Source organism: Hypanus sabinus, chromosome 8 (assembly GCF_030144855.1).
Source record: "Hypanus sabinus isolate sHypSab1 chromosome 8, sHypSab1.hap1, whole genome shotgun sequence".
Taxonomy (NCBI): Eukaryota; Metazoa; Chordata; class Chondrichthyes; order Myliobatiformes; family Dasyatidae; genus Hypanus; species Hypanus sabinus.
In genome coordinates, this window is record NC_082713.1 from 13160479 (window position 1) to 13288130 (window position 127652).

Genomic DNA, 127652 nt, shown 5'->3' on the forward strand with positions numbered 1-127652 from the left:
TTTGCACCCTGGGAAAAAGTCTGTTGGCAATCCACTCGAGCGGTGCCTCTTATTACTTCGCACATCTCTCTCAAGTCACTTCTCATCCTCCTGCACACCAAGATAAAAACCCTGGCTTGCTCAGCTTTTCCTCACCAATCATGCTCTCCGATCCAGACAGCACCCTGGATTTCTTGCTTTTTTTGGTTTCCCTTCCATCGCTGCTGCCTTACCAACAGAATGTTTCCAGTATTTTCTATTTGTTTTAATTTTAAATCAGCATTTATAAAGCTGTTCTCAATTCAGTCCCAAACCACTTCACACCTCATGACCAGTTCTTTGATATAGAACCATTGCTGGGAAATGAAAAACACAGCTAATTTGAACACAGCCAGATCCCTGTAATGAGACAATTACCTAATAATTGTCTTTAAATTTATCCTGATCAGCAATATTACACCAGAAGGAGAATTACAGTGATATGATGCTACTTTTTGCAATGCCTAGTCTTGCTGAGCAGGTATCCCCATTTTACTAATCTTAAGCAAGAGATAATTCAAATTCAAGATTATTGTTGTTATAGGCAAGCATACACAGGGTAAAAATGGCATAGAACTTACCTTACTGCAGCAGCAATGCAGTACTGCTGAGCATTGTGGGTATGAATGTGTAGCAACACTTGCGGGCTGCCTCCTGTACATCCTCCGGCTAGTTGGTTGTTAATGTAAATGATGCATTTCACTGTACATTTCAGTGCACTCATGATAAATAAGTGAATTTGAATTCACTTATTTAAAGCACTTGTCTTATATTTTGTAACTTCAAAACATTAAAACTAATTCAACGAAAGACAGGGGTGTCTGAAATGCGGGTCTAACTTCATGGTTACTTTAAGCGAAGCACGCATGTATGACGTGGTAGCGTGATGACATATGCAATTTACGTATATATACCCATGTTACATACATGGGGTCATGACCAAAGGGAAAAATGACCGGAGTCACTTAGCACTTGAGTGCAAGGGTGTTCATTCGGGGTGCCAAAGATCAAACTCACAAAAATGAGTGAAAATAGTGAAAAGTAAAAGGCCAATATTTGCGAGAAGATATCTACCAGAAAACACAAAAATAGCTCCATACTTATTCTTGTCCAGTGTGAACTCTGCACCCCAATTTCTCTCTCCCAGTGAGCGTGATCGGCCACATTTATCGGACACCAGGTCATAACATCTTTACCCACAAAAGTAACTTAAGGCTACACATGAATTAGGATATGATGCACCCCACAATGTAGTTGCAATCATATAACAAATAAATAGAAGCATCTACCGTAAATACAATATACAAACAATATATACACATTTACACATCCACATTACTACAGAAGTGAAATATTCTTCTGTGTATGGCAGGAAGGTCACCATAAAGCCAACACAAGCTCAGTTTAGGACTCATTATGTAATATAGCAGGGAAGACATTGACATGCACATACTCAATGCAATTACAGCAGAATGAGAAGACAATGCCTGTGTGCAGGTAAATGAACTATTGTCTATTGTCTATTGTCTATTGTGTGTAAAGATTGCATTGACCGAGTGCTCCCCATTACAACATACAACCCGTAATGAATTATTTAAATGAACAGGAATCAGAATCGGGTTTAATATCACTGGTATATGTCGTGAAACTTGTTAACTTTTGCGGCAGCAGTACATTGTGATACGTGATAAATATAGAAAACAACTGAATTACAGTAAGCATATTTATGTGTATTAAATAGTTAAATTAAGTGGTTGTGCAAAAACAGAAATTAAAGAAAAAGTAGTGTTCATGGGTTCAATATCCATTTAGGAATCATATGGCAGAGAGGAAGAAGCTGTTGAGTTTGTACCTTCAGGCATCTGTATCTCTTTCCTGATGATAACAATGAGAAGAAGGCATGTCCTGGGTGATGGGGGCATTTGATGATGGACCCCACTTTTCTGAGGCAACGCTCCTTGAAGATGTCTTGGATACTATGGAGACTAGAGCCCACGATGCTGATGAATTTTATAACTGTATGCAGTGTACTTCAATCCTGTACAGCACAGCCCCCCACCAACCCACCCACTCCCGCACCAGACAGTGATGTACCCATTCAGAATGCTCTCCATGGTACATCTGTAGAAGCTTTCCAGTGTTTTGGCTGACAAACCAAATCTCCTCAAACTCCTAATGAAATATAGCCACAGTCTTTCTTTCTTTATATCTGCATTGATATGTTGGGACCAGGTTAGATCCTCAGAGATCTTGACACACAGGAACATGAAGATGCTCACTCTCTCCACTTCTGATCCCTCTATGAGGATTGGTTTGTGTTCCCTCATTTTATCCTTTCTGAAATCCTGAATCAGCAGCTCTTTGGTCTCACTGATGTACTGACACGAGATTAATGAGATTACTCAAATATTATTGAAATATTAACTAGACAACAACATGAACAACTAATCTGAGTGAGAGGGTAGATTGAATTTAAGAGTAGGTTAAAAGGTCAGTACAATATCATAGGGTTGACAAGCGTGTACTGTGCTATAGTGTTCTATGAATCTGAATCTGAATTATAACTTATGCATGTTAGCAACAACATATGTGAACACAGGATACTGGAGATGCTGGAATCTGGAACAACAAGCAAGCTGCTGAAAGCTCTCTACATCTGTGTGGGGAAATGAATTGGTGACATTTTGGGTCAAATTTGACCGTAAATTTTGACTCTGGTTTTCTCTTCAAAGATGCTGTCTGAGCTGCTGAATATTTCCCACCCATCTCAGTTTTATTTCATGATCACGAAAATGATTCTAGGATTGAAAGGCTTATGATATGAGGAGCGTTTGATGGCTCTGGGCCCCTACTCACTGGAATTCAGAAGAATGAGGGGAGGATCTCATGGAAAAGTATCAAATGCTGAAAGACCCCTATAGAGTGGATGTGGAGAGGATGGGGAGTTTATTGTGGGGGAGTTTCAGACAAGGGGACACAACCTCAGTATACAGGAACATTGTTTTAGATAGATGAGAAGGAATTTCTTTAGTCAGTGAGGTCAATCTGAAATTCCTTGCCACAGGTGGTTGTGGAGTCCAAGTCATTGGAAATACTTAAGGCAGAGTTCAATAGATTCTTGATCGGTCAGGGCATGAGGGGATACGGGGATAAGACAGAAGTTTGGGCTGAGAGAGAAAATGGATCAACCACAATGAAATGGTGGAGCAGGCATAATGGTCCTAAAGGCCTAATTCTGCTCCTATCTCTTATAGTCTTATTACATCATCATCATCATTATGTGCCATATCATATGACATGGGCAATCATGGTCTTTTCCTGACCATGATTGTTCTTGGCAAATTTTTCTACAGAAGTGGTTTGCCATTGCTTTCTTCTGGACAATGTCTTTACAAGATGGATGACCCCAGCCATTATCAATACTCTTCAGAGATTGTCTGCCTGGCGTCATTGGTCGCATATGCAGGACTTGTGATATGCATAAGTTGCTCAGAAGACCATCCATCACCTGCTCCCATGGCTTCATGTGACCCTGACTGGGGGGGACCTAAGCAAGTGTTACACCTTGCCCAAGGGTGACCTGTAGGCTCGCAGAGAGAAGGAGCACCTTACACCTGCTTTGGTGGAGATGTAGCTCCAACTTGCCACACACTCATGATTACAGGGTGTGCAAATCATTTCATTTTCATTTTTGATTTTAACCTCTGGAATGGAGTTTAAAGCAGGAGTTTATACTTCCAGTTTAAGATGGCACTACTGAAAATGGTTGGCAACTTACTGGTGGCTTATAAAGTAAGAAGTACAACTGAATACTTCATTAAAAAAAACACTTTTTCTATGGAAAATTGTGGTAAACGATCACCGCAAACAATGAAGAAGTGAGTGAAAGTGAGGCTGACTTGAGGGCCGAGACGTGCAGGTGCGATGCAAGGTCAGAGCGAGGTAGAGGCATGTTCAAGGAGAAGTGGTCAGAGCAGGGTCAAGGCATGGTCGAGACGGAGTCTGGGAGTGCAAAGTGGATAAAAGTCGGAGCGGAGGAGATTGAAGCCCATCCACCTAAACCATGGATGAGTTCTGATCCATCCAAGCAGCGGGCTGATTTTGAAAGGTCAAGTACGGGCCGGAATTTGGTGGTGGGGTCCAGGCCCAGAGTGCATTGATCCTGCAGGCCAGGGTCCTAGAGTAAGGGATGACCCGGTGTTTGGACAAGCTAAATGCCGGGCTGAATAGATTGAAAAGACAAAGTGTCAGGACTGGAGGAGAGAGATGGGCCAGTTCTGTTTGCTCTGCTCTTCATTGCACTGTGGCTGAGGCTGTGGCCTGCTCCAGGCTTCGTGTGTCTACTGTTCTAAATGCTGTTTATTATCAAAGAATATATAATTATACAACTTTGAGACTTGTTTGCTTAACAGGCGGTCACAAAGCAAGGGACCCAAAAGAACTGAATTGGGAAAAAAGTAAAACCAATCACCAGTGCCCACAGAGATAGAAAGAGAAAAAAATTCAAAACAAATCGTGCGATCAATATAAGTGAGCAACAAGACAGCATTTCAAACCAGACTGAGTCCTTAGATCCAAATCCCTGAGCAGCCCAAAGCCTGGGTATTCAGTTCATCATATTAGTGGGGCAAGACACTGCAAAGTTGGCAGACAGGAAGCACAGCAGCCAGGGGCAGTCTCACAGCCTTAGCATCGTGGAGAGAGGAGCCCCCAGACTCTGGGGTGGATTTTAAATTGTCCGAACCTCGCACGAGCACCCGGGCATCATTGCAGCGAATTGCTCTAGGCCTAGGATGCGCCTTCCAGCAATTCGCTTTGGACCTAGATTTATGTGATTGGAGAAGCCACTCTCAAACTCTGCAAATTGGCATGGTGTTTAGCGTGATCCAAACTCGCCCGACTCTTGTATACCCTGCTTCCCTAGTCTATCTTGGCAGGCGTTTAGACTACTTGAATGGCATATTGTACCTCGCATTAGGACCCGGGCCTCGCTGCAGCGAATCACACTGGGCCTAGAACATGCCACCCAGCTTCAAACCTGGATTTTGCTGCTGAAGAAGCAGTTCTTGACCTTTTCGTCTGAGCTTGGTGCTTAGAGCAATCCACCCTCACATCCGGGCGAGTAGGCTGGCATCGGAACTCTTCCATTTCACCTTCTCCCCTCCGAATCATCCGCTACAACCATCATGGCCCCAGCTCCAAGTGTGTTGATTTTGCAGCACACAGGCAGGGCAAGTCCCTCACCTCTTCATTGTTTGCAGTGATAGTTTACCACAACTTACTTCAAAAGAAGCATTATTATTAATGTTTTTAATTACATTCCTTTGCTTTTCAACCAGCAGTAAGTTGTCGCACATCTTCAATGACATCAACTTAAACCTTAAGCTGCTGCCTGCTGTTATTGTTTATAGATTTGTGTTTTGTGTTCTGCACATCGGGTGTTTGCTAGTCTTTTTTTAATGGGTTCTTTTGGGTTTCTTGCTCTGTGGCTACCTATAAGGAGATGTATCTTAAGAGTTTATAATGTATTCATACTTTTATAATCAATCTATTTTGAACTTTGAGAACTTATGTGGAGCAGCATGACACTCATCAAGAGCAAAAGAAAGCATTAAATATGCATTACCTGGCTAAAAGAGAGAGTGCAAAAAACCCCGGAAAAAACAGTGGTAGTACCTTGCTAACCAACTGTGAATATCACATTGTTTTGTAGATAAATACATCCATTAGAGGACACATGGAAAAGACCAACTCTGTATTAGGATGGTTTGGCAGATAAATGCGTGGCTGAGAAGCTGGTGTAGGGAGCAGGACTTCAGGTTTTTGGATTAGGATTTCTTCTGGAGGAGGTATGACCTGTTCACAAGTGATGGTTTGCACCTGAACCCATGGGGGGGCCAATGTTCTCGCAGTCAGGTTTGTTAGACCTGTTGAGGAAGGTTAAAACTAATTTGGCAGGGGGGGGTGGGAACCAGAGTGAAGGGACTCAGGATAGGACAGATGGTAAAAAATCAAAGACAGAGTGCAGTCAGACTGTCAGGAAGGACAGGCAGGTGAAGGACAAAATTGCAGCCAGCAGGATGAGTATCAGTGCATTAGGGATGCAGAATAAAAAATGGATAGCAAATACAGTACTCAGTGTTATATCTCAATGCATGGAGTATAAGATGATCTTGTTGCACCATTGCAGATTGTCAGGTATGATGTTGTGGTCATCACTGAACGTGTCTGACGGATGGTTTTAGTTGGGAACTGAATGTCCAAGAAAACACTTTGAATCAGTGGGCTAGAAAGGTAGGCAGAGAGGGTGATTTGGCTCTGCTGGAAAGAATGGCATCAAATCAGTAGAAAGAGGTGACGTAGGATTGGAAGGTATTGAATCCCTGTGGGTTGAGTTAAGAAACCACAAAGGACTCTGACGGCAACTATGTACAGGCCTCCCAACAGGGCACCCTTGGGCAAGGTGTAGCACTTGCTTAGTTCCCTGATCAGGGTCACATGAAGCCATGGGAGCAGGTGGTGGATGGTCGTATGAGCAGCTGGTGCATATCACAAGTCGTGGTTATGCGACCACTGTCGCCAGTCTGCCAATCTCTGAAGAGGATTGATAATGAAAGGAGACACCCACCTCCCCTTGTAAAGACACTGCCCAGAAGCAAGCAATGGCAAACTATTTCAGTAGAGAATTTTGCCAAGAACAATCAAGGTCATGAGACCATTTTCACCTATATCATACAACATGGTACATAAGGAGAAAAAACAAACCGATGTATAAGCAATTGTTCAGGGTGTTTTGTAATGATCATAGTTGCTTTTGTAACAGCTTGGTTGCAGTTGTAAGTATTGCAGTACTCAAATGGGGCAACCTTATTGATTAATTGAAACAGCAGAACTTGGATGGAATTGTCAAACACCTTGGCTCTTCATCCTTTTTCTTTGTTTTGTTTCATCATCTTCTCTCACTGCTAGGCTCTGCTTTTGCAACTCTTCTTTCCCAACCTCTCTGTTCTCTTAGTGCTTAATAAACTATCATAAGCAAGAAGTTTTATGCCTCGTTCCTGACTTCCGAGGAACACTGGATCAAAAATGTCAGCATCCAACAGCAGGTAGACAGCAACATGCAAGGTCACAATGGGAGAGACTGTGAGATCAAAAGTCCACTTTATCAAACAAGGGAACCATTCAAGAGCAGGATTGAAGCTGTCCTTGAGCCTGATAGAACATGCTTTCAGACTTCTGTATTTTCTATCTAATCAGAGAAGGGACAAGAAAGAATGCTCAAAGCTCATAGTTTGAAGTACTGCACATATATGTAAACATATGTAACTCTAAGATTCATTTCATTGTGGCATGCTCAATAAAACTTTGTAACAGCATCAATGAAAGACCACACCAAATTCAGTGTTCAACCAATGTGCAGAAGACAAAAAAAATGTGGAAATACAAATAGAAAGAAATAATAATAATCAATAAATAAGCAAGAAAATGAATGTCAGGGTTGGGAGGAACAAAAAGATATGGTCCGGAGTGGCAGAGGAGCTCATACAGGACTGGTTTGAGCCAGTGAGCTGCACAATATTCAGGGATCCATCTTCAAGTCTGATTGAGTACACCACAGTTGTCATCGACTTCATCAAAACCTGTGTGGATGAGTGCATGCCTTCGAAAACATATTGTACATGCACAAATCAAAAGCCATGGATAAATGAGGAATATCATCATCTGCTGAGGGCTAGATCTGTGGCATTTAAGGCTAGTAATCCAGAGTTATACAAGAAATCCAGATTTGACCCATAGAAGGCTATTTTAAGAGCAATAAAAAAATCAGTTCTGATTGAGGTTAGAGACGGAAATGGATGTATATCAGCTCTGGCAGTGTTTGCTTCCTACAACGTGCAAGATGAGTTCAATGCCTTGTACACACACTCGCATAGCTTCAAGTCCTGAAAGTATACCTGGTAGGCATTGAAAACTGACTGGCAGGACTGTTCAAGAACATCTTCAATCTCTCACTTGATACAACTATTGTTGGAAGAAGTTCAGATGGTGATGAGGAGGCATACAGGAGTCAGATAGATCAGCTGGTTGAGTGATGTCACAACAATAACCTTGCGCTCAACATCAGTAAGACTAATGAAATGATTGTGGACTTCAGGAAGGAAAAGGAGATGTTGAGGGAACACTCACCCCCAGTCCTCGCTCACTGATCCGCAGTGGAAATAGTGAGCAGTTTCATCTTTCTAGTGCAAACATCTCTGAACATCTATCTGAGTCCAACATATTGATGCAATTACAAAGAATACGTGGCAGGGAATTTGAGAAGACTTGGTGTGCCACCAAAGACGCTCACAGATTTCTACTGGTATGTCACAGAGAGCATTCTAAACAGTTGCCACACACTCTCATATGGAGGGGCCACTGTGCAGGATCAGAAAAAGCTGCAGGATGTTGTAAACTCAGCCAGCTCCATTATGGGCACTAGCCACATCGAAAGGTGATGCCTCAAAAAGTGGCATTCATTATTAAAGGTCCCCATCATCCAGAACGTTACTTCTTCTTATTACTACCATGAAGGGGGAGGTATAGGAGCCTATAGACACACACTCAACACTTCAGGAACAGCTTCTTCCCTTCTGCCATCAAATTTTTGAATGGACAATGAACCCACAAACGCTATTTCAGTATGCTTTCCCCTCTTATTGCACTACTTATTTAATTTATATATATATATATATTATAATTTATAGTTTTTATTATTTTGTATTGCAATGTACTGCTGCCTCAAAACAACAAATTTCATAACATGTGCCAGTGAATTAAATCTGATTCTATTGATTTAATCCACAGGAGGAATTCAGGTTCTAGTGCAGCATTTCAAACTAAAACATTCACAATTCCTTTCCTCCACAGATGGTTCTCAACCCACTAAGGTCCTCCAAGAGATTGTTTGTTTCTTCAGATTCCTGCATCTGCAGTCTCTTGTGTCTTCAGGGTCAGAAACTGCTGGAGGAACTTTGTGAGGTAAGTATCGTCCATGGAGACAGAGTAATGGTCACTGTTTTCAGAAATAGTCCTGTATTTGGAGATGGTGATTGTGGAGACGTTGTTGCCAATCATTCTGATTTGTCTGCAACAGAGGAAACTGGTCTGCAACAGGGAGCTATTGAGACCTTGGTCTTGGTGCTTTATGAGGAGTTTCAAGGGGGTGATAGCTGTAGTTAATGTCTTAATGTAATCATCCTTATTGTTAAGTTGTTTTAGAGCTGAGTGAAGAGCCAATGAAATTGCATCTGCGTTGAACTGTTGTGACGGGAAAATTGGAATGAATCCATGTCACTCTTCAGGCAGAAGTTGATATACTATATGAGCAACTTCCCAAAGCACTTCATCACAGTGTCTGCAGAAAGATAGATTAGGAGAATGGACAAAGAAGTGGTAGATAGAATACTGTACAGAGAAGAGTATGCTCAAGCACTTTGGTAGAAGGCATAAACGGGTAGATCGTTTTCTAAATGGGGAACAAATTCAGAAATCAGAAGTGCAAGAGAGCTTGGCATACCTCATGCAGGATTCTGTTATGAGCAACTTTGGGCCCCTTATCTAGTGAAGGATGTGCTGGCATTGAAGAGAGTTCAGAGAAGGTTCACAACAATGATTTTGGGAATGAAGGGGTTAACCTATGAGGAGTGGTGGATTGCTTTGGGCCTTTGCTTGCAGAAGTTTCGAAGCATGAGGAGGGATTTCACTGAAATCTATCAAACATTGAAAGGCCTAGATAGCGTGGACATGGAGAGGATGCTTTCTTTGGTGGGGAGGTCTAGCACTAGATGGCACAGCCTCAGAAAAGGACATCCATTTAGAAAAGAGGTAAGAAGCAATAATTTAGCCAGTGGGTAATGAATCTGTTTGCATTCATTTCTACAACTGGGTATACTTAAAGTGGAGGATGATAGGTTCTTGGTTAGTGAACGTACCAAAGGTTATGGGGAGGAGGCAGGAGAATGGGCTTGAGAAGGATAATAATCATCCATGTCAGCACAGATTTGATAGGGGAAGTGGCCTAATTCTGCTCCTGTGTGTTGCGGTCTTATAATCAGTGATGTAAGTGCTACTGGATGAGATCAGGTTTGAACTTTGAACTTTGACAGTGTTACCATATGAAACATCAGCCATTTCTTTCCACCCCCATAGATGCTGCTCAACCTGAAGACATCCTACAACAGTTCAGGCTTGTTCCGGTTTCCACCCCCTGCACTCTCTGTAAGCCTCCAAGCTGTTTTAGAAATACTTCAATTCCACAGCAACCCCCTTGAGTACAGAGGAAAGTAAAGCAATGTCAAATCTTAAATGAGCACAATGAAAATGTACTGCTGATTGGATGTCACATTTCAAGCTGTTTCGGTTTAATTTTCTATTAAAAGATGTTGAGCACTTAAGTTAATTTTGAATACTAAGCTTCTAAACTACATAACATTAGAAGAGACACTGAAATTCCTGACAGCTGCAATGATAACAAGCCAACTCTGATGTTGATTGCCTTTGGACCATAAATATCAGACAAATTGTTAGTCTGTGTAACGGGGGATTATTAGTGCACACACATTGCGTCAGCTCTCTGAAGCAAGCAGAAGAGGAGAAAACGAAATTAGAAATTAAAAAAATACTGCAGATGCTGCAAGTCTGAAACAAAAACAAGATACGGGAACCACACAGCAATTCAGATAACGACTCTGGAAAGAGAAACAGAGTTTGGATTCGAGATCTTTAATCAGAAATCGAACTGAGCTAGACTCAGCAGGATAGAATGGAATGGAAGGAAAATGATGTAGTCAGAGGTTTTCTGCAAGGGATTAAAGCGAAATGATTATGGCCTCAGAATTAAGAAATTTCAACAGTGCCTCTATTTCCTCAAGAGGTTAAAACATTCGACATAGCAGACTGCCATGGTAGCGTAGCAGTTAGCATGACTGCATGATACCATTACTGTAATGTATGGATCCATTCCTTTTAGAGAAATGACTCCCCGTTAGCACTACGTATTGATCTGTTGTCTATGCATGTGTATTGATCTGCCATCTACACATGCACATTGATTTGTTGTTTATGCATGCGCATTGCTCTCTCATTGTAATGTGTGTATACCAATTAAAGCCATTGCCCATGTGCGTACCTTTATTTAATTGATATATAGTTGTGCACAGACACAACAAATTGGTGACAAGTACGAACCTGAATGTCAGAAAATATCATTAACTACATCAACACCAAGGTAGTTCATGACATTTTCAATGAGAGGGAAGAGTTAAACAGTATGGGGCTAACAAACAGATGGGTGAGTAACAATGCATAGGACACAGTGAAAGATGCAACTAGCAGATTTAAAGTGAAAATAACGTGGCAATAGCTTTAATAGGGAAAGCTGATGAATCTCATAGTGCTAATGAAGGCTGGCAGTCATATATCAAAAGGGTATCGTGAACAACATGGAGGAGCAAAAGACAGTCCTTACACTTCTTAGCTTAATGGGTCCTAGGACATATAATCTCTTTCACAACCTAGTAACTCCTGAAATACCAGCAAGCAAAATATTCAACAAATTTGTTATAATTTGACAAAATCACCTGAGCCCTAAATCTTTGGTAATAGCTGAGACATGTAGATTTTACAAAAGAAACCAGTCAAAAGATGAAAGCATTTTTGAATACATTGCAGAATTGTGCACATTTTTCCAGGACTGTGATTTTAGACGTACATTCTGATGCATTAAAGAACAGGCTTGTATCTAGCATGCATAATCAAAACACTCAGAAGGTGCTACTGTCAGAAAGAGACCTAACCTTAGAACAGGCATTGACCATTGCAATATCACTAGAGGCTGCAGCAATGGATGCAGCAGAACTACAGGAAAGGGGGTTAGAATATGAAGTATACAAAATATCCCTGAGTTGTACAAAAAGCCAAAAATGTTATCAATGGGACAAATCCTCCCATGATGCAAATGACTGTTGCTTCAAAGAAAAAAATTGCAGAAAGTGTCACAGAGAAGGTCACATAGAGAGAATGTGCAAGTCAGCCACAAAATACAACCGAAGAGAAAAACCACACTGAGGGAAAAGTTTCAGACACAAAATTAAGCAAATGCATAAAGTGACTGAATGTGAAACCAACAACACGAAGTCTGACAAAAGTGGGCTGTCATGCCTAGAACAGCATAGTGCCAAAAAATTACATGGATCACAATAGATGTTTCTCGTGTAAAACTGAAAATGGAGCTGGATACAGGGTCAGCTTTGTCCATAATTTCAGAGGCTGACTACAACAGGTTGTTTTCAAAGCTACCATTCGAGAAGACCTCAGTGATGCTAAAAACCTACACAGATGAAAATGTATCTCCCAAAGGCAAACTAAAAGTGTATGTGACACTTGGAGGCCAAACACAACAGTCAGAGCTATATGTATTGAAAAGTGGAGGACCAGCACTTTTCAGACATGAATGGTTGAGAAAAATCCAACTAGACTGGCACTCAATCAAAGCTCTCAGTGTGACATCAACAGGCAATGGCAGCCCAAATGGAAGACTAACCACAGATTTTCACAGCTGCTTAATGCTAATTAGAAGGTGTTTGAGAAGGGGATTGGTTTCCAGGAGAAAAAAATTCTTTTTCATGCATTGGAACGGTGTTCATGCGATGACAAATCTAACACCTGCAATGCTGTTTATGAACAGGAATCTGAGATCTCGCATCAACCTCCTGGAACCAGATCTATGGAGGGAAGTGCAGAATAAACAGTTCAGCCAGTTGCCATTGAATCAGCAAAGCGCTTTGAGATAAGACAGGATGTCCTAACGTGTGAATACTGAGAAAACATGTGGGCATCTAGTAGGATAGCTTCAAGAACTGGACCACTGATGTACACAGTGGATGTTGGAGGTCAGAGGTGGAGATGTCATGTGGACCAGATACTGGACGCTCAATCGAAGAACACATCTGAATTGATTACATCCATCAAGATGCAAACTTACCTCTCAATGACGGTCAGGTCACTGATGGAAATAGCACACCAGAAGCCAAGAACGTCGTCTTAGACAAGACAACTACCAAACTTAAAGTCACTCCACAGTTCTAGAGGCACTACCCTGAAAGAAACAGAGCATCATGCTAAAGACGGAATCTTGAGCATAGTGAAATTAGTTATGGACTGGTATTCTGAAAGCATGTTTAGTTGGAATATCATTTATGAAGGGGAAATTGAATGTTTTGTACATATACAGTTTTATGTTGCATTAATCTAAAGGGGGAGGAAGTGTAATGTAGGTGTAATGCCCTGATTAAGATTTTACTTCTAATGTTGTAGGGTAGTTCATTTAGTGGCTTTCTGTAGAAGAAGTGTGTGCTGCTGGTAGTGTTTGGGTTACCATTAAAGATAAGGGGATGTGATGTTCAGCTTAGAAACGTCAAGTCAGCCAATAAGGATGGTGGAACTGGGAGAAGGTTCTTGAGAAAGCTGGGCGGGGATGTGTTGTGATGGAAACTGGGGTGGGCCAAGGTCTTTTCGGCGGGAGATGGAGAGAGAAGAATATCAAGACAACTGATTAATATTTGATCCAGCTGGAAGAGCACGATCCAATGGAGTCCAAGATGGGAAATTCTGCTGGTGATTGGTGAATAGGAGTTGGTGCATTGAGTAAAAGGACACATCCAGTTTTTGGAAGATCTGAGCTCCAACCTAGTGCATATTTGACTGTTTTAATTATAATGGGCCCTTTTACTGTATTTTCTTTGTTTTTCTTTCTTCTTTAATACTTTATGATTAAGTCGACATTCATAAATACACCTTCTTTATAATTGCATGCAGTTATTTCTTTTATTTCTTGCCAATGGATAATTGCATGTGGGCAGTATTTACACAATATTCACTCAGATCAGGGTTGTGGGTGGTTGAAACATCCCAGCTTCCTGTTTGATGAGACCCAAGTCATACCAACTCTAGATGAATGTAGTTTGAGAAATGTGGTTTTCTCAACACTGAGTCCAATGACTGTCGGGGAGAGCCTAACAAACTGTGTTTCTATAGACACCTGGTAAAAAGGGATTTCATATGGATCTATTTCTTTTAGAGCAATGACTTCTCATTAGCACTACATATTTATCTGTTTTCTATGCATGTGTATTGATCTCTCACTCACTTCAATGTGAATACACCAGTTATAGTCATCTCCCACATGCGTGCCTTTATTTAATCGATATGTAGTTGGGTGCAGAAACAACAATTACGGCTCGGGGAGTACTGGACTCTAGAGTTCAAGGAGTTTCTGTAAGATCTCCCTGTGGAATAGGGCAAGTGCAGTTATCCCCTTTGGTTCAAGAGCCTGATGTTTGAGAGGTAGTAACTGCTCCTGACCCTGGTGTTGTGAGTCCTGAGGCGCCTGTACCTTCTTTCTGATGACAGCAGTGAGAAGAAACTACGATTTGGGTGGTAGGGTTCTCTGTATTCCTGCAGCAACACTCCATGTAGATGTGCTCAGTGGTGGGGAGAATTTTATCCATAATGGACTGGGCCATTATCATTACTTTTTGAAGGATTTTCCATTCCAGGACATTGGTGTTTCCAACCAAGCTTTGATGCAGCCAGTCAATGTACTCTCCACCATGCATCTATAAAAGTTTGTCAAAGTTTTAGATGTCTTGCAAACTCTTAAGAAAATAGGGATACTGCTATGCTTTCTCTGTAATTGCACTTATGTGCTGGGCATAGGACTGGACCCCTGCAATGATAATACCAAGGAATTTAAAGTTACTGATCGTCTCCACCTCTAATACCCCATTGTGGACTGGTTCATAGACCTCTGGGTTCCTTTTCCAGATGTCAATTATCTGCTGACATTGGGTAAAGCACAGTGATGATTTGCTGGCAGCAAACACAAGAAGTGTTACTCACATTTTCTCTCAAAATTGATCGCTGTAATCAATAGCTTGTAATTTCCCTTTTGGAGTTGAGCTTTGGAACCAGCTGTACAACCTGGCATTTTTGTGGGGCGAACAGAAGACTTGAAGGTGTAGGACAGATGAATCATGGCATGTGTCGACGTGATGGGGCCCGGGCCTGAGATAGGAAACAAGCCGATGATTGACTGATTTAACCACCAGGTCCGAACCAGGGCAGTGGGTTCTGGGCCTGAGAACAAATCAGAGCGACGGGGCTCAGGTCTGAGAGTGAAAAATGAACTGCTGCTTGGTCAATTGAAGCACCTGGATAGGTTGAAAAGGTCAAGGTGCTGGGGTAGAGGCAGGCAACAAGCCCATGTTCAGCTCTCTGCTCCATGAAGTTTACTCATTTCTGCCATGAAGTGACAGCTCCTGGACCAGCTGGGGCTGGTCTGGCTTTGTGGTTGTGGATTCACTTTCGTGAACTCCAGTCCTGGATGTTATTTGCTACCCTTTATTGTTTGTATGATTTGGTATTTTTTTCTGCACAAATGGGTTCTATTGGGTTTCTTTGTTTTGTGACTGACTGTAAGTAGACAAATCTCAGGTTTGCATATAATATATATACTTTGAACTTTGAATTTTTTGAACTTTGTTGATTTAGCACCACTCAGTCAGATTTGCAATCTCCCTCCTACATGCTGATTCATCATTGCCTTTGTTTTCAGCCTATGACATCAGCAAGTTTGAATATTGCATTGGAGCTGTGTTTAGGCACACAGTCATTACTGTAAATCTGGTAGAGTGGGAGGGGTGGGGCTAGCACACAGCCTTGTGGTGCACCTGAGCTGGTGAAGACTGTGAAGGAGATGTTGTTGCCAATCTCAACTGGCTGGGGTCCGCAAGCGAGGAAATCAAGGATCCAATTACACAAAAAAAGTATTGAAGCCAAGGTCCTGAAGCTTATTCATTAGTTTTGAGGTAATGATAGTATTGAATACCAAACTGCGGTCAATAATGAGCATCCTGATGTACATTGAGTCAGCGGAAGGAAAGCAAATGCAATATTAGCTTTCATTTTGAGAGGACCAGAATACAAAGGCAAGGAAATAAGGATGTAATGCTGAAACTTTGTAAGCCATTGGCCAGACTATACTTGGAGTATTGGGCCTACTCTATCACCCTATCCACCTACATGACCACTTAAGTGAGCTGTGAATTTGACGTTAGAAGGAATGGGGTCCAATGAGGAATGCAACAGGGTTGCAACAGATAGAAGGAGATGAGTTATTAACTTCAAACTTTCTGCATTATCACTCAAAGATTTGAACTGCATGTGCATGTAACGAGAGGGGTATACCTCATCTCCTTCTACCTTAGGCCACGAACTTATCAATCACCCCTGCTGTGGACGCTTTCTGGAGGTCCAAGATCGGTATGCTCCACGACCGCTGGACTAAGTGTGTAAATGGAGGAGGGGACTATGTTGAAAAATAAATGTGCTAGGTTTTCTAAAATTGACTCTTTTTACCTTAGGCCATGAACTTATCAATCACCCATTGTACTTTGAATCCTTTGAATAATGGATATTGCATCTTATCTGTCTATGTATACTCAAGCCAGGACATGAGCCAGGGCAACACGAAATGGAGATCTAGCTATTGCCCATGTGCCAGGCTCCCCCTCCCCCTCCAGCTGAAGAATCCAATGGAACATAGCCTGTTTGATGTTTCAACACTTACTTATTTTCCCTAACATGAAAGAATCTGCAGATGCTGGAAATCCAAGCAACGCACTCAAAATGCTGGACGAACTCAGAAGGCCAGGCAGCGTCTATGGAAAAAAGTAGTCAATGTTTCAGGCCAAAGGGTCTCAGCCTGAAATGTTGACTGTACTTTTTTCCCCAGAGATGCTGCCTGGCCTGCTGAGTTCCTCCAGCATTTTGTGTGTGTTCCTTATTTTCCCTTCCACTTATCAATGATCTGGTCCTTTGTCTTATAATTACTGCAGTTTATTTCCTAAGTAACCTTCATACAGACTAGTCGTCTCATTCCGAGTACACTTATAAGCAGGGAACAGGGGTTTCACACCAGCGACTTTTATCTTTCGTCTCCAGGGTTCCTAACATATTTAAGAGGGTCCTGTTAAACCTCTTGATAGGGCTTCCTCTGGGATATGGTGTAGTTCTGACTTTCTGAATTCCAGACATCTCAAACAATTCTTTAATCAAGTGGGATTCAAAGTCAGGCCCTCTAGCGCTGTGTAGGCACTCGGGATAACCATAATGTGAGATGATGTGAGCACCACAACTGTCTTGGCTTTTTGGTTAGGTGTAGGAACAGCCAAAGTGTATTTAGTGTCATGATCAATTATCACTAACACATCATTTGATCAGGTTCTAATGTACAAAAGCCTGGTTCGCATTGACCCAATCAAAATCCATGCAGACCAGTTTCAAGGGTCCAGTAATCACAATGTTCACTAACGGAGCAGCTTTCTCAGGCAAGGCCTTTCTTCTTGCACATCAACTACGTTTTAATCTTGTGTTTCAGTTCAGCAGGCATCCTGGGCCAATAGAATCAGCTTCTGACTGAATCCAGGGTGTGCTCAATACCCTTGTGACCAAAGTCATTGTGAAGACTCTTCAGTAATACAGATTGAAACTTTTCAGGTAAAACAAGCTGGTATCTTGTATTATTTGTTGTTAATCTTTTCTTGTAGAGAATTCTGTCTTTTAGCTCTAGACAGTCCCATTCTCTGAGAAGGTAGGATAGTCTGGGGATTGTATTTCTCACTGAAGGGGATGGTTGTTCTTCAGTTTACAGCTGCTTGATGACTTACCTTATACAAGGATCTGCTAACTGGGAGTCTATAATCTCAGCATCAGAGAGCTGAAAAATGACTGGTAATCCCCAACACTGATCTTCTTGAGCATAACTGTCAGGTATAGCACCTGAATACATCATAAAGGATCGAGCATATGCAAAGGCAACATCTGTAGCAGGTTCTGTTTGTTGGATAAGATGACTCTCACATACAGCTTACACAATGGTAGCAATGACTTTCAATAAACTTCAAGATGCATTCCTGCTCTTCCTGGGACTTCGTTTTACTGAGCAAATCTTGGAGCTTTTGAGACATGCTTTGCCAACATCAGACCCTGTTTGTCCAACAACAGGAACCGTAGCTGGTTTAAAATGACGTAACTCACACTCATTCCGTCTCTTTTCAAGCTTTCTTCTTTTTTCCTGCTAAGAATGTCGGATTGAGTTCACAACAGCAAGAGCTGGCTTTGTGCCAATCTTCACAGCATTTAAGACAGTATCAAAATTTTGGTTTTACACTTGGCCATTAGTGGTTGTGGATTCTTGTTTATCCTTTGTGTCCACCTTTCCTTTTGATAGCAAATCACTTGCTAACTTAGAGCTCATTTTTACTTTCTGCTGTTTCATAGCTTGTAGAGTAGCTAGTTGACTTTGGTTTGGTGATCCACTTATTCCTTTGAGAAGTAACTCAAATTAATTGTGCTGCATTATCTTCTTTACAGGCACCTGCGGTCTGAAATTGTATAACAGCATGTTGTTTGACTGTTCCTACATGCTACTTGGATGAGCTCAATCGTTCGGTTCGATGTCGCTAACTCATAGCCTCTGAGGAAGGGCACCGCTACAACCTGCAACCTGGCCATCTCTGAGGCTGAGGTACACAGATGTTTCCAATGAGTGGACAGCGCAAGGCTGCAGAACCAGACAGCATCCCGGGGTGAGTACTCAGGATGTGCATGGCACAACTGGCAGGTGTGTCTACAGATATTTTTAATCTCTCCCTCTCCCAGTGTAGAGTGCCCCCCTGCTTCAAAGCATCCACCATTGTCCCTGTACCAAAAAAGACCAAGGTAACATGCCTAAATTACTGGTGTCTTGTCACACTCGCCTCAATAATAAGCAAATGATTTGAGAGGCTGGTCAAGGATAACATCTGCTGCTTGCTACCACCCAAAATGGAACCCCCACAATTCACCTGCCGACACAACCAATCGACAGACGACACAATTGAGGGCATCCTGACTGGCTGCATCACTGCCTGGTATGGGAACTGTACTTCCCATAGAGGCTAGAGGTAACAAAAGAAATTGATGAGGGTAGGGCAGTGGATGTGGTCTACATGGACTTTAGCAAGGCATTTGACAAGGTTCCTCATGAGACTCATCCAGAAAGTCATGAGGCATGGGATGTGGAACCTTGGCTGTTTGGATAAAAATTGGCTTAAAGGAAGAAAGCAGAGGGTAGTTGTGGAAGGAAAGTATTGTGCCTGGAAGTCCGTGAGTAAGGGAGTGCTGCAGGGATCTGTCCTGGGACCCCTGCTATTTGTGATTTTTATAAATGACCAGAATGTAGAGGCAGAAGGATGAGTGAGTAAGTTTGTGGATGACACAAAGATTGGAGGAGTTGTGTATGAAGCTGTAGGTTGTTGAAGGTTACAAGAGGATATAGACAAGCTGCAGAGTTGGGCAGAAAAATGGCAGATGAAGTTCAATCCAGACAAGTGTGAGGTGATGCATTTTGGAAGGACAAACCAGAAGACTGAGTACAGGATTAATGGTCAGTTATTTAAGAGTGTGGATGAACAAAGGGACCTTGGGGTTTAAATCCATACATCCCTCAAGGTTGCTGCACAAGTTAATAGGGTAGTTAAGAAGGCCTATGTGTTGCTAGGCTTCATTAACAGGGGGATTGAGTTCAAGACTAGAGAGGTCATGTTGCAACTCTACAAATCTCTGGTGAGACTGCACTTAAGAATATTATGTTCAATTCTGGTCATCTCATTATAGGAAGGATGTAGAAGCTATGGAGAGGGTGCAGAGGAGATTTACCAGGATGTTGCCTGGTTTGGAGAACAAGTCAATTCAATTCTTCATGTATGCAGTTCTAGCAACATGCTTGTCTTACTCAGTGTGTAGGAATATCAATAGTTTGATAAACAATGGTGGGTTTAGTTTTTTCCGTTCCAGTTGCAGCTCTAACACTGGGGAGTGGTCGCAACATCCCCTACAAAACTGCTTTAAGAGATGCTTGTTAGCCTCAGTTTTGGCAACTCCACTTCACTTTACAGTCAGTGTCAACACTACTTGTAGCTGCTGTAGGTAAGCAGGTGGTTTTTTACCCATGTTCTGTACTGTGTTCATGAATTTGGCAAATAATTCATCACTATCTTCCGTGGTGGCAATAGCTGAATCTAGGAGTTGTACGTAAATAGCAGGTGAAGCTCCAGGGCTTAGTGACTTGATAATGTCAGAAACTGGTGGAAGAATACTTCACATCCTTTCTGTGTTCTATGAAGATCAGACACATTTAGGTCTTGCAAGAGCAATTCAACACTGCCATGTCAAGCCTCATAATCCGTTTCATTAGGTAGACGAGGGGTTCTACTAAAAGAGGTTTGGAGGTAAGCCTGAGTGGTGTCTTTTCCATCTTTCTGAGTGTAAACACCAGCTAAAGTAACTGCATGGTAGGAAACTTTTTGTTTTGTTGAATGTCCAGTAGCAAGGGCGAGAGAGTTTGTACTGCAGTGCCAAAATTGTACTATGAAGATTCTGCACCAGGGTCAGTTAGAGGAATAACTGGTAAGTGAACCATATTATTTTAGAAAGTCTAGTATCTCCTCAGCTTTTTCTGTTCCTATTATGCCACTGACTAAAACAGCATTTTGCATTTTGACACCCTTTTCCTCTAGGATTTCCATTTTCTTTCGCTGTATATCTTAATTGAACAAATGAGTTGAACAAAAATAATCTTCCAGAGCTTTGTATACTAAACAGTGTGCTACTAGCTGTCTAATACACTGCCTCCTGGCTGACTCCCCAAGTTTTACCTAACACCTTTGCAATGCTTGTCTTATCTCGTGTTACTGGTCACCCCACTCTAAAAGAGAAAATCAAATTATATTATACCACATCATGTGCTAGTAGGCCATCAGAAGCTCTAGGGAGGTAGTAAATAGAAAACACACACTTCTGGAGGTAAGTCTGTTTATAAGAAAAGCAATATATACAAAATATTTCATGATTAAGAAAAATTCAAAACTCCAAAATTCTGTTTAGGTTCCAAATATCAGATATCGAACAAAAGCAAAATTCCTTTTAGTTAGAATCTGTGAGATTCATTAGAATAACCATTATTACTCCAATTTCTCTAACTAATTAGATCTAGTGTTATTCCCTATTTAAAGGTTTACAGACTAACTTTTCCTTTTTATTTATCCCTAGATAGTTAGAAAGCTAATTGAATTCCTATTCTTAAGTACTATGGCTAATTTCAACTTCAGTCAGCGTGTCTACAAATTCAAATTCAACCCCAAAAAAACAGCTTAATTCATTTCACCGCAATTCTCCAATATCACAACTTTTAAACAAAGTAAACCTCATTCAGTAACTTAGCAAAGTCTTTGCAAAAATAATCAGTTCTTGCAGAAAATCAGATTCAAATCCTTCAAATGAAAATAAACGTACATTCAACCGTATTAAATCCTTCATGTCATTAAGCATTAAGTTCTTTGATCTTGGGTAGCTTGCCCATTTTGTTTCTTGTTTCATTCTGTTGCAATGAGCGACTGAAGCGAACCCAAGTGCGGGAAACAAGCATGGAGATTGAGTTAGGATTCTCACGCGTATTTGAACGTTGCACGGCAAACAGGAGGGATCCTGACATGGAGCCTTGACACGGAACTTCATAGGTAAACCTAGAAACTGGAGCAAAAAACTTAGAACAAATGGTTCTAAGTGGTTGGGAATCGTAGTTATCACACAGGAAAAGAGCAATGAACTGGCAACTAGTGGATGTGATGTTGAGGTTCTTATACTGAGTTCTTGATGGAAACCAAATCAAACCATTATCCCAAACAGCTGTAGCCCACGCTAAGGCACTTCCCCGCAACAACCACATGATATAAGCTACCTTTAACTTGTCCATGGAGTAGGCGGATGACTGCTGATCGAACACCAAGGAGCATTGCAGAAGGAAGGCCCAGCACTTCCCCAAATCCCCAGTGTAGAGTTCAGGTTCGGGTACATGTGGCTCTCATGGCGGGGTTGTTGCTGACTTGTAGGGGGCTGCCACTACAGAATGTCTGGACTGGTTTGACAGAGTTCCAGGAGAGGATGGGGTAAGATCAATGGATACACAGCCCACCTGGTCACTGAGCTTCATTACGTTAGCAGACATGGAATGGAGGTTGTCCACGACATCGCAGAGAAGTTGATCGTGCAGACCCAGTAGGGAGCTCTGGCTGGCAAGGGCTTGTTGCAGGGTCTTTGTGTCCACTGGGTCCATAATGGCCAGTTCGTTCTGTTGCAATGAGCAACTGAAGCAAAACCAAATGCAGGACACAGGCTTGGAGATTGAGTTAAGGTTCTTATGCGAACTTGAACGTTGCACAGCAAACAGGAGGGATCTTGACACAGAACCTTGACACAGAACTTCATAGGTAAACCTAGAAACTGGAGTAAAACTTTGAACAAACAGTTCTAAGAGGTCAGAAATCATAGTTATCATACAGGAAAAGACCAACAAACTGGTGACTAGTGGTTGTGACGTCAGGGTTCTTATACTGAGTTCTTGATGGAAGCCAGGTGTACCATCATCAAAGTGAATTAGAAGCATTTAGGAAATTAACGATCAGGACCATGGCATAATCAAAGAAATTTAGGAGCAAGCTAGGGAATAAACGATCAGGACCATGACAGTTGGATGAAATAGTCAATCATCCATGGAAAGTCCATTCACAAACTTATACAAGAGAAAACCTGACCATTGGTATGATTTAACAGAACTAATTCCCGGTTACATAGTAGAGATCTTGGACACTGGTCTCTGCCAATATTATCTTGTTATAGCGGCTGCTTGTTACAGATGTAGCTTCAATAGATCTTTTATTGCTATCATTTTTTTTCCTCGCGAGGTTTCACCCTGAGGCTTTCAGGTAAGTAGGTTAGAGATATTCTCCACTAATTCCACTTTTAACAGTTTATATCTTTAGATTCTAACAGTTTGCCGTGTTCTCTCATTTTGCTGCTCCTGATCAGCAATACCTCATACTCGCATAGCTTTTTTTCCCCAAGTTCTCTTTTTTTTAGATAAACCTCATTTTCATCCCTCCACAGGTGGTGCTTTCTAACATTACATATCTTGGGTTTAAGTAAGCTGGGTTTCATTTGCCATTGCCTTCTTCTGGGCAGTGTCTTTACAAGATGGGTAATCCCACCATTATCAATACTCTTCAGAGATTGTCTGCCTGGCATCACTGGGATAACCAGGGCGTGATCTGCACCAGCTGCTTATACGACCATCTGCCGCCTGCTCCCATGGCTTCACGTGTCCCTGATCAGAGGGAGGGTGGCTAAGCAGGTGCTACACCTTGCCGAAGGGTGACCTGCAGGCTAGTGGAGGGATGGAGCAACTTACACCTCCTTTGGTGGAGATGTATCTCCACTGAGGGCCATGGATCATGTGCAGACAGAAGACATCCGTTTAGCATAGTCTTTGTAGGCTGAATTGCCTGATCCTGTGTTGTTCCTGTGTAAAATTTGGTAACGTTAAATTCTGCTTCTGATCTGAATTATGGAAGCAGAGATCAGTGTGCTTACAGGACTGCATATAACAAAGGGTTAATTTTTCTTGGCAATGCAAGTCTGTAGTAAACACTCTCCTACTAGCATTTTGAAACAGAAGATAATATAAGCCACATCTTTGTCAAGTGCAGCAGTTAAGATTCAACTTACTGGAAATCCATTTTCAGTTTCACTTTACTGTTTTCACTTTGTGGATTTTCTATCAGGTATTACATGTCAGTTAATTCCTGATATCTGTTTATTCAGTCACAATTTCGGAGACAAGTGGAACATTTTGTTTTGTGGCAGCTGTATAGCCAAAGAGATAAAATTACTATAAATAACACAAAACTTAAACAGTTCATTAAGACCATAAGATACAGCAGCAGAATTATGCTAATTATAGACCAGTGAGATTAATGTCTGTGGTGGGAAAGCTGTTGGAAAAGATACTTAGAGATAGAATCTATGGGCATTTAGAGAATCATGGTCTGATCAGGGACAGTCAGCATGGCTTTGTGAAGGGCAGATTGTGTCTAACAAGCCTGATAGAGTTCTTTGAGGAAGTAAACAGGCATATAGATGAGGGTAGTGCAGTGGATGTGATCTACATGGATTTTAGTAAGAAAGTCAGAAGGCATAGGATCCAGGGAAGTTTGGCCAGGTGGATTCAGAATTGGTTTGCCTGCAGAAAGCAGAGGGTCATGGTGGAGGGAATACATTCGGATTGGAGGGCTGTGACTAGTGGTGTCCCACAAGGATCGGTTCTGCGACCTCTACTTTTCGTGATTTTTATTAACGACCTGGATGTGGGGGTAGAAGGGTGGGTTAGCAAGTTTGCAGAGGACACAAAGGTTGGTGGTGTTGTGGATAGTGTAGAGGATTGTCGAAGATTGCAGAGAAACATTGATAGGATGCAGAAGTGGGCTGAGAAGTGGCAGATGGAGTTCAATGCAGAGAAATGTGAGGTGGTACACTTTGGAAGGATAAACTCCAAGGCAGAATACAAAGTAAATGGCAGGATACTTGGTAGTGTGGAGGAGCAGAGGGATCTTGGGGTACATGTCCACAGATCCCTGAAAGTTGCCTCACAGGGAGATAAAGAATGCTTATGGGGTGTGTTACGTATTCAGGCAACAATAAATATATGAGTTAGGCAAGGGTTCATATAACAAATAACTCGTTTATTAAACACTGAAAAAAAAACCCCAAAAGTAAACAAACACTAACGTAACCGGAAACCAGCTGCTGTGTGGCAGCTTAAACAGTTCTTAAAGCGATGTTGCAAAAACAGTTCTTTAAAGTAGTATTGCCAAAAGTTCAGAAATGCTCACAGTCCATTTAAACGGAGAGACTTTATAAAATGATTTAAATTCTCTTTCATGTCGCTTTGCTTCGATCCCCGACGTTGAACTTCCCACGAAGAATTTACGAAACGGAACGAAACGGCTTAAAGGCACTGACCTTTCCTTTAACACGCTGTCCTCAATCTTCTGCTATCCCACAGAGATTAACACGAGAACAGTCAACGAACTCCTTTCGAATAAGGATTAAATAAGGTCGAACCCGTTTCACCGTCGAAAATAGATTCTCCTCGATCTTTAACTCCCGAAGTCCAATCTTCACTCTCCACTGATTTCTCAAACTAGCAGTATTGTAAAGAAACTGCTGGCAATGACCTTTTAAACTTTAGGCATTAGATAAAAACTTCATCCTTCAACTAAACTGCATCATCACATTAAATCACGCAATGGCATGAAGTCAACTTGGCAAATCCAGCCACGAACTGCCCCTCCTCACAGGGTGGGGTCTTCCTTTTATAACCTGTAAAAAAAACCTGTCACATGGTCACTACTGGTGGGAAAATGACATCACCCCACCATCACAAGACCATTACCTTAAGTCCAGTATAGCTTCAACCCCAGTCACATGACAAAGGTACCACCGTCATGTCATGAGTACGTAACAGGTGTTAGATTTCATAAATTGAGGGATAGAGTTTAAGAGTCACAAGGTAATGATGCAGCTCTATAAAACTCTGGTTCGGCCACACTTGGAGTACTGTGTCCAGCTCTGGTCACCTCACTGTAGGAAGGATGTGGAAGCATTGCAAAGGGTACAGAGGAGATTTACCATGATGCTGCTTGGTTTAGAGAGTATGCATTATGATCAGAGATTAAGGGAACTAAGGCTTTACTCTTTGGAGAGAAGGAGGATGAGAGGAGACATGATAGAGGTGTACAAGATATTAAGAGGAATTGATAGAGCGGACAGCCAGCACCTCTTCCCCAGGGCACCACTGCTCAATGCAAGAGGACACGGCTTTAAAGTAAGAGGTGGGAAGTTCAAGGGGGATATTAGAGGAAGGTTTTTTACTCAGAGTGGTTGGAGGCAGATACACTAGTGAAGTTTAAGAGACTACTAGACAGGTATATGGAGGAATTTAAGGTGGGGGGTTATATGGGAGGCAGGGTTTAAGGGTCAGCACAACATTGTGGGCCAAAGGGCCTGTACTGTGCTGTACTATTCTATGTTCTATGTTCTATTTGGCCCATCAGGTCTGCTCCACCATTCTATCATGGTTGATTTATGATCCCTCTCAACCCAAATCTCTTGGCTTCTCCCTGCAACCTTTGATGCCTCCACTTTAAGTAAACCCAATGGCTTGACATCCGCAGCTGTCTGTTGCAATAAATTCCATAGATTCACCACCCTGGCTAAAACTTCTCCTTCAAACAAAGAAAAGACAATGAACAAGCAAGCTTTAGTCATTTTATGCTAAAAACATGCACAAACTAGAAATATGACAATACGGGCCATGATAACAAAGAGCCTATAAAATAACCCAATTCAAGTGGCATGACACATGCTGGAGAAAAATAAAGAAGCTTCCAGAAAACACAGAATCAGCTGAACTGTCTGGCATCCGTTAGTCTCGTGAGACTTCTCCAGGGTGCAGGCCTGGGCAGGATTGTATGGAAGACCGGCAGTTGCCCATGCAGCAAGTCTCCCCTCTCCACGCCACCGATGTTGTCCAAGGGAAGGGCAAGGGCCGATACAGCTTGGCACCAGTGTTGTCTCAGGAGTTGCCAGAATGAGGTTGAAGGCAACGTCGGACTGCCTCAGGGACTCCAGCTCCGGATTTGTCCTCAGCTTTTACTCCCTAAGCCTTTCACATTAGTGGGTATGGCTGCAAGGCAGCGGAGGTTTAAGATCAGAGCTTTTCCTGTCTTAAATGGACTGCCTTCCCAGCCTGACGAGCTCCATCTACCCAAAATTATCTGAACTACAATTATCGGAAAATGCACTAAACTATTGCTTTCACTTTACTAAAACAAGCCTTTCTCCCCCGTTCTTAATCTTTAAACCTTCACCAAGGGTTTTGAAATGTAAGCAGCTGAGGGTGTATTTCTGATTGGCTAATTGCACGGTACATCAGCCAATAAAATCAAGGCAGGGCAGCCTGTTTGCAATTGTGTTTGAATGTGACTAGTAGATGTTGGGAGCTTGGCTTGCAAGGCTTTAACTCAAGGGGCAGAGGTACAGGTAAGATTATTTGGTCTTTTCTAACTTTAGAATGTAGGATGGGCAGCTGAAGGAAACAGTGGAAGCAAATATGATAGTGGTGTTTAAGAGGCTGACAGATGCATGAGTCTGATTATAGGAAGAGGATTGCATAAACAGGCAGAAGAGAGTTGGTTTAACTTAGTGTTGTTCAGAGCAGATATTATGAACTTTCTGGTTCTGTACTGTTCTATAATTAACTTTACTCTTTGGGTGGTGTCGTGTTTGGAGTGCCTGTGATCACCAATTGGAATGTGATTCTAGCTGTGTTTGTAAGAAGTTAGTACATTCCCCCTGTAATTGGCTTTCCACCAGATACTCTGGCTTCTTCCACATTCCAAAGGGGGGTGTGTGTGTCTGTATGGTAGATTGACTGTGTTGGTTCTGGAAACAGTGAGACTATCCTCAGATCTAATGCAAATAATATACACGTTGGTGTATGTTTTGATAATTCAATGTACATATGATAAATAAAGCTAGCCTTTAGTGCAGTGGAAATGGCAGTAAAGACAATGGTGTGCTGTTCCTGCAGGATGTGGAAGATCAGGGAAACTCCCAGTGCCCATGGTCTGTGGCACTGTGACCAGTTTGAGGATCAGCAGTGAAGGGTGGGGCCACAGTGGCAGGGGCCCTGGTTAAACTGTGAGGAGGTATTTCCTGCTGCTGCAACGCTGACAGGATGACTGAATTTTTGTAAATCATCTCACAGCTGAGGGTGAATAGCTAGAGGCTGTAGTGTCTTTCTCTGTAACTGTTGTTGGGCATCTTGTTTTGCATAGATGAGTTGGGCTGAAGGTTCGTTCTCCTGGCTCCATGATAGACCAGGCTGCTTAGTTGGGATTTGTGCTCTAGAACACCCAGATGCCTTTGAACACTATTCCTTTTTCAGAACAGGGAATAAGAAACAACTCTATCATCAGTCAGAATGAGGGCCGTCACAAAGTAAAAGTGAATTCCTGCAGAGTCATAGACTCTGCACAAAATCAGATTCTTCAGCCCATCTAGTCTGTGCTGAACTATTATCTGCCTAGTCCTATTGACCTGCACCTGGACCATAGCTCCTCATATGAGGCCCATCTATCTACTTATCCAAACTTCTCTTAAATGTTGAAATCAAACCCACATCCAACACTTCAGCTGGCAGTTTTTTCCTCATTCTCATTGCCCTCTGAGTGAAGATGTTTCCTCTCATGTTTCCCTAAATATTTAACCTTTCACCCTTAAGCCCTGGCTTTTAGTTCTAGTCTCGCTCAACCTCAGTGGAAAAGTCTGCTTGCATTTACCCTATAATCTTTTTTAATACCTCTATCAAATCTCACCTCAGTCTTCTATGTTCTAGGGAATAAAGTCCTAGCCTATTCATCCTTTCCTATAGCTTAGGCCCTTGAGCTGACAACATCCTTGTAATATTTTCTCTGTACTCTTTCAATCTTCTATATTATAGAACTGAAATTTTCTCCAGAGTAGTTTTTAACTTAAAAAAATTAAAATGTAGTATCTGCAAAGTCACTGGATCAGAAGCTGTTCATTGCAAACTTTTGAAAGTACTAAAGAGGATAGTTACCAACATTTGACGAAATGGGCACATCAAAGTTTGACATTTGGCAGTAGAGATAATTTTATTATCAAGTATATAACTTGTTACCATGTTCTTGTCATTTATATTAGATATAATTACCCCACGCATCTGTGTGAGCTTGTAAAGGCGTCATCATCCTACATTTTATCAGAACTCCATTCAACCTTCTGTAGCTACCAGCAACAGCACTATGTCAAGTAAGCTTCTATTTCTATGATTTTTTTTGTTTTTATTTTGAGTTGCAGCATAGAACAGGCCTATTTGGCTGAACTGCACAACAACCCACCTACTTAACCCTAGTCTAATCACTCGACAACTTACAATGAATAATTAACCTACTAACAGGTACATCTTGGATTATGGGAGGAAACGGGCAGCCAGAGGGAACCCATGTGCTTATGGAAAGAACATATAAACTTCTTGCAGGTGGCACTGGAATTGAACCTGGAACTCCAACGCCCCAAACTGTAATGGCATTGTTACGCTACCATGGTGCTCCTATTTTCTATCTTGGTATCATAAATTGAAACAGGTGTAGAGAACTAGTTTGTTAGACGCAGGGCTATAGGAGGTGTGCTTGGAATGTAAAACATTTAAGCTTGATTTTGTGCAACACACCACAGAAGTGGTGGAGAAACACAGCCAGTCAGGCAGCAGCTATGGAGGAAAATAAACCTGAAAGGGTCTTGGCCAGAAACATCGACAGTTTATTCCTGTCTCTAGATGCCATTTGATCTGTTCAGTTCCTCCAGCACTTCATTTTTATTTTATTTGTAAATGTGGAATGGTGATGAGAAGGAATTTCTTCGGCCAGAGTAAATCTGCTGATTTATTGACACGGGGGCTAAGTCATTGGGTATATTTAAAGCAGGGGTTGACAGGTTCTTGACAAGTTGGGGTGTGACGTGATATGGGGAGAAGGTAGGAGATTGGGGCTGAGTGGGAAATGGATCAGACATGATGAATTGGTGGAGCAGACTTAATGGGCCAAATGTCCTGATTCTGCTCCTATACCTGTGGCCTTGAACAGCACAAAATGAGTCCTTCTGGCCCATTGAGCTGCATGCCCAGCCACCCATCAATTAACCCTAGCCTAATCACAGAATGACTTGCAATGACCAATTAACCTACTAACAAGTACGCCTTTGCACTGTGAAGAAACCGACACGGTCACAGGGAGGATGTACAGACTGCTTACAGACAGTGCTGGGATTGAGCCTTGGCTGTTGGTGCTGTCATAGCTTTGCATGAACCGCTATGCTACTGTGGTGTCCCTCTCTGGATTTCCAGCAACTTTAAAATCCCTTCTGTTTAAACCTGATTCTGTACACTTCATAATTTCATGAATTTAACTTTGTTACAGTGTTTATATAGGCTGCTGTTATAGTACTTGTGTTCTAAATCTGACAGATTAGTAGATGTTTTTTCTTTTTTTTTCTTTTTTGGCAATCCTATACAATCACTTGGTAACCCAACACAAGCATTTGTTTCTTCCTCAGCTCCACAGCACCTCGGTCTTCTGCCAATCCTGATACTCCCTTTCCGAGTTAAGGCACTGTAATCCATCTGGATCCCTTCTTAAAAATTGAGAAAGGGCTGTGGAATTTGGTACAGCAGCAGTTAGCATAATACTATTACAGAGCCAGTACAGGCAACTCGAGTTCAATTCCTGCCACTGCCTATTAGGGGTTTGTCTGTTATTCCCACAAATGTGAGTTTCTTCTGGGTGTTCCTGTTTCCTCCCACAGATGAAAAGTGTACCAGCTGATAGGTATGGAGAGGGTGCAGAGGAGATTTACCAGGATGTTGCCTGGATTGGAACACAAGTCTTGTGAGGCAAGGTTAGCAGAGCTGGGACTTTTCTCTTTGGAGTGTAAAAGGATAAGAGGGGACTTGATAGAGGTCTACAAGATTATGAGAGGCATAGATAGGGTGGACAGCCAGTACCTGTTTCCCAGGGCACGAATAGCAAACACCAGAGGGCATATGTACAAAGTTAAGGGAGGGAAGTTTAGGGGAGACATCAGGGGTAAGTTTTTTACACAGAGGGTTGTGGGTGCCTGGAACAACTTGCCAGGGATGGTGGTGGAGGCTAAAACATTCGGGGTATTTAAGAGCCTCTTGGACATGGATGAAAGAAAAATAGAGGGTTACGGGATAGTGTAAGTTTAGTACTTTTTTTAAGGAAGATGGGTCAGCACAACATCGAGAGCCGAAAAGCCTGTACTGTGCCGTAGTATCCTAGTGGTCATTGTAAATTATCCCGTGAAGAGTTTAGGATTAAGTTGGGGATGGGTGGGCAGTGCAGCTCGAAGGGCTAGAAGAGCCTATTCTGTGCTGTATCTCAATAAATAACTAAAATTATTCCTTTGTTTTTAACAAGTCTTAACCCTGACGTATTAATCCTCAATAATGATCAGTTAGGCACAGAGGATCTGTATTTACTGACAAGTACCTTCATTCACTCAGTTCATGAGCATGTGAACTTGCACTACTCAATGCCTGTGTGCAGACTCACTAGGTTTCTCCGACCCTCCATGAACAGTCAAAGAATAGAAAAGGTAAAACCTAGGAAGAAAGCCCATGCTGGTCATGTTTCTTGTGGTGTCGATGTAACTATTCTGAGACTGTCCTCTGGTCTTGGACTCTCCCACCATAGTAAACGTCCTCTCCACATCCACTCTGTCGACCTTTCAACATTCGATAGAGTTCGGTGAGATCACACCCTCTTCTGAATTCAAATGAGTACAAGTCCTAAGGCTTTTCTTTATGGTAAACTATTCAATCCTGGAATCAATTTTGTGAACCTGGTTTGAACTCTTTCCAGTTTGACCACATTCTTTCTAAGAGAAAGGGCTCAAAACTGTGTAGTATATAGTGACAATTCTACACAAGCAGTCACAAAGTAACCCAGTGATGTTGATTAATTCCTCCTGCCTTCCCCTTTCCAATTGTTGGCAAAACAATGTTTTTTAATTTCCTATGAATCATGAGGTACATCTATGCCATCACTTTAAAACTAAACCTAACCAGAAAATGGCTCCATGATATCGAGTACAATCTGGTTTAAGTCACCTGACCCCAGATGGGGTCAAAATCTTTCTACATTGTTTTTTTGAGTAACTTTCTGTGTTTTACCAGGTTTTAGTAGGTACGGAGATATTACAAGTATTGACACAACAGGAGCTTCCCTCGAAACTGCAAACCAGGACAGACTGGGGTACAGTGGTAAGTGACGGGAGTAAGCCTTGATAAGTTGTCATGCCATTCGTTCATCTGCAAACTCTTGTGGTGGTATATATGTGTGAATGTTCTAAAGCAATCTCCTAAAGCTTCAGGTCTCTTGGATGCCCTTATAATCCCCTTGCACCTGTGTGGCAACACAAGCAATGACGTTAAATTGACAGACTATTTGTCCATATCCCTGGCAAATCTAGTCCTGAATTCAAACTCCAGGCAGGACAGAACTTAGAAACAGAAAATCCACAGCATAATACAGGCTCTTTGGCCCACAAAGCTGTGCCAAATATGTCCTTACCTTAGAACTACCTAGGCTTTACCCATAGCCCTCTATTTTACTAAGCTCCATGTAGCCATCCAGGAGTCTCTTAAAAGACCCTATTGTTTCTGCCTGCACCACTGCTGCTGGCAGCCCATTCTATGCACTCGCCACTCTCTGCGTTTATATATTTAAAAAAAAAACTTACCCCTGATATCTCCTCTGTACCTACTTCCAAGCACCTTAAAACTGTGCCCTCTCATGCTAGCCACTTCAGCCCTGGGGAAAAGCCTCTGACTATCCAAGTGATCAATGCCTCTCATTATCTTGTACACCTCTATCAGGTCACCTCTCATCCTCCGTCGCTCCAAGGAGAAAAGGCCGAGTTCATTCAACCTATTCTCATAAAGCATGCTCCCCAAACCAGTTTGTTAATTTCTAGCACAATCCTGCAATTTACCAGTATCCCTCTCATTTTAGGTCCTTACTTCAACAGGAATGCTTCTTTTAAATTCCTCCATTACAATCAGCTCTCTCAATGTATCATAGTCCCCATTTACATTTTTAGAAGAAACCCACCTCTCAAAACACACAGCTTTATCATAGGCAAATTCCACATAAGATTTTCCCACAGACTTTTTCAAACTTCTGAATCTTTCCCTATAAGCTTCTGGGACCAATTCGTATGCATTTAGAATATGCATTTTCACAATATCGTAATCAATTGCTTGCGCAGCTGTTAAAACTGTGTAAACTTGTTGTGCTTTACCTTTAATTACACTCTGTAACAACACTGACCATTTATCTTTCGGCCACTCTGACATCTGAGCAATAGTTTCAAAATGTTGAAAATATCTTTCCACTTCTGTTTCACTAAATGGAGGGACCAATTTAATTTCTTGACTAGCAACAAACGTTTTTTTAGAACCAGAAGACTGATTCCCAGACCTTAATTTCTCCATTGCATATGCAAATTCTCTCTGCTTTTGTTCAGCCTCCAATTTACAACACTCTAACATCATTTGTTCGATTTGCAACTGCATCTCCAGATTACTTATTGGAAACGACTCTAAAATCGATTCATCAAAAACACCCGAATCCACATAGTGTGACACGATTTTTCTCGGTATAACAGCCTTAGATGTAGTCTGCAAAATGCCTTTAAGTTGCAATCTACTAGCTATCTCAGATACCTCAGTTTTTTTCGCCTTCGCTAACAACTCCGCATCTGGCGAAACCAGAAACTCATCAATATTCATTGCTGCCGAATACCACTCACAAGCCAAACAAAAAAAAATCGAGTAATCCCCGTTCCCAAAACACCGATTCAAAAGTTAGCAAGCATTTAAACTCAAACGATCCAATCCCAGACGCAACCCTCATATTTATGTTACGTATTCAGGCAATAATAAATATATGAGTTAGGCAAGGGTTCATATAACAAATAACACGTTTATTAAACACTGAAAACAAACCCCCCCCAAAAGTAAACAAACACTAACGTAACCGGAAACCAGCTGCTGTGTGGCAGCTTAAACAGTTCTTAAAGCGATATTGCAAATCAGTTCTTTAAAATATTATTGCCAAAAGTTCAGAAATGCTCACAGTCTATTTAAAAGGAGAGACTTTATAAGACGATTTAAATTCTCTTTCACGTCGCTTTGATTCGATCCCTGACGTCAAACTTCCCACGAAGAATTTATGAAACGGCTTAAAGGCACTGACCTTTCCTTTATCACACTGTCCTCAATCTTCTGCTATCCCGCAGAGATTAACATGAGAACAGTCAACGAATTCCTTTCGAATAAGGATTAAATAAGGTCGAACCCGTTTCACCGTCGAAAATAGATTCTCCTCGATCTTTAACTCCCGAGGTCCGATCTTCACTCTCCACTGATTTCTCAAACAGTATTGTAAAGAAACTGCTGGCAATGACCTTTTAAACTTTAGGCATTAGATAAAAACTTCATCCTTCAACTAAACTGCGTCATCACATTAAATCACGCAGTGGCATGAAGTCAGCTTGGCAAATCCAGCCACAAACTGCCCCTCCTCACAGGGTGGGGTCTTCCTTTTATAACCTGTAAAAAAAAAACCTGTCACATGGTCACTACTGGTGGGAAAATGACATCACTCCACCATCACAAGACCATTACCTCAAGTCCAGTACAGCTTCAACCCCAGTCACGTGACAAGGGTACCACTGTCATGTCACGAGTACGTAACAGGTGTTAGATTTCATAAGTTGAGGGATAGAGTTTAAGAGTCACAAGGTAATGATGCAGCTCTATAAAACTCTGGTTAGGCAACACTTGGAGTACTGTGTCCAGTTCTGGTCACCTCACTGTAGGAAGGATGTGGAAGCATTGCAAAGGGTACAGAGGAGATTTACCATGATGCTGCCTGGTTTAGAGAGTATGCATTATGATCAGAGATTAAGGGAACTAGGGCTTCTCTCTTTGGAGAGAAGGAGGATGAGAGGAGACATGATAGAGGTGTACAAGATATTAAGAGGAATTGATAGAGCGGACAGCCAGCACCTCTTCCCCAGGGCACCACTGCTCAATGCAAGAGGACACGGCTTTAAAGTAAGAGGTGGGAAGTTCAAGGGGGATATTAGAGGAAGGTTTTTTACTCAGAGTGGTTGGAGGCTGTGGTGAACTATGTGCCTGTCGGGACACGCCCCTGCTGACTGCTCCTGTGGCTCCTCCCACAGGCCCCTGTATAAAGGAGACCTGCGGCCTGAAGATCGGCCTCAGTCTCCAGGACCTTGTATGATAGACACTCACTCCTGGTTCCTTCTTCCAGTCAATAAAAGCCGATATCTCGCCTACGTCTCAGTGTGAGTTATTGATGGTGCATCAATTTTATTGACTGGAAGTTTTAAAACATGGAACCCGTTTTGCGTCCGGACCGGTTGGATTTGGACCCTCAAGACCCTGACGCAGCTCTCGCTTTTGAACACTGGCTTGCATGCTTCCAATCGTACTTGGCGGAGCTTCGTGCGACTGAACCCGCCGTTATGCACAGAATCCTACTCTCGAGGGTCACCCCCAAAGTTTACTCCATTATCCGGGACCTGCCGACCTACGAAGGGGCACTGGACGCCTTCAAACGACAGTACCTGCGGCCGGTGAACACCGTCTACGCAAGACATTGCTTAGCTACCCGGCAACAGCGGCCTGGCGAATCGTGCGCTGAGTTTCTCCGAGCACTACAGACGCTCGTCCGAGCTTGAGACTGCAAGACGCTCACGGCAGAACAGCATGCGGAGCTGCTGGTGCGAGACGCCTTTGTGACGGGACTGAGGTCAGTGTACATGCGCCAGCGGCTGCTGGAGAACTCGGATCTTACCTTAAGCTCGGCGATAGAGAAGGCCAACGCTCTAGAAGCTGCGCGGCATAACGCCGACGCTGTCCAGTCGCGCGATTCCCCGCCGGTTTCGTGGACGCCTCAGACCCCGCCACCGCCGGCTCCCGGGAGCGAATTCGCCAACGCCGCCGCCAGTCGCCATTCCACGAGCTCCCCGACCCAGACCACGGCTGTGGCCCGTAAGCAACTCATGCTTTGTTATTTCTGTGGCCAAAAGAAACATCCTCGACAACGCTGTCCAGCGCGAGAAGCGACCTGCTCCAGCTGCGGAAAGCGGGGCCACTTCGCCAAGGTCTGTAAGTCTCAACCTCGAGCGGGGTGCAGCGCTGCGGGTGAAACGTGGAGGCCGCCATCTTGCATGCCGGGATGTGGGCGGCCATCTTTGTCGGCGTCAGCATGCCCCGCCCCCGACCCTCCGATGCTTACCGGGTACCCCGGATGTGGGCGGCCATCTTTGTCGGCGTCAGCATGCCCCGCCCCCGACCCTCCGATGCTGACCGGGTACCCCGACGGCGATCCAACTCTGGCCACTGTGACTCTCGACCAAAGCGCCCCACACCAGCTTGCAAGATCCATGATGGACATCCAGGTGGAGGGGCATTGGACTGGATGCCTGTTTGACATGGGCAGCACTGGGAGTTTTATTCACCCGGACACAGTGCAACGCTGCGGACTTGCAACGCGGCCGGTCAGTCGGAGGTTCCATTTGGCCTCTGGGTCGCAGTCCGCAGACATCTGGGCGGGTTGTGTAGCGACTTTGGTGGTGCAAGGCACAGTATATCGGGACTTTGAACTGCTGGTCATGCCTAATCTGTGTGCACCTGTGCTATTGGGGCTGGACTTCCAGAGCCATCTCGAAAGTGTGACTATGGTATACGACGGGCCCCTCCCACCACTCACTGTCAAGAATCCTCAGTTTTGTGGGACTTCTTCACATACCCCGCTACTGACCACACACACACACGGACACACACATCCCATCCAGAACCAGGCCAACAGCTGTGCTACCGACACTTGCAGCCTCTCCACTCTCAAGATCCCTCCCCCACCGCTGTTCGCCAACCTGATCCCCGACTGTAAACCTGTGGCAACCAAAAGCAGGAGGTACAGCGCGGGGGACCGGGCCTTCATTCAGTCGGAGGTGCAGCGGCTGCTCAGGGAGGGGATCATTGAGCCGAGCACAAGCCCTTGGAGGGCCCAGGTGGTTGTTGTTCGGACTGGGCAGAAAAATAGGATGGTGGTGGACTATAGTCAAACCATCAATAGGTTTACGCAGCTTGACGCATACCCCCTACCCCGCATCGCGGATATGGTCAACCAGATTGCTCAGTATAAGGTGTACTCGACAATAGATCTGAAATCCGCTTATCACCAGCTCCCCATCTGCCCAGAGGACCGCCCCTACACCGCCTTCGAGGCGGGCGGCCGGCTCTATCACTTCCTGCGCGTCCCTTTCGGTGTCACGAATGGTGTCTCTGTCTTCCAGAGGGAAATGGACCGGATGGTGGACCAGTACCAACTGCAGGCCACATTTCCCTATCTGGATAACATCACCATCTGTGGTCATGACAGACCAGATCACGACGCCAACCTCCAACGGTTTCTCCAAGTGGCCGCAGCTCTGAACCTTACTTATAACAGGGACAAGTGTGTTTTTGGTACCACCCGCCTTGCTATACTTGGGTATGTCGTGGAAAACGGGGTTATTGGGCCTGATCCCGAACGTATGCGCCCCCTGTTAGAGCTCCCTCTTCCCACCACTCTCAAGGCCCTCAGACGGTGCCTGGGGTTTTTTTCCTATTACGCCCAATGGGTCCCCCATTACGCAGACAAGGCTCGCCCCCTGGTCAAGTCTACCTCGTTTCCCCTCTCTGCTGAGGCCTGCGCGGCCTTCAACTGCATTAAAGCGGACATTGCCAAAGCTACGATGCATGCAGTGGACGAGACCGCTCCCTTCCAAGTGGAGTGTGATGCCTCCGATTTCGCTCTGGCTGCTACCCTTAATCAGGAAGGCAGACCAGTAGCATTCTTTTCTCGCACCCTCCAAGGCTCTGAAATTCGGCACTCCGCGGTGGAGAAAGAAGCCCAGGCCATAGTGGAGGCTGTTAGGCACTGGAGGCACTATCTTGCTGGCAAAAGATTCACTGTGCTGACCGACCAGCGCTCGGTTGCGTTCCTGTTCAGCAACCAACAGCGGGGCAAGATCAAAAATGATAAGCTTTTGCGGTGGAGGATAGAACTCTCCACCTACACCTATGATATCCTGTACCGGCCTGGCAGACTCAATGAGCCCCCTGATGCCCTATCCCGGGGAACATGTGCTAGCACACAGCTCGACCAGCTGTACGCCCTTCATGCACAACTTTGCCATCCGGGGGTCACCCGATTTTACCATTTTGTGAAAGCTCGGAACCTGCCGTACTCCCTGGAGGACATCAGGACGATGACCAGGGACTGCCAAATTTGTGCCGAGTGCAAACCGCACTTCTACTGTCCTGACACGGCACAACTTGTCAAGGCCACCCGCCCTTTTGAACGCCTGAGTGTTGACTTTAAGGGCCCCCTTCCCTCCACTGACCGCAATGTCTATTTTCTCAGTGTTATTGACGAGTTCTCACGGTTCCCCTTTGCCATCCCCTGCCCCGACACCACTGCCACGTCCGTCATAAAAGCCCTGCGCCAGCTCTTCACTCTGTTCGGGTATCCCTGCTATATCCACAGTGATAGAGGGTCCTCCTTTATGAGTGAGGAGCTGTGCCAGTACTTGCTAGCTAGGGGCATTGCTACCAGTCGGACCACGAGTTATAATCCCCGGGGTAATGGCCAGGTAGAGCGGGAGAATGCCACAGTGTGGAAGGCCACACTTTTAGCCCTCAAGTCCAAAGGGTTGCCGGTCTCTCGATGGCAGGAGGTCCTCCCTGAGGCACTGCACTCTATCCGCTCTCTGTTATGTACGTCCACCAATGCCACCCCTCACGAACGCCTATTCTCTTTTCCCAGGAAGTCTGTCACTGGGACCACCCTACCAGTTTGGCTGACGTCCCCGGGGCCAGTGCTGCTCCGGAAACATGTGAGGAGCAATAAATACTCCCCGCTGGTGGAGAGGGTTCACCTTCTCCATGCGAACCCCCAGTATGCTTACGTGGTCTTACCTGATGGGCGGGAGGACACGGTCTCCATCCGCGACCTGGCACCCGCAGGTGCAGCAGACCACTACCCTGAAGGCTCTCCGGTAACTGTGAACCCTGCACCAGAGGTGACACCGTACTCACCAGGCCCTACACAGACTCCTCACGACACTTGTATACCGGGCGTTTCGTACGCATTTATACCAGGCGCCTCGCACATGCATGAGGGATCACCGGCGCCTAGTGGGCAAGAACACGCGCAACCCCCGTCCCCTGTGCAATCGCCAATGTTGCCGGCACCTATGCGGTCACAGCCGGTGCTACATACGGTGTACTGTGCTGTACTATTCTATGTTCTATGTTCTATTTGGCCCATCAGGTCTGCTCCACCATTCTATCATGGTTGATTTATGATCCCTCTCAACCCAAATCTCTTGGCTTCTCCCTGCAACCTTTGATGCCTCCACTTTAAGTAAACCCAATGGCTTGACATCCGCAGCTGTCTGTTGCAATAAATTCCATAGATTCACCACCCTGGCTAAAACTTCTCCTTCAAACAAAGAAAAGACAATGAACAAGCAAGCTTTAGTCATTTTATGCTAAAAACATGCACAAACTAGAAATATGACAATACGGGCCATGATAACAAAGAGCCTATAAAATAACCCAATTCAAGTGGCATGACACATGCTGGAGAAAAACAAAGAAGCTTCCAGAAAACACAGAATCAGCTGAACTGTCTGGCATCCGTTAGTCTCGTGAGACTTCTCCAGGGTGCAGGCCTGGGCAGGATTGTATGGAAGACCGGCAGTTGCCCATGCAGCAAGTCTCCCCTCTCCACGCCACCGATGTTGTCCAAGGGAAGGGCAAGGGCCAATACAGCTTGGCACCGGTGTCGTCTCAGGAGTTGCCAGAATGAGGTTGAAGGCAACGTCGGACTGCCTCAGGGACTCCAGCTCCGGATTTGTCCTCAGCTTTTACTCCCTAAGCCTTTCACATAAGTGGGTATGGCTGCAAGGCAGCGGAGGTTTGAGATCAGAGCTTTCCCTGTCTTAAATGGACTGCCTTCCCAGCCTGACGAGCTCCATCTACCCAAAATTATCTGAACTACAATTATCGGAAAATGCACTAAACTATTGCTTTCACTTTACTAAAACAAGCCTTTCTCCCCCGTTCTTAATCTTTAAACCTTCACCAAGAGTTTTGAAATGTAAGCAGCTGAGGGTGTATTTCTGATTGGCTAATTGTACGGTACATCAGCCAATAAAATCAAGGCAGGGCAGCCTGTTTGCAATTGTGTTTGAGCGTGACTAGTAGATGTTGGGAACCTATTCTCATAAAGCATGCTCCCCAAACCAGGCAACGTCCTTGTAAATCTCCTCTGCACCCTTTCTTTGGTTCCCACATCCTTCCTGGAGTGAGGCAATCAGAACTGAGCACAATTTGGGCAAGTGAAATCAAACAATTAAAATGTAACAGGAAAAAGTCGGAATCAGTAATGGCAACACAAAGCAGACTGGTTTATTTGTATCCTTCAACTTCTATGTCTATCAATGGCAGAGCTTCAAGCATGTCCCTTTTGACTTCTCAACATGGTAGAATGTAGCCATACTGTAGTTGTGGTGTGATGGTAACCCACTTCCCATTCTGTGTGAGGGAGCAGGGGCTCCTCCATGCCTATTCTCCAGATCTGGACAAATATAAAAGGAAGATCTCTGGACAAAGTTTGGATATTGAAGGGGTAGCTGGACCAGGCAAGATCAAACTAAACCAAAGATCAAACTAAACAGTTTCATGCAATATCCACATAAAGTATATACAGTGAAATACTGGGGACTTCCAAACGTGAAATTACAGAATGAGAAGATGCATTTTATAAAACTTCTGAGTAACAGAAGTTTCTCAAAGTTGATAAATTACTAATGCTGAAGTCCTGATATAAAAGCTGGACATGTGGAACAGACTCAATGGGCTGAATGGCCTAATTCTGTTCCTGTGCCTGTCGTCTAAGTTGGGCAGAATTTGTTTGCACTTTCTGCAGACACTTTTTTGCTTGCTAATTTGTTCTGCTTTATTCCATTGCTACAACTTGGAGACATCAAGTAAAATAAACTTGGTTTGCTCTTGTCTGCAGGCATTGCAGCTTCTCAAGCGCTGATGGCGACGGATCTTGACAGGGCAAATCGTTACAGGCCTTTGATATACCAAGTTGCCCATGCCCAACAAATCGATCCAGCTCTCATTGGTGCTATAGCATCCCGTGAATCTCGAGTAGGCGCAGCCTTGGTAAATGATTGGGGTGACAATGGGAATGCATTTGGTCTCATGCAGGTAGGATCAAGTTTCCTATTACAACAGAAATCTTTCCCCATGGTGCAGACTAGAACAGTAACAGGGAAGTAGTGGTACAACTAGTAGAGCTGTTGACACACAGAATCATAACTGGATTTAATATCACTGGCATGCAGTACTGCACTAGAACCTTAGCCACATCCTGTATGTGGCTTGGGTGCCTAAGACTTTTGTTCAATACTGTATTTGTCAACATGGAGCAGAGCAAATTTGTAAATCTCGTGGGAGCAAAGGATATTGGGAATAGTGATACTTGAGCACCACAGGAGGGGTGTGGTATAGGTGGCAGAGGAGGGCTGGGGGAGGGAAATGATGCAGACACACCCAGCCCTGAGACACCAGGCAAAGTCATTTGATTCCAAACAATTGGTTTATTGATCATTACAGAATGTCTCTTTGGTGTTTCCCACTCACTTCACTCTTTCCCCTTTTCCCAACCATGATTCATCTCTCCCTGTCCCCTTCCCACTGCCAGTCCACAGTAGAGACCCATAACAGAATTAGGTTTATCATTACTCATGTATGTCATGAAATTTGTTTTATTTTGTGGAGGCAGCATAATGCAATACATAAAATTAATACAGTACTGTGCAAAAGTCTTGGGCACCATAGCTATATATGTGTGCTTAAAATTTCACATTATGAAAGACATTTCAAATTTGGAGAGAAGGAAATCGGAGGATCAGAACAGGAGAGCAGCGGGAGCTATTTATTTTTTTCCTTTTCATTGGAGTTAAGAGAAGCGGGACTGTGCAGGTGTGTGACGTTAGGCAGTGAAGCAGGGAAGATTTCAAAAGGACACAGTCTTATACAGTGGGCAGTGGTGTTTGCGGGCACCGGAGCGAGCCGGGAGCAGAGTGAAGGCTTAAGGGCTTTGGCTCAACAGGCTTAGGGGGAGACGGGTGAGGCAGGGTAGGTTTAGTTTTCAGTTTTCCCTGTTATTTCAGGAAAGGGGGAATTATGAGTGAGGGCAGCTTGTTGTTCTCGGTGTCAGATGTGGGAGGTCCTGGAGTCTCTTAGCCTCCCGGATGTCCACATCTGCACCAGGTGCGCTGAGCTGCAGCTCCTAAGGGATCGTGTTAGGGAACTGGAGCTGCAGCTCGATGACCTTTGTCTGGTCAGGGAGAGTGAGGAGTTGACAGAGGGGAGTTACAGGCACCGTGGCACTGGAGCCACGGGAGGCAGATAGGTGGGTCACGGTCAGGATGGGGAAGGGGAAAAATCAGGTACTAGAGAGTACTCCAGTGGCTGTACCACTTGACAATAAGTACTCCTGTTTGAGTACTGTTGATGGGGGCGGGGGGAGCAACATTGGCCTTGCCTCCGGCATAGAGTCCAGCCCTGTAGCTCAGAAGGTTAGGGAAAGGAAGAGGAAGGCAGTAGTGATAGGGAACTTGATAGAGGGTCAGATAGGTGATTCTGTGGACGCAATCAGAAGATCAGGATGGTACCAAGATATCCTGAAGTGGGAGGGTGAGGAGCCAGAGGTCGTGGTACATATAGGTACCAATGACATAGGTAGGAAAAGGGAAGAAGTCCTGAAAGGAGAATATAGGGAGTTAGGAAAGAAGTTGAGAAGAAGGACTGCATAGGTAGTAATCTTGGGATTACTGCCTGTGCCACGCAACAGTGAGTAGGAAAGGAATGAAGTGAAGGATAAATGCATGGCTGAGGGATTGGAGCAGGGGGCAGGTGTGACCTGTAAAAAAAGGACGGGTTACTCTTGAATCCTAGGGGGTCCAATATCCTGGTGGGGAGATATGCGAAGGCTGCTGGGGAGACTTTAAACTAGAATGGTTGGGGGGGTGGGAATCAATTTGAAGAGTCTAAGGGAGAGGAGGTTAGTTCACAAATAGAGAAAGCTAGTAGACAGTGTGAGGGAGTATAAGCAGCTGATAAAGAAGGGGAGCACTCAGACCAAAGATAATAAATTGTTTGCACCATTAGGGATAAACAGAGGAAGAGGTGGAGAGTTTCTTAAATGCATCTATTTTAATGCTAGGAGCATTGTAAGAAAGGTGTATGAGCTTAGAGTGTGTATTGATACCTGGAAATATGATGTTGTAGCTATTAGTGAAACATGGTTGTAGGAGGGGTGTGATTGGCAACTAAATATTCCTGGATTTCGTTGCTTCAGGTATGATAGAATCGGAGGGACAAGAGGGGGAGGTGTTGCGTTGCTTGTCAGAGAAAATATTACAGCGGTGCTCTGGCAGGATAGATTAGAGGGTTTGTCTAGGGAGATTATTTGGGTGGAATTGAGGAATGGGAAAGGTGTGGTAACACTTGTAGGGGTGTGTTATAGACCACCTAATGGGGAGCGAGAATTGGAGGAGCAAATTTGTAAGGAGATAGCAGATATTTGTAGTAAGCACAGGGTTGTGATTGTGGGAGATTTTAATTTTCCACAAATAGACTGGGAAGCCCATTTTGTAAAAGAGCTGGGTGGTTTGGAGTTTGTAAAATGTGTGCAGGATCTTTTTTTGCAGCAATACATAGAGGTACAGACTAGAGAAGGAGCAGTGTTGGATCTCTTGTTAGGAAATGAGATAGGTCAGGTGATAGAGATATGTGTTGGGGAGCACTTTGGGTCCAGTGATCACAATACCATTAGCTTCAATATAATTATGGAGAAGGATAGGACTGGACCTAGGGTTGAGATTTTTGATTGGAGAAAGGCTAACTTTGAGGAGATGCGAAAGGATTTAGAAGGAGTGGATTGGGACAATTTGTTTTATGGGAAGGATGTAATAGGGAAATGGAGGTCATATAAAAGTGAAATTTTGAGGGTACAGAATCTTTATGTTCCTGGTAGGTGCAAAGGAAAGGTTAAAAGTTTGAGAGAACCATTGCTTTCAAGGGATATTGGAAACTTGGTTAGGAAAAAGAGAGAGGTCTACAATAAATATAGGCAGCATGGAGTAAATGAGGTGCTCGAGGAATATAAAAAATGTAAAAGGAATCTTAAGAAAGAAATTAGAAGATGAGGTTTCTTTGGCAAGTAAGGTGAAAATAAATCCAAATGGTTTCTATGGTATATTAATAGCAAAAGGAAAGTGAGGGATAAAATTGAGCCCTTAGAGAATCAGAGCGGACAGCTATGTGTGGAGCCAAAAGAGATGGGGGAGAAGGATATTGAATTGTGTAAGATAAGGGAAACAAGTAGGGTAGTTATGGAAACTATGATGATTAAAGAGGAGGTACTAGAGCTTTTAAAGAATATAAAAGTGGATAAGTCTCGAGATCCTGACAGGATATTCCCTAGGCCCTTGAGGGAAGTTAGTGTAGAAATAGCAGGGGCTCTGACAGAAATATTTCAAATGTCATTAGAAATGGGGATGGTGCTGGAGGATTGGCATATTGCTCATGTGGCTCCATTGTTTAAAAAGGTTTCTAAGAGTAAATCTAGCAATTATCAGCTTGTAAGTTTGACATCAGTGGTGGTAAATTAATGGAAAGTATTCTTAGAGATGGTATATATAATTATCTGGATAGACAGGGTCTGATTAGGAGCAGTCAGCATGGATTTGTGTGTGGAAGGTCATGTTTGACAAATCATTGAATTTTTTGAAGAGGTTACTAGGAAAGTTGATGAGGGTAAAGCAGTGGATGTTTTCCATATGGACTTCAGTAAGGCCTTTGACAAGGTTCCACATGGAAGGTTAGTTGGGAAGGTTCAATCATTGGGTATTAATATCGAAGTAGTAAAATGGATTCAACAGTGGCTGGATAGGAGATGCCAGAGAGTAGTGTTGGATAACTGTTTGTCAGGTTGAAGGCCAGTGACTACTAGTGGTGTGCCTCAGAGATCTGTACTGGGTCCAATGTTGTTTGTCATATACTTTAATGATCTGGATGATGGGGTGGTGAATTGGGTTAGTAAGTATGCAGGTGATACTAAGATAGGTGGCGTTGTGAATAATAAAGTAGGTTTTTAAAGCTTGCAGAGAGATTTAGGCCAGTTAGAAGAGTGGGCTGAAAGATGGCAGATGGAGTTTAATGCTGTTAAGTGTGAGGTGCTATATTTTGATAGGAATAATCCAAATAGGACATACATGGTAAATGGTAGGGCATTGAGGAATGCAGTATAACAGATTGACCTAGGAATAATGGTGCATAGTTCCCTGAAGGTGGAATCTCATGTGGATAGGGTGGTGAAGAAAGCTTTTGGTATGCTGGCCTTTATAAATCAGAGCATTGAGTATAGCAGTTGGGATGTAATATTGAAATTGTGCAAGGTATTGGTGAGGCCAAATTTGGAGGATTGTGTACAGTTCTGGTCACCAAATTATAGGAAAGATGTCAACAAAATTGAGAGAGTACAGAGATTTACTAGAATGTTACCAGGTTTCAGCACCTATGGGAAAGGTTGAGCAAGTTAGGTCTTTATTCTTCGGAGCATAGAAGGTTTGGGGGGTGGGGGGAGACTTGATAGTGGTATTTAAAATTGAGGGGGATAGATAGAGTTGATGTGGATAGGCTTTTTCCATTGAGAGTAGGGGAGATTCAAACAAGAGGACATGAGTTGAGAGTTAAGGGGCAAAAGTTTAGGGGTAACACAAGGGAGAACTTTACTTAGAGTGGTAGCTATGTGGAATGAGCTTCTAGTAGAAGTGGTAGAGGCAGGTTTGATTTTGTCATTTTATTAAAAAAAAATATTGGATAGGTATATGGACAGGAAAGGAATGGAGGGTTATGGACTGAGTGCATGTAGGTGAGACTAGGAGAGAGTAAGTTTTCAGCATGGACTGGAAGGGCCGAGATGGCCTGTTTCTGGGCTGTAATTGTTATATGGTTATTATGGTACTGTGCAAAAGTCTTTAAAAACAAGAAATTCTGCAGATGCTGGAAATCTAAGGCAACTCATACGAATTCCTAGAGAAACTCAGTGGGTCAACAAGCAGTCAACATTTTAGTCTGAGACCCTTTTCAGGACAGGAAAAGGAAATGGGAGGATACCAAAATAAAAAGGTGGGAGGGAGTGAAGGGATGAAGGATAGCTAGAAGATGATGGGTGAAGTCTGGTGGGTGTGAAAGATAAAAGGCTGTTTTGCAGCAACAGTATAATGCATTACATAAACTATAAATTACAACAAAATTGTGCAGTGTGGTCACGGGTTGTTCCTGATCTGTTCCTGAAACATTGTGTGTTCGGGTTCCTTTACCACTTCCCTGATGGTAGCAATGAGAAGAGGGCATGTCCTGAGTGATGGGGTCCTTAATGATGGAAAGCACATTTGTGAGGCATCTTCTTTTGAAGATGTCCTCGATGCTGAGGAGGCTAGAATCCATGACGGAGCTGGCTGAGTTTGCAACCAACTGCAGCTGTTCCAATACTGTGCAGTGTCCCCTCCATACCTAGCAGATCTAACTAGTTAGAATGCTCTCTATGGTACAATTGAAGAAATTGCTAGCACCTATGGTGATACACAAAGTCTCCTCAAACTCCTAATGAAATATATCTGCTGATGTTTGTAATTGCATCAATATGTTGGGCTCATTATAGATCTTCAGAGATGTTGACACCCAGGAACTTGAAACTGCTCACTGCTGATTCCCTCAGTGAGGGCTGGTGTGTGTTTCCTCAAGTTCATCTTCCTGAAACCCACAATCATTCCTTGTCCTATATTGGCAAGACCAAAGTTCAGTCCTGGCTTTAGGTTCTGGCCATATTTCAATGTGAGTTACCCCTGTGTGGTGCAGTTTCAGTTCAAAGTAAATTTATTATCAAAGTACATGTATGCCACCATGTACAAGTCTGAGGTTCATTTTCTTGCAGGCATACACCATAATTTTATAATAGAACAACCATAATAAAATCAATGTAAGATTGCACCAACTTGGGCATTCAAACTGTGCACAAAAATGACTAACTGTGCAAATACCGGAAGAAAAGTAATAAATAAATAAACAATAAATGTTGAGAACAAGATGGAATCCTTGAAAGCAAGTCTTTAGGTTGTGGGAACATTTTAATCATGGGGCAAGTGAAGTTATCCCCTTAGTTCAAGAGTCTGAGTTTGAGAGGTAATAACTGCATCTGTATCACCTTCCTGATGGCAGCAGTGAGAAGAACATGTCCTAGGTGGTGGTGGGGTGGGGGGGGGGGGTCCTTGACGCTGCCTTCCTATGACAACACTTCATGCAGGTGTGCTCAATGGTGGGGAGGGCTATTCCCATGATGAATGGACCGTGTCCACTATTTATAGGATTTTTTTTTGTTGTTCAAGGGCACTGCTATTGCCATACCAGGCCGTGATGCAGACAGTCAGTATACTTTTTTGCCACACTTCTACAGGTTTGTCAAAGTTTTGGATGTCATACCAAATCTTTGCAAACTTCTAAGGAAGTAGAGCTGCTGCAATACTTGCTTCATATTTGTACTTGCGCGCTGCTCCCAGGACAGGTCCTCCAAAATAATAACCGAGGAATTTAAATTTGCTGACCCTCTCCACACCCGATCCTGAGTGCTGCTTCCTGGATCTGTTTTCCTCCTGGAGTCAATAATCAGCTGACATTAAGGGATTGTTGTTCTGGTACCACTCAGAACTTTTCAAGCTCCCTCCTATATGCTGATTCTTCAACACCTTGATTTGGCAGACAACTGTGGTGTTATCAGAAAACTCAAGTATGGCTTCGTAGCTGTAATTAGCCACACTGTCATAAGTAGAGCACACAGCCTTGTGATGCACCTGAGCTGATGAAGATTGTGGAGATGTTGTTACCAACCCAAACTCTCTGGGGTCTGTAAGTGAAGAAATTGAGTATCCAATTGCGCAAGAGGTATTGAGGCCAAGGTCCTGAAGCTTAATGATTCACTTTGAGGGGATAATGGTATTGAATGCCAAGCCTGATTATGTCCTAATATGTGTATCTTTGCTGCCCAGATATTTCCTCCCATGTCCCGTAGTCATCCAGGTCAGTGGGTTAATAGGCAGCTGTAAGTTGCCCTGGTTTGTACATAATATAGCTTCACCATGGATGGTCCCCTAACTGGCTGTGAAAGGGAGGATTGGGCATGAGGCTAGCAACCCTATCCTGTCTTTTAAAAACCTGGAGCTACAGAAAATCCAGGTGGCATCCCTGGGAGAGGAAGAATGTTTGAAGATGGGCTACACCTGGAGACAATTTGAAAGACTGGCCCAGGAGAGGATTCTGGTCAGCTGCTGTCAGTGATGTATGCCGCAGTAGGGGTGATGAGCTGAAAAATACATAATTGGTTAAACCTGGTGATTAATGGGAATAAGGGGGATTTTTTAAAATGTGGTTAACACTGGATTCATGAAAATGTTGGGGGGGTGGGGTGCGGTGCTCAACACAGACTAGGGCATGATTCTGTGCAGTTCAGCTCAACCCTAAAAGCGAGGATGTAATGCCGAGGGTTTGTATCAGGCACTGGAGCATACTGTGAGCAGTTTTAGGGCCCCTTGTCTAATGAAGGATGTGCTGATATTGGAGGGGGCTCAAAGGAGGCTCACAAAAGTGATTCTGGGATTGAATGGCTTACCATATGAGGAATATTTGGACCTGGAGATGTACTCGCTGGAACTCGGAAGAATGAGGGGTGACCTGATTGAAACCTATTAAATGGTGACGGGCTTTGATCTAGCAGATGTGGAGAGGATGTTTCCTGTGGTGCGAGTGTCTAAGATCAGAGGACAGACTCAGAATGGAGGGATGTCCATTCAGAACAGATGGGGAATTTCTTCTGCTAGGGAGTGGTGAATCCATGGAATTTGTTGCCACAGTTGGCTGCGGAGGCCAAGCCATTGGATACATTAAGGCAGAGGTTGATGGATTCTTGACTAGTCAGGGTATGAGGCGGTATGGGGAGAAGGCAGGAGACTGAGGCAGAGGAAAAATGGATCAACCATGACAAAATGGTGGAGCAGACTAGATGGGCCAAAAAGCCGCCTTGTGCTCCTATATCTTGTGATCTAAAAGGAAAACAATATCAATTGTAATTAGGAATAGAACAGGCAGACAAATTCAAGTTTATTTGTCATAGGTATGTGCAATTAATGTCATAGGGTAGATAAGCCATGAGAATTGACTTTGCAGCAACAGCAGTACATTGCAAGACCAACAATTTGATATAAATCATACTAATTTGTATATTCCCTATTATAACATAGTAATTTTTTCTGTTGGACTGTATTGCTGCCACAAAACAAATTTCACAGCATGCCATTGATAATAAACTGATTCTGACATTAATGAATTGTACATAATTTGCATGTGTGCAAAATCAGCAGTGTGGGACAGAAATATTGGATGATTATTATTGACTTGTGTTACTAGACACAATGGACAGCTTGTCTTTCATACTGTTCATACCAATCAAATCATTAGTGTATTGAGGTGGAAGAATAACAATGCAGAATGAAGTGTAAAAGCTACAGAAAGCACAATACAGGCAAAATGCAAGATTATGAAGAGGTAGATTTTATTTGGCGACACAGTATGGTAACTGATCCTTCTGGTCCAATGAGTCCAGGCTACCCAATTACACCCATGTTACCTATTAACCTGTTTACCTTTGGAATGTGGATGGAAACAGGAGCACCCAAAGGAAATCCATGCCATCACAGAGGGAATGTACAAATTCTTTACAGACAGTGGTGGAATTAAACCCAGGTTGCTGGCCTATAATAACATTATATTAAATGCTATATTCTATTGCCCTTATTTTGTGGTCAAGTCCACTTTATTGGATAAGACACCCATTGAGTCTGGTGAAAATGGGATAGAAGCTGTTCTCAAGCCTTTCAGGCTTTTTCTTCTGCCCAATAGGTGGGTGGCGTCTTTGATTATGCTGGTTGCTTTACTGAGGCAGCAGAGTACATTGAGGGGAGGCTGGTTCCACAATTCTTTGCAGTTTCCAGCAGTTCAGTGCAGAGCAGTTGCCTTGCCAAGCTGCTATGCATCCAGGCAGCTCTTGTAACTCTGTTTCATGACATGTCCTGGATGGTGGTGTACTTGATGGATGAATGCCACTTTCCTCAATAGTGGAAAGCTCTGTATCTGTGGTGAAAGTCCACCACTCTCCTCCATAGCATCTTCATCCAATGAAACTCCGTTCTGTTCTCCCATCCTTTCCCAACATCCTAGGTCCAACCAATCATTCCTGATAAGGCAGCAGTTCATTTGCCATGTTAATATGGTCTATAGAATTTGGTGTTCAAGGTGGTATCTACGTGCTAGTCAGAGTAGAAATAGGAGGATATTTCAGATGAATACGTGGCTTGAAAAATGGTGCAAGGGGGACGGATTCAAATTTCTGGGGAATTGGAACCAGTTCTGGGGGAGATGGGACCGGTATAAACAGGATGGTCTGCACCTGGGCTGGACTAGAACCAATGTCCTAGGGGGGAGCGTTTGCTACTGCTGTTCAGGAGGCTTTAAACTAATGTGGCAGGGGGATGGGAACAAGTGCAGAGAGACGGGTGTAAAATGAGGGTAGAAGCAAAAAGTAGTAAGGTGAAAAGTAAAAGTGGCAGGCAGGCAAATCCAGGGCAAAAATCAAAAAGGGCCACTTTTCAACACAATTGTATAAAGGCTTAGAGTATTGTAAAAACATGCCTGAAGGCTTTGTGTGTCAATGTGAGGAGCATCCGTAACAAGGTGGATGAATTGAATGTGCAGATAGTTATTAATGAATATGATATAGTTGGGATCACAGAGACATGGCTCCAGGGTAACCAAGGATGGGAGCTCAACATCCAGGGATATTCAATATTCAGGAGGGATAGACAGGAAGGAAAAGAGGGGGGTAGCATTGCTGATTAGGGAGGAAATTAACGCAATAGAAAGGAAGGACATTAACCTGGAGGATGTGGAATCGATATGCGTAGAGCTGAATAACACTAAGGGGCAGAAAACGCTGGTGGGGGTTGTGTACAGCCCACCTAACAGTAGTAGTGAGGTTGGGGATGGCATTAAACAGGAAATTAGAAATGTGTGCAATAAAGGAACAGTAGTTATAATGGGTGACTTCAATCTACATATAGATCGGGTAAACCAAATTGGTAAGGGTGTTATGGAAGAGGAGTTCTTGGAATGTATGTGGGATGGTTTTCTGAACCAACGAGAGAGCAGGCCATTCTAGATTGGGTATTGAGCAATGAGGAAGGGTTAGTTAGCAATCTTGTCGTGCGAGGCCTCTTGGGTAAGAGTGACCGTAATATGGTGGAATTCTTCATTAAGATGGAGAGTGACACAATTAATTCAGAAACAAAGGTTCTGAATTTAAAGAAGGATAACTTTGAAGGCATGAGATGTGAATTAGCTAAGATAGACTGGCAAATGATACTTAAAGGGTTGATGGTGGATGTGCAATGGCAAGCATTTAAAGATCGCATGGATGAACTACAATTGTTCATCCCAGTTTGGCAAAAGAATAAACCAGGGGAGGTAGTGCACCCGTGGCTGACGAGGGAAATTAGGGATAGTATCAAGTCCAAAGAAGAAACATATAAATTAGCCAGAAAAAGCAGCACACCTGAGGACTGGGAGAAATTCAGAGACCAGCAGAGGAGGACAAAGGGCTTAATTAGGAAAGGGGAAAAAGATTGAGAGAAAGCTGGCAGGGAACATAAAAACTGACTGTAAAAGTGTTTATAGATATGTGAAAAGAAAAAGATTGGTCAAGACAAATGTAGGTCCCTTACAGTCAGAAACAGGTGAATTGATCATAGGGAACAAGGACATGGCAGACCAATTGAATAACTACTTTGGTTCTGCCTTCACTAAGGAGAACATAAATAATCTTCCGGAAATAGTAGGAGACCGAGGGTCTAGTGAGATGGAGGAACTGAGGGAAATACATGTTTGTAGGGAAGTGGTGTTAGGTAAATTGAAGGGATTAAAGGCAGATAAATCTCCAAGGCCAGATGGTCTGCATCCCAGAGTGCTTAAGGAAGTAGCCCAGGAAATAGTGGATGCATTAGTGATAATTTTTTTCAAAACTCCTTAGATTCTGGATTAGTTCCTGAGGATTGGAGGGTGGCCAATGTAACCCCACTTTTTTAAAAACAGGAGGGAGAGAAAAACCAGGGAATTATAGACCGGTTAGTCTGACATCGGTGGTGGGGAAAATGCTAGAGTCAGTTATCAAAGATGTGATATCAGCACATTTGGAAAGAGGTGAAATCATCGGACAAAGTCAGCATGGATTTGTGAAAGGAAAATCATGACTGACGAATCTTATAGAATTTTTTGAAGATGTAACTAGTAGAGTGGATAGGGGAGAGCCAGTGGCTGTGGTATATTTGGATTTTCAAAAGGCTTTTGACAAGGTCCCACAGGAGATTAGTGTGCAAACTTAAAGCACATGGTATTGGGGGTATGGTATTGATGTGGATAGAGAATTGGTTGGCAGACAGGAAGCAAAGAGTGGGAGTAAATGGGACCTTTTCAGAATGGCAGGCAGTGACTAGTGGGATACCGCAAGGCTCAGTGCTGGGACCCCAGTTGTTTACAATATATATTAATGATTTAGACGAGGGAATTAAATGCAGCATCTCCAAGTTTGCAGATGACACGAAGCTGGGCGGTGGTGTTAACTGTGAGGAGGATGCTAAGAGGATGCAGGGTGACTTGAATAGGTTAGGTGAGTGGGCAAATTCATGGCAGATGCAATTTAATGTGGACAAATGTGAGGTTATCCACTTTGGTTGCAAGAACAGGAAAATAGATTATTATCTGAACGGTGGCCGATTAGGAAAAGGGGAGGTGCAACGAGACCTGGGTGTCATTGTACACCAGTCATTGAAAGTGGGCATGCAGCTACAGCAGGTGGTGAAAAGGGCAAAAATGGTATGTTGGCATTCATAGCAAAAGGATTTGAGTACAGGAGCAGGGAGGTTCTACTGCAGTTGTACAAGGCCTTGGTAAGACTGCTCCTAGAGTATTGTGTGCAGTTTTTGTCCCCTAATCTGAGGAAAGACATTCTTGCCATAGAGGGAGTACAAAGAAGGTTCACCAGATTGATTCCTGGGATGGCAGGACTTTCATATGAAGAAAGACTGGATCGACTAGGCTTATACTCACTGGAATTTAGAAGTCTGAGGGGGGGGGGATCTTATTAAAACGTATAAAATTCTAAAGGGATTGGACAGGCTAGATGCAGGAAGATTGTTTCCGATGTTGGGGAAGTCCAGAACGAGGGGTCACATTTTAAGGATAAAGGGGAAGCTTTTTAGGACTGAGATGAGGAAAAACTTCTTCACACAGTGAGTGGTGAATCTGTGGAATACTCCGCCACAGGAAACAGTTGAGGCCGGTTCATTGGCTATATTTAAGAGGAAGTTAGATATGGCCCTTGTGGCTAAAGGGATCAGGGGGTATGGAGAGAAAGCAGGTACAGGGTTCTCAGTTGGATGATCAGCCATGATCATACTGAATGGCGGTGCAGGCTTGAAGGGCCAAATGGCCTACTCCTGCACCTATTTCCTATGTTTCTATGTTACATTGGAGAAACCAAACACAGATTAGGTGACTGTTTTGTGGCATGCTTGCGCTCTGTTCACAGGGGGTGATTCTCAGCTTCCTGGTGCATGACACTTTATTTGTAAATGTTGCTCCTGATCCAACCTGTCTGTCTGGTCTCTACTACCATTAGCAAGAGGGACAACATCTCAGCTTCTGTCTGGCACTTGGCGACCAAAAATTAATACTGAATTCTCCTTCAGATAGACTACTGTTTTCCATAGTCATGCTAATGTCCCTTCTTTCTGTTCCTTTAAAATTGTCATAGAATGCTACTGCACAAAAACAGGCCCTTAAGCCCACCTAGTTCATACTACATTGTTGTTCTTCCTAGTCCCATCGATCTGCAATTTTGTGGCTCATATACCTCCCATCCATGTACTTATCCAAACTTCTCTTAAACGGTGCAATTGAAACCGCATATACCACTTCCACTGGCAGCTCATTTCATATTCTCACTGCCTTCTGAGTGAAGAAGTTCCCCGGCCTGCTCACCTCAAGCAGCCTCCTTTCACTGAGATCGATTGAAACTGGAACTAGAGGTCATGGTTAAGGACAAAAGGTGAAACATTTGACTTTATCCTATCTATATCCATCATAATTCTGAATACCTCTAAGATGACTCTTCATTTTCCAAAGCTCTGGGAATAAATTCCTAACCTATTCAACCATTCCATATAACTCGGTCCCTGAAGTCCTGGTAATATACCTGTAAATTTTCTCTGTACTCTCATTGATATCTTTCCTGTAGCTGGGTGACCAGAACTGCATACAATACTCCAATTTTATCCTCCTCAGCGTCTTGTGCTACTTCAGCATAAGATCCCTACTACTGTACTCAGAATGCTGATTTATGAAGGCCCATGTACCAAAATCTCTTTATGACCTTGCCTACCTACAATGATACTTACAAAGAATTTAGCGATTATCCAAATCCCTAAAAAGCCTTCCTGAAGGTTGATGCTTGTGCTCCTCCTCACCTGAACCGTTTCAACTTTACCTGATACTTTTGTCTTTCACCGCATCTCCCAGCAGCATTGTATCCAGTAAGTTGAGGTTTCTGCTATAGGTAGACAAGTTTCAGAAACAGAACTGCTGTGTATTGCATTCAGCTTCACCCACCAGACTTCCAGTCACAGAAATGCATACATGTGGATCAACATTGTCATCTATTGCCAAAGATCAGTACTGCAACTGCAGAGTAACCCACAGGTTGAGTCAGTGGTGAGGAAGGCAAATGCATTCTTGGCATTCAAGAGGACTAGAATATAAAGGCAAGGATGTGATACCTAGGCTTTATAAAGCAATAGTCAGACCTCACTTTATGAGCAGTTTTGGTCCCTTTTCCTAAGAAAGGATGTGCTGGCATTAGACAGTGTCAAGAGGAGGTTCATGAGAATGATTCTGAGAATGAAAGGGATAATGTATGAGGAGCATTTGATGGCTCTGGGCCTGTACTTGCTGAATGAAGGGGGATCTTGTTGAAGCATTGTTCCAGTACTGCTGAACATGGTGGGCATGCTGTTTTTGCCAGAATGAATGGTGACTCTCGTGGGCTGTCCCTCCGCACATCCAAGTTTCTGTTAGTAGTTAAAGCAAACGACCCATTTCATAGCTTCAATATGTATGTGATAAATCTAAAGCTGATATTCAAATTTTTAACAGTGATAGAATTCCTCTTTTCCTTGCCTACCACCCCATCAGCCTCCACATTATCCTCTGCAACCTTCGCCATCTCCAAAGGGATCCTATCATCCCTCTACATTTTCCACAGGGATTGTTCCCTCCATGATTTCCTTGTCCATCTCTCTCCTCAATCCTCCCTCCTAGCACTTACCGCAGCAGCAGCCTAAGTGCGACACCTAAGACCATAAGATGTAGGAGCAGAAGTAGGCCATTCAGCCCATCAAGTCTGCTCCACCATTCAATCATGGGCTGATCCAATTCTTCCAGTCATCCCTATTCCCCTACCTTCTCCGCTAATCAAGAACCTATCTATCTCTGCCTTAAATACACCCAATGACTCGACCTCCACAGCCACTCATGGAAACAAATTCCACAGATTTACCACCCTCTGACTAAAGTAATTTCTCCGCATCTCAGTTCTAAATGGATGTCCTTCAATCCTGAAGTTGCACACTCTTTTCCTAGATTCCCCTACCATGGGAAATAACTGACATATCTAATCTGTCGGGCCTTTCAACATTCAGAATGTTTCCGTGAGATCTCCCCCATCATTCTCCTGAAATCCAGGGAATACAGCCCAAGAGCTGCCAGACATTTCTCATATGGTATACCTTTCATTCCTGGAATCATTCTCGTGAATCTTCTCTGAAACCTCTCCAATGTCGATATATCCCTTATAAAATAAGGAACCCAAAACTGCACACAATACTCCAAGTGTGGTCTCATAAGTGCCTTACAGAGCCTCAACATCACATCCCTGCTCTTGTATTCTATACCTCCAGAAATGAAGGCCAACATTGCATTCACCTTCACAAGTGACTCGACCTGGAGGTTAACCTTTAGCGTATCTTGCACAAGAACAGGTTGGGGGACTGCTTTTAGCAACTCCACACCATCCGCTGCAAGTGAGACTTCCTGGTAGCCAATCATTTTAATTTTGGTTCCCAATCCAATATGTTGATCCATGGCCTCCTCTTGTGTCAAGATGAGGTCACCCTCCGGGTGAAGGAGCAACACCTTGTATTCTGTCGGGGTAGCCTCCAACCTGATGGCATAATTATCGATTTCTCCTTCTGGATAATGAATATCCCTTCCCCCCCTCACCTCTTTCTCTGTTCCCCACTCTGACTTGTCTCTTCTTTCCTGCATATTAGTTCTCCTTGGGTTCTCTCCTTCCCTTTCTCCTGTGGTCTACTTTCCTGTCCTATAAGATGCCTCCTTCTCCAGCCCTTGACCTTTTCCCACCTACCCGTCTTCATCTTTCACCTTCCAGCTAGCCTCCTTCCCCTCCTTTTTTATTCGGACATTGTGGTGAACTATGTGCCTGTCGGGACACGCCCCCTGCTGACTGCTCCTGTGGCTCCTCCCACAGGCCCCTGTATAAAGGAGATCTGAGGCCTGACGCTCGGCCTCAGTCTCCAGGACATTGTATGATAGACACTCACTCCTGGTTCCTTCTTCCAGTCAATAAAAGCCGATATCTCGCCTTACGTCTCAGTGTGAGTTATTGATGGTGCATCAGACATCTTTCCCCCTTCCTTCTCATTCCTGATGAAGGGTCTCAGCCTGAAACATTTACTATCTATTCACTTCCACAGATACTGCCCGACCTGCTGAATTCCTCCAGCATTTTGTTTGTGTGTTGATATACAATCTTTAAACAGCCAGATCACAAAATGGAAGATGAGAAATACTACTACTTCACTTTGAAGTTTTTTTTTACTTTTTCCTGTTTCAATTTTCTATACCATAGTTTATATTTGAGTAGTTTCAGTTTGGGGGAACTTTAAAGGCCAGAAACCTCACTTTTAATGGGGGTAGGGGGAAATTAACTAATCACTAATAACCTTGCCTCCTTGTCTGGTCTGTGTGGCTGCCCTCTGTCAATATGGCCGACTCTTTAAATGTTCTCTGTAATTGTCTAATAGCCAGGCAAGATGTAGAGGCTTTAAAGGTGGAGTACCATTTTACCAGGATGCTGCCTGGATTAACGTTGAGCTACGAGAGATGTTGGGCAAATTTAGTTTGTGTCCTCTGGAGTGGTGGAGGCTGAGTAAAGATCTGATAAGTCCATAAAACTGAGAGGTATCGATAAGGGTAGACAGTTAATCTTTTTCCCAGGGTTGAAATGTCAAACACTGGAGAATGTGCATTTTAAAGTCTGAGGACGAAGTTGTGTTTTTTTGTTGTTGGGTGTGTGGAAAGGGCTGCTGGGGGTAGTGGTGGAGCAGATGTGAAAGTGGTGTTGAGGTTCGTTTGACACAGCTGGGAGTGATGTGGTCAGTTTGGCACCAACATAACGGGCTGAAAGGCCTTTTCCTCTTCTGTTCCAATAAAACATTCAGTTCATGGACAATTTAAGATGAGTAATAATTAGCTATACAACCTGAAAGCATTCCTAATCCACCATTTTAATAAACCCAGGCCTTCTTGATGCTAACTTTTAAACCCCAATCAACACAAAAGCATTTTATCCAAGCACCTTCAAAATATTTGTGGGAACTTAGTGTAAATTACCAGCATGCACTCAACGGCCACTTCATTTAATAAACCTGCTCGTTAATGCAAATACCTAATCAGTCCGTCCTGCAGCAGCAACTCGATACATAAAGCAAGCAGACAGGGTCAAAAGGTTCAGTTGTTGTTCAGACCAAATATCAGAATGGGGGAAGAAATGTGCTTTAAGTGACTGTGGAATAATCATTGGTGCCAGATGAGGTAGGTGTTTAGTGTATCTCTGAAACTGCTGATCTTCAGGGGTTTTCATGCACAGCAGTCTCGAGTTTACAAAGAATGTGTGAGAATCAAAAAATCCCAATGAGAAAGGTCGGAGGAGAATGGCCATACTTGTTCAGGCTGACAGGAAGGCAACTATAATTCATACCCACATGTTACAACAGAAGAGCATCTCTGAAAGCACAACACGTCAGACCTCGGAGTGGATGGTCTGCAGCAGCAGAAGACCACAAACATACACTCAGTGGCCAATTTATTAAATATAGGAGGTAGCTAATAAACTGACCACTGACTGGGTGTATTGTTGTTTTAGTGAAGGGTGTAGATAAATACGAATCTTCCTTTAGTGTGCTCTACTAGGTAAGACCTGATATCAAATGGAGAGTTATCTTGGGGAAGGGTTGTCGATAATGGCATCATTACAATCAACATTAAAATTTCCTATACTTTTATCTTATTTTAATGTAAGGCATGGCAATGAAGGACCTCCCAATCCCTGGTAAACAAAAATGTCATTTCCATTCCAGGTTGACAGACGCTGGCATTCGCCTCGTGGATCTTACGACAGCAGAGAACATCTTATGCAAGCAACAGAGATACTGGTAGGAATGATTGGAGCTATTAAACAAAAGTTTCCAAACTGGACTAAAGAGCAGCAGCTTAAAGGTTTGTCCTTTTATTCTTATTTTTTAATTTTTATTTAGCGATATGATGGTAGAATATAGTATTAGGTCAAATATGATGACAGAATATGGTATTCATGGTAAGACTCTTGGCAGTGTGGAGGATCAGGAGGATCTTGGGATCACAGTCCATAGGACACTCAAAGCTGCTGCACAGGTTGACTCTGTGGTTAAGAAGGCATACAGTGCATTGGCCTTCATCAACCATGGATCGACTTCAGGTGCCGAGAGGCAATGTTGCAGCTATTTAGGACCCTGGTCAGACCCCACTTGGAGTACTGTGCTCAGTTCTGGTTGCCTCACTACAGGAAGGATGTGGAAACCATAACGAACATTCAGAGGAGATTTAAACAGATGTTGCCTAGATTGGGGAGCATGCCTTATGAGAATAGGTTGAGTGAACTCAGCCTTTCTCGGAGCGATGGAGGATGAGAGGTGACCTGATAGAGGTGTACAAGATAAGGAGAGGCATTGATCGTGTGGATAGTCAGAGCCTTTTTCCCAGGGCTGAAATGGCATGAGAGGGCACAGGTTTAAGGTGCTTGGAAGTAGGTACAGAAGAGATGTCAGGGGTAAGTTGTTTTTTTTATGCAGAGAGTGGTGAGTGTGAGGAATGGGTTGCTGGCAATGGTGGTGGAGGTGAATACGATAGGGTCTTTTAAGAGACTCCTGGATAGGTACATGGAGCTTAGAAAAATAGAGGGCTGTGGGTAACCCGAGGTAATTTCTAAGGTAAGGACATATTCAGCACAGCCTTGTAGGCCTGTATTGTGCTGTAGGTTTTCTGTTTCTAGATGCAGTGCAGAACAGGTCTTCCCATTCCAACAGGACGTGCTGTCCAGCAACCTACCTATCTAACACTAGCCTAATCTCAAGGCAATTTATGATGACCACATCTTTGAACCATGGGAAGAAACCATGGCACCCAGAGGAAACCCATGTGACTCAAAATGTACTTGTGGATGAGCCTGGACTTGAAATCCAAACTTCAGAACATGCCAAGCTGTAATAGTGTTACATTACCATGTTGCCCTCTTTAATCTCTCATTGTTTAGTATGTTGAGTACTGCAGAAACTGCAGTATTGCCCATCAGAATACCTTTGTAACATAACACAGGAGCATTATTAGACCATTCGGCCCTTTGAGTGTGCTCCACCATCCCATCATGGCTGATTTATTATCAATCTTAACCCCATTTTCTTGCCTCCTCCATTTGACTCCCTGACTAATCAAGAAGGTATCAAATTCTGCTTTAAATCTATCCAATGACTTGGCGTCCACAGCCAAAAATTGACTAAAGGATCTCTGTTCTATATGGACATTCCTCTTTTCTGAGGCTGCTCCCTCTGGTCTTGGACTCACCTGCTACAGGAATCATCCTCACCCCACCCTTTCTATCTGAGCCTCTCAATATTTGATAGGTTTCAATGAGATTTCTCCCCCACCCCCACCATTCAGTGAGTACAGTCTCAGAACCATCAAAAGCTCCTCATTAACCCTTTTATTCCTGAGATCATTCTCATGAGCCTCCTCTGCACCCTTTCCAATGTCATTCCATCATTTTGTAGGTAAGAAACTCAAAACTGCTCAATACTCCCAGTGCAGTCTGACCAATTCTTTAAAGCCTCCTCATCCCCTTAGCATTGTCACCGGCCATTAAACATGATGTGTGCACAATCCACTTGATGACCTATCCTAATTAACTTATTGCCAAGATGGCACCAATGAACTATGGTGATGTTCTGCAGAGCAAACGGGCAAGGCATCTTTAAGCAGGTGAAGTTCATTGCCATGGCTGGAAGTGAAGCGGAGGACCCCAAGCCAGGCTGAAATGCAGAGCGATGAGGTCTCTTCTACCCACCATCTGTTAGTAAATATGCAGTTGCTGTAGAACAAAGATTCAAAGTACTGTACACTTTGATAACAAATGAACAGTATGTATGCTGTATAAAACCCTGAGATTTGTCTTCCCGCAGACAGCCATGAAACCATTCCAATATACAAATAGTGCAAACAGGAAAAAATTGGGGTGAGGGGAGAACACAATATTGAACATCAAACTACAGAAACCTAGGAACAGTTCAGTTCATTTCAGTTGTTCACTCAAAGTTGTGCAAAATAGCAAAAAAAAAATGACCAGAATCGCGTATAACCTGAAGTGCAGAGTCCTCTAAAATGAGCCTAATCTCCAAACTGTGCCAATCAAACCTTGGCCAAGACCCAAGATTCCAACACCTTCTCCACTGCTGCCAGAGGAAGAGATCAATCAGGTGCAGATGGGGAGTGCTGAGCTTCTCTCATCCTTGATTTCAATCTTGCTTGACACTTTAGTTGGTGAGAAAAGGAGTCGATCGTGGGCTTGCATTCTTGGCCTCCAGACCGCACACTTTTTGTTCCAAATCTCAAACTCCCTCAGACAGCAAAGCACCAGAACTACACAATCAAAATGTAAATCACAGGTTGCAAATACACCTGCTCTAGGATCTTCATGCTAAGATTCAGGTTAGTACTAGAATCATATTTGAAAGAAGTACGAAGTATTTTCATGAACTGTCTGAAGAATGCCACTGTTGGTTGTATTTGCTGGTGCCATCCTCAGAATTGAGGACCTGAGAACAAGAATGCTGCATTGAAGGAAAATGCGAGATTGTGTTCTATGTTTGAATGAGACTTGGTTTTCTCCCAGATACTGGATACAGCAGTCAGACCTGAACACTACATGATTCACAGAAATGACCAAACTGCTGATTCAGAAAAGGCAAAAGGTGGAACTGTGTGTTTCGTGATAAACTCTTGGTGGTGCTCTGTGACGGGTTTGTTACACTCTTGTTCCTGAAACCTTGAACACCTAAAGATCAAATGCAATCTTCTCTATTAACCTAGAGAATCTGCCATAATCCTGACTACAATTTGCATGCCATCAGTGACGAACTACAATCAAGCACTTGAGATACCGCATGATGCAGTCTCCAATCCAACCGAACGCATTTTAAATCATAGTCCGGGACTTCAATCAGACTCGTTTGAAGAAAATCCTGCCCAGTTACCATCAGCATACACCGTAACCTGTAGCACCAAAGGTCCAAACCTACTAGACCACTGTTGTATCAAGAAAAGGAACATCTACCATTCCACACACACTGCATTCTGGTAAATCTGATCACTTGGCTGTCCCTCTACCTGCGATAAGGCAGACACTTTAATTTTTTTTTAAAAAACTCCAAAGATTAGGACAAAGTGGTTATGGGAGGCAGAGGATTGGCTACAGATTTGTTGCGAGTCAATGAACTAGTTCATGTTAAAGAACTTTTCTGTGGAACTGAATCCACATGGTGGTTGCCACAATCATTCCATCTTTTCCAATCAGAAGCCGTGGGTGAATGATGTGATCCACAATCTGCTGAGGGCCAGATCAGAGACATTCAAATATGGTGACCAAGAAAGTTTAAAAAGGTCCAAGTACAATCTCTGGAACACACATCTCATGGGCAAAGTAGCAACTCCAGACTAAAGGAATCAATGAAAGGTGCTTGACAATTGTGGCAGGGCTTGAGTGCTATCATCTCTTTATAAAATTATATCAGGTGATGTAAGTGACAATGGGACTTTGGTTCTGAATGAGCTCAGTGCCTTCTATACTTGCTTTGAATGTTAAAACATGGAGGAACTATTATGAACTCCCACAGCCTTCGATAACCCTGTGATCTCAGATTCTGATGTTGATGTGTGAGCACCGTTCAAGAGGGTAAACCCATGAAAAGCATTTGGCCCAGATGGGATATCTTGCCAAGAACTAAAGACCTGCACTGATCATTTGGCTGCATCGGTGTGGAATGAAAACACCAATACTCTTGAATGGAAAATATCAGCCCAGTCCACTCCTCCATTGAGCATATCTACATGAAATGCTGCCGCAGGAAAGCAGCATCCACCAGGGGACCCCACCACTCAGGATATGCTTTCTTCTCGCTGCTGCTGTCAGGAAGAAGGTACAGGAGCCTCAGGACTCGCACCACCAGGTTCAGCAACTATTATTACCCTTCAACCATCAGGCTCTTGAACCAAAGGGGAGAACTTCACTTGCCCCTTCATTGAGATGTTCCCACAACCTATGGACTTGCTTTCAAGGGCTCTTCATCTCATGTTGTCCATACTTATTGCTTATTTATTCTTTTTGTCTTTTGCACACTGTTTGAATATCCAAGTTGGTACAGGCTTTCATTAATTCTATAAGGTTATTGGATTTATTGAGTACACCCACAAAAAAATCTCAGAGTTGTAAATGGCGACTCTGTTTACTTTTTAACTCAGAAAATGCACCTTGTGCTAAATGTCAATCTCTTGGAATGCATTTCTTTGTGGGAACATTCCCGTGTTGTGCACCTTGGTCCAGAGGAATGCTGTTTTGTTTGGCAGTATATGTACGTACAGTTGATTGGGAGTGAACTAAAATAATGGAGTCTAAGATCAGAGAGCACAGCCTCAGAACAGAAAGACTTCCCTTTAGAACAGATGAGGAGGAATTTTCTTCAGTGGTGAATCTGTTCAGCATATCATTTGAAATCCTTGGCAAACTCCTATAGATGTGTTATGGAAAGTGTGCTGACTGGCTGCATTACGGCATTGGCATTGGTGTTCCCATACCAGGCCGTAATGCAGCACATTGGATATTTGACAGTTTTGACAGTTGGGTGCTATAGGGTTTCTTTGTTTTGTAGCTGCCTGCAAGAGAGAAATCTAAAGATTGTCTATCGTATACTTTAACTCTGAATTTATTTTGCTACTTTGTCATCTGCCCTAATATCACCTTATTTGGCTGGTAATATTCTGTAAGTACACCTTGGTAGTGTCTAGGCTAAAAATGCTGTATGAAAGGTGCTTGTTAATGGGTGTTATAACACTGTCTCTTTACAACAGGTGCACTTGCTGCTTACAACATGGGTCCAGATAATGTCAATGGCTACCATAATGTGGATGCTAATACAACAGGCCGCGACTACTCGAATGATGTGATTGCACGTGCCAAGTGGCTGAAGGCGAACGGCTTTTGATCCACTATTCTAATATCTGCGTAATGTTTCCAATAGTTAACCTTAAATCGCTGCAATTTGAGAAATGTCAGTTCTGATTTTTATTTCACGCATTTGGTTTTATCACATCGCTGCCATGGAGACTTTTGACAAAATGCTTGCAAGAGAATAAAAGATTATATGGATGTCTTGAAAGTTTCTTAATGTTGCAACAAAGTTAGAGGAGCTCAGTGGTTTGGCCAGCAGTAGTAGAAGGAAGTGAACAGCTGACTAAAGCAGCCAGTAAGTGTAGGTTTGGAGCTGGGGAGAGAAACTGCAGGGAGAAAAAGAACAAGAGCCACAAAGATGGACTGGGAATTTACGTTGAACTTTTAGTGTATCAAACAAATTAACATGGATTGTGCCAAAAGTTTAATGCAAAGGTAGACTTCCAAGGTAAAAAAAAATCCCGCTTACACGTTCATGAGGCTAACAAATCTGATTTTACACACTTTGGCTGTATTTATAGATCCTCGTTTTCAGTATTCACCTGCTACATCAACCCAGGGCTGATTTCCTGTTGGTTTTTATACAAACACAAATCAAAAGCTCTGCAGTTTGGGGAAAATAGCCCAAAGGGCTGTACCTATGCTCTACTGATTCTGTATGTTCAACTACATTTACTACATCTGCTTGTTTTCATAAAATATATATTCAGTGGCCTCTTTATTGTGTACCTCCCGTGCCTAATAAAGTGCCAACAGAGTGTATGTCTGTGGACTTCTACTGCTGTAGCACATCCACTTCAAGATTTGACATGTTGTGCTTTCAGAGATGCTCTTCTGCACACCACTGCTGTAACATGTAGCTATTTGAGTTACTGTCACCTTCCTGTCAGCTTGATCCAGTTTGGCCATTCTCTTCTGATCTGTCTTATTAACAAGGTGTTTTTACCCACAGAACTGCCACTCATTGGGTTTGTTTTTCGTACCGATCTCTTTCAACTCCAGAGACTGCTGTGTGTGAAAATCTCAGATCAGCAGTTTCTAGGATATTAAACCACCTTGTTTTGCATCAACAATCAACCCACAAAATCACTTAGATCACATTTCTTCCCCATTCTAATGTTCTGTCTTCACAACTAAACCTTTTGACCATGTTTGCATGCTTTTATGATTGGCCAATTAGATATCTGCATTACCGAGCGGGTGTACCTAATAAAGTGGCCACTTTATTATCTTATGTCTTTTGCAAGTTTCCTCTCTAGACACCATCATTTCTACATCACGTCCGCAACATTCTGAGAGAGATTTTATTGTACAGTCTATCTCTGTACAGATGTTTCTCAAGTATAACGTGCATAAAACACCCAGTAAAGATCATTACTCTACCAAGGAAGGTCCCAAGCAGAGCTGCAAAAGGAGAGCTGAGCACAGGGTTAGCAACCCCATCCTGTAAAAACCCAGAACTACAGACATGTCAGCAAAAGCTCCAGAGACCTCATCACTTTGAGAGGAACGATCTGACACCAAAAAGATGGACTGCATCTCAGGAGAATTTGAAAAACTGGCCCAGGACAGAAGACCTTGGCAATCTGCTGTTGGCAGTAGGGATGACAGGTTTAAGGATGGAAAGGTTTATTCCATTTGATATAAACTCAGTTTCTTTAGAAAAAGAAAGACATTTCTTTTTAATTACAAATAACAGAACAGCAGTCAGGAGGTGCAATAACCATAGCCTTTCACTCAACATAGAAAAACAATTTCAGGCAATCAAGAAGATATGAACAAGCACCATTACTCCCCAATTGTTGAAAGAGTCTCCAGCTTCAAATTCTTGGGAGAGAACACCACAGAGGTGGGCTCTTAGACCACCAGTACTCCATGATTGTAGGGAAGACTCGCAGTGGCTGTACTATCTTTGGAGATTAAAGAGAGCAAAAGCTGCTGGTAAATCTTTATTGACATGTAATGGAGTGTATTGTGACCTACTGCATGATAGTATGGTACACCAGCCATAACAAGACCTACCAAAAAGCACTTCAATGAGTGATCAGGACTGTTCAGAACATCACTGTTACACAATGTTCATCACAGGACACAACTACCAGATATGGAAACCAACTCACAATGTCCATGGTGGGTTCTTAAAATCATGATGGAATCATCTCATCCCAGTAATCACTCGTTTAATCTCCTACCATCTGGCAGGAGATACAGAAACATCTCTGCATGGACAACCAGACTGAAAAACACCTTTCTCCCCCCCAGGACTGTCGTGCAACTAAACAATGTCCCTTTCTAGAGCTGTTTTGAATTCAGTTGTAACTTAGATGCCACTCTAAATAACTCAGACATTATTTTAAACGTGTTTTAGTAATTGAATCGCCAGTGTGCTGTTTTGTACTGAACGAAGTAGCACTTCAATCTCATTGTCCTCAGCAATGACAATAAAGCTCTAACCAACTAACTTAAAAACCAGACAAGATGGATCACATTCACATTAGCTTTACTCCTGATCTACTGTACATTAAGTTCTGGGCTCTGGCAAGTATCACAGCGTCAATGGTAGGGAATAAACCATCACCGTTTTAGGCTGAGGCTCTTCATCAGGACTGTACAGGAAAGAGAAGCCAGTTCGAAGTGGAAGGAGAGGAAGGAGAACAAGCTGGTAGGTGATAGGTGAAACCAGATGGGGGGAATGTAGGTGAGTAGGTGATGGAGGATGAGTAAAGAAACTGGAGCTGATAGGTGGAAGAGCTATAGGGCTGAAGAAGGAGGGATCTGATAGGAGAAGACAGAGCATCTTTATCTCTTCCACCTTGTGTTTATGCTGAGGCAAATCTTCCCTTGTTAAATAGTGAAAAGATTCTCCAAAACCAACCAATTATGTTGACACCCATATGGAATTGTTTTAATAAGTTGCAAGGCCATGGACCACAAGACCTGAAGGGATGGTTAGAAACTGCTGGGAGGATCCCTACAGTTTCCCTCAGCCCTATTTGTGACATTTACTGGAAGCATTGTTGAGGATCCCCACTACCCATCCCACAATCTCTTTGACCCAGTAATGTCAGGAAGGAGATACAGGAGCATAAGACTGCCAGACCGGATAACAGCTTCTTCCCTTAGGCTGTGAGACTAATGAATACCCTGTCACCACCGAGGTCTCGTCACTAGGACAGCGAGCTGTTCACTGTTTACTCTATACCTGTGCAATACACTACATGTATTTGTGTGAGCAAGGAGTCCTACAAACCTGACTCAGTTACACCAGTTCTGTCTGGAGGAATGGAACACAATTCCAGCAACTTACTGTGAGAAGCTTGTGGAAGTCTATCCAAAATGTTTGACACAAGTTAAACAATTTAAAGGCTACCAAATTCTACCAAAGTATATGTAAACTTCTGACCCACTGGGAAAGTGATAAAAGAAATAAAAGCTGAAATAAATCATCCTCACTACTATTATTCTGACATTTTACATTCTTAAAATAGTGATCCTAACTGACCTAAGACAGGGAATGTTTTCTAGGATTAAATGTCAGGAATTGTGAAAAACTGAGTTTAAATATATTTGGCTAAGCTGTATGTAAACTTCTGACTTCAACTGTATTTATGGTAACATTTTATTTTACGTGCTGTTTGTGATGTATGTGTGATGCCCTACTGCTCTGCTGAGGGGTATTTTATTTTAGCAGTTTTCTGTAAAAGCTGGGTGTCCTGCTGGAAAGTGTGCCTTGGCTTTGGCTAAAGATAAGGAGGCTTGTTATACTACCTAGGAATGTTGTGCCAGCCAGTCAGAATTGTGGGATGTGAGTAAAGGTTTGATAGAGGTGGCCAGGGAGAGTTTTCTGAAGGACAGTAGCCTAGTTTGGGGTCTTTTGGCGTAGAGATGCACCAGGGAAAAGACCTGGAGGATCCCATCCAAAAGGAGACACTATTGCAAGGAGTGCTTTGCGAGGCGGAGGATTCCAAGAAGGGAAGTTCTAGCTGTGGTTGGTGAGCAGAATTCAACGCCATGAGTAAAGCAATTCACCCGGCTATTGCAGAAATGAGCTCCAACGTCTATGTGCACATTTAGACTCGTTTAACTGTAATGGGCCCTTTGGCCTTTCGTTTTCTTTCTCTGTTAACTATTTGATAAAGTTGAAAATTGGTAAATATACTTTCTTCATAATTTATGTATGACCTGTCATTTCTGGGCTACCAATAACTGTATGGGCAGTATTTACATAGCATTTGCTCAAATTGAGGTTCCTTTAATTGAACATCCTAACATTCCTGTTTGGTTGTACCCCAAATCATACTGTCCCTAGATATCTAGCGATTATGAAAGGCAGCCTTCTCAACATTTAGTCACAGGCTGTTAGCTTGTGCACTGTCATGTCTATTCTGGGGTACTCATCAGCTCTCATCTGTGCCTCCTGCACAGGTTTCCTGTCATTCTCGGGACACAATGGAGAATCACCATTTATATAATCAGATGACAATAAATTTGAACAATAATTCCCATACCATGCAGAACAGACCTGATGGACCGAATGGCCTAAGTCGGCCATTTATGTATGTCACTTGGTTTGCACAGACATCAAGGGCTGTACAGCCTGTTTCCCTCTTATATGGCTATTTTACATTAGAATATCAAGAGCAAAACTTGTCAAAAAGAAAACATGTTAATTTTCCATCAAATTTAGACACAGTAATTAATGCAAAACAGGACTGTTAAAAAAATACCAATTTTAATCATAAATGTTCACTTATGACTTGTAGTACAGCTATATTATCAAAACAAATGTAAATAATTACAGGATTAAATTTGTTCCTGCAATAGACATCTCTTCTTTTGCCAGCAGGGGTCAGGGTCAGGAAGCATTGCTGTCAGTCAACACACTCAAGTTGACTGTGGGGACCTCAAAAGCAGCTTAAACAAATAAAAATAGTTACAAATGAGTCCGAGATGGCGTTTTACAAAATACCATATGTCTCCAATGATGACAATTGCAAGTACTTAAAACATCAATGGATCGTCATGTTCGATGCTTGCAAACTCAACTCAAAAAAGTAGAAATCAACAATTGTCCACGTTCTGCCTATTACATCCTTTAGACCAAATTAGGAATTGCTACATTGGTTTTTATGTTGTCTTACGTGACCCCCAAATTAAATCTGGCTCTCTGTCTAAACAATCCAGTCAATCCCATTACCCAAAAGTTCAACTTTTTTTAAATCTCTATTATCTGTATGGTCCACCATTCAATGCCCCAAACGGTCCTTCCAGGTGAGGCAACACTTCACTTGTGAGTCTGTTGGGGTAATCTATTGCATCTGGTGCTCCCAGTGCATCCTCCTCCACATCGGCGAGACCCGACGCAGATTGGGGGACCGCTTCGTCCAGCACCTACGCTCCGTCCGCCACAACAGACAGGATCTCCCGGTTGCCACCCACTTCAACTCTGCTTCACATTCCCATTTGGATACATACATACATGGCCTCCTCTACTGCCGTGATGAGGCCAAACTCAGGTTGGAGGAGCAACACCTCATATACCGTCTGGGTAGTCTCCAGCGCCTTGGTATGAACATCCAATTCTCCAACTTCCGGTAATTCCCTCCCTCTCCCTTCCCCCATTCCGCTTTCACTCTGCCTCCTCTTCCAGCTGCCTATCACCTCTCTCATGATTCTGCCTTCTTCTGCTACCCATAGTGCTTTCCCCCTACATTCCTTCTTCACCTCTTCTGCCTATCCCCTCCCTGCTTCTCCTCTCCCACCCTTTGATCTTTCCTCTGATTGGTTTTTCACCTGGCACCTTCCACCCTCCCCCCACTTTCTTTATGGGGCCTCTGCCCCCTCCTTCTTCAGTCCTGATGAAGGGTCCCGGCCCGAAACGTTGACTGCTCATTTCAACGGATGCTGCCCGACCTGCTGAGTTCATCCAGCTTGTTTGTACGTGTTGATTTGTCTGTATGGTCCTATTTGGGAAACAAAAACAAGTGGATCTTTTCTTTCCCACGCCTCTTTAAAGGTATAAATTCTGATCACGACGATCCTTATATGGATTGCTATCTCTATATTGGTGACCCCCTGGATCTTCTATGCCTCTGGTTATTAAACATCTTGTCTTTGGGGACAAATTCTTTCGTTGTTGCTCGACATTCCATATTTCTATACTTAGTGGCAAGTTTATTAGGTACAAGAGTAGAACCCGGTTTGGTCTTCTCCTACCTTTGCCTTTCTACCTCAAGGTTCAATGTGCTGTGCGTTCAGAGGTGCTCTTCCACACAAAACTATTCTACTGTGTGGTTATTTGAGTTATTGTTGCCTTCCTGTCAGCTTGAACCAGTCTGGCCATTCTCCTCTGACCCCTCTCATTAACAAGACATTTTTGCCCACAGACCTGCTGCTTGCTGTTTTTTGTTTTGCGCACCATTTTCTTTAAACTCTAGAGAAGGGATTCCCAACCTTTTTGTACCAGGGACCAATACCATTAAACAAGGGGTCCGTGAACCACAGGTTGGGAACTCCAACACTAGAGACCGTCAAGCATGAAAATCCCAGGAGATCAACAGTTTGTGAAGTACTCAAACCACCAACATTCATTCCACAGTCAGTCGCTTCGATCACATTTCACCATTCTGATGTTTGATCTAAGCAACAACTGAACCTCTGACCACCTCTGCATGCTTTTATGCTTTGAGTTGCTGTCACATAATTGGCTGATAAGATATTTGCATTAATGAGCAGGTGTATGGGTGTAGGGTGTACCTAATTAAATGGCCAGTGTACTTAACTTTGGAGACTGGCCAGGAGTCTCAAAATATTTATATTCCCCATGAAATTTTCTTATAATCTATTCTTCTCATACTTCCATCAAGTCTCTCCACTCCCCCCCCCCCCAGGATCTATATCACATTTCCTGTATATTCAAGAACAATCTGCAGAGGACAATTAATCAAATATACAGAATGTCACAGGAAGAGGAAGCTCATGCAGTCACAGGTAGAAAATCCAAACGCAACACATACGGTGGCAGGTTAGGCCTGAAACTGGATCAGCCCCACTAGCTACATCATTTCCCCTGCTCAATCTTGGCTCTAACCAGGACAGTTCTTGGTTCTCTGCGGACCTGGCCTTGATTCCTTCTCGCTGTCGGAAGGAGTCTGTAGGTTCTCCCTATGTCTGCCACTTCCCCCGCAACATTCCAAATATGTATGGGTTAGATTTAGTATGTTGTAGGCATGCTGGAGGCGTGTGACATTTACGGGCTCCCTAGTACAATTGTCACTGATTTGATTTGACACATACAACACATTTCACTGTATGGTTCAATGTACATGTGACACGGTTTTTAGCCGGGGTGAGTCCGGGGGTGGGGGGGTGGTATTGGAGATAAGCTCTATCTATTAAATGATCCCACTGGTGTGTGCCTCCAATTGCCTCCTGGCCTTCACGTGTAGCTAAGCAACTAAGCCCAGCAGGACCTTTCTTTTCCACTGGCAGGAGAAGGGGAAAATATGGGTTACTGGCACCTGAAAACCAGTTGCTCCAGGCAGATAAGGCACATCAGCCATGGTTGGCAGTTCATTGAGGAGGAGGAAGAAAATTCATGATCTCAAACCTCCACTGTTTTGCAGCAAGAGGGAAGGTTTTGGGAATAAACATAGAGGGAAAAATCCAGAGCTGGAGTCCATAAGGCAGTGCTACATTGAGTCCAACACTGACTGGCAACTCCTGCAATGCAGCTGGTGCCAAACTTCTTCAGTCTCTTGTTACGTACCCGCGGGTATTTTGTACTTGTCACGTGACAGTAGTGTTGAAGCTATACTGGACTTAAGGTAGTGGTCTTGTGATGGTGCAGAGAGGTCATTTTCCTGCCAGTAGAGGTCATGTGACATGTTTTTTTTTACAGGGTATAAAAGGAGGACCCTTCCCTGTGAGGAGGGGCAGTTCGTGGCTGGATTTGCCCTTTTGACTCCATGCCACTGCGTGGTCCAATATTATGACGCAGTTTGGTTGAAAGGTGGAGTTTTATTTAATGCCTAAAGTTTAAAAGGTCATTGTCGGCAGTTTCTTTATAATACTGCCATTTAAAAACCAGTGGAGAGTGAAGATCGGAGTTCTGGAGTTAAAAGATCAAGGGAAGTCGATTTCAATGGTGAAACAGGTTCAACTTTGTTTGATCCTCATTCGGAAGGAATTTGTTGGCTGTGCTCGTGTTAATCCCTGCGAAATATAGCAGAAAGGATTGGGGTACAGTTTTGTAAAGGAAAGGTCAGTGCCTTTAAGCCATTTCACTTTCATCTTCGTAAATTCTCCAGGGAAAAGTATAGTTCGACTGGGAACCACAACACCACGACATGAAAGAGAATTTAAATTGTCTAAAAAGTCTCTCCTTTAATGGACTGTAAGCATTTTGAACTTTTGTAGTACTACTTTGAAGAACTGTTTTTGCAACATCGCTTTAAGAACTGTTTTCGCTTTATTGCTTTAAGAACTGTCTAAGCTGCCGCACAGCAGCTGATTTCCGGTTACGTTAGTGGTTTGTTTACTTTTGGGGGTTTGTTTTTCAATGTTTAATAAATGTTTTATTTGTTATAAAAACCCCTGCCTCACTTATATATTTATTGTTGCTGAATCCGTAACACTCTGCCATTCCTTTGGATTCATCAGGGGAGCCTGCTGTATGGGCAACAGCTTGCCCTCCACATCACACTGTCCTGGCTTGCGTATCACTAGGACAGCTAGGACACAACGACCACGCTCGACCCCAACCAACAGATGGCCTCGGGCCTCAACATGTGACAAATAAAGCTATTCTTCATCTTTAGTGTAACCATGTAACTGAAACTGCACATCGCTTTAAACAATCTGCTTTGTACCATCAGTCCTTCCCAGTCCATTGAGGACATTTGAAAGAAATGTCAGTTTAACCACAAAGAACTTTCCCTTAGTGAAATATTAGGCAGTGCACAGTTCACAGCTCAGTCACAGTCCTGCTCCTAATGGTCAAGCAACAAACCTTATTCAACAGTCAAGTAACAAACAGTGCGAAGTGAAAATGGTGGATACACCCCAGCCTGTTGCAGGCAAAGCCTGCCCCTCCTGGACTGCTGCCACAAGAAAGAAGCATCCCTCATCAAGTACACCCACCATCCAAGGCAATGCTACAAGTCAGCAGGAGGCGCAAGAGTCTTAGGTCCCACACCATCAGGTTCAGTCAGTTATTACCCTTCAACCATTAGGCTCCTGAACCAGCGTGGATAACTTCAATCACCTAAACTCTAAACTGATTTCACAATTTACAAACTCACTATCAAGGACTCTACAACTCATGTTTTCAGTGTTATTTATTATTTTTATTTGTACCATTTGCCTTCTTTTACACATCGGCTATTTATGTCTAGTTTTTTTCCAAAATATCTATTGTATTTATTTATTTTATTGCAAATGTCTGCAAGAAAATGAATTTCAAAGTAGTATATGGTTCACACTGTACACATACATACGTTGATAATAAATTTGCTTCGACTTTGGATCTGTCCTGCACCTCCTCAATGTTCCTCAGTCAGTGCATCTGATCTATCAGCCTGAGAGGAGCTGTAGCTGGACACAAGTCCTCCAGACATGGTCAGCAGGGGCACTTGACCACTCCCTAATCGCTAGGAGGAGCAAAGTTCAAAGTTCAGGAACAGCTATTGCTCCTCAACCATTAGGCTCTTGAACCAGAGGGGATAACTTCACTCAACTCGCCACTGAACTGTTCCTGCAACCGATGGACTCATTGAACATGAGAGATCTACAGCACATTACAGGCTCTTCAGCCCACAATGTTGTGCCGCCCATATAACCTTTTCTAGAAACTGCCTGGAATTGTGTGTATAATAAAGTGTGCATAATGCCACCATATACTACCCTGAGATTTATTTTCTTGCAGGCATTCACAGTAGATACAAATAAATACAATAGGATCAATGAAGAACTACAAACCAGGCAAAGAACCAAGGTGCAAAAGACAACAAACTGTGCAAATACAGAAAAAGCGCATAAAATAATAATAAAAATAAAGTAATAAATAATATCAAGAACATGAGATGAAGAGTCCTTGAAAATGACACAGCTATATAGGACCCTGGTTAGCCCCCAATTGGAGTACTGATTTCAGTTCTCATCACCTCACTACAGGAAGGATGTGGATACTATAGAAAGAGTGCAGAGGAGTTTTATAAGGATGTTGCTTGGGGGGGGGGTCACGTGATGATGTAGGATCTAGACGTTGGGAATCCAGCTCCCTCGTAAAAAGTACTGAAAGTTTATGAGAAGAAGAGTTAATAAATACCTACTAGAAACTACTTATAAGCAACTCAGGATTACTTTTAGATATGGCTCCTAAACTGAAACAGAAGAAAGCTACTACTTTGAAGACTGTGTGAGTCGGCGGGGAAAAAGGCCCAAACGTCTCGGCAAAGCCTCGTACTCAAGTTAGATCTCCTCCCGGCGAAGTACATGACACTTCTGATGATGCAGGACAGGAAGTTGCGGCAATATCAACGGTCTCTAAGAAGAAACTGCAAGAACAATGCAAGCGCAAAGAAACAAGTGCGCATGAACAGGTACAAATAAAACTATAAGTCCCAACTACAACTAGAGGTGAAATTGAAAGTGAACAGGAAGCAGAATCAGATTCTCTGGAAAACACAGATGAAGAAATAGACGAAGAAGAAGAAGAACAGGAGGAGATTAAAGGAGACATAAAAGAAGTCCTGATATACATGAAGCACGAATTAAAAGCTATAAGAATAGATATTAGAAAGATACAGGTTACGCTCGCTAATGTGGTGGAAAAACAAAAAAAGACGGATAAGAAAGTCAAAAAGATGGAAGAAAAAATGGGAGAAAACACTGAAAGAACAGATAAGATAGAAGATGATAATCTTGCCTGGACAACAGAATGAAAACAGATGTTGGAAAAAATAGATGTGCTTGAAAATTTTAGCAGACGAAATAATATTAAAATTGTTGGTCTTAGAGAAGGTATAGAGGGAGATGATCCAATAAAATTCTTCCAAGAATGGATTCCGAAAACTTTGGAAATGGGAGAGGGAAGTCAAGTAATTGAAATTGAAAGAGCCCACAGAGCTTTAAGATCAAAACCTCAACAAGATCAAAATCCAAAATCAATTTTGATAAAATGCTTAAGATACCAAGATAAAGAAAAGATCTTGAAGGCAGCTACTCAGGGTGCCAGAAAGAGAAATGGGCCATTAATAATAGAAGGAAAAGGAGGTTTTTTTTTATCCAGACATAAGCTACGATCTTTTGAAGGCAGAAGGAACTTAATCCAGTGAAAAAATCCTTATGGGACAAGGGCTATAAATTTCTATTGAGTTACCCAGAAAAATTGATCATTTTCCTGGATAACAAAGAAAGAAGATTTTCCATTGACCATCAGAAAGCAGAGAAATTTGTACAAGAACTATCTGATACTCGGGAGATGGAGTAAAGAATTATAGAAATGAAATGGACTAAAGATGAAGATTGAGATAAGGTTGGACTTGACGGACATTTATAAGGAATAAGAAAACAGAAAATAATTGAGGAATATTAACTGGGAGTAGAGACATTAACTTTTTTTTTCTTCACATATATTTTCTTTATTTTTTTTGCGGGGGAGCTGGAGGAGCTCCTGATCGATGGCTGCGAGTTTCACGTGTACAATCATGGCGATTGCCATGACCCGTAAAATGGGGGGGGGGGTAATGTTGTGTTTCTTTTTATTCACAGCATTAGTGGGGGGGTATTTTGATATTTTTTCTTACATATAGTTACCCTTCTTCTATTTTTCTTCTATTTTTGCCTGTTTGATTGGGGAGAGACACATAGCAACATGGAGAATTTTAAAGAGATTTCCCAAGGTATTATGAATGATTAATTTACTTAATTTTTTAAGTTTTAATGTCAATGGACTTAATGGACCTGTGAAAAGAAAAAGAGTTTTAACATATTTTAAGAAAATTAAAGGAAATATAGCTTTTCTACAAGAAACACATTTAACAGAAATAAAACATAAGAAATTAAAGAGAGATTGGGTTGGAAATATTATTGCAGCCTCATTTAATTCAAAATCAAGGGGAGTCGCAATTTTGGTTAATAAAACCTTACCAATTAAAATACAAAATGTAGTAATTGACTCTGTGGGGAGATTTTTTTCAGAATTATGGACTCTTATGAACATTTATGCACCAAATGAAAATGATGCAAAATTCATACGAAGTTTTTTTTTTTACTTGGCTGATGCACATGATAAAATATTAATAGGTGGAGACTTTAATTTTTGTTTAGACCCAGTTTTAGATAGGTCAACTAAAGTTGTTACAAAATCAAAAGTAATAAAGTTAACTTTATCATTAATGTAAGATTTAAACTTGATTGATATATGGAGAAAAATTAATCCAAGAGAAAGAGATTATTCATTTTATTCAAATAGACATAAAACTTATTCAAGGATTGATCTTTTTTATTATCAAAAATATTCAGGGTAGAGCGAAAAGTGTGGAATATAAAACAAGAATATTGTCAGATCATTCCCCCTTGATAATGACAATGATAATGATGGATAAGGAGGAATCGATCTATAGATGGAGATATAATTCAATTTTATTAAAACGTCAAGATTTTTGTGATTTTATGAAAAAACATTCAATTTTTTTGGGATACAAATTCACACTCAGTTGAGGATAAATTTGTATTATGCGAAGTGATGAAAGCATACTTGAGGGGTCAGATCATAAGTTATACATTTAAAATTAAGAAGGAATACATGGCAGAAATAGATCAATTAGAAAATTAGAAAAATATTACAAAGTTAGAAAAAGAATCTCAAAGATATACAACAGAAGAAAAACAAAGACAACTTGTTAATAAAAAATTACAATACACTCCAGACATATCGAACAGAAAAAGTAATTATGAGAACTAAACATTATGAATTAGGTGAAAGATCACACAAGATTCTTGCTTGGCAGTTGAAAACAGAACAGGCTTCTAAAACAATAAATGCAATTAGAACAAGTGCAAATAAGATTTTACTTATAAATCTTTAGAAATTAATGAAACTTTAAAAAAAATTTATACTGAATTATATCAATCAGAATCACAAAATAAGATTGCTGAGATAGATAAATTTTTATCACAAATAACTCTTCCAAAATTAAATTTGGAAGAACAGAAAGGATTAGATATGCCCTTTACATTAAAAGAGGTTGAAGAAGCTTTAGGATCACTTCAGAGTAATAAATCCCCAGGAGAAGACTGTTTTCCGCTTGAATTTTATAAAAAATTTAAAGATTTACTAATTCCTCCTTTTATGGAATTAATATATCAAGTGGAAAGAATGCACAAACTCCCACAATCTTTTTCAACAGTGATCATAACTGTATTGCCAAAAAAAGATACAGATCCTTTAAAACCAACATCATATAGGCCTATTTCTTTGTTGAATACAGATTATAAAATAATAACAAAAATTTTATCTAATAGAATATCTAAATATTTACCAAAATTCATACATAGGGATCAAACAGGCTTTATTAAAAATAGACAATCAACGGATAATATAACTCGATTACTTAGCATAATTCATTTGGCACAAAAAAGAGAGGAAATGAATGTGGCAGTTGCCTTGGATGCAGAAGAAGCATTTGATAGTTTGGAATGGGATTTTTTATTTAAGGTATTGGAAAAATATGTTAGGAAAATCTTTTATAAAATGGATTAAGACCTTAAATATTAATCCTCAAGCTAAAGTAGTTACAAATGGTCAGATTTCAACACCATTTCGTTTAACAAGGTCAACTAGACAAGGCTGCCCATTATCACCTGCTTTATTTGTATTGGCGATAGAACCATTAGCGGAAATAATTAGAACAGATTCAGATATTGTGGACTTTAGAGTTAACCAAGAAGAATATAAGATTAATTTATTTGCTGATGATGTTTTGATTTATTTAACAAACCCATTGCAATCGCTGCAGAAATTATCTTTTAGATTGTAAGAATATGGGAAAATATCAGGGTATAAAGTAAATTGGGATAAAAGTGAAATTTTACCCCGTACCAACGGAGATTATAATCAATGTCGATTAGTAACTCAATTTCGATGGCCAATAAATGGCCAATAAATGGGATAAAATATTTAGGTATAAGTGTCGATAATGATGTAAAAAATTTATATAAACAAAACTATTTGCCATTATTAAAAAAAATAAAAGAAGATCTTGATAAATGGATGATGTTACCAATAACATCAATAGGTAGAGTTAATGCTGTAAAAATGAAAATATTTCCTAGATTGCAATATTTATTCCAAACTTTACCAATACAATTGCCTCAGAAGTTCTTTCAAGAATTGAATAAATATGTGAGGAAATTTCTTTGGAAAGGAAGGATGTCAAGAATATCAATGGAAAAATTGACATGTAAATTTGATTTAGGAGGGTTACAACTTCCAAATTTTAAGAATTATTATAAAGCAAATCAACTTATATTTATTGCCACTTTTTTTGATGAAGAAAAACCGGCATGGATTAGAATAGAATTAGATAAGATAGGAGAAAACATACCAGAAGATTTTATATATAAATGGGAATCCAAATGGATACGGAAAAGAAAGAATCTCTTATACTAAGGCATTTGATTGATTTATGGAATAAGGTAAATATGGACAATGAGATAAAGAAATCTTTATTAGCAAGAAGAACTTTAATTCAAAATAGGCTTATTCCTTTTACAATGGATAAACTTTTACATAATTGGTTTCAAAAGGGGATTAAATACATAGGTGATTGTTTTGAAGGAGGTATATTGATGTCATCTGATCAATTAAAAAACAATTATAAAATATCAAATAACATCCTTTTCTGTTATTTTCAATTAAAGGCCTATTTACGATATAAGCTGGGTCAAACAATGTTAATGCCAAAACCTAATGAAATAGAAATATTATAGAAATATAAATAGATTAAATTCAAATATGTCTGACCAATGTTTTCGATGTAATCAAGAAATTGGTACTTTTTTACATTCTACTTGGTCTTGTTTTAAAATTCAACCACATTGGATAAATCTAAGACTTTTATCGGAACAAATTACTGGAATACAACTCCCACATAGACCAATATTATTTTTATTAGGAGACATTGAAGGGACAATACTGAAACTTAAATTGAATAAGTATCAGAAAAAATTTATAAAAATTGCATTGGCAGTAGCCAAAAAAGTTATCGCAGTTACTTGGAAATCTGACTTATATTTAACTATGGATCGTTGGAATAATGAAATAAATAGCTGTATTCCACTTAAAAAAATTACTTATAATCTAAGAAATGAATATGATATATTTTTGAAAATTTGGCACCCATATCTACAAAAGATAGAACTAAATATATAGGTCCTTTGAAGATAAAATTACAAAGTAATTGGGAAAAATAAAAATTAAAATTATTTTGAACTCCATGGAGCATGTGGGGATCCTTAGATATTCAGGCAATCTTTCTCTCTTTTCTTTCTTTTTTTTCTCTCTTTAGATAAGGGTTTAAGGGGGGGAGGGTTAAGGGGAGGGGGAGGGTCAATATAATTTTTTCTTTCATTATTCTAATATTTTCATTTCCTATGTAAATCTCTAAAAATGTAATAATTTTTTTTTAAAAGGATGCTGCTTGGATTGGAGGGCGTACCTGACAAGAATGGGTTGAGTGAACTCGGCCTTTTCTCCTCGGAGTGAAGGAGGATGAGAGGTGACCTGATAGAAGTGTACAGGATAATGAGAGACATTGTTCATGTGGTTGGCTAGAGGCTTTTTCCCAGGGCTGAAATGGCTAACACGAGAGGGCACAGTTTTAAGGTGCTACGACGTAGATACAGAGGGGATGTCAGGGGTTAGTTTTTCCACAGAGAGTGGAGAATGTGTGGAATGCACTGCCAGTGACGGTGGTGGAAGTGGATACAATAGGGTCTTTTAAGAGTCTCTTAGATAGGTACAAGGAGCTTAGAAAAATAGAGGGCTATGCGGTAGGGCAATTCTAAACAGTTTCTAGAAAAGGTTATATGGGCGGCACAACATTGTGGGCTGAAGAGCCTGTAATGTGCTGTAGATCTCTCATGTTCAATGAGTCCATCGGTTGCAGGAACAGTTCAGTGGTGAGTTGAGTGAAGTTATCCCCTCTGGTTCAAGAGCCTAATGGTTGAGGAGCAATAACTGTTCCTGAACCTGGTGCTGTGGGACCAGAGATCCTGTACCTTCTTCCAGATGGCAGCAGTGAGAAGAAAGTATCGCCTAGACGGTGAGAGTCTTTGATGTTAGATGCTGCTTTCTTGTGGCAGTGCTCTGTGTAGGTTTTCTCAAACATGGGGAGAGCTTTTCCTGTGCAAACATTCCATTGGTTGTTGTTAATAAACTAACTGACAGGAGGATGACAAAAATCTAACCCTCTCTTAATGCTGCTCATCCTCCTCACTGAAACCTGATGTCCAATAAAACTCACAGCAGCACTTTGACCTGGAAGTAGTTCTTCTCAGAATGGCCAACAGCTGCCCGACCAAAGAACATCTCCTTTCTATTTTCTGCAAAGCCTGTTGGAAGGAAGGTTCTCAGCGATTCAGTGTTTAAACTTCTGCTATTCATCCTCATCACTTGATGAGCCTGTTGTAATTTTTTTATATAGAGATACAACAAAAGACTTTGCTGCCCAACAAGCTCATGTCACTAATTACACCTATGTGACCAATTAACCTACCAGCCAATACATCTTTGAAATATAAGTGGAATCCAAAGCACCTATCGGAATAAAAAAAATGCCAAATTTAATCATAACATTCCCAAGCCCGGCTGCAGAAGGAGGAGGGTTGGTCATGGGCTGTAAAACCCCATCCCATAAAATCCCAGAACTGCAGAAAAGCCAACACAGAAGCCGCAAAGGCCTCGGCCCTGGGAGTGAAAGGATCCTTGCCTAGAAGACATATAAAGTCATAGCTGAAAGCACAAGCCACATGGCCGATGAACTTTCTATAGGCCCAGGACAGAGAACTTTGGTGAAATTCTGTTAGTAGCCCATGCCCTTGCAGGGAGGGATGGGCTCAAGCAGTAGCAGCGACCCTCAGGTTTTAATTAAGGCTGAAAATTTGCGGACCACATCAGCAAATTTTACATCGTTGTACAGGTTGTGGTCTTGTCCCGGGTCAGTTTTATAAAAATAGAGCTCTCCAGCATGAACATCACTGAGATTGGCTCTGAAAGTGGAGGGGTTATAGCTGACCCACAGGGTGTACCTGTAGTCAAGAGAGCGGATGGAGTATCCCATGATTCGAATGTCCTTCAGCAGAGGGAGGTCGGAGTTCAGCTGGGGTTTGTCTGCTGGCCGGGGATATTGGGTGAAGGCAAATGATTCTCCGTTGCTTCCAGTGGCCTCAGCGTTTAAACGACTGGCCAGACCCCATCCTTCGGTGCAGAAGTCCACGTGAAAGGAAGATGAGGGACACGCAGGTGGTACAGGTAACCCGAGGAGTTCACAGAGCGTTGGGAAAAGGTCAACCAACTCCACATTGGTTTCCACCATTGAGACTGCAACACAGTTCAAACACTTCAGTTACTCACATTAAAAAAGGGGAAAACAAAATGCCTCTACATGCAGAAAGTCCTTTTCTTAAAGGAAAAGGAACTTTATTCATAATAAAAATTATTTACAAGAATAAACCGTTCAATGCCTTTTCATTCCTTTCATTCATAGTCAAAGCTTTCCGTACCATTCTATTGCACTCATACACACCAATAACACTGCTGCCATTCAGGTGGCACTCTGAGGTGGTATACCGCTACAATAAAACCCAGCCCCTCCTTCTCAAAGTTCAATGTAAATTTATTATCCAAGTACAGAGCAGTGGCTGACTGGCAGGAGGCAAACAGTGAGAACATAGGGAGCCTTTACAGGTTGGCTACCAGTGACTAGTAGTGTTCTACAGCAGTCTGTGTTGAGACCGCTTTTTACGTTATACGTCACTGACTTGGATGACAGAATTGATGGCTTTGTGGCCAAGTTTGTGAACGATAGGAACATAGGCAAAAGGCCATGTAGTTTTGAAGAAGTAGAGAGGCTACAGAAAGAGAATGGGCAAAGAAATGGCAAATGGGATAGTGTTGGGAAGTGCAAGGTCATGCTCTTTTGGTAGAAGAAATGAAAGGGTAGACTATTTTCTAAATGGAGAGAAAATACAAAAAATTGAGACACAAAGGGACTCAGGAGTCGTTGTGCAGGATTCCCTGAGGTTAATTTACAGGTTCAGTTAATGGTGAGGAAGGCAAATGTGATGTTAGCATTCATTTTGAGAAGTCTAGAATATAAAAGCAATGATGTAATGTTGAGGCGTCACTTGGAGTAGCGTGAGCAGTTTTGGGCTGCTTATCCAAGGAAGGATGTGCCGACATTGGACAGAGCTCCAAGTAGGCTCACAGAAATGATTCTGGGACTGAAAGGCATGTCATATGAGAAGCATTTGATGGCTCTGTCTCCCTACTCACTGGAATTCAGAAGTACGAGGAGAGACCTCATTGAAACCTACCAAATACTGAAAGGCCTCAATCGAGTGGATGTGGAGAGGATGTTTCCTATGATGGGGGAGTCTAAGATCAGAGGACACAGCCTCAGAATAAAGTGGCGTCCTTTTAAAACAGAGAAGAAGGGGAATTTCTTTAGCCAGAGGGTGGTGAATCTGTGGAGTTTGTTGCCACAGGGAGCCGCGGAGGCCAAGACATCGGGTGTATTTACTGGAAAAGAGTCTCGAACCAAAAAGACTGTTCATTCTTGTCCATAGATTCTGCCTGGCCTGCTGAGTTCTTCCAGCATTGAGTGTGTGGTACCTACCTCTTGGCAGCTTCCTCACTTTACTGGTAAGAGGACTGATAAAGGGAAATATCCTTCGCTTCGGTAGAGGTAAAGTTGCAGTCAGCCCCGGGACGTAAAGCATCAAAGGGACGCGAGTTGCCACATCAAAATTGCTGTACTTGGCCCATTCGCCATGCTCACCCAGTGACCAACCTAATGGAGACGAGAAAAATATCAGAAAGAATTCTAGAACTTATAGGTCTTGAGTAGTGAGCATTGCAAAGTAAATTATCGAAGTATGTACATGTCATTGTATAATACATTGAGATGCATTTTTGCAGGCATTCACAGGGAAAAAACAGAATTTATGAAAAACTATAGATCAGGTTTAATTATCATTCAATTAACCGTTTTCAACCAAATGAAACCGTTTCTCTGGGATCAGGGTGCAAACTACACCATCAGCAGCACACAGCACATATAGTTATGACAACAGAAAAAAAATGCAATCACATAAAAAAATGAGATAGCTCAAATCCCAGAGTAGCAGGGCATGTAGATTGGTGTTATCCTGGTCCAGCTTGATCTTCCACCGAGTGAATGCTGGAGAGCAGCCAACTCCCATCTGCGAAGATTCCTGCACACCCAGAGGCCTCTGCTCTCTCCCACACCTCCTCGGCATCTTCTTTTCTGGATGGCTGCAACAGGTGACTCTACGGCATGAGGCCCTCATGCCTGGCCCAGGTGACTGCACAACAACTAAGGCTCCCTCGCCGGCCTCGCCAATGAACCAGTAAACTGGACATGCAGTACTCTATATTACCAATGTCCTACAGGGTCTTACAATCACCTGAAAAACATCCAAGACTGGTACCATTTGTTGGAATATGCACTCCCTTGGCACAACCATACTTAGTAAGTCCAGGAGACAACACAACAACTTGTGCAATAAGTCCAGCTCCACTGTTATCAATGGGGTGGACCTGCAGTACTTAATATTAATATTCAGCAGAGTCTTGTGATCATAAAAAAGGACAAAAGAATGAACAATTACACCTTTGGTTGGATGGGACAGGCCGCTGCAGCCAAGAATGTCACCATCTTCCCAGAGATTCAGAAAGACCGACAAACATCCAACTTGCAAAAGATGACAAACTGTGCTAAGTGGCTAAGTAACCCTTGGCAAGTTAACAAACATATAATTCTGAGGAAGTTCTTCCAAGTTGTTTTCCAAATTTCTCTGCTTGATTTGCTTTCCTTTGCCTAAGCCCTCTAATGCCCCTGAGGAATTCCATTCACATTCATTCTATCCTCCCTGAGCAGTCTCATACAATTTCTGGAAATCACAGTTCCTAACCTGATTTCCACTGACCCCTCGGTTAACGATAGGGGTTTCATAGCATAAAAGAGATTGGGAACCCCTGGGTCAGACACACTCATCAATTTCACATGCCAGATGTTCCCCTACATCCCATCTCAATCAGATTCTTGTGACATTACCGATGAGATAACCAGGCTCTCTGTCTAGGTACCTCCTTAGTCTGACAAGCATTCAAGCCTGAAGGGTATTACTGAAACACAATATGAACACAAGTCCCCATTTTTCTAATCTCCAGTATTGTACCTGATATCACATTCTTTCCCACGTCTTAATGCTGGAGGCAATTTAAGTAAACTCAGATATTTAGATTGTGTTGCAACAAAACTTCAATTAATTATGTCACTATCCAATCTCATAGTGAAGTTTACAAAGACTTGTTTTCACTTCTTTTATATACTGGATGTTGTTAAAGCAAAATCCTTCCATGTTATATGCCAAGTTCAAGACTCTCCAGGAAATTTGCACTTACCCTGTCTGCGCTCCTGATAATTTTATGTCTATCAAATCTCCCTTCATTTTCTTATCTCCAGGGAATAAAGTCAAAACCAATTTAACCTTTCCCTATCACTCAGATCCTCAAGTTCCGGCAACACCCTTGAAAGTTTTCTCCGTATTACCGTCACAGAACACCACAGCACAGAAACAAGCCCTTCTGCCATCTAGTCTGCAGCAAACCATTAACCTGCCTAGTCCCACTGACCTGCAGCCAGACCGTCATCCTCCATACCCCTCCCATCCACGTATCTGTGCCAAATTTCTCTTAAATATTGAAATCGATCACTTCCGCAGGTAGGTCGTTCCACATACTCACCACCTTCTGAGTGAAGAAATTCCCCTCATATTTCCCTTGAACCTTTCATCCTTCACCCTTAACCCATGAACTTTAGCTGGAGTCTCACCCAACCTCAGTGGAAAAAGCTTGCATTTCCCTGTCTGTAAACCACAATTTTATACATCTCTATCAAATCTCCCCTCATTCTTCCATGATCTGGGGAATAAAGTCTTAATCTAATCAACCTTTCCCTATAACTCACATCCTCAAGTCTAGTCAATATCCTTGTGAATTTTCTCTGCACCCTTTCAACCTTATTTACACCTTTCCTGTAGCTAGGTGAAAGAAACTGCACACAATATTCCAAATTAAGCCTAACAAAAGTCTTATATAACCATAAAATCCCAAATCAACATGACATGCCAACTCCTGTACTCAATACATTGACTTATGCAGGCGAATACGCCAAAATCTTTCTTTACAATCCTATCTACTTGTGAAGGCACTTTCAATGAATTATGGATCAGTATTCCCAGGTCACACTGTTCTACTTCACTCCGCAGTGCCCTGCTGCTCACTGTGTGAGACCCACCCAGATTGGTCCCCCCACTTGGCAACACCTCACACTTCTCTGCATTCAATTCCATCTGCCATTTTTCAGCCCATTTTTCCAGCTGGTCTGGATCCTGCAACAAGCTTTGATAATCTTAAATTTGATACTTGGTAGTTAGTCACTCTTAATCGTTTTAACATCTTCCATGTTGGCAGGTGACTAGAACTACATATGATGCTCCAAATCCGGTTAGGCCTCATCAATGTCTAATGAAAATATTTAACCTGTATGCAATATCACCAAACATACAACTGGCTGAGTAGACCCAGTAGCTCCTCACCATGGTCAGACGTGAACACGATGATTGTATTTTTGGCCAGCCCTTCTTCCTCCAATGCATTCAACAGTCGGCCCACTTCACTGTCCACATAAGAGACTGCAGCAAAGTAACTCTGGCGGATCAGCACCTACGAAATACGAAGGGCACACTGGGGTAAACTTGTGAATGATGCCCAGACTGGAGGACAGCAAGGAAGGATATCAAAACTTCCAGTGGGATCTGGACCGCCTGGGAAAATGGGCTGAAAAATAGCAGTTGGAATTTAATGCAGACAAGTGTGAGGTGTCGCACTTTGGGAGGACAAACCAGGTCTTACGCAATGAGTAGCAGGGCATTGGGGAATACAGAACAGAAAGATCTGCGAGTGTAGATCCATTATTCTTTACAAGGAGAATGGGGTTGAGAGTGACATGGATCAGCCATGACAAAATGGCGGAGCAGATATGATGGGCCAAATGACCTAATTCAGCTCCTATGTCTTATGAAAAGTGGTATTACAGGTAGATGAGGTTGTAAACGTAGCTTTTGGCACAGTTGCCTTCATAAATTGAAGTACTGAGATGGGATGTTATGTTAAACTTACAACATACAAGACATTGGTCAGGCCTAATTTGCAGTATTGTGTGCAGTTCTGATCACCTGCCTACAGGAAAGGTATTAATAAGATTGAATGAGTGCAAAGAATATTTAGAAGAATGTTGCCAAAACTTGAGGATCTGACTTATAGGGAAAGGCTCAATAGGTTAGGAGTTTATTCCCTAGAAAGTAGAATATTGAAGAGAGATTTGATAGAGGTAAACAAAATTATTAGGGGTATAGATAGGGTAAAGGGTGGCAGGGTGGAGATACGTCTCTACCAAAGGAGGTGCAAGGCACTCACTCCCTCTGCTAGCCCGCAGGTCACCCTTGGGCAAGGTGTAGCACCTGCTTAGTCACCCACCACACCCCCATCCGCACCAAACCGATCAGGGTCTCATGAAGCATTGGCAGCAGATGGTCGTATGAGCAGCTGATGCATATCTCGAGTCCTGGCTATGCGACCACTGATTCCAGGAAGACAATCTCTGAAGAGTATTGATACTGACTGGGGTCACTCATCTTGTAAAGACGCTGCCCAGAAGATGGTAATGGTAAATTGCTTCTGTGGAAAAATTTGTCAAGAACAATCGTGATCGTGGAAAGACGACAATGACCTACGTCATACAACACAGCACAGAGAAGGTAAATGCAAGCAGGCTTTTCCCACTGTGGTTGGGTGGGACTAGCACTAGAGGTCATGGGTTAAGGATGCAAGCTGAAATGTCTATGGGCAACATGGAGGGCAGCTTCTTCACTCAAAATGGTGAGAATGTGGAACAAGCTGCCAGCAAAGTGGTGGATGCAATTTTGATTTCAACATTTGGATAGGTACATGGATGGGACAGGTATGGAAGGCTATATCCAGGTGCAGCTTGGTAAGATTAGTGATATTAATAGTTTGAGACTGGATGGGCCACAGGGCCTGTTTCTGTGCTGTAGTGCTCTCTGACTCAAATGACATGGACTTATAGCCTCACCACCCCCCCCACCCCCCTCCACCACTGATGTGTGGTCACGGGGACAAAATCTTGAATTGCCCACCACACAAGGTGGTGAGTCACCTCTCCTGTCAGATTTTTCCCAAACATTTGAGCAATGTTATAAAAGCAAAGGAAGCAAGTGTTTTTATAAACATTTGACATTAAGAGGTTTGTTTTCCTCTATTTACTGACTCCAGAAAGAACCAAGCTCAGACAAATGTAAGATGACGTTCTAGAAGCTAGAGAGGAAATGAGCAGATCAGATAGCATCAGTGGAGGAAAATTTACAGCCAACATTTCGTGTAGACTGCAAAGAGGCGAGGTAGCTGGTATCAAAAGGTAGGTGAAGGAGTGGAGGATGTCAGTTGGATCAGGTGAGGGGGCTGATAGGGAGGCAAAGGTGAAGGGACGGAATTATGTCACAAGTTTGAAGGTAATGAGTGGAGATCACTGCCACATACAGCTGTGGTGAGCAAGTCATTGGGTATATTTAATCATAAGATTATAGAGTACTTTTCATACAGATGATGTAGTTCAAAGTGCTTTACAATAGGATAAATGTATAAACATGAAAATAAAAATAAGAAACATAAAAATTAACATGAAAATAAAAGACAAGGAGAGGTTAGTTAAAAGCAAGCTTAAGTAAATGGGTTTCAAGCTGGCATTTGAAAGTGTCAAATGAGTCTGCATCTCTTGCAGTTTTAGGTACTGAGTTCCACAGTTCAAAAAAGCTGACCTGCCAATTATCTTTCATGGGAAATAGCTTAAATTTAAGAGACTGGAGGAGGACCTGAGAGCTCCAGTAGGGTTATAAAACAAAAGAGACTCTGTGTTGCACTTTGGTCCCAGACCACTGAGAGCTTTAAAAGCAAGTAAGAGATCTTTAAAATCAAATTCTAAACAGATACAGGAAGCCAATGCAGAGTAGCTAGCACGGGAGTGATATGTTCCTTAACCTGTTGTTAGTTAGAAGTCTAGTTCTGAATGAGTTGGTTAGTCAATAGATTGCTTTGAAAGGCCAATAAGAAAGTGCATTGGGGGTAATCTCATCTATTCAATCATCATCATCGTAGCTTGTCACACCAGACAGCCAGCCACTCTGGTGTTGTTTGGTTGATGCTGGGCAGGCAGGTCAGTGTCAGCTAAATCAGGTGAGAGTGGGCAGTTGCGCAGAACGTGTTCAATGTTCTGCACCCTTTCGCCACACTCACAGGATTCGCTGGCCTTTAAACCCCATAAAAAGGTGTGAATTCGTTTTTCAACATCATTATCTGACAGAAAGGGATGCATCTTGGCAATATTTCTCATGTAGAAATGCTGCTCTGGTCACTTTCTTTATGTGGGATTTAAAAATCAAATATGAATGAAGGGTAACACCCTGGTTAGTACCTTCTGATTTTACAAGGGGAGCTAGGTTCCCAAGTTTAACAAGAAGTTTATCTCTTTTGGATTTGGGACCTATCAAAAGGATTTCAGCTTTATCTTCACTTAGTTTTCAGAAATTGTTGCTCATCCAGCTGTTCACTGTAGCCATACCAGAAGTCGAAAAAGATTCTCGTTATTATTCTCGACACAGGAGCAGAATTAGGCCATCGAGTCTGCTCCACCATTGCATAATGCATGATTATGTCGGGCTTCGTTATAACAACAAAGACAGACAAGTCAGAGCAAGGTGGAAAGGTGAATTAGTGTGGCAGGACGGTACTGGGAAGCTCAGGATCAATGTTTGGTTTCTCCAATGCAGAAGGAGACCACATGAATGCAGTTCACTGGACTGGAAGATGTGCAAGAGAATCACTGCTTCACCTGATTTTTTGGGCTTCCTGGATGGTGACGAGGAAGCAATAAAAAGGTATTGCATTTGCTGCTGTAATGTATCTGTGGAGTGGGAGCAGTGGGTAGACAACAGAAGAGCAGACCAGGGAATTACTAAAGGAACACTTCCTTCAAAACCCTGAAAGGGAAGGTGAATCCCACCCAAGGCTTTTCTGTTCCTTTGTTCATGTTCGCCCTTTCTAAAGGCTCCCATCAACTTACCAACTAGATGATCTTGATTACAGCACATCCTCAGGACAATGCTGGGCTCAACTCGTTAAAGATATTTTCTACCCTTTCCTCACCCAATTTCAACTTAAAATCAACCTATCCTCTCTCTCCCAGCCCTGATAAAGGTTATTTGAACTGAAACATTAAGTACCTATCTTTCCACAGATGCTGCCTGAACTTTTAAGTGCTTCCAGCATTTTCTGTTTATCCATCTCTAACAACAAATTGTGGAACTATTTTTCTCCAAAATGAGAATTTTAAAACTAAAGTAACACACACAAAATGCTGGAGGAACTAAGCAAGTCAGACAATGTCTAGGGAGAGAACTAAACACCAACATTTCAGCTGAACATGTACAAACAAACTGGATGAACTCAGCAGGTCGGGCAGCATCTGTTGAAAGGAGCAGTCAACGTTTCGGGTCGAGACCCTTCGTCAGGACTGAAGAAGGAGGAGGCAGGGGCCCTATAAAGAAAGTGGGGGGAGGATGGAAAACCAATCAGAGGAAAGAACATTGAACATCGAATTCTCCAATTTCTGGTAATTCCCTCCCTCTCCCTTCCCCCATCCCACTTTCACTCTGCCTCCTCTTCCAGCTGCCTATCACCTCTCTCATGATTCTGCCTTCTTCTACTACCCATAGTGCTTTCCCCTTAGATTTCTTCTTCACCTCTCCTGCCTATCCCCTCCCTGCTTCCACTCCCCCACCTCTTGATCTTTCCTCTGATTGGTTTTCCACCCTCCCCCCACCATTTTATGGGGCCCCTGCCCCCTCCTTCTTCAGTCCTGACGAAGGGTCTCGGCCCGAAATGTTGACTGCTCATTTCAATGGACACTACCCGACCTGCTGAGTTCCTCCAGCTTGTTTGTATGTGTTGATTTGACCACAGCATCGGCAGTGTACTTTGTGTTAACATTTCAGTGGAGACTCTTTTTCAGACTGCAAAGGAAGGGGGAGAGACGCCAGAGTAAAAAGGTGGGGGAGGAGAAGTAGGATAGCTAGAAGGTGATAGGTGGGTGGAAAGATAAAAGGGCTGGAGAGGAAGGAATCTGGTGAGAGGAGAGTAGACCATAGGAGAAAGGGAAGGAGGAGGTGATAGGCAAGTGGGAAGAGGCCAGAGACCAGAATGGCAAATAAAAAAAGAGGAAAGGGAGAGGGAAAAAATTACTGGAAGGAGAAATCGATATTCATCCCATCAGGTTAGAGGATACCCAGATGGAATACAAGGTGCTGTTCCTCCACCCCAAGGATGGTCTCATTTTGGCACAAGAGGAGACCATGGACCAACATGTCGGAATAAGGATCAGAAGTAGAATGTTTGGCGATTGGGAAATACCGCTTCTAGCGGATGGAGCGACCCTCAACAAAGCAGTCCCTCAATTTACGACAGGTCTCACTAGTGTTGTGGAGGCATCATCGGGAACACCGGACAAAATAGACGAGCCCGGCAGACTCGCAGGTGAAGTGTTGTTCACCTGGAGGAACCGTTTGCAGCCCTGAATGGAGGAGAGGGAGGAGGTGAATGGGCAGCTGTAGCACTTCGGCTGCTTGCAGGATAAATGCCGGGAGGGAGATTAGTGGCATGGGAAGACTGGACAAGGGAATCACAGATGGAGCAATCCCTGCGGAAGGTGGGGGGGGGGGGGTTGGTAAAGTTATGCTTAATGGTATAATCCCTTTGGAGATGGTGGAAGTTGTAGAGGATGATGTGTTGCTGTGGAGGCTCCTGGGTGGTAGGCAGTTAAAAATGTTCAGACATTTCTGCCTTGTTATTCAGAATGTCCCTCCAAATTCTTTCAGATTTAAGATGGGGTGTTATCATCATCAACCCCATCCGAGGTATACGCTGTGTGTTATCTGCATAACTAGAAATCTCTAACGATGTCTCCTAAGGGGAGCACGTACAAAGGGTAAGGGACCAAGAAAGATTTCCTGAGAAACACCATAAGATGTATTGTATCTCTTAGAAAACTGGTCTCTAAGACAGACAAAAAAAATTCTCCAAGCTGTATGAATGAAATCAATTAAGGGCACCACCAGAAAAGCCAACCCAGTTCTCAAAGCAATCGAGGGGAACGCTGGACTTAGATCTTGAAGAATTATTTATACGGTCTCCTTCAGTTTTCTGTGTTTTCTTTCTTGTTGCCAATCGGCGGCTGGGCAGTATGTTAGCTTTTGTGCGAGGGAGGGGTTGGGGATTTGGGGTCTGACGTTCTTGTTGACGTTTTTCTGTGTGGGCGAGCTGTTAGCTCTTTGTGTCAGAGAAAGGGTTGGGGGTTTGATGTTATTGTCACTGTATTTGTTATGTGGGATTGAGATTCCTGCTGCTGTTTTCCAGGCGGGAGATCTGTTGGGTTTTGTGCGAGGGAGAGGCTGGGGGTTTGGGATTCGCTAGTTTTGTTTCTTCTACTTTGTCGTGGGGGGGGTGGTGTTGTTTCAATGATTTCCATCATTTTCCTGCATTTCATGGGTATCTGGAGAAGACGAATCTCAGCTTTATTCCGCATACACTCTTTAACAAAATGAACGCTTGAACCAGAACCAAGACCCTGTCGGCATCAGTGCGGAACCAAAGGTCACTGACAACTGCGGCAAGGGCCACCTCTGGGATTGAAACTTTTCTAGCGTAATGTTCTCATTCAGAAAGTTGTTGAGTTGGTTGAAAATGACCTTCTGAAGAATCTTGCCCAGGAAAGGAAGATTTGATATGGGCCTGTATTTAGCTAGTATGTCACTATCAAGGTTTGGCTTTTTAAAGTAGGGGTTTGACGGCCACAGTTTTGAAGGCATCTGGAAATACTCTAGCTTCAAGGAATGTGTTTATAATTTTCCTAACAGAATTGAAAACACTATTAAAAGAGTCCTTAAAAAGTGTGGTAGGGACAGGGTTGAGAGAGCAGTTTACTCTTTTGTTACAATCTTATAGTTCTTAATCAGAAATAGAAGTTGATACCTCTTATCTGAAATATTTGGTGCCGCAAGTGTTTCAGACTTGTATTTTTTTTTCAGATTTTGGAATGTATAATGAGATACCTTGGGATCACCATCACTTCTGGCTGAATGTCTATGCTTCTGGTAAGTAGTCTTTATCTTACACTTGTTCATCAAACACATGGATAGAGCAGCAAACACTATAGCATACCACTAATGAAAATATAATGTGTGCAGGACAACAAAAGCAGCATACAGCCATCAGAATACCTCTAAAATGCCAATGAACATGACCAACAGCAACATCCTGCTGATGATTCACAAAATTACTTCTTTTACTACTACTACTGTTAAATATGATTCTACTAAGCTGTGAGAGTGTGGAATCTGTAATTTACACTTTGCTAGTGTCTTTTTGGACCGATAGAGCGATCCAGTGCTTTGCCATCTCTGAGTGAATTCGGTAAGATTTGGAGCAGAGTGTGCAACATGGAAGCCTGGCAGCCTGAAAAAGACCACCAGCCCATGATCGACTCCTCTCTTTCTCTCCGATTGAGGAATTGAGCCCATGATCGACTCCTCTCCTTCTCTCCGATTGAGGGATTGAGCCCATGATCGACTCCTCTCCTTCTCTCCGATTGAGGGATTGAGCCCATGATCGACTCCTCTCCTTCTCTCCGATTGAGGGATTGAGCCCATGATCGACTCCTCTCCTTCTCTCCGATTGAGGGATTGAGCCCATGATCGACTCCTCTCCTTCTCTCCGATTGAGGGATTGAGCCCATGATCGACTCCTCTCCTTCTCTCCGATTGAGGGATTGAGCCCATGATCGACTCCTCTCCTTCTCTCCGATTGAGGGATTGAGCCCATGATCGACTCCTCTCCTTCTCTCCGATTGAGGGATTGAGCCCATGATCGACTCCTCTCCTTCTCTCCGATTGAGGGATTGAGCCCATGATCGACTCCTCTCCTTCTCTCCGATTGAGGGATTGAGCCCATGATCGACTCCTCTCCTTCTCTCCGATTGAGGGATTGAGCCCATGATCGACTCCTCTCCTTCTCTCCGATTGAGGGATTGAGCCCATGATCGACTCCTCTCCTTCTCTCCGATTGAGGGATTGAGCCCATGATCGACTCCTCTCCTTCTCTCCGATTGAGGGATTGAGCCCATGATCGACTCCTCTCCTTCTCTCCGATTGAGGGATTGAGCCCATGATCGACTCCTCTCCTTCTCTCCGATTGAGGGATTGAGCCCATGATCGACTCCTCTCCTTCTCTCCGATTGAGGGATTGAGCCCATGATCAGCTCCGTTGCTTCTCTCCAACTGAGGCGTCGAGCAAGGTTGGTGTCGATGAGGATGAGGGCAGAGGACAGGCAGGTGTTCGGCGCCGCCTACCCGTGTTGGACTGGTCTTCCTCACCCTGTCGCTAACTGCTGCCGGTGGGAAGTCTTGGGATCGATGTTGCCAGGATTGATCGTTTTAGGGAGACTCTGAGATTCATGTTGCCAGTGTTCCTGGATTCTGGTTACTCGCTTTTTTGCTGTTCTCGAGCGGCTTGATTGGGGTGATTGATGCGGACTGGGGCAATTTGGCGAAGAAGGGCCCCGTGGCCTGCATTGGCTTGTGGTGTGGCAAAGAACTGAATGGAACTGAATACGACTGATGTGATGTTTGATATTGTTATGAAGGATGAACAGCTCTGATGGGCAGAAGGGTGCAGAGTTGCCCATGTTCCCCCCCCCCCCCCCCCAGGAGAATCACAAACCATTATTGTTGCTATGCTGCTCATGAGAGAGAGACATGGAAAAAGAAAACATGCTGGAACATCTGCTACAAATAAGAGAGGGGAGAAAGTCTTGTTGATTTACCATATTTTGACTTCTGAGAGGGTTATTTATCTTGTACCATTCTGTTCATTAACATTCCTCAGTGGACAGCCGGAGTGGGCTGGTTTGATGGACACAGCCATTCAAAATTGATTGATAGCCGAGACCCCGTGAGTAGGGATAAAAGTGAGATCTGGAGAGACACCCTTCAGACACACCAGGAGACACACTCGTGGACACTGATTGAGTGTTGGAACCCACGGGAAGGTGTGGGGCATCGGAGACCGGACCAGGAGACCGGTCAGTTAAACTCACAGTGTTATAGCAGGGCCAGTGGGGACTTGTGTGTGTGTCCACTCATGCCAGAGTGATGAGTCCACCACAGAAGAACGGTCTAGCTGATGGACAGAGGGGTCATAACTGAATAGCCACAACGATACGACAGATCAAGAACGCAAAGGAAGGTTTGCCTGACTGTAGCTGTTACTTCTCGCTCGCTCTCTCTCTCCCCAACGATTACAACATAACAACCAATATCTACCTCAGCATGTAGGAACTGAACTGAACTTTATACTTCTATATGACAATTCATTATCCCCTAGACATCGATAGAGCTTGTTTATTATTGCTTATTATTATTCACATACTTCTGGGTTTATTATTGCTAATGTGTGTTATCTATATATTTGCATTATTGGTATTGATTTGCTTATTTTACTAATAAACACTTTTGAATATAGTACCACCAGACTCCAACGGATTCTTCTTTCTCTGCTGGTTAGACACCCAGTTACGGGGTACGTAACAATATTCTATGTGCCGCTCTCTTGCTTTTTGTCACTTGTGCAATTTGTTGTTTTTTTTCCTCCGCATGTTGGGTGTTTGATGTTTTCTTTGAATGGGTTCCATGGTGTTTCTTTGTTCAGTGTCTGCCCGCGGGAGGACGAATCTGAGTTGTATTTTGTATACATACTTTGATAATAAATGTACTTGAATCCTTGAAACAGCTGTTAAACAACTACAATGGCAGGCTTTCACTCTCCACTTATGATGCCATGGTTTGGTTAAAAGGTTAGAGTATTTTTCTATTTTTTAAGGTTTATAAAAACAATCAGCTTTGCAAACTTCTTCTGGTGTTAGATTTTCATCAGTGACAATCCTGGCAACCTCAACAACTATTGCCTCTGCTGCTTTGTGTTCAGCAGACACTGTCACCACAAATCTTTAATAATGTAATGCCGTGCCTTTCCTTAAATTTCTGCAACAAGCCTGCTGCTTGTTCACTGTTACCTTCAATTTTCAATTTGTTGTGATAGATCTTTGCTTGTCTCATGATCAGCATACTGTTAAGTGGCATATGTTCACTCCAACGCTTACAAATCCACTCTTTCAGAACACGACTGAGATCTTCATTTTTTTTGTCTTATGCAGTCTTTTTTCTATTTTTCATTAATTTTTGTTAATTCCATTTGTGAGGTCACTTCTAACTGTCTGTGGTGCACAGAGAACTCCATGTCGCCTGGGAACCTTCGAGCACATTGTGCAATTTTCCATTTGTCAGTGCTGAAAAAAATCTTGATTACACAGGTTTTCGAACTTCGGATTTTCAGGTAGGGGGTATTCAACTTGCACTTGTAGATTTTGACATGGTAGCCATCTTTTTAAGAAGTCGGCTGAAGAGGTATGGAAGTAAATCTGTTGATTTTAAAAAATTGCAGATTCCTCACATATTGTGGAAGATGCTTGACTGAGGACATCATTAAGTTGGGGCAGGGTTCCACAGTCAGTTCATGAATGCCTGCTATTCTCTAAAAATCAGGGGAAAATGGACTATTCTTGCAGAGCATATAGCAATGTTATAGGAGCCTAGATTTTCCTTAAGAAAATATTACAGTGGACTTTTAGCCCAGTTTCCCTCCATTTCCACTCTGCTATTCTGCATGATCTCAAGTTTGCAGACAGAATTACTTAACCATGGTGAATTTTTACCAAGTGATTACCTTTAAACAATTAGAAAAGCCACAGCATTTAATATATTTGTCTAGTTATTGTTGAATCAACCATTTCATTTACTGAGCAGTTTCAGTCATATGGGTCGAATAAACAAGCCAGCTTAGAGAACTTAAGTGGTGCTGTAGGACATTGATAGTTTCTTGATTAGTAAGGGCATCAAAGTTTATGGAGAGAAGGCAGGAGAATGGAGTTGAGAAGGAAACAATAAAAAAATCAGCCATGATTGAATGGCAAAGCAGACTCAATGGAACAAATGGCCTAATTCCGCTTAAGACCAAAAGTTGTATCAGTAGTGTTACAATAGTGCTAGAAAGTCTGTGAACCCTTTAGACTTTTCTCTATTTCTGCACAAATATGACCTAAAATGTTATCACATGTTCACACAAGTCCTAAAACTAGATAAAGAGAACCTAATTAAATAAATAACATGAAAAATTATTCTTGCTCATTTATTTATTGAGAAAAATGATCCAATATTATATGTATTTGTGGAAAAATTGTGTGAACCTTTGCTTTCAGTAGATGGTGTGACCCCCTTGTACAGCAGTAACTTCAACCGAACATTTCCAGTAACTGCTGATCAGTCCGGCACTCAGCTCAGAGGAATCGTAGACCATTCCACCACATAAAATTGTTTCAGTTCATCAATATTTCTGGGATACTTTGCATAAACAACCCTCACGTCACAGCATCTCAATTGGATTAAGATCCGTACTCAACTTGTCCATTTCAAAACACGAATTGTCTTCTTTATAAACCATTCTGTTGCAGATTTACTCCCATGTTTTAGTTCATTGTCCTTTCTTGATACAATTTTCAATTCATTGTTCCCTCAATGACTGCAAACCACCCGGGAACTGAGGCAGCAAAACAGCTCAAAAACATGATGCTCCTTCCACCATGAGTCACAGTTAGGATGAGATTTTGGTGTTGGTGTGCAGTGTCCTTTTTCCTCCTAACATAACAATGTGCATTTCTGCCAAAAAGTTCAACTTTTATCTCATCTGCCCACAGAATATTGTCCCAGAAGCAGGGTGGAACATCCAGGTGGTCTTTGCAAACTTGAGACATCCAGCAAAGATTTTTTTGGAGCAAAAGTTTTCTCCGTGGTGTCCTCCCATGAACACCATTCTTGTTCAGTGTTTTTCTTATAGTAGACACATGAACAGAGACTTTAGCAAATTCTAGAGACTTCTGCAGGTCTTTTGCTGTTACACTTGGGTTCTTTTTCACCTCCTTAGCATTGCACATTGTGCTCTTGGTATAATCTTTACAGAATGTCCACTCCTAGGGAGAGCAGCAATGGTACTGAATTTCTTTTTTGAATACTTTTTTGAACCAAGACTGTGATTATTTAAATGGCGTACTGAGTAATGACAAGATGTAGTACAATTGTTTGTGTGCTATTAGTTTAGGCAAACTGTGTTTGTCCATTATTGTGACTTAGATGAAGACCCGACCACATTTTATGAGTCATTAATGCAAAACAAAAACAGGTAAATAGAAAGGGTTCACAAACTTTTTCTTGCAACTGTAGGCCATTTGGTTCAGAGTCCGCTTCACCATTCAATGGTTATTTATTATCCCCCACTACCCCATTCTCTTGCCTTCTCCCTGTAACCTTTGACACCCATACTAATCAAGAGCCAGTCAACTTCCTCCTTAAATATACTCAATGACTTGGCCTCCACAGCCGCCCGTGGCAATAAATTCCACAGATTCACCACCCTCTGTCTCATGAAATTCCTCACCTCTGTTCTAAAGAGCCAACCTTGTATTCTGATGCTGCGTTCTCAGATCCTAGACTCTTCCACTACCGTAAATAGCCTTTCCACATCCACTCTATCTAGGTCTTCCAACTAGATAGGTTTCAACTAGATCCTCCCTCATTCTTCTAAACTCCAGTTAATAAAGACACAGAGCCATAAAACTCTCTTCACACATTAACCCTTTTATTCCTGGGATAATTCTCGTGAACCTCTTCTAGACCCTGTCCAATGCAAATGGAGATGAAATATGTACCTGAAAGTCATCAGGAATCGGTCCATATGGAAAACTGATGTTGAGCACCTGGACATCATGCCTTGATCTCACGTCAGTCCATGGATTATACGCCACTGGAGGTAGTTTCAATGGGACTTTAGGATCAGGCGCAAGGTGGATCTCTTCACGTGGATACAATTTTAAAAACTCCTAAACAGAACAAAATCTAGAAATTAAATTCACAGTTCTAGTGACAGAAAAAAAACTGTCTGGCAAAATAAAATTTAATGATGCCTGAATGGTGCACATCCTCAAACCCCAGTCCTTTATTCACAGTTTTTAAAAGGTCGCATTAATGAACTTCAAGAATTGTAACACAACAAGAATAGCTTGCAAAGTTCCACTAAATTTCTTCTTCTTAAACCCGTCACCTCTACTTGGGGCATAGGCCTCCAACAGCAGCTGAACAGAGTCCTGGACCAGTCTTACAAATTGCCAGAGGTGTAGCGCATCTTCTTGGTGTGTTCTTACTCTCCTTTCTTTAAGGAAAATGGAGGAATCCCACTGATTATTTAATCATCTTTTTATCTTTGATTTTTATGTTTGCATTTTATGACATTGTAAAACACTTGGATCTACATCATCTGTATGAAAAATATATACAGTTGACCTTCACTTATCCGACTACCTGTAATCCGGTTCCTTCGATAATCCAGCACAGATTTAAAATTCTCCGCGCAACTGTAATTTCAAATTTTCTGGGCCACCGTACCAATCTGCTGCACACTGCTTTGGATGTGCTAGACCCGTTCATATTTTGGCGCACTCTTGTAAGCACAGACAGGTGATTCCTGCTTGTTTTCCTGCATTTATTAATATCATTTGTGTGAGGCGCAGCCACCAGGCTGTCTCACCCGCGAGCGGCGGGGGAGCTGCCGTGTGCTGGGTCGGTCTGCCTTCTCGCCCGCCTGCCAGCAGTCGCACACTGTCCTCCAGTGTCATCCAGCCGGTGCTCCGTTCTCTTCTGCCTACGACCTCAGGTCAGATGTGGCGACCCACTGAATTTAAGTATATTACAAAGCGAGGAAAATAAACTAATGAGGATTCCCTCAGTAACTGTGAAGAGGGAAGAGCCCAGCGCTGAATCCCCGGCCCCCTGGCAGTCGCGTGAAATGTGGCGTACAGGAGACCTCCTTTCTCCAACTTCTGCTTCTGCTCACCCAGATGTGCTGCCACCATCAACAGTTTTTGAAGAAACTGTTGTGCCTGTTTCAGCACCAGTTCCTGATGATTCACTCAGTTCTCAAGATGAAGATGTTGATGATCCTGACAACCCCACACTTGCAGACATGTGACTTTGCCTGAAGGTATATTAAACGTCTCACTTTAGAAGCAGAAGTGCTCAACTGTTCTGTGCAAGTTAATTCCTGTACATTTACCTGTACCCTTTATTTTATCTGTGCCTGTACAGTATATTACTTTATTAAAATTTCACTTGCTACTCACTTAATATTTATTTCATTATTATCTAACTTGTACTGATTTACATGATATATTTTAAAGGAATGATGAGGCTGTTAGCTATTGCTTAATGTGATCTTTCTGTAATTCTGCATTTTCACTAATACAGCACTCTTCAGGTCCCAAAGGTGCCGGATTAGTGAAGGTGGACCTGTAAACAAATTATTATGTGAAATAAACAAGATCTTAGAAAACATTTTCAAATATTAATACTAATCTTTTAAGATGATAATTGAAAAATAAAATTCATGGAGGTGCTAAACTACATACAGTGTTTACTGTTATCACTAAATATCCAGTGCTTGCTCACAAATGACAAAAGAATAAATATAAATGATGAAGCTATTGCCAACTGGCCCAACCATTTCTATCTGAGGCGTACACCAGATCTGTGAGGATTTTAAAATGTATCATTCAATGTAACAGGTTCTCACAACTAACTAGCTGGCAGCAAGTCCTATTGATACATTTCCTGTGAAAACACCTCACTGCTCTCACATTGTAAAAAAAATATTTGCTGCTTCATTTGGCAGTGAAGATAATGCCGATGCGGCTTTCTATCATGGGTTGGGCATAAAGATTTAAGGGGCAGCATTGCAGGCTGTGTGCCAACATTTTTGATCGTGCCATCTTAGGCACCCGTGCCATAGATCTGCCACCCCTGTTTTAGGCAATAATGTGCAAACACAACAGTACTTTTAACTTGATACCTGTGGATATTTGAGTGGAATGTGTGGTTTATGATAACCAACGGCTAAAAAGAATGGGCTTCCGGTGTCTTTTGTCTTTTTCAGTAAACGAATTGCTTCATCAGTGCTCTGGATGTCAGGCAGTGTGCGTTCTGGCATCTCCTTCACGTCCACTGGACAGACCAGGTTTGCGTATCTTTTACCATCTGGTCCTCTGCACTCCTAATTGGAGATAAACCACAGGTGAAAAAGGTTTGCAGCCCGAGACATTGAACATTTACTCCTTTTCACAGATGATGCCTGATCCGTGGAGATACAAAAGCCTGAAGACCAACAACAGCTTCTTCTCTGTCAACATCAGGTTCTTGAACTGACCTGCAAAGCCAAAACAATACTTCTTTTCCACCCTCTCAATCTTGTGCCAGTGTCATTATGTTTCTTTTGTTGTTTATTTTTGCACAAGTTTAGTTAATTTGATGTTAATTTATGCTTTGATGTACTGTATTGCTACTGCAGGAAGCTGATCTTCATGGCACTTGTAACGGACGTCTGCACATTCAGTGGCCACTTTATTAGGAACAGTTCCTCATTAATGCAAAATACAATCAGCCAATCATGAAGGTCTTCAGACTTTTCTCTGAAGTAAATCACCACAAGCAATGAAGAGTTAAACGAAGGCAAAGCAGATTCGCAAAATGTGCCCTGACGGTACATTTGGAGTTGGAGCCACACTGGTTGGAGTGAACGATTCGGAGAGGAAAAGGTGAGACAGGGGAGTTCCAATGCACGTCCAACTAACCCGGGTGCGAGGGTAGATCGCTCTAAGCACAAAGCTGATTTGGAGGGGGTCAAGAATGGCTCTTCGGCAGCGAAATCTTGACCTGAAACATATCACTGGGTGGCGTGCTCTAATCCTGAAGCAGCTCGCCATGGTGGAGCCCAGGTCTTAATGCGAAGCACGACTCTCTGTTTGAACAATTTAAACGCCAGTCGAGATAGACTGGAAAGGCAAAGTGTTGAGTGTTGGGTGAAATCTAGGCCCAGAGCCATTTGCTCTGGCAGAGCTCGGGTCCTAATGCGAGATACGATCCGCTGTTTAGGCAATTTAATCTCCAGCCCAGAGAGTGAAGGGAGCTCTCTCCGTGATGCTATGGCAATGAGACTGCCCCCAGCTGCTGTGCATGCAAACTCTGCAGCAATTTGTCCTGCTAATGTGATTAACTAAATACCAAAACTTTGGGCCTACTCCAGGCTGTTCCAGGAATTTGAATCTAAGGACTCTATTTGGTTTGAAATGCTGTAATTGCTTGAATTAGTTTTTTTTCCCTCTATCTCTATAAGTACTGGGGTTAGTCTGTTTTTTTAAAAAAAAAAATTGGTTCTTTAAGGTTCCTTGCATTGCAACTGCCTGTAAGCAAAAAAATTTCAAAGTTGTATAATTTATATATTCTTTGAAAATAAATGTAATTTGAATCTTTGAATGTGCAGCAAATTAATGCACAAAAGCATGCAGACATAGTCAAGAGGTTCAGTAGTTGCTCATTCCAAACATCAGAAGAAATGTGATCTAAGTGACTTTGACTATGGGATGATTGTTGGTGCCAGAAAGGGTGGTTCGCATCTCAGAAACTGCTGACCTCCTGGGATTTTCACACACGGCAGGCTTTAGAATTTACAGAGAATGCTGCAAAAAGCAAAAAAAACCTGCGAGTAGCAGTTCTGAGAGTGAAAACACTTTGTTAATGAGAGGTCAAAGGGGAATGGCTGACAGGAAGGCGACTGTAACTCAAACAACCACACGTTCCAACACTGATGTACAGAAGAACAGCTCCAAACGCACAACTTCGAAGTGGATGAGCTACAGCAGCAGAAGACTATGAACATACATTCAAAGTGGCCACTTTTAGATACCTCCTATCTCCTGCATCTAATAAAGAGGGCACTGAGCGTAGGTCTATGACAATAAACTTCAACTTGGACTTGCCTTGGCGTTTTTATATTTCTGTGTTGAAGGATGAAATGGAGGGAATGACCAGCTGTACGGGTAGTCATCGGTATGATTGGATACAATTCCTAAAAGATGAAGAACACCAGTTAAGCCTCAGTGCCACAGATCACAATCTGGGGTTTATCTCAGACTCAAGTGTTATCAAAAAGGTGTAAATATCGATCAAAGGTTCAAATGTTCTTCACAATCAGAATCAGGTCCACTATTGTTGACACGTCATGAAATTTGCCACTTGCAGCAGCCGCACAGTGCAATACCTAAAAATTACTATAAATTAATCTATAAAATAAATAAATAGTGTGAAAAGAGAGCAATAGAGTGAGGTAGCATTCATGGACCATTCAAAAATCTGACAGCAGAGGGGAAAAACCTGTTCCTGAAATGTTGAGTGTGTGCCTTCAGGCTCCTGAATTATGACAGGTAACCACCCAATGATTAGGTTATAGGGCACTACAACACAGACACAGGCTGTCTGTGCTGCAAATGGAGCACAGCCTTCCATACACTTCCCTTCCATGTAGCCATCCAAATTTCTCTTGAACATTGAAATCAAACGCACATCCACCACTTCCACTGGCAGCTTGTTCCACACTCTCACCACCCTGAGTGAATTAGTTGTCTTATTCTGACACATGTAACAAGAATGTTGACCAAAGAATGTGCAAAGGTTTACGGGGTGTAAAATACACAGCAAATTAACAGATAGGACAGTTATCTTCACACAAACTACCACCAGCTTAACTCTGCACTTAACTCAATGCTTCGACCTTCCGGGAGAAGATACAGGAGCTTGAAATCCTCCATGTCTATGAAATAACGGCTTGTTCCCCACTGCCATCACAGACTCCTCAAGCAACCCCTTTGTCACATTCCCTTTCAGTGGTGCTGCCATGTTGTTGCACTCTATTCGACCTCTCAGTTATTCTGTTACCACTTCAGCATTTCTTTTTGCACCATTTTACTGCTTTGCATTTGCCACCGCATTTATTCAACGCACACAATGAACAGAGATTTCAGATTTATCGCATGTACATAGAAAACAAACAAACCCATGCCGTTGTTAGAGACCACGCACGGGAAATTATCCTGTATGACCTGCCCACTGATCCAATCCAGTAATAATTTTCAAAAAGTCAAAAAAATGTATTGGATCCTTTACTAGTAACCAGCAAAACAAACAATCTTGAAGTGATGAAACTAACAAAACTAAAACCAGCGATATGAAATGTACTTAATCGAAGTTAAATGGTCAGTAAAAGATATCACACCCAGCAGACCCCAGCTCGAAACTCCCCTAGACAAAGCATGAATATGTAACTAAATCCTCTGCTTCTACCGCGCCCCCCCCCAACCCAAATGACTAGCTACCATAATCTATACACAACAGAGAACACAATGCAGATTGAAAACAGATGCACAGCTCCTACACATGCAGTGAAATGCACCGTTTGTATTAACAACCAACACAATCTAAAGACGTGCTGGGGGCAGCCTGCGGTGTTGAGCAGCAGTTCTGTGGGCAAAAATACCTTGCTAATGAGAGAGGTCAGAGGAGAATGACCAGACTAGTTAAAGCAGCCAGGAAGGCGACAGTAACTTAAATAACCACACATTACAACAGTGGTGTGCAGAAGAGCATAACACATTGAACCTTGAAGTTAGTGGGCCACAGCAGAAGACCACATTGAGTTCCACTACTATGGCCACTTTATTATGCACACTCCTGTACCTAATAAAGCAGCCACTGAATGTAACTGCGATCCTGCAGACAACAGCACGCAAAGAAGGCACAGCAACACCTTCATGTTCTTAGAAGTTGGCTAAGGTTTGGCATGGCATCTAAAACTTTGACAAACTTCTACAGATGTGTGGTGGTGAAGGTATTAACTGGTTGCATTATGGCCTGGTATGGAAACACCAATGTCCTTGTATGGAAAAGCCTATAAAAAGTAGTGGATACAGCCCAGTTTATCATGAGAAAATCACTCCCCATCACTGAACACATCTGCAAGAAGCACTGTTGCAGGAAAGCAGCATCCATCATCAAGGACTCCCAGCACCTAGGTCACGCTCTCTTCTCATTGTTGCCATTAGAAAGGAGGTACAGGACCCTCAGGACTCTCACCACCAGGTTCAGGAACAATTATTACCCCTCAACCACCAGGCTCTTGAACCAAAGGGGATAACCTCACTCAACCCCATCAAGGACTCTTCATCTCATGTTCTCTATATTTATTTCTTATTTATTATTATTTGTTCTTTTTCTGTTTGTATTTGCAGAGTTTGTTGTCTTTTGCATATTAGTCATTTGTCGGTCTGGTTGTGTGCGGTCTTTTATTGATTATTGAGTTTTGTTTGTATTTACTGTGATGGCCATACCATCTCAGTTTCCTCTTCTTTACTGTGGGACAGTAGATCTTCATAGTGTCTCATGTGTTACTGGGTGATGGTTCTTCATACTTCGTTGTTTGAGACCTGATCTGTATAGGAGATGCTGGGGAGCCTTCTGAAGCATTTCTTCTGTCTCAATCTTCTTTTGCAGTTCTGCTGTCAAAGTCTGTGACTCGCATACGTACAAGAAGATGAGGGCACAAGTGCATGAAGGAGTTTCAACTTGTATCCGAAAGCAATGTTATTGTCTCTCAGGACTGGTTTCAGCCTTCTTGATTAATGATGCACTAAGATACCTGAAACATTTGACAGTGACAGTCTCTAGTTCTTGTCCACTGACTCTGATTTTTATCGTGATTGGCTCCTCACTGTTTCTCATCGGTTTGGTTTTCTCTGTGCTGATCCCCATGCCATATCTGGTAGATGTATCATCCAAAAAGTTCACGAGGTTGGCTAATTCACCCTCACTTCCTGCCAGTCTATCGGTGGCATCGGCGAACCTGTGATTGGTTATGATCTCTCCTCCGATGCTGACTGTGTTGATATGGCCTTACAGGGCATCTCTTACTATTTGGTCCAGGAAAATGTTGAACAGCGTGAGTGAAAAGAGGCAGCCTTGCTGGGACTCCAACTGATGTGTGGAACGATTCTCCAACTGCGACTTGAATAAGTACCACAATGCTAGCTTTGGTATAGTGCTGTTTGATGGTTTGGATCAGCTTCTGGCCCACGTTGTATCTATTCATCGCGGCCCAGACTGCTTCATGCCACACCGTATCCAATGCCTTCTTGAAGTCTATGAACATGTGGACGATGTCCTGTTGATGTGAGTTAATATTTGGAAAACACCACTGGAAAACCCAACCTTGGGTAACAGGTGAGATCCTGGAAATGTATGACACCAGAGGAGACATGAAGAAAACGAAGAACACAACAACAGGAGCTGTAGTGTACAGAGAGATCAGCAAGATCAGGAAAAGCATGGTCAAGACCCAGGAAGAATGGATTGAGAGACAGTGAACAGAGATAAAAGATAAACTGACCAAGAACAGCAGCTGGAATGCAATTTCAAATTGAGAAGGACCTCACTAAACAGAGACAGTCACGAGTCAGCACCATCCAAGACAAAGAAGGAAACTGTCTCGTGGAAGATGAAGACATTCTCAACAGATGGACTGAGTATTTTTTGGACCTTTACAATCATCAGACCCAATGAGACCCCAGCATACTGCAGAACTTGTCTAACGACGACAACTTTCCAATTCTGTGGTAAGAAGTGGAAGCAGCCATAAGATGGCTAAAGAATGAGACAGCAGCAGGAATAGACGACATCTCAGCAGAGCTGACAAAAAAAAATGGAGGAGAAACAGTGATAGACATTCTCACCGATGTCTGTACCAAATTCTGGCAGGCCGGGGAATGGCCAACACACTAGACAAAATCACACATCACTCTCCCCGAGAAAAGCAACTTACAGCAGTGCCAGAATTATAGCCATGCAAGCACAGTGATGTTGAAAGTCATCTTGAACAGACTGAAACCATGGGCAGAAGAAATAATTGCCAAAAAACAGTCTGAATTCAGAAGTGGAAGTAGTACAACATAACCAATATTCAACCTCCAAGTACTGTGCAAACGTATATGTACTTTGAATATAAATTTACTTTGAACTTTGAATTTAATAAGAAATATACCAAAAAGTAAATCTGGGAATTTCCTCTTGAACTTATGTACTGATCAATTAGTCCAGGGTCCCTATAGCTCTGTTAGAGGTGGTGCCTGTCCCTAACTCTGATAACATTCACCCTATCCCACAGACTCTCTGGACAGAATCATTCTCAGACCTAGTCTTGCAAAATCTTCACTGGAAGGAACATAGTTCAATACAATAGCTCATTGCCCTATCAAAGCCAGTTGGCAAATGTCAATAATTTGGAGCACGTCAGCAATGCCCATAAAGTCGATGCTGCTTTGCCTTACTTCTAAGGACTCCGTGTCCATCATCTGAATAAATACAGATTTTAAAAAAACATTAAAGATCGTCCCCATCTTGCAATCCTTTTGCTCTTAACCTATCTGTATAATCCCTTAGGATTCTCCTTATCTTGTCTGCTAGGGCAACTTCATGCCTTCTTTTAGCCCTCCTCATTTCTTTCTTAAGTGTTCTCTTGCATTTCTTATACTCCATAAGCATCTTAATTGGTCCTACTTGCCTATACCTCCTATGGACCTCATTTTTCTTAACCAGGCCTCAATATCTCTTGAAAACCAAGGTTCCCTAAACCTGTTATCTTTACCTTTTGTTCTGACAGGCACATACAAGCTTTGTGTTCTCAAAACCTCCCCCTTTGACAGCCTCCCCCTTACCAAGTAAACCTTTGGCAGAAAACAGCCTGTCCCAATCCACACTTGCCAGATCCTTTGATACCATCTAAATTCACCCTACTTAATCTTAATCCAAAGCCAGACCCATCTTTTTTCCCCATGTGTACTTTGAAACTAACAGCATTATGATTACTAGATGCAAAATGTTCCACTACACAAACTTCTGTCATCTGCCCTGTCTCATTCCCTAACAGCCAAACAAATAACACATACTCTCTTGTTGGGACTTGTACGTACTGATTAAGTAACTTTTCCTGAACACATTCAACAAACTCTATCCCACTTAGTCCTTTTACAGTATTGGAGTCCCAGTCAATACTATAGGAACCCTTATGTTTTTTGCAGCGGTCTGCAATCTTGTTCATCTAAATCCCACGGACTGTTGGGTGATCTGTTATATAGCCCCATTAATGGGGTCATATCTTTCTTATTCCTCAGTTCCACCCATTACGCCTCAGTGTACAATTCTCTAGTCTGTCCTGACTGAGCACTGCCATGACATTTTCTCTGACTAGTAACACTATCCCTCCTTTAACCCCTCCCACTCTATCTAAAACAGAAACAGAGAATATTGAGCTGCCAGTCCTGCCCCTCCTACAACCATTTGTCATATCTTATTGTAAATTATTTTTTTAATGTATTGCAATGTACTGCTGCTACAAAACACAAACAAACTTCACACATCAGTGATAATAAACCTGATTCTGAGTGGAGGGTCTAAATGTCATCCTGTGATTCCTTGACCGGACAGAAACTAAGAGCTTACCTGGATGAAAGACTTTACCCACTGACATGGTCAGGAAGCCATTCATCTTCAGGTACTGAGGCAGCGTGGTGTAGTTCCCTGCGTGAGTCCTCCAGTAGGAATTGTGATCATAAAGACGAGTAGTGTCGGGGCGCCTGCTGGTCAGGAACGATGTTCTGCTCGGTCCACAGAGGGCTTGCTGCACAAGGAAAGCAACAGTGGTAAATGGCTATCCAAAGGGATCAAACTTTTCCCCAACCTACTATAAAACTCTGTTAGCGTCGCAGAGTTTGGTGGTGCTGGATCAACATGTTTTCCAGATGGCCCAGTCCAACATGGGTAAAGCCTCCTCCACTACTGAGCACATCTACAAGGAGAGCAGCATCCATCATCGGGCACCACCACCATCCAGGCCATGCTCTCTTTTTGCTGCTGCCATCAGGAAGGTGGTACAGGAGCCTCAGGACTCTCGTCACCAGGTTCAGGAACAATTATAACCCTTCAACCATCAGGCTCTTGAACCAGTGGGGAAAACGTCACTGGCCACATCACTGAACTGCTCCCACAACCTATGCACTCGCTTTCAAGGATTCTTCACCTCACATTCTTGATTTTTTTTCTTTGTTGTTTGCACAGTTTGTTGACTCTTGCACACTGGCTGTCTGTCCTTTTACGTGTGGTCTTTCATTGATTCTATTATGGTTTTTGGATTTACTGGGTATGTTCACAAGAAACTCAGGGATGTATATGGTGACATATATGTACTTTGATAATAAATTTGCTTTGGACTTTGGGATTCCTGAATGTTATTTTTGTTAAATATGAATACCCATTGACCGTCACCAATTTTTATCCGAGGCATCACAGAAAGCATCCCATCGTGGCTTGGTATGACAAGTGCTCTGCCTCTCACTACAAGAAACTGAAACCTTCATCGACACAGATCAGCACATCACAGAAACCAGCCTGTCTTATGGACTCTGTCAACGCTTTTCGCTGCATCGTTGGAGCAGCCAGCATAATCAAACACCCCACCCACCCCATAAAATCTCTCCTCTCTTCCGTCAGGCAAAAGACACAAAAGTCTAAAAGCACATACCACCAGGCTCAAGCACAGCTTCTAACCCACTGTTACCAGACTCTTGAGCAGACCTATTGTACAATAAGGTGGACGTTTAACTTCACAATCTATCTCGCAATGATCTTGCACTTTATCATTCACCTGCACTATATTATTTCTGTAGCTTTTTACACTTTATTCTTTTACCTTATTCTAGCTCAATGCATTGTGTAATGACTTCATCTGCAAGAACAGTATGAAAGTTCAGTATTGACAGTTTTACCTATCTCTCCAGAGACGCAGCCTGATCTGCTGATCTTCCAGAGTTGTGTGTGTGTGTGTGTGTGTGTGTGTGTTGCTCCAAATTTCCAGCAACTGCGGAATCTCAGGTTTATGTAGATCTCACAGTTCCAGAGACCCAAGTTCAATCCTGACACTGCTGTCTGTGTGGAGATGGCATGCTCTCCACGACCAGATGGGACTCCCCCGGCTGCCCTGGTTTCCTTCCACATCCTAATTTTCCTTAAGGCTAATTGGCCCCATAAATACACCTCACGTGATTGGCCGTCAGGAGAATCAGGGTGGAACTGATAGGCGCGTGAGGGAGAATACACTCAGTGGCCACTACGTTAGGTAAAACTGCACACCTGCTCATTATCGCATAAATATCATCAGCCAATCATGTGGCAGAGTATTCACATATGGTTAGATGACACATACACTTGAATTATTATCCCTCTCAACTCCATTCTCCTGTCTTCTCCCTGTAACCTTTTGCACCCTGACTAATCAAGAACCTATCAACCTCCTCTTTAAATATACCCAACGACGGCCTCCACAGCCAGCTGGGATAATAAATTCCACAGACTCACCATGCACTGGCTACAGAAATTCCTCCTCATCTCTGTTCTAAAGGGCCATGCTTCTATTCTGAGGCTGCGCTCTCTGGTTCTAGACTCCCAGAGTACAGGAAACATCCTCTCCATCTCCACTTTCTCCAGACCATTCATTGAAGTGTAGGTAATACCAATACATCACTGGATTCAGAGGTATATTTTTTATGTACTGGAATTATTTAACTTACTTGGGCAAACGCATTTTTGAAAACAAAGCTCTTGGATGCAAGTTGGTCAATGTTTGGTGATAGGACAGTAGTGTCTCCATAGCATCCCAGACTGGTGCGCAGATCATCAGCAATGATGAAAAGGACATTCATTTTTCCTGATGGGAGAAATAAAATTATAAATTCTAGAAAAAGAGTGAACTTATGCTTGAATTTAGAAGCACTAAAAATGACAGATTGGATCAGTTAACGTCATTCTATTTGAAAAGGTCCATGAGATGTGTGGCTTTCCCATTCTTGCAGTAGGCAGTACTCTCTTTCCACCAGTGATTAAAGGGGTTGATTCTAAAAAGGTTTAGAGCAGGGGTTCTCAACCTGGGGTCCATGGACCCCTTGATTAACGGCATTGGTTCAAAGTTCAAAGTACATTTACTGTCGATGTATATGACACACAACCTTGATTTATCGTCTAATAGGCAGCCACCAAACAAAAAAAACCAAAAGAACCAACTGAAAAAAAGCGTCAAACACCCAGTGTGCAGACAGAGAGAAAAAAAAACAAATCATGCAAACATTAAATGCAAGCAAACAGCATTCGGAACTGGAGCCCACAAAAGAGAGTCCATCCGCAGATCCTTAGATCTGCACAGGGTAGAGCAGCGAGCTGAACCAAACCATCCCTCGCCTCAGGCCATGACACCCTGACATTTTCAATCTGGCGCTGCGCCTAAATCAGCATCCAAACATCGGGTTCAGTCACTTCGATACGCTCTGGGACACTGCTTCAATTTGGCCTGTACCCGATCTTTCCCATTCGATGCAGCGCTTAAATTGATCAAACCTCAGGTCTTAACGAATTGCCTCCAAGTTCAAAGGGAAGTTACAGGCTATTGTTTGTGATGATTGTTTTCCAGAAAAAGTGATTAACAAAGTATTTAGTTGTTTTCTTTGATTCATCGGCCACCAGCCAGAAGTCACTGAGATTCACCGGTGCCATCTTAAACAGGAAACTGGCATAAAAAAAAAAGGAGAGGAACCCTGTCTTAGAGGGATATGCGCCAAACACAGGAAAATAGAGTAACTGCACCAGGCAACCTAGTAGGCATGCAAGGGCTGGTCCAAAGGGCCTTCTTCTGTGCTGTATCACTGTACCTCATATCTGGGCCACCAACGTGTGGTGACACAGGAAACCGTAGATGTTGGAACAAAGAAACAAATTGCTGAAAAAACTGAGCCAGTCAGGCAGTGTCTGTGGACACAGGGGACAGTCAGTGTTTTAGATCAAGGCCCCGAATCAGTAGACTGAGTGCACCCAGTCTTTTGCACAGGATTGGGGAAACCAAACCCTTGAGGCCACAGGCTTAGGGTGAAAGGGAAAGGATTCAATAGGAACTTTTGGTTTTACATAAATGGTGTTTTGTATGTGGAATGAGCTGCCTGAGGAAGTGGTTAAAGCAGGAACACGAACGGCCTATTCCCATGCTGCATAATTCTGGGAACTCTAAATACAAAGAATGGAGGGTGATCTGTGGTGCATCTTATGGTGTCGTGTCTACAATGGAACTGCTGAAATTCATCACCATTGTGACATACACTCAATGGCCACTTTATTAGATACACCTAGACATTAACGGAACTATCTAATCTGCCAATCATGAGGAAGCAACCCAGTGCATAAAACTATGCAGACATGGCAAGAGGTTCAGTTGTTGGTCAGACCAAACATCAGAATGGGGAAGAAATATGATCTAAGTAACTTTGACCATGGAATGACTGTTGGTGCCATAATATGGGGTTGTTTAAGCATCTCAGAAACTACTGATCTGGGATTTTATTGCACAAAAGACTCTAGAGTTTACCGAGATGAGTGTGAATAATTTTAAAAACATCCAATTTCACCTTCAGTCTGTCAGTAAAGCCTGCCAATCAATCGATGGGCTGTATTTATGTACAGGGTTTTCAGCTGTCACAAGCTGTTCGTGTTTAGACAGAAGGAAATGAGAGTGAATCCTAATTACTCTTCTCAAAATATTAGTACTGATTAATACCGCTAGCTGCTTAGCAGAAGTGAAGCCAGAAATCCAGTCTCGTGGTACCAAATATTTACCAACATTTCTGAGCCCAGGCCCATTCTGACGTCTAAAACCAGAGGGCATACATTTAAAGTGAGAGTGGACAGTTGAAAGATGTGCAGATCAGAATAGTTTTAATTTAAAAACGCAGAGGCTGGTGGGTGCCTGGAATGCATTGGTAAGGGTGGCAGTGGAAGCAGATTCAACAGGGACATTATTAGATAGGCACATGAAGGTGCTGGAAATGGAGGGATGTGGACATTGTGTAGAGGGAAGGGATTAGTTTACTTGGGCACTTGATTACTAATTTAATTGGTGTGGCACAAGTATGGGATAAAGGACCGGTTCCTGTGCTGTAATGTTCCATGGGCCATGTTCAATCCATCTTCAACTTCCAGTTTAAAATGGTGCTGGTGAGACACAGTGACGCCTTACTGGTGCAAACAAACCTACTAACTACTTGTTAATCACAGTTTTTCTGGACACAATCACTGCAGTCAATAGCATGTTACCACCTGGCATTCTTTGTGGTGTAAACTGGAGTCTCAAAGATGCAAAAGTTTGCAGTGTGGTGGGTATAGATCTAATCCAGGCCCCAGCCCAAGAGCGAGTGATGAGACGATGTTTTGCCCTGCTGGAGGGGCCTCGAGACTGAATTGAAGTGGCAGGGCCAGGGGTCCAAGAGTGAAAAAGGAGCCTACACTTGGCTGACTTACCGACTGGGCCGGGTTGTAAAGGTCAGGGTGTCAGGGCTGGAGGTGGGGGACAGGCCAGTGTTCAACTCACTGCTCCACGAGGTTTACTTGTCTCCGTATTGAACTGAGGCTATGGTCTGCAAAAAGCAGAGTCCCAGACCGGCTACAGTGACAAACAAGCTTCGTGGCTGTGGACTCACTTTCATGAACTTTAGTCCTGGGTGTTATTTATTTACTTTTTATTGTTAGCACAATTTGTTCTTTTTTATTTTGCACATTGGGCGCTTAGTGATCCTTTTTAATGGGTTCTATTGGATTTTTGGCTGCCTACAAGAAGATGAATCTGAGGGTTGTATATAGTACACGTACTTTGATAATAAATGTACTTTGAACAGACTCTTCCCTCGTACCGCTGTCACTTTCCACTCCTGACTTTGTGGACTCTGTCTCATAGCAATACCACAACCACTTAGACACAACAAAGCCCCAGAGGCACTACCACACCCTGGATTTTGTTTTGTGTTCTAATCATGCTTTCTTATATAATTTATGCTTACACTTTTGTTTTTCTTGTGTACGCTCACTTGAACAATTGGGAGAATGAAGATCATATTGCTCCTAAGCACATCTAACCCAACAAATTATTAACAGGGACTGCACTGCGATGCTGCAAATTAAAGAGGCTCATTCTAGGCAACTGAAAACCTGGTGTTGGGAAACCAGCCCAAGTAAACATTTAGTTACTACCTCACATTCCATCACCCTCCTCTACTCTCCATCTTGCCCATTCCAACCCATCCCATCCACCTCAAACCGTGGTCACATGACCTAAACCAAATACCCTCCATACCAATCTCAGAGCCTCATCCTACTTCATGCACCACCCTGTCACCACTGATCACAGATCTCCTTACACCCAAAACAGACCTGCACATGCCCCTTCCTTTTCAGATCTATGGCTGGGCTCTCTCTTCCCTGCGACCCTTGAGACCGCAGTAGGTTTACCAAACATATCTTTCTCTCCGCACCGCTGTAGCACACACAGAAGAGGCCTTCTATCATGCCAAGCCATCACCAGTTTTTCAGGAACGTGTTGCATAGACACCAGTTGTGCTGCACCACAGTGTTTCAGGAAAAAGTTTATTGTTGTAGCCCAGCTCAGGCAGACCTGGTGGCAGGTCAAATGTTCAAGAACTAATGAAGCTGCAGAACGCTGAAAAGTCTGCCCAACGCAGGCACATCCCTCCCCGCCATCGGTAATATCTACAGGAGTAGCTGCCTCTGGAGGCAACATCCATCACTGAAAGTTCATTATAAATTATACTACCTTGAGATTCATCTGCTTACAAGGAGCCAGAAAGCAAGAAATTCGAAAGAACTCAATTAAAAAAAGAACGACCAACACCCAATGTGCAGAGAAAGAGAAAAGAAACACAGATCATACAAACAAAAGAAGCGAGCAACAGAATTCCGAACCAAATTGAGTCCTCAGATCCGAATCCTGGAGCAGCCGGAGAAGGCCCAAAGCCTTGGTCTCAATTCATCATGTAGCAGGGCAAATCGCCACGAAGCTCCCAAACACAGGGCGCATAGTAGCCGGAGCAGTCTCGCAGCCTCAAACAAGTTATGCCACCTCTCACAGCTACCAATACATATCAGATACATGGAGAAATCTGGACTGTCAATAAACTGCACACGCTGGAAATCAGAAATTTTAAAAGATTGTGGGCTATGTTGGTGCCAAAATGTGGGAAGACTGCTCCCAGCACATCTTGGGTTATGTTGGTTGTTAACACAAACTTCACACTTCACTCTATGCTTTGATGTACTTGTGGTAAATAAATTAATCTGAAAGCTATCTTCCCTCAACCATTTGGTTCCTGAACAAATCATGATCACTACCTCAGTGTAGCAACACTATAACAACCTTACACTCTAATGGACTTTGTTTTTGTGTTCTAGTAGTAGTTTCTTGTGGGGAGTATGGTGTGACCAGGGAGGGATAGCACCTCTGGTGAAGGGGTCTGTCATGTCTAATCTGAGGCAGCTCACTCACCGTTGGTCCACACCGGACACTCAGCTCTCACAGATGGCTCAAATGCGTTTAAACGCGGCAACGGCCACACCCTGATACACCACTTCGACGGGCGAGCTAACCAGTTGAGGGGAGCTGGTGGCCTCACAGCCGGATGAGATGGAAACATGCCTGTCCAAGAATGCAAGGTCAGCTCCAGTAGACTGGGCGGACGAGATCCAAGTCAGAAAAGTGATATTGCAATGCTTCATGGAGATCGAAGGGCATGACAAGGCCATCGTCATTCACTGCAACCAAGGAAGGCCCCAGGCTGTGACACTTGTTCGTACCAGTGGACCCAGACTTCTGAGGTTGAGAGAGTGGAACTGCTCCAGTACAATGGCTTTTCCACTTTAAAAACTCTCCCACACAGGTCTCCTGTCATCAGCGGACAATCACACAGTACTTTCTTGTATAATTTATATTTACACTTATCTAGTAAATGTTTAGTCTCCAAAGCCTCATGTCTGTGATGTTACTCCAGGTTACGTTTTTCATTCCATCTGTGCATATGCATGTACTTATGAGATGACAATAAACTCAACTTAAAAAGGCAATATCAGAACCAAAGTCCCTTTTATTTTTGATCTTTCACTCAGTTTTTCCATTTTGACTCCCATCTTTTCATCTGTTTCTCTATGAGCTGATCACAGCCTGATATGCACTGAACTCTCCGACAGGCATCAAACCATGAAAATGCCATGTTCTCACCTGTGGGCACAACGGCACAGCAAGAACAACATAACAGTTCTTAGTTCAAAGTATAGGAACAGGCCGTATGGTCCACCATGTTAAGCTAAACTAAGACCATAAGACATAGGAGCAAAATTAGGCCATCTGTCCCATCGAGGCTACACCATCATGGCTGATCTATTGTCCCTCTCAACCTCATTCTTCTGCCTTCTCCCTGCAACTTTTGATTAATCAAGAACCTATTTCTGCTTTAAATATACCCAATGGCTTTGCCTCACAGCCGTCCGTGGCAATGAATTCTACAGATTCATCACCCTCTGACAAAGAAATTCCTCTTCCTCTGTTCTAAAGAAATGCCCTTCTAATCTGAGGCTGTCTCTTCTGGTCCAAGACTCCCCCAATACACGAAACACCCTCTCCACGTCCACTCACAGTTCAAAGTAAATTTTATTATCAAAGTACATATATGTCACCATATGCAACCCTGAGATTAATTTTCTTGGGGGATACTCAGTAAATCCATAACAATTTAATAACCACAACAGAACCAATGAAAGACTGCACTAACTTGGATATTCAATCAGTGTGCAAAAGACAACAAACTTGACCACTGTTACACGACCATCAAGAACACTTAACATGCTATCTTACACCCACACTTCAGAAAGTCTGATCACCCAGCTGGACAACTACTCCCTGAATATAGGCAGAGACTGAAGGCTACAGCACCGGTAGTGAGGACCAAGAAAATATGGACAAGAGAAGCACAGGAGCACCTACAGGACTGCTTTGAATCGATGGACTGGACTGTATTCATGGATTCATCTTCAAGTCTGAATGAGTATGCCACAGCTGTCACAGGCTTCATTAAAACCTGTGTGGATGAGTGTGTGTCTATGAGAACTTATTCTACATCCCCAAGTCAAAAGCACCGGATGAACCAGGGGGTTCATATTCTGCTGAAGGCTAGATCAGTGGCTTTCAAGTCCAGCGACCCATGTCGGTAAGAGGTATGACTTGTGGAGGGCTAACTCTAGAGCTAAGGAACAATTCTGAATGAGGTCGGAGGTGACACTGGAGGAACTTAGCAGGCTAGCAACACCTATGGAGAGAGTACAGTTGACATTTCAGGCAGAGACACTGCACCAGCACTGGAGAATAAGAAATGCAGAGTTGATTTAAAAGATGGGGGAGGGTGAAACACAAGGTGATCCGCAAAACTGGGAGGGGGGAAGGTGAAGTAAAGAGCTGGGAAGTCGATTGGTGAAAGAGATACAGGGCTGCAGAAAGGGGATTCTAACAGGAGAGGACAGAAGGCCATGGAAGAAAGAAAAGGGGGTAGGAGGAGTACCAAAGGGAGGCGATGAGCAGGCGAGGAGACAAAAGTGAGAGAGGGAAAAGGGAATGGGGAATGGTGGAGGGGCGGGCATTACCGGAAGTTGGAGAAATCGATGCTCAAGCCATCAGGTTGGAGGCTACCCAGACGGAACGTATGGTGTGTTCCTCCATCCTGAATGTGGCCACATCGCAACAATTGAGGTGGTTATGGACTGGCATATCGGAATGGGAAGTGGGAAAGTTTTTTTTACACAGACAGTGGTGGAACACGCTACCAGAGGTGGTGCTAGAGGCAGATACACCAGCAACATTTAAGGAACTTTTATATAGGCACATTGAAGAAAAAAAAAGGAAGGCTACGTGGGAGGGAAGGTTTAGATTATCGGCACAACATTGTGGGCAGCAGGGCCCGTGTTGTGTTGTCCTATGGGTCTAATGTTAATTACAAGTCAGGAGTCATTTCACAGATGCTGCCTAACTGAGATTCCCTCCCTAAGCAGGCTTTTGCGTTACTGCGTACAATGAAGGACTTCGTTCCACAAAGTATTGGAGCGCTCTGATTTCTGCTACCAAACGCAGCAGCCGGCGCTTGGGTTCCGCATTCCTTGCACCGAGGCGGGGTTCCCGCAGAGGCCTTTCCTTACCTCCCTCCCGTGCCAAGTACGGGGCTGCTTTAGTTCGGGCTTCGCCGTCTCCGATGCAAAGTGCCAGCACCGCTAAGAGCCCCAGCACTGCTCCTGACCCACAACCCCACTCCATTGTAATGCTCAGCGCCTTGCCTGTCCGCAATCTCTCCTTTAAGGCACACCTCATGTGACCCGCGAGGTCCCGCCTCTGAATCAGCGTCAGGTTTAATATCACTGTGTCATGAAATATATCGTTTTGCAGCAGCAGTGCATTGCAATACATAATAAAAATATAAATTACATATATATATATAATTAAATTAGCGCAAAAAGAGTGGGGAAAGTGTTGTAGTGTACATTGTCCATTCAGAAATTTGATGGCTGAAGGGGAAAAACACTGTTCATAAAACGTTGAGTGTATTATCACCGGACTTCTGTGCCGCCTCCTCGATGGTAGCAACGAACAAGGGCTGATGGGGATCCTTAATGACAGATACCGCCTTTTTGAGGCAATGCCTTTTGAAGGTGTCCTCAATTCTGGGGAGGCTAGTGCCCATGCTGGAGCTGACTGAGTTTGCAAGTTCCCGGAGCTGTTTCCGAAGATGTGCAGTGACCGCTCTACACTGTACCGAACGGTGATACAACCGGTTGCTGGCAACCCGCTGAGTCCCTCCAGCAGGCTGTTTATTGCTCCAGATTCCAGCATCTGCAGTCACCTGTGTCTCAGTGGATTTGTCCTCTCGGCACCTGCAGAGAAGCTGTCACTCAGCTGCGTCTCCTGAGGCCAATGTTGCTTATGTTTTTAAAACAAATTGAACACAACTTCCATCATTTACCCATTGAACTTGAAGGAGGTCTAAGTCATTTAAGTATACTCAGCCACACACAGAGGTCCCAGACTTACTAACGGGTTTTGGAATGGTGTCCAGACTCCACGTGGAGTCCTGGGGCAAAACTCATTCCCTTTGTGTTATGAATGATGAACAGACCTGATGGACAATGGGGTACGGAGTTAAACATCCCCCTCCCCCGAGAAACACGAATTATTACTGTTGCTATGCTGACCATGAGAAAGAGACGGAAAAACAAGCAAGGACATCGGCGACAGATAAGAGAGAGGGGAACATTGCTGATTAACTGTATTGTGACTCCTTTTTGAATTATTTACTGTTTTGCTGCAAGGACAAGAGTTTGCTCATAAACATTCCTCAGTGGACTGAAGGAGTGGCCTTATTTGATGGAAACAGTCATTCAGGAGTGATGGATAGCTGAGTCCCCGTGAGTAGGGATAAAAGACAGGAGAGACACCCTCCAGACGTGCCAGTGGACACTGATCGAGTGTTGGAACCCACAAGAAAGGTGGGGGCTTCGGAGACCGAACCAGGAGATCGGTCAGTAAAACTCACAGTGTAAAAGCAGAGCTGGTGGGGACTGGTGTTTGTGTCCACTCATGCCAGAGTTAATAAACACTTTTAGTTTGGTACCACCAGACTCCAACGGATTCTTCTTTCTCTGCTGGTTAGACACCCAGTTACGGGGTACGTAACACCCCCCAGTCCCCTACTTCTTCCCTTTCTCCAATGGTCCACTTTCCTGTCCTATCAGATTCTTTCTTCTCCAACCCTTGACCTTTCCCACCCACCTGGCTTCTCCTATCACCTTCCTGCTAATGATGTTCCCCTCCTCCCACCCTTTTATTCTGGAGTCTTCCCCCTTCCTTTCCAGTCTTGTTGAAGGGTCTCAGCCTGAAATGTTGACTATATATTCATTTCCAGAGATGCTGACTAACCTACTGAATTCCTCCAACATTTTGTGTGTGTTGCTCCATTTATCTATCTTCCTTGCACTTATCTAAGAGTTTCTTAAATGCATTTGCCTATATGAGCACCCCTTGCTTCACATTCAAGGTACCCACCACTTTCTATATAAAAAAAGACACCTCTGGCATCCCCCCCCCTTATACTTTCCACCAATCACTTTAAAATTATACTGTCTGACCATAGCTGCCCTGGGAAAAAAGTCTCTGTCCTCTTTTTTTTTGTCTAGAATTAAGCTTTTCTTATTCATATTTCTGCTTCCCCTACCTCCTGACAAATGTTTCAAAGACTGAGAAGTCTGATGTTCAGTAATCGATGGAAGGGAAGTTGGTTTCCATTATGTACTGAGCTGTGTCCACAAGTCTCTGCAGTTTCTTGTGGTCATTGGCAGAGCAGTTGAAAGACCAAGCCATGATGGGGGGCAAACAGCCTTGATCTTACAGAATAGTGGGGCAGACATGAAAGGCTGAATAGCCTGCTCCCTCTTTCTTTTTCTTTGAGGTGCTGTTTATTTTGTCTTTAACATCAACTTTAAACATGGTGAAGGAGAACAAGTGTTAAATCCTGTTCTGTACTAAAGAAAGTAACTCTGACCAAAGGCCAAGTCTTGCAGTTAAAGGTTCAAAGTTAAAACTTCAAAGTAAATTTATTCCAAAATCATGTAGGTATGTGTGATCATATACAACTCTGAGATTCATTTTCTTGCAAACATTCACATTAGAACAAAGAAACACAATAGAATCAATTAAAAACTACACATAAAACAACCAATCTGCAAAAGAAGACAAACTGTGAAAATACAAAAATAAAACAAATAATAAATAAAATAATAAACAAGCAAATAGACAAATAAATAAATTATACTGAGTAAGTGAACCTGTAGGTTGTGGAATCAGGTCAGTGTTGAAGTTAGGTAAGTTATCAATGCTGGATCCAGAGCCTTATGTTTGCAGGGAATAGCAGTTCCTGAGCCTGGTGATGAGGGACCTACAGCTCATGTACTTTCTTCCTGATGGCATCAGTGAGAAGAGAACATGGTCTGGATGGTGGGGGTTCTTGATGATGGATGCTGCTTTCTTGTGTCAGCACTCCCTGCAGATGTGTTCAATGATGTGGAGAGACGATCCTGTGATGTACTGGGTCATATCCGCCAATTTTTGTAGGCCTTTCCATTTTTGGGCATTGGTGTATCCATACCAGGGCATGATTCAACCAGATCTGGTTGGTGTTCAATTTTATAGTTAGCTCATCACTCCTCTTCACAGAGTCTGTCTGTCTGTTCAGTTAAAATATATGTTCTGGGTTTTTGGTTTGTGGTTGGTTTATCTTCTCTGCATGCTTTCCTAAATTGCCATCTGTGGTTCAGTGGGCAGTACTCATGCATCTGCGATAGAAAAATGTGATGAAGGCCGAGATTTTGTGCAAAATTCCAGGTTTCTATTTCAGCAGAGATGGAATGTGGTCCGATCTGAACTCCAGTCACCTCTGGAAATACATATTGATGTACAACTTCTGCATGTCCAGCTTCTAACTGACTTGCTTATATTTCAATCTCAGATGATGAGGAGGAGACATGCAGGAGTGAGATAGATCAGCTGGTTGAGTGGCATCACAACAACAATCTTGCACACAAAGTCAGTAAGACCTAGGAATTGATTGTGGAGTTCAGGAAGGGGAAGTCGAGGGAAAACTTACCAGTCCTCATCGAGTGACCAGTAGCGAGAAATTTCAAGTTCCTGGGTATCAACAACTCTGAAAATCTATCCTGGGTCCAACATATTGATGCAATTACAAAGAAGGCAAGTCAGCAGCTATATTTCATTAGGAGTTTGAGGACATTTGGTATGTCATAAAGACTCCAGCATACTTCCACAGATGGAAAGCATTCTAACTGGTATGGTAGGGCCACTGCACAGGATCAGAAAAAGCTGCAGAGGGCTACAAATTCCAGAAACTCCATCAAGGGCTTCAACCTCCAAAGCATCGAGAATGTCTTCAGAAGGCCATGACTCAAAGAGGCGGTGTCCATCATTAGGGGCCCCCATCACCCAGGCCACGCCCTCTTCTCATTGCTGCCATAAGGGAGAAGGTACAGGAGCCTGAAGATGTACACTCAATGTTTCATGGACAGCTTCATCAGATTCCTGAGTGAACAATGAACCCATGGACTTGACCTCACTATTTTTGCTCTCTTTTTGCACTACCTATTTAATTATGTATACAGTGCCCAAAAAATAGTATTCACTCCCCCATGGAAGGTTTCATGTTTTTTTGTTTTACAACATTAAATCATAGTGAATTTAATTTGGCTTTTTTGACACTGATCAACATAAAAATACTCTTGTGTCAAAGTGAAAACAGATTTCTACAAAGCGATCTTAATTACAAATATAAAACACAAAACAATTGATTGCATAGGTATTCACCTCCTGCAAGTCAGTATTTAGTAGATACACCTTTGGAAGCAATTACAGCCTTGAGTCTGTGTGGATAGGTCTCAATCAGCTTTGCACATCTGCACACTGCAGTTTTCCCCATCCTTCTTTACAAATCTGCTCAAGATCTGGGAGATTGTCTGGGGATCATGAGTGAACAGTCCTTCTTGAGCCCAGCCACAAATTCTCAATTAGATTGAGGTCTGGACTTGACCCCTCCAGGACATTGACTTGGTTGTTTTGGCTATATGCTTACTATATGCTATTTGTCTTACTGGAAAACAAATCTTCTGCCAAGTCGTAGTTCTGTTGTAGACTGCATCAGGTTTTCCTCCAGGATTTTCCTGTATTTCGATCCATTCATTTTACCCTCTACCTTCTCAAGCCTTCCAGACCCTTCTGCAGTGATGTATCCCCACAACATGATGCAGCCAGCACCATGATTCACAGTAAGGATGGTGGGTTTTTGATAAGTTTGGTGTTTGGCTTTTGCCAAACATAATGTTTAATGTGATGACCAAAAAGCTCAAATCTGGTTTCATCAGACTTTAGAAGCTTCTTCCAACTGACTTTAGTCTCCCACACGCCTTCTGGCAAACTCTAGCTGAGATTTCATGTAAGGTTTTTCAACAGTGGCTTTCTCTTTGCTACTCTCCCATAAAGCTGCGACTAGTGAAGCTCCCGGTCGACAGTTGTTGTATGTGCAGTCTCTCCCATCTCAGCCACTGAAGTTTGTAACTCATCCAGAGTTGTCATAGGTCTCGGGTGGCGTCCTTCATTGGTCCCCTTCTTGTATGGTCACTCAGCTTTTGATGACGGCCTGCTCTAGACAGATTTACAGCTGTTCCATATTCCATCCATTTCTTTGTTGACTTAACTCTCCTCCAAGTGACTTGGAAACTTTCTTGTATCCATCTCCTGACTTGTACTTTCAAATAACCTTTTAGCGGAGTTGATTTGAATGTTCTTTTGTCTTCATGGTGTAGTTTTTACCAGGATACTGTCTCACCAGCAGTTGGACCTTCCAGATACAGGTGTATTTTTAATGCCATCAGTTGAAACACCTTGACTGCAGACAGGTCTCCAGAAACAGATTTCCATTTAACTAATTATGTGACTTCTAAAACCAGTTGGCTGTACTAGTGATCATCTGGTGTGTCATATTAAAGTTGAAGGGGGTGAATGCTTATGCAATCAACTGTTTTGTGTTTTATATTTGTAATTAATTTTGATCACTTTGTAAAGAACTGTTTTTACTTTGACACAACAAAGTCTTTTTCTGTTGATCAGTGTCAAAAAAGCCAAATTAACTCCACTGTGAATCTATGTGCGAAACAATAAAAGATGTAAACTTCCAAGTGGGGTGAATATTTTTATAAGCACAGTATATATTCAATTATTGTAATTTTTACTTTGTTATGTATTGCACAGTATTGCAACCACAAAACCACAAATTTCAGTGATATTAAACCTGATTCTGATTCTGATTCATTGATTAAGTGGAAGGAATGGGCAACAGAGGATTGATATGGCTTTCCACAGTCATTATCCAGTCCAAGGACTGAGGAAGCGTTGTTCTCCAGGGTCATTTTGTTCCAGCTTTGCTTTAAAAGGCAAATATCCAAATGTTTAAAATGTAATATGGAGGACAAATGTACCAGTTCAGCTGTACGTTCAGCTGTATATTCGTCTCCTGTAAGGTAATGGCGTAGAATTCCCTTTTCCCAATTTCTGCTGACAAATGTAATGTTTAACAAACCACTGGTCAATGACCACACAAACAACTGGAAGAATTCAACAGGTAAGGCAGCATCTATGGAGGCAGATGGATAGTCAAAGTTTTGGGCCTACATGTCCACGTTAATCTAGAGATCGATCTGAGCAACACCTGTTTGCCTTCATTTGGCCCATAACTCTCTAAACCTTTTCTATCCATCTACCCGTCTAAATGCCTTTGGAACAACAAACTCAGAACATAGAACAATAGAGCACAGGAAAGGCCCTTTGGCCCACAATGTTGTGTTGATCCAATCAAGTAGGCTTCTCATCTGTTCCCCACTGGCTGCACAATGTCCATTACAGGATTCCACCGACCCTGCTCATGGACTGTTTATCCCAATCCCATCCGGAAGGATGCTACGTAGCATTCACGCCAAGACCACCAGACTCAAAAACAATTACTTTCCCCAAGCAACATTTCCATCCACTAAACCAGCCCTCCACAACTCCAGCCACCATTGTTTTACAATTTTCTTTCAGAGTACCCTTATGTACAGACACTCCTGTGCTTAGCGTCATTTTATGGACATAAGACCATTTGGCCATAAGATATAGAAGCAGAATTAGTTCACTTGGCCCATCAAGTCTGTTCTGCCATTTCATCATGGCTGATCCAATTTTCCTCTCAGCCCCAATCTCCTGCCTTCATATCCCTTCATGCCCTGACCAATCACAAATGTATTAACCTGTGCCTCAAATATACGTAAAGACCTGGCCTCCACAGTTGCCTATGGCAAAGAATTGCACAGATTTATCACTCTCTAGCTAAAGAAATTCCTCTTCATCTCCATTTTAAAAGGATGCCTCTCTATTTTGAGGCTGTGTCCTCTGTTCTTAGGCTCTCCCACCATAGGAAGCATCCTCTCAACATCCACTCTGTCAAGGCTTTTCACCATTCAATGACATCACCCCTCATTCTTCTGAATTCTAGTGAATACAGGCCCAGGCCCAGAGCCATGAAAAGCTCTTCATATGACAAGCCATTCAATATTGGAATCATTTTTGTGAACCTCCTTTGAACTCACTTCAGTTTCAGCACATCCTTTCTAAGGTAAGTGGCCCCAAAACTGCTTACAATACTCCAACTGAGATCTCACCAGTGCTATATTAAGTCTCAACATTACATTCTTGTTTTTATATTCTAGTTTTCTTGAAATGAATACTAACATTGCATTTGCTTTCTTCACTACAGACTCAACCTGCAAATTAACCTTTAGGGTATCTTGCACAAGGACTTCCAAGTCCCTTCACAGTTCAGTTGTTTGTATTTTCTCTCCATTTAGAAAATAGTCAATCCTTTCACTTTTTCTACCCAAGTGCATGATCATACACTTCCCGACACTATATTCCATCTGCCGTTATGATAGGCTAACCCCTGTTGACATCAATGGATCTGGGGTTGAGAGGGTGAACAGCTTTAAGTTCCTTTGGCATACACATCACCAACAATCTCACGTGGTCTGTACATACTGGCTGTGTGGTGAAAAAGGTACAATAGCTTCTCTTTCACCTCAGACAGTTTAAGAAGCTTGGTATGAACCCCCAACTCACAACTGAGAGCATCCTGACTGTCTGCATCACTGCCTGGTGTGGGAACTGTACTTCCCTCAATCACAGGGCTCTGCAAAGAGTGCAGCAGACAGCCCAGAACTTCTGTAGATGTGAACTTTCCACTGTTTAGGACATTTACAATGACAAGTGTGTAAAAAGGACCAGAAGGATCACTGGGGACCTGAGTCACTCCAACCACAAAATGCTCCCATCTGGGTAAAGGCACAGAGCATAAAAGACAGGACAAGCAGGCTCCTGGAGAGCTTCCTCCACCAGGCCATCAGACTGATTAACTCATGCTGATACAATTGTATTTCTATGTTATATTAACTGCCCTGTTGTACATACTATTTGTTACAAATTACTATAATTTCCACAATGCACATTTAGATGGTGATGTAATGTAAAGATTTTTACTCCTCATGTATATTAAGGCTGTAAGAAATAAAGTCAATTCAACTCTTTCTTTTCCCATTCTCCTAATCTGTCCTTCTGTAGCTTGTCTACTTTCTCAAAACTACCTGCCCCTCCACCTACCTTCATATCATCTGCAAACTTTTCAACAAAGCCATCAATTCCATCATCCAAATCATTGACATATAACACAAAAGAACCAGTCTTGGAACCAGTCCCAACACAGACCCCTGTGGAACACCACCAGTCACTAGCAGCCAGCCAGAAAAGGCTCCTTTTATTCCCACTCTTTGCCTCCTGCTTTGTCTTATCCATGCTAGACTCTATACTGTAACACCATGGGCTCGTAGCTTGTTAAGCAGCCTCATGTGTAGCACCTTGTCAAAAGCCTTCTGAAAACCCAAATACACAACACCTGTTCTCCTTTGTCAGTCCTGCTTGTTACTTCTTCAAATAATTCCAACAGATTTGTCAGGCAAGATTTTCTCTTGAGGAAACCATGCTAACTATGACCTATTTTATCATGTGCCCCCAAGTACCTTGACACCTAATCCTCAATAATTGTCTCCAACATCTTCCCAACTACTGACATCAGACTAACTAGTCTATAGTTTCCTTTTTTACTTCCTCCCTCTCTTCTTGAGGTGTAGACTGACATTTGGAATTCTACAGTCTTCTGGAACCATTCCAGAATCTAGTGATTCTTGAAAGTTCATTGCTAATGATTCCACGATCTCTTCACCCACCTCTTTCAGAACCCTGAGTTGTACACCATCTGGTCCAGGTGATTTATCTACCTCAGACCTTACAGTTTCCCAAGAACCTTCTCTCCAGTTATGGTAACTTCACACACTTCATGACCCCTGACACCTGGAACTTCCACTATACAGCTAGTGTCTTCCGCTGTGAAGATTGAAGCAAAATACTTATTCAGCTTGTCCACCATTTTCTTGCCCCCCATTATTACCTCTCGAGCATCGTTTTCCACCAGTCCGATATGCACTCTCGCCTTTCTTTTACATTTTATATATGTGAAGAAATTTTTGGTATTGTCTTTAATATTATTGGCTAGTATTCTATCTACCTTCTTAAAGATTTTTTCCAGTTGCGTTCTGTTGGTTTTTAAAAACTTCCCAATCGTCTAACTTCCCACTAGATTTTGCTCTGTAATATGACCTCTCTTTGGCTTATATGCTGGCTTTGACCTCTCTTGTTAGTCATGGTGTGCCATCTTCCCTTTAGAATACTTGTTGTTCTTTGAGATGTACATATCTTGAGCCTTCTGAATTACTTCCAGAAATTCCAGCCGTTGCTGTTCTGCCGTCATCCCTGCCAGTGTTCTTTTCCAATCAGTTCTGGTCTACCCCACTCACATACCTCTGTAATTCCCTTTACTCCACTGTAATACTGATATATCTGACTTTAGCTTCTCCTTATGAACAATCTATGTATATAAGCTCTCTGAGGTATTTATATTTATTGTATTTTTATATTATTGTGTTCTTTATCTTATTGTTTTTATTTTATGCTACATCGGAGCCAAGTAAGAATTATTTTGTTTTCCTTTACACTTGTGTACTGGAAATGACACTAAATGATCTTGAGTGATGAATCCATTAGGAATTTGCTGTGGAGTATTGATCACAGTGCAACATGGAACAGCAAAAAAAATTCTAAAATGATAAAGATTAAAGATTTATATAAAACATAAAGTTAGAGTTAAGGACAGATATGGAAAAATGTGCATTATAAAAAGTAGTTACAGGCGTTTACAGTGCAGTGCAGTTTCGGGGGTAATAGATGGTGGTGGGGTGCGAACTAGAATGTTTGATCAGATTAACTACCTGAAGGAATAAACTTTTTAGATGCTGTGATGTTTTTGTTTTTATAGCTCTACAGCACTTTTCTGAAGGGAGTTTCTGGTGTCAAGCTATTGTTGCTTTACCCAAAAATATGATGTCGGTTATGGAGACACAAGAGACTGTAGATTCTGGATTCTAGAACAAATGAACCAAAGTGCTGGAAGAACTCAAAGGGTCAGGCTGCATCTGCAGAGGAAAATGGACTATTGACATTTTGGGTTGGGACACTGAGTTGTAGGGAATGGTTGAATAGGTTAGGACTTTATTCCCTGGAGCATTGGAGAATGAGGAGATATATTATAGAGGTATACAAAGTATGAAGGGTATCATTCAGTCATTATGTCCCATGTTCTATGACATGGTTGATCATAGTCTTTCCATGACCATGATTGTTCTTGGCAAATTGTTCTACAGAAGTGGTTTACTATTGCCTTCTCTGGGCAGTGTCTTTACAAGACCGGTGACCCCAACCATTATAAATACTCTTCAGACACTGCCTGCCTG

The 127652-nt window shown here is 42.6% G+C and overlaps 2 protein-coding genes across 3 annotated transcripts; one reads left to right on the forward strand and one right to left on the reverse strand.

The window, feature by feature from the left end:
- The first annotated feature begins 18623 nt into the window (after positions 1 to 18623).
- Positions 18624 to 63854, forward strand: LOC132397909 (lysozyme g-like). Of its 2 annotated transcripts, none has more exons than XM_059976700.1 (6): positions 18624 to 18707; positions 28783 to 28890; positions 31835 to 31921; positions 40827 to 41023; positions 58483 to 58621; positions 63557 to 63854. In XM_059976700.1, exons 2-6 carry the CDS (start codon positions 28884 to 28886, stop codon positions 63688 to 63690), a joined length of 564 nt encoding a protein of 187 aa, XP_059832683.1. In that variant the 5' UTR covers positions 18624 to 18707; positions 28783 to 28883; the 3' UTR covers positions 63691 to 63854. The 2 variants fall into 2 exon arrangements, with proteins under 2 accessions (XP_059832683.1, XP_059832682.1); XM_059976699.1 differs by lacking the exon at positions 18624 to 18707 and adding an exon at positions 27002 to 27096.
- A 12250-nt stretch (positions 63855 to 76104) lies between these two features.
- Positions 76105 to 117488, reverse strand: ids (iduronate 2-sulfatase). Its single transcript, XM_059976701.1, has 9 exons — positions 117309 to 117488; positions 109814 to 109950; positions 107691 to 107868; positions 102125 to 102213; positions 100162 to 100362; positions 97970 to 98140; positions 85566 to 85692; positions 82559 to 82732; positions 76105 to 81261 (listed from the first exon to the last, which is right to left on the reverse strand). Exons 1-9 carry the CDS (start codon positions 117475 to 117477, stop codon positions 80798 to 80800), a joined length of 1710 nt encoding a protein of 569 aa, XP_059832684.1. The 5' UTR covers positions 117478 to 117488; the 3' UTR covers positions 76105 to 80797.
- Between the last annotated feature and the right edge of the window lie 10164 nt (positions 117489 to 127652).

What these genes read in the sequence shown, in the direction of transcription:
- LOC132397909 (XM_059976700.1), top strand. An exon ending in GGACAGACTGGGGTACAGTG is followed by an intron (nt 31,922 to 40,826) that starts GTAAGTGACGGG and finishes TCTTGTCTGCAG; the next exon opens with GCATTGCAGCTTCTCAAGCG. An exon ending in ATGCATTTGGTCTCATGCAG is followed by an intron (nt 41,024 to 58,482) that starts GTAGGATCAAGT and finishes TTTCCATTCCAG; the next exon opens with GTTGACAGACGCTGGCATTC.
- ids (XM_059976701.1), bottom strand. Translation starts at nt 117,477, where the DNA reads ATGAGGTGTGCCTTAAAGGAGAGATTGCGGACAGGCAAGGCGCTGAGC. An exon ending in CGTGTTCACGTCTGACCATG is followed by an intron (nt 82,733 to 85,565) that starts GTGAGGAGCTAC and finishes CGTCTCCATTAG; the next exon opens with GTTGGTCACTGGGTGAGCAT. An exon ending in AGTGAGGAAGCTGCCAAGAG is followed by an intron (nt 81,262 to 82,558) that starts GTAGGTACCACA and finishes ACTGTGTTGCAG; the next exon opens with TCTCAATGGTGGAAACCAAT.